The 123,415-nt window shown below is 38.5% G+C and overlaps 8 protein-coding genes and 1 pseudogene across 15 annotated transcripts; 6 read left to right on the top strand and 3 right to left on the bottom strand.

Annotated features, from left to right (window-relative positions):
• Positions 1-3,859: 3,859 nt before the first annotated feature.
• Positions 3,860-22,739, bottom strand: LOC143878299 (sugar transport protein 7-like). Its single transcript, XM_077380603.1, has 4 exons — positions 22,332-22,739; positions 21,748-22,067; positions 4,852-5,478; positions 3,860-4,728 (listed from the first exon to the last, which is right to left on the bottom strand). Exons 1-4 carry the CDS (start codon positions 22,474-22,476, stop codon positions 4,261-4,263), a joined length of 1,560 nt encoding a protein of 519 aa, XP_077236718.1. The 5' UTR covers positions 22,477-22,739; the 3' UTR covers positions 3,860-4,260.
• Positions 12,214-13,312, top strand: LOC143878086 (pentatricopeptide repeat-containing protein At2g30100, chloroplastic pseudogene; annotated as a pseudogene).
• Positions 22,740-37,913: 15,174 nt separating the features above from the next.
• LOC143878298 (uncharacterized) lies at positions 37,914-39,465 on the top strand. The gene has a single exon (XM_077380602.1). The coding sequence runs from the start codon at positions 38,014-38,016 to the stop codon at positions 39,358-39,360; it is 1,347 nt and encodes a 448-aa protein (XP_077236717.1). The 5' UTR covers positions 37,914-38,013; the 3' UTR covers positions 39,361-39,465.
• A 1,393-nt stretch (positions 39,466-40,858) lies between these two features.
• Positions 40,859-43,065, top strand: LOC143878296 (RNI-like superfamily protein). Its single transcript, XM_077380601.1, has 2 exons — positions 40,859-40,995; positions 41,063-43,065. The coding sequence occupies exon 2, from the start codon at positions 41,069-41,071 to the stop codon at positions 42,830-42,832; it is 1,764 nt and encodes a 587-aa protein (XP_077236716.1). The 5' UTR covers positions 40,859-40,995; positions 41,063-41,068; the 3' UTR covers positions 42,833-43,065.
• A 5,499-nt stretch (positions 43,066-48,564) lies between these two features.
• LOC143879499 (Endomembrane protein 70 protein family) lies at positions 48,565-51,273 on the bottom strand. The gene has a single exon (XM_077381918.1). It carries the CDS (start codon positions 50,826-50,828, stop codon positions 48,855-48,857), a length of 1,974 nt encoding a protein of 657 aa, XP_077238033.1. The 5' UTR covers positions 50,829-51,273; the 3' UTR covers positions 48,565-48,854.
• A 2,762-nt stretch (positions 51,274-54,035) lies between these two features.
• Positions 54,036-65,691, top strand: LOC143879498 (S15/NS1, RNA-binding protein). 3 transcript variants are annotated; one of them, XR_013251301.1, is made up of 6 exons: positions 54,036-55,278; positions 56,373-56,461; positions 62,914-63,025; positions 64,518-64,570; positions 64,718-64,962; positions 65,554-65,691. XR_013251301.1 is itself a non-coding variant. In XM_077381917.1 (5 exons), exons 1-5 carry the CDS (start codon positions 54,333-54,335, stop codon positions 64,859-64,861), a joined length of 1,344 nt encoding a protein of 447 aa, XP_077238032.1. In that variant the 5' UTR covers positions 54,037-54,332; the 3' UTR covers positions 64,862-65,306. The 3 variants fall into 3 exon arrangements, 1 of the variants encoding a protein (XP_077238032.1); XR_013251300.1 differs by lacking the exon at positions 65,554-65,691 and adding an exon at positions 65,055-65,306; XM_077381917.1 differs by lacking the exon at positions 65,554-65,691 and having other exon boundaries at positions 54,037-55,278; positions 64,718-65,306.
• A 5,001-nt stretch (positions 65,692-70,692) lies between these two features.
• Positions 70,693-73,919, top strand: LOC143879497 (uncharacterized). Its single transcript, XM_077381916.1, has 5 exons — positions 70,693-71,101; positions 72,372-72,431; positions 72,525-72,587; positions 72,686-72,754; positions 73,511-73,919. The coding sequence occupies exons 1-5, from the start codon at positions 70,760-70,762 to the stop codon at positions 73,652-73,654; spliced, it is 678 nt and encodes a 225-aa protein (XP_077238031.1). The 5' UTR covers positions 70,693-70,759; the 3' UTR covers positions 73,655-73,919.
• An 18,679-nt stretch (positions 73,920-92,598) lies between these two features.
• ALF4 (aberrant root formation protein) lies at positions 92,599-118,360 on the bottom strand. Of its 6 annotated transcripts, none has more exons than XM_077381911.1 (15): positions 118,142-118,360; positions 117,884-118,060; positions 117,646-117,795; positions 113,932-114,004; positions 108,576-108,754; positions 108,391-108,450; positions 108,070-108,223; positions 107,902-107,961; positions 107,427-107,698; positions 107,277-107,348; positions 105,435-105,512; positions 105,143-105,352; positions 100,101-100,152; positions 97,431-97,676; positions 92,599-92,993 (listed from the first exon to the last, which is right to left on the bottom strand). In XM_077381911.1, exons 1-14 carry the CDS (start codon positions 118,241-118,243, stop codon positions 97,456-97,458), a joined length of 1,860 nt encoding a protein of 619 aa, XP_077238026.1. In that variant the 5' UTR covers positions 118,244-118,360; the 3' UTR covers positions 92,599-92,993; positions 97,431-97,455. The 6 variants fall into 6 exon arrangements, with proteins under 6 accessions (XP_077238026.1, XP_077238024.1, XP_077238025.1 ...); XM_077381909.1 differs by lacking the exon at positions 92,599-92,993 and adding an exon at positions 95,143-95,731; XM_077381910.1 differs by lacking the exon at positions 92,599-92,993 and adding an exon at positions 95,934-96,486.
• On the top strand, positions 94,302-94,788 carry LOC143879496 (uncharacterized). The gene has a single exon (XM_077381915.1). It carries the CDS (start codon positions 94,362-94,364, stop codon positions 94,653-94,655), a length of 294 nt encoding a protein of 97 aa, XP_077238030.1. The 5' UTR covers positions 94,302-94,361; the 3' UTR covers positions 94,656-94,788.
• Positions 118,361-123,415: the final 5,055 nt, after the last annotated feature.

Here is a 123,415-nt window from a genome sequence, read left to right as displayed (position 1 = left end):
TTTCTTGCCTCCTTAAGAGGTCGTCATGGTTGTATTTTTGCTCTTGTTTTTCTCTTTTAGTTTCAATTTTTTGTAATTGTTGGGTGGACCTTCTAGGTCTCCTCCTTGCCTTTTTAATGAAACCTGCTACCATTCAAAAAAGGGGTATTATTTTCCTTATGCACTTAATTGGTTTATAATTGAAGTATTTTAATGCAAATTTTACTAATTGGATGTTCGTCAAATTATTCATGATAGAATTAGAAAGATGTGCATGCCCAAAGCCGATGAGCTCAATATGATGACATGAAGGATAGGTTGATTGGTTACTGATGTGGTTTTAGCATCAGTTGACTTTGAGGGAACTGATGGCATGTGTTCATGTTATAATTGTCTATTGAATAATCAGCAGAGGTTGATAATGTTATGGTGGGTCCTACAATTGTTCTTTTATAGGAATAACTATGGAAGATTAGTGTCATGGTGAAATCTACTTATTTTCTGTCTTCTTCTACCTAAACTTTGTACAATAGGAGGACCTATCTTTTTCTTTATTGCGTGCCCTATATTTTTTTGGTGGTTAGCCCCTGAAGTTTGCACTAATAAAAACTTGGTTCAGTTGTGCATGCTAGCTAGTGTTCTCAATTAATCTGTTTAGCTTCCTACCGCTGCATTACTATCGTCCTTTGAAGTTTTGATTTGATTCTATCTGTTTCTCTACTCTTGCACAATCATCTTTAGGCTATATTTAGTCAATTTTAAACAATTTTGCAGTGTTTCTTGATGACTGTAGAGAGCAGAGATTGTGGGAGAATATTTTATTGTGAACAGCTACTAATGCACTGCAGTTGCATTGAATCTTTTATCCATTTGGTATAACTATTATTTTAAGTATATTCCTAAGCAGGGTATTTTTTGTTTAACATGTTTAGTGCCTGTTCTTTTTTTTTTTACCAACAATGTGTGGAACTTCTGAGTCAGTCATGAGAGAAGTGCCTAAAATTGGGGGTTGTTTTTACAACCCTCAAGAATATGCATTTTCACTTATAATTTGTTTGCCCTAGAAGAAATGTTTTGGAAACAAAAATCTAGGGCAAAATGGCTAAAAGAGGGTGATAAAAATACTGCTGACTTCCATGGTTTGGCTAGTGTGTGACGAGAAGCAATAGAATCCAGTCACTCATGATCAATGTATGCTAAATAAGGGGCATATTTGCCCATTAGGACTTTTAGGGATTTATTTTTATGTTATTTAGTTTCTAGGATTTTTATTTCCAAATTTTAAGTTTTTTTGGCATTTATTTTCTATGATATTTTATTGCCCATATATATAGGCAGAGAGGGCCCTTCGGTGATACCGGTCGGATACTTTGGTCCACTTTCCCCTTGGCCATTGTATCTAATATTTGGAAAGAACGAAATAGATGGATCTTTGAAGAAAAGAGTTAGTCATCTGGGCGACTAAAGACGGACATCAAGGTGGAAATAATTTCATGGGCCAAGGTAAAAAAGAGAATCCCATATGGGGTGGATGAGCTGGTGGTCAATCATATTGGATAGGGCGATCAGAACAAAGTCGAAGCCGAAATGGAGAGACCCGCCGAGTGGCTGGCCGAAATTTAACTTTGATGGGAGCTCCTTAGGTAATCCTGGGAAAGCTGGAATTGGGGTCGTCATTAGAAAAGACAGAGAGAATATCAAGAAGCCAGAATATGTGATGCAAATGAGGTAGAAATCAGGGCTCTACTGTTTGGTTTGAGATGGGCTTAGCCGTTAATTGTCGAAGGTGATTCAACGAATGTAGTGGTGTGGGCTTCAGGGGATTCAAAGGTATCATGGAAATTACAAAATTTCATTGCGGAAGTAATTGATTTAGTGAGATCTTTGGATCCTAGGATCGAACACTGTAGGAGATCGGCAAACGAAATGGCTGATAGCCTAGCTAAGGCGGCAGTGCAAAGGGATGAGATGTTAGTTGTGTCACATTTGTAACTCCTATAAGGTTTGACGGTTCTAAATATTATCTTGTAATCTTTTTTTTTTGGGTGGGGGGAGAAAATCTTTTCCCATCCTGATTATAATAAATTGTCATTTTTCAAAATAAAAATAAAAAGTGAACTTTATATTGATCGAGAATTTCTCCCCCATATTTATTCCTCCTCCTCCCTCTTCGTTACAATTAATTCATTTTCCATGAATAGATTTTAAGTTCTAGATGTGTGTTGAATACTAATTTTCTATTCCTTCCATTAACTTCTTCTCTAAGATGATTGTAACAACAGTGCTCCCTTAGGCACTTGGTTATTGGGAGACAAGTTTCCTCCCACGATTTGAATGCTGACTTGAAATCAGAAAAAACAAAGCTCTCTCAGGGAAGTGCCTATGGCACTTTGGTGAGAAGCTAAGGATTTTTCCAATAAATATCAGAATTCTAGGGGATGGTGGGTGGCATAGGTAAAGGTTTAAACCATTAAAAAAAGAATAGGTAGAGGTTGAAGCTAAGGAGTATGGAGTCTGATTGCGTTAACCAAGGGATTAGGTTTAGCGATGGGGGACGACAGGAGAGCGTGTTTCCGGAGTGATGTTTGGTTAGGGATCAGTTCTTTATCCTATGTTTTCCCGAGTAGGAGATAGCCTGTTGCTAGATCCTGTCACTCTTCAGTTTGCTTTGTTGCTCTTCAGTTATATTTTTCCTCTGGCATAAGGTTTGAGACGACTTGGTGCCCACCAGAATCCAAGCCTTTTGCTGGACGTTCATGTTGAACAAAACAATACACAAGATAGAATCAAGGGGCGAAGCATCTAAAGGAGAAATCTGAATGTCGTACTCAGGTCCTGTGGGGATATGTGACGTCCTGTGGGGATATGTGACGCAAATGAAGCAGAGGCTAGAGCTTTACTTTTTGGATTATGCTGGTATAATGAGCATAATATGGGACTGTTGATAGTAGAGCTTTACCTTTTGGATTATGCTGGTATCATGAGCATAATATGGGACTGTTGATAGTTGAAGGGATTGATGTGCTGGACCGTGGCGCCTGGCAATTTGGTGGATGAGGTTCATGATTTAATCAGTCATTTGACCATTGTTGGAGCATAGACGGAGATCGGCTAACTCTGTGGCGATCGTCTTGCAAACTATGTCACAATCTCCGATATTTGTAAAATATAGCGTTTTTATCACGATATTATCCCGTTATTTTTATGATGTTTTATTTTATGTTTTTTTATTTTTATGTATTTATATATATTTTAAATACTTTTATTTTTTATTGTTTTCTCCCGATATAAACCGAAAAAAATAAAAAAAATTTAATATATCCTGAGATTTTCCCTTGCCGAGAAATTCCCGAGAAGGATATTTGTGAAATAGCTTGCAAAGGAGGGAGAGTAGAATAGACACCACGTTAATCATTACTGGTTTACTGGGAGTGCTACTCTAGCACACTACTCTAATTGTACTACACAGGGACATCTTGTCCCTTGTGTTCTACCTTTGTACTCGTTTTATCATTAAATAAAATAAAATTGTTACCTTTGAAAAAAAAGAGGCGAAGCATCAATCTGGCGAACATGTTATTCTTTTCTCAATGGAGGAAGAGTCAATTAACCACATCTTTATACGTTGCGAAGACTCGTTATCTGATTTGGACTGAGGTGTATGATTGATTCAGAATTCAATGGGCGGCATCTGACCCGGTTAAAAATCTCATGATAATCTGGAAAATTGATTGTTTTGCTTCAATGGTGATGAGGGGAGATTTGGCTAGAAAGGATGATCTCCCACATTCAGTGGGCACCCTTGTTTCTCATTATTCTCAATTGTGTGATCATCCTTCTATATTTTTTCATTACCTATGCAATAAAGGGAGTTTGAATGGAAATCATAGTATAAGGACTGAAACATTTTATGTTTGATTTGGAAATAGCTGTGATCATCCTTCTATATTCTTTCATTACATATTTACATATGCAATAAAGGGTGTTTGAATGGAAATCACCGTCTGACTGAAACATTTTATGTTTGATTTGGAAATCGCTGTGATGATCCTTCTATATTCTTTCATTACATATTTACATATGCAATAAAGGGTGTTTGAATGGAAATCACCGTCTGACTGAAACATTTTATGTTTGATTTGGAAATCGCTGTGATCATCCTTCTATATTCTTTCATTACATATTTACATATGCAATAAAGGGTGTTTGAATGGAAATCACCGTCTAAGGACTGAAACATTTTATGTTTGATTTGGAAATCATAGTAAACACTGAAATATTTTATGTTGATCCCAACTCTGGTGACTTTTTTCCGAGGCTGCTCTCATCAGACTCTTTAAGTGGGGGCATGATTTTCTTCCAGAACCAGTGTTTTCGCCAAAGCAGTATCATCTCTTCAATTGGGACTCCCTTTGTCTCAGGCAGGAAAATGTACACAAAGATGGTCATTATAGTAATCCAGCCAGCAAAGAAGAGGAAGATCCCAAATTTGAAGGAGCAGAGGAGTGAAAGGAAAGATTGCGCGATTGCAAAAGTGAAAAAGAGGTTGACAGACACCGTTATGCTCTGACCCGCGGATCGGGTTTCCAATGGAAATATCTCGCTTGGCACCGTCCACCCAAGCGGCCCCCACGACCACCCGAAAGCCGCGACAAACAGGCAGATGACAATAACCACCAGTATGGAGAAGCCTCTGGAGAGCTCCTTATCATTGCCAAATTTTAGACCCAGGATTATGGCTACAGCTATCTGTTTACCACCACAAGTGAGAAAATCACAAGGGGGATTCTAATTAGGATAAAAAAGTTGAGTTGTAAGGAAAAAAAAAGTTCTGGATTCTGAAAAATGTTTTTGAGTATTTGAATCCTTTACCTGGCACACAATCATCTGTATTCCACCTCCAATTAGTAGAGGTCGCCGACCCAATTTATCAACAAGTGCGATTGAAACAAGCGTAGAGAGAGCAAGAACTGCTCCAGTCATAACTGAGGAGTATAGAGAAGCATTGCCTCCAAAACCCATGCTCTGGAACAGAACTGGTGCATAGAAGAGTATAGAGTTTATGCCTGTAAGTATCTGAAATGTCGGCATGAAAATTGCCATTACCAACTGTGGCCTGTTCCTCCTCTCTAGGATATTTCTGAATGGATGTTTAATGGAGTTCGCCAACTCGCTCGCTTCGATCATGTCTTGGAGCTCGGCATTTACATTATGGGTTCCTCGGATCCTCTCAAGTACTCTCCTTCCTTCGTCTCTTTTTCCCTGCTCAATTAGGCTGTTGGGTGTCTCTGGAAGGAGAAATCCTCCTATTGTCATTAGAAGAGCAGGTACTGCAGCGAGGCCCAGTGAGAGGCGCCATCCCCATGGCTTGATCTTCTCTGTTCTGTAATTGATCATGTTCGCCGTGAAGATCCCAAGTGTTGTTGCCAATTGGAACATCATGTTCAGGCCACCTCGGAGATGGGCCGGTGCCATCTCTGATAAATAGAGAGGGACGGCCTTTGGACATCCGGGAAAGTATGTCAGAATCTTGAATTTTCAAGTGAAAGGTAGGTTCATTATATCTTTGGTTTTTGCCACAGTTACACATCTCTTGGCAATGAAGGTAAAATTTGATTTACATTTTTTTCCTTATGTTTTGGGCATGTTTGACAACCGTGAAATATTATTGCACAGAATATTCATCGGTACAATTGTGAAGTAGCAGGAGCTGATACCATAGAGTCGAGGGAGAAAAAGCCCTACTTAACCCTCTTGTTGTAGGTTGGCAAAGCCCACCTACCTTAGTTGACTCAAAAAGTGGGTGCTTTAGTTAGTAGCCTCCCTCCCTTTGTATTGATTGACCAACTAACTGATTTTTAAAGGAAGGAAAAATTGTGAACCGGTGACAGAAAAATACGAAAATAGTGAATGGGTGACACCCTTTTGAAAGTTGGTGAACGGAGGTCGAAACACGTTTTCTGACATGGCCTTTTACGTAAATACCCTTGAGAACGAAAATGTACAGAGGCTTCTTTTTTTAACTGTAGAGAGGCTTTTTTCTCTTCGTTTTTAACTGTACAGAGGGTTTTTTTTTTTAACTTTTATTCCATTTTCATTTGAACCACCTGAAACCCATCTTCTCCGGCGTGAGGTGTGATCGGCGTGAAGATCTCTCATTTTTCTCTGGAGTGGGGCGGTTGCCTGCATTATTCCGAACCTCTCTCCTCTGTTATCAAGTGTATTCCGGCGAGGGCTTCATTTTTCTCCGGCGAGGGCTTCATTTTTCCGGCGAGGGCTTCATTTTTCCGGCGAGGGATTCATTTTTTCCTGCGTGGGCTTCATTTTTCCCCCATCCCCATCGTGCAGGTATGTTAGGGTGTCGTATTTCATATTTTTTTACTTTTTTTTTCGTTCTATTAAGTTACCTTCGTGGTGTATTGTTTCATTGTCAGTATTTGGAAGTCTTTATACGTCTAGGGTTTAAAATTTTTTTTTTGGTTCCCTATTTTGTTTGATTTTGACTATGGAGAACCCCCTTTTGATAATCTCTCATTCTCGGTGTTGAGAATCCCCTTTTGAGATTCATAATATCCCTTTTTCAGTGTTGAGAACCCATTTCCGGGACCCCCCTTTTCCAGTGTTGGGATGCTTTATATCCAGTGTTGGGACCTCCTTTTGTGGTTCATAATCCCTCAATTTAAGTGTTGAGGATCCCCTCCAGGTAGATTGATAATCCCTCATTGCCAGTGTTGAGAATCCACTCATTTCCAGTGTTAGTAACCCTCTCTAGGATGTTGATAATCCCCCATTGCCAGTGTTGAGAACCCCCTCTAGTTAGTTCATAATGTCCCATTTGCAGTGTTGGGAACCCCTTTTCAGGCTGATAATCCCCCACTTTCAGTGTTGAGAATCCTTTCTAGGTACATTGATAATCCCCCTTCTCCACTGTTAAAAACCCCCTATTGAGGTTGATAATCCCCCTTCTCCAGTGTTGAAAACCCTTGAAGGGAGGTTGATAATCCCTATTGCCAGTGTTGGGAACCTTATGTTGAGGTTGATAATCCCCATTCTCGTGTGTTGAGAACCTCCTGTGGCTGATAATCCCCCTTCTCTTCTGTTGAGAACCCCCTGTTGAGGTTGATAATTCTCATTGTCCAGTGTTGAGAACCCCCTCCTGAGGTTGATAAGCCCCCTTCTCCAGTGTTGAAAACCCCCCTCAAGGGAGGTTGATAATCCCCATTTCCTGTGTTGAGAACCCCCTGTTGAGGTTGATAATCCCCTACTCCAGTGTTAAAACTCCCTATTGAGGTTGATAATCCCCCTTCTCTAGTGTTGAAAACCCCCTCAGGGAGTTTATAATACCCATTTCCAGTATTGTGAATCCCGGTTGAGGTTGATAATTAATATTTGTAGTGTTGAGAACTCCCTGTTGAGGTTGATAATCCCCCTTCTCCAGTGTTGAAAACCCCTCAAGGGAGGTTGATAATCCCCATTTTCAGATTGTTGCCAATCCTCTTTTGGATCATTGTTCATATAGTAATTTTTGGTATAGTTGCTACACTTGAGAAACATGACTTACATTACAATTAATTATGTTCTTTTTTTGTGACAGTTATATAGTTGGATTGGGAGAAGGCAAAGTCTACAATGAAGACGCGTGTAAGTGTAGTCTTTTTTGTTCTCGTTTTAGATTGTTAGTCAATAGAATGCTCTTTTATTCTCTAATTGTGTTAATAGGCAAATGAGAGCCATAGTCGAAAGTCTAATAGGAAGCCCGCAATGGGTTTAAAGAATGAGGAGATTAAAATGAAAGGTGGTAAGGGAAATACGAAATTGAAAGGTGAGAAGGCAAAAATGAAAAATAGAGGTGAGAAGAAGATAGTTGAAGTGAAAGGTCAGAAGATGAAAACCAAAGTGAAAGGTCAGAAGATGAAAAGCGATGTGAAAAGTGAGAAGATGAAAAGCAACGTGAAAGGTCAGAAGAGTGAAGTGAAGGCGAAACATGTAAGTGTATTTGATCTTTACAGTTTTAATCTAAGTTACTTGATAAAAGTTGAAGCTCTGATTATGTATGTTGTTTTACAGGATCCATATGTCCCTGCACGATGTTCTCCATCGTGCTTTATTAAGGAGATGCGGAGTACACAGTTCCGGCAGTCTCACTATGATGCTATAGGCAAGACCCCTTTCAAGGACTTCATCCGCCTAGAACAGAATCCACTAGAAGAGGCTGTCATGCATAATCCTCTAATTAGAGCACTACACAGTAAGTGGGATCCGGCGACGAAGACATTCATGCTAGGAGGTATCGCAGTTCCATTTAGGGCTACCGATGTTGCATTGGCTTTAGGCCTTCCCCTTAGAGGGGAAAAAATTATTTTGGCGAGGGTTCCGTGGACGGACAAGAGTAAACCCACTCCTTTACTGCCTGGGTGGCCATTTCGTAGAGGATCTGTTCTGGCATCTGACCTTTCTGTGCAAATCAAGGCCTTAGTTGGTCTAGAGGACCAACCCTCCATAGAGACTTGTGTGAAATATGTCGTGCTACACCTATTCGCTACTGTGTTATTCACTCAGGCTGCACATCGGGCCGACCAGCTGTTTTGGCCCTATATCGATGATTTAGAGAAGATGTGCGACTATAACTGGGAGGAAGCAGTATACAATTGGTTACTCGAGTGTTTAAACGCATCCGTCGCAGGGGAAAAATATCTTGAAGGTTGCTCCCTCACATTGCAGGTATCATGGCCTCTGCAATAGTTTGCCTTTTTATTTATCTTCCTATTAATAAAATATTAACAAAGTCTGTCTTGTGTGTGCAGGTGTGGCTTTTCGAGCACATGAAGTTGTGGATACCAAAAAATCCAGATGCATGTCCACGTATTCTGAAGTGGAAGTCGAAAGGAAATGAAGCGAATAAGTACTATATGATTGAGCATGGGAAGATAGACAAATCTGAGGTGAGACCCTATCTACTAGATACCATTATAGATAGTCTGTAATATTTTCTGATCTAACAACTTTCTCAAATCGTTAGGTAGTGGTGACATTGACGCCACGAGAGGACGAACTGCGGTACATTCCTGAGCAGGTACTTTCTCAAATCTTTTTATATTATGTTTTATTTAACTTGGTAATGTTTACAAATTTTGTGTGTTGTATCCCTTATTTGTATATTAGGAAGCCGATGAAGAAGGAATCATTGGGCAGGGAGAACCATTAGGGCAGTCACCTACTGTCCCAGCATTGAGCGGCACACCTGCGTTTGAAGGAAGGGATACTGTAGTTGAGGAGGGTGGTCAGGAGGGTGCTGAGGAGGCCAGTGAGGATAGGAGGATTAAAAGAGAGTGGGAGAAGATAGGAGAGGCATGGGACAATATAAAAAAAGAGAGGGGACAGAATGAAGAGGAGAAGGAGAGGTTAAGAAGAGTCAGGGTGGAGATGGAGGCGGAGAAGGAGAATTTACGAATACAGATTGCAGCTGAGAGAGAAATTATACATAAGGAGTGGGAAGCGATGAGAAGACAGGAGGGAGACGAAGCTGAAATGGAGAAGGAAGAATTGAGAAAAGATGGGGAAAAAAGAAGAGAGGAGGAAGATATGGAGGTCATAAATGTGATGAGTCAAGCTGAAGATGTTGGCTTCGTAAATGAAGCAATTGTAACATGAGCGTCAGATGTTGTTACCATTCTCGATAGCCCTGAGGGTAAAGAGAAGAGGAAGATGACGGAAAAATTAGGGAGCATTCAGAGGAGAGTGAAAAATCAGAGAAGGGATAGGAACCAAGCTACGCCAAGAGTAGCCCCTATACAGTACCTCCAGGAACAAAGAAAAAAAGTGAGAGGGCAACGAAGAAAGTAACACGGAGGCAAACTGATCTCATTGAGAAGTTGAAAAAACAAGAGCAAAGGCAAGTACACTTGTTTTCAATTAACCATTATTCAAAGTTAGATACTTGCTTCCTCTAACCTTTGTATATTTTTGCAGTCGTATTCTCATGACCGTTGACGGGGTAAAAGTCTTGGCCGAGGATCTCGAAACGTTGTGGAACCTGAAAGGAGTCCTCAGTGGCCAAGTAAGTGTCATTTTTTAAATTAAGTGTTGTCTTCAGTATCCATTGTTGAGGTAATTAAGAAATTTTTTTGAGTTGTAGGTGTTGGATGTATATGGGAAGTATTTGTGCGCCTCCAGCAATGCCTTAATTGGACGGATTGTATATATTCCTTCATCAGTACATGTAAGAGGCTTTTTTGTAGCTATACATGTTACTTTACAACTTATCCATGATTTAGTGTTCCCAGAAAATTCATTTCATTGTACAGGGATATAAGACTACAGGGCGTGATTCAATGGATGACAAAAATAAGTTGGACTCCGATCGGTTGGCGAACGAGCTATTGCATCGTACACTTGACCATATCCCGTCAGAAGATATTGGGATGCTTTTAATCCCATGCTGTCAAGACTTTCATTGGGCTCTTGTGCTTGTTGATATGGTGAATAAAAAGATGGTCGAGTTCAACTCAATGGAAGGGGACTTATTTCAGGAGCGAGCATCTCCCACTGTAAGTAAATTAACATCTTCCGTAACATTTAAAGTTACTTCCATATGTATAACACTCAATATTCCTTCGTTGTCTTAAATTCAGGTAGCATTAATGAAGGAATATTTGAAGGGCCGGGGTTGCAACATCGATAACTTTCCATATTCACAGATGGATGGCTTCCGAAAGCAGAACAATGGGTGGGTTCAAACTTAAAACTTTCAAATTTTTGTTAGTATTCCTATCTCATTCGTAGTTAGCTTAAAAGTAACTCCATTCAATGCATGCTTTTATACAGGGTTGATTGCGACGCTTTTGTCCTAAAAGCGATTGAGCATCTCTACCATGGTCAACCACTGAACTTTGGGCCCACAGACATTCCTGAATTTCGGCTACAACTTTGTGAGAGATTTTTACGATGAGAGTTTGGGGACTGCACACTTATATAGGAACACCTTCTAATGTTGATGGATGTTTATTTTTTCTGATGATCAAACTTTATTTTTTAATGGAGATTGGCAGGGGATTTGTTAAATGGCAAGGGAAGTTGTTATGGTCTGTGTTTTTGTTTGTGAATGGGTGGAGAACTTGTAAATTGAAATAGGTTTAATGGAAGTGTGTTTGTGTTTGTGAATGGGTGGAGAACTTGGTTGGTGAAACAGGTTTTATGGAATTGTCAACTTGTTTATGAATGTGTGTAGACACCCCATTTTGACCGGACCCTTCTCCGCAAAATCAAATAAAATTTTGAAATTGAGCATAGTCCCAAAGTTGAGTCGAAGCCCCGAAATCAATTCTTGAACCCTGAAACTGTGCCCTGACTGGGAAAATCCAAGAATCGAAGCCCAAATTTCTGAAGGATCCGAACCCCATAAATTGACTCAGGTCGCACCCCAACCCATGTATTGGGTTCAAGTTGTCCATAATACAAAGAAATGCAAAAAAAAGCGGGGGGGGGGGGGGGGGGTCGAATTTATCATTCCCCTTATAAAGGGACAACCGAATTAGGGCAGATGGGGGTGTGCCTCATTTTTCTAGAAAAAAAAGGAGAGATGGATGGCTAGGATTAGAAGGAGAAAAAGCCCTAGATATAAAACACCAGGGGAGAGCCTCATTTTAAAGGGAGGGATTTCTGCAGCCGCATAAGGGAGAAGCTGAGAGAGAGGTAGAGGAGAAGAGGGAGCCGCCGGCGATTACTCTTCCACCTCCATCAATATTCCCACCACCATCAGCCACCTCCATCAATCCCCACCAATATTCCCACCACCTTCTTCCATCACCCAAACCACCAAACCCCCGACCATTACCACCGGAATCCGGCCCTCTCCGACCCAAATCCGACAACCTCCATCCTTCCACCTCCGTAGAAACCCATTTCTATCTCTTAAACCCATCTCCACCCCATTCCAACCACAACCTCCACGGAATCCAGCATCATTCTCACCGGAAATCCGATTGGCCCCCACCACCATCTCCAGCCGGAGCTCCGCTCGGCCACCTCCACCTTGTTCTTCTTCCTCAAATCCTCCACCACCATCTCCAGCCAAAATCACCATCATCAGCCACTTCCACCTCCACCTCCGACCACTATCTCCGGCCAGCCACCTCCACAACCTCCATTTTTCCCATTTCAACCTCCTCTGTTACCACCCCATCTCACCTCTTCTTCACCTCCCCATTTTTATCACCAAACCCCATTTAATCCAAAACCCAAAATCCAGAATTCGGACCCAAAATCAAGAACCAAGCAATCCAAAAAGACCAAGGTTTGGACTTTTTCTTCTTCTTTTTCTCTCTCTCATGTTAAACCCTAATCAAATTCTTGCTCTATAAACTCTCATCTTAAACCCTATAATCTCTTTCTAACTGATGATATGACAAGCAAGTAGCCCTACATTTTCCAAGAACAAATGGAAGCACTCCATCGATTCAGTTCCCCTGTTACGGAACTGGGTTTCCCTGTTTCTTCATCTTTCACTCGTTTTCGATTCTTAGCTCTACAGTTCAATTCCAATATTTTGATTGAAACTTGTTCTAGGGTTTGTCTCAAAGCCTTCAATCATCGAAACCCAATAGTCCGAATTGGGGAATTTCGGTCATCTGGGTCTGACCCAATAGTCCGAATTGGGGGGTTCCGGTCATTTGGGTCCGTCGGATTGGACCGGTACCGGTTCCTCTCGGCTGAGGAGGATGAAATGAGTGATCAATTCTTTGAGGCAATTGAGGAATTAGAGCTGATGGAACGAGAGCCGTCGGATATTTTAGAGGAAATGAACGGACGGCTCTCGGGTCGCGAGATTCAGCTTGTGTTGGTCTACTTTTCTCAAGAAGGGAGGGATTCATGGTGTGCATTGGAAGTTTTTGATTGGCTTCAGAGGGAGAACCGAGTGGATGGGGAGACCATGGAGCTTATGGTTTCGATAATGTGTGTTTGGGTGGAGAAACTTGTTAGAGGAGAGCATGTTGTGGAAGATGTAATTGATTTGCTTAAGGATATGGATTGTGTTGGGTTGAAACCCAGGTTTAGTATGATTGAGAAGGTGATTTCTTTGTATTGGAAGATGAGTAAGAAGGCGGAAGCGGTGCTTTTTGTTAAGGAGATTTTGAAGCGGGGTGTTGATTATACGGTCGATGATGGTGACGACAATAGAGGAGGCCCAACTGGGTATCTTGCTTGGAAGATGATGTCAGATGGAGACTATATGGACACAGTTAAATTGGTGATTGAGTTTAAGGAATGTGAGTTGAAACCTCAGGTGTACTGCTATCTTAGGGCGATGAAGGCGCTAGCCCAAGCCCATCCTTAGGGGACTTGCTCAGTCCAAGTAGCATACCCCTCCTTTGTATATAGGAGACTTGCCCAGTCTCATCAGAACCATTGTTTACGTCATTTGTGTCTCGGAGACAAGCCTTGTCTCATATAGAGAGTTTCCCCTTTAGGAGGCTTACCTAGCCTCATGTTAGGGTGGCCTCCTCTTTTAGAGCGAGTCTTAGACTTGGTAGTGTTATTAAAGAGTCTCTGACTCATTTATTCCCCCTCTTTAGTGTTTTTAGTTAGGAGTTTCTCCTTTAGAGTTGTTGATTACTTCGCTTTGATTAGAGACTAACTCAGTCTTATTAGAGCTTTCCCTGCTTGGGATCTTAGATTGTTTTCTCTGTTCTTGGGACACTATCTTTCTTGTTGTGGTCCGTCTCTTTGAGACGCTAATTGCTTGTTGTTTGTTCGGGGTCTCCCCTTTAGATTTAGGGCTTTGCCCTAGTTTGTGGTGCTGCTTGCGTGTTCCCTTTAAGAGTGAAAATATTTTAAGGTCCAAAAGTATTGGAATATTTGAAAACTCAAAAAACATTAGAAATTTAAAACGTAAAAAACATTTCAAAGTATAAAAAAACCTTTGAAAAATCTAAAGTGTTGAGTGTTTTTAGTAGCGTAGTTGGAAAGTTCATTTCGAACTACGTTGGCTTGATCCTCTTCCACGAGGTACGTAGTGCAGCTTGGGATTTTCATCCCAAGTCCAGCCAAACTTTGTAAATAAATCTACTTTAACCATTTTTCTTTAAAACCGTGTTTTCAAAAAGCTCTTCCCCTAGTGTTAGGAGTTTCTCCTAGATAGAGAGTTTTAGAGTTTGGAGTTTCTTTTGATAGGTTGTTTATTTGTTTGTTTGTTATGTGCTTGTTTTAGAGTTAGGGGTTTGTCCTAGAGTTATAGGAGCGCCTCCGTCCGGTCAGTTGGCGATCCACATCGCCGACTGATGACTAGAATATGATGCGTTAGTCAACCATTTGTTTTCCTTAGGAAATACAGCCTAGTTACACATAGGTTGTAGGAATCACCTGCATTAGCTTAGGGCTAACATGCATTTAGTTAGGGCATATAGGGTCCTAAAATCTACAATTCACTGGAATTTAAATAATCACACAAGAAGCTTTAAGAACTAGTCCAGTCTTTTAGATCGAGTCTAGGATAGAGGTCTTAGGCATCATAGCTTAGAATAGGTGCGAAGAACTACGTTGCCTTGATTCTCGTGGAGGCGGGGATACGTAGGCTTCTTTGGATGAACACCAGACCATCCGAAGACTCAGGCTAAATCGTTTAGAGTCTTAGGATTTGTTATGTTGTGTGTTTTGTTATGTTCTCTTACTTTCTTGTACTGATCCTATACCTTTAGCTGTAGCTTGTATGTGTTTGTCCATCAGAACTTAGACACCAGTTAGGTATGTCACTCATAACCTAGTTGTCATTATGTGACACATCTTTTATCTTACTTTATGTGTGTTTATTATTTCATCCCCGAGTCATGCATGATTAGGTAGACGTTCACTCGGGGATATTTTGTTCCCATTTCACATGATTTTTACCCAAAATTCTTCGAAGTTAATAAATAAATGGCATAAGAGACCAAGTGTTCGCACTCGGGCGAATTGGGGGGGCTCTTCGGACCTTCTCCATTCGTCATCAGGCACGGACCTTTTGTATCTCTGGTTATCCATTGCAAACAGAGCATTTGTTTTGGTTCCATGGCGTGTCCATGGATGGCGACTCTGAGTTATTTCTAGATATATCTCGGTTTCGAGCCCTGGCTCCGGATCATGATGTATCTCTTTCTTTTTTATATCGCCACTCATGCTATGCTGTGAGGGTGCCATCCGTTTCGAGAGTTCCTTGGTAGAGCTCTCCTTCACTTTGTGGAGATCTTTGAGGATTGCAGGAGGGATCTCGCGTCCCTCGGCGCCGTCCTCGGATCGGGGTCCACAATGTGGAGAAGTTGTAAATGTAAGCAGGTTTTATGGAATTGTGAACTTGTTTATGAATGTGGAGAAGTTGTAAATGTAAGCAGGTTTTATGGAATTGTGAACTTGTTTATGAATGTGGAGAAGTTGTAAATGTAAGCAGGTTTTATGGAAGTGTATTTGTGTTTGTGTTTCAATTTGAATATTGGAACTTGTAAATTTAAACAGGTTTTAGACATGTGTGTTTGTGTTTCTGAATGAGTAGGAAAGTTATAAATTAAAACATAATATGATGTGTGTTTGTGTTTGTGAACAGAATATGAAGTGTGTTTGTGTTTGTGTTTAAACAGGTTTTAGACATTTTCAATTCCAGCAGCTTTACTCCCCTGGAAAAGCTGACACCCCCCTTTTTCTGGGTTGATAACCCACATTCCAAGGTTAATAACCCAAATTTTTCTGGGTTGGTGACCCTCTTTCTGGGTTTATAACCCACATTCCAAGGTTAATAACCCAAAAAAGGGAGGTTGGTAACCTTAAGTTCCAATTCCAGCAGCTTTACTCGGCTGGAAAAATGGTTGGTGACCCTCTTTCTGCGTTGATAACCCACATTCCAAGGTTAATAACCCCAAAAAAGGGAGGTTGGTAACCTTAAGTTCCAATTCCAGCAGCTTTACTCGGCTGGAAAAATGGTTGGTGACCCTCTTTCTGGGTTGATAACCCACATTCGAAGGTCAATAACCCAAAAAAAGGGAGGTTGGTAACTTTAAGTTCCAATTCCAGCAGCTTTACTCTGCTGGAAAAATGGTTGGTGACCCTCTTTCCGGGTTGGTAACCCACATTCCAAGGTCAATGACCCAAAAAATGGGAGGTTGGTAACCTTAATTTTTCGGTCGATCACCCACTTTCGAATGTTGGTAACCTCGTTTTGAGGGAGTCGATAGCCTGAATTTTGAATTCCAATAGCTTTATCAACCAAGGGAATGGGTTGATGATCCAATTTTGAGTGTTGATAACCTCACTTCCGATTGGTTGATGACCTATTTTGGGGGAGTCGATAACCTAGATTTTGGTTGATAACCTAGGGAATTAGTTGATAATCCTATTGTTTGTGCTGGTAATCCAATTCTGACTGTTGATAAGTCCCTTTTCATGGTTTAAATGTAGGAGAGCGACAACTAAATAGAGAACAAATAGCATATCTATATCCAAAAAAATTGTTTATGTATTGATGTTCCAATTACAACCATTTTTTACAAAATAACAAAAAAGAAGTCATCACAATATCTGAGAACATTCAAAAAATTCAATTACACCCTTACACAAAGAAGGGAGCTTGGCAAGGTACGCCCGATCTACTGAGTATGGGTGCAGAAGGCCCAATAGCAGTTTGGTCAACTTGTTGTCTTACCACGGGTGGTTCTTTGCAACTTCTTCTATTGTGGCCAAGTTGTCGACATCGGGTGCATTTGTAATGTAATCCACCTTTCAATTCGCGATCAGTTCTTCTCGTACGCGGCCTTCCCGGTGGTCGCTTTGCAATCGGCGGTAATATTGTCATCAAGGATTCGGGATTTAATTCCCATTGGGTCCTGTCTAGTGTCGGGTGCAAAACTTCAGCGTACGTATCCCGATATCTCTCTACATGAAACCATTTATCGCAGTAATCGTATGCATCAAAATCTGTGATGCCAATGGCTACCATCGCATGTCCACACGGGAGTCCAAATGTTTGGAATGCACGACAACTGCACGTGCGAAGTTCCAAGTTTACGCCATCTGTATGTTCAAGCGACCGTACTTCATATTCATGAACCCCAACTCGATAAGCTGTATACTGGTGGCTCTTTTCCCTCGCTAATGTTATACGTTCTTCTGCGTAATGAGTCAACTTTGTTTGCCAACTATGACCCAATTTCTGACGCTTTTGAATGAAGTCTGTAGTCTGATGTCTACTGTGCTCTACCAATGATGCAATCGGCAATCTTCTCGCATCCTTCAGGACAGCATTGAAACACTCCGATCTATTTGTAGTCAATACATCATACCTATCCCCCTTAAAATAAAAACAAGCCCAGTGTTCGTTCGCAATGTCACTTATCCACTTGTGTGCACGTTCATTCCTCACCTTAATCTTCTCCATTGTTTCTCTGAACACACTCTCTCTCAAAGTCCGTGCGGCTTTCCAAAACAATCTCTCAAGTAGAACATCTTTGAACTCGGATCGCAAATTGGCGGCGAGGTGACGCATGCAATAACTATGATGAGAATTGGGAAATATATTAGGCACTGCCTGCAACAACCCCTTCTGTCGATCGGAGCATATGGTGAATATGTTCATCTCCGCTGCCAATACGTACTGCCTCAGCAACATAAAAAACCACCTCCAATTATCTTCGTTCTCCGTCTCAACAACCCCAAATGCTAATGGATATAAACCGTTGTTACCATCTACCCCGATTGCAATCAATAAGATTCCTAGATACTTCCCTCGCAGATGTATCACATCAACCAAAATTATAGGCCTGAGTGTTCGATGAAAAGACCGTATGCTAGGACCAAATGTCCAAAATAAGCGAACAAATCTATCATCTCCCCTAGGTCGTAAATCTCTGGCTCTGAAAACACGCATATAGCTGCCGGAATTTCTTTTCATCATCTGAACTGTAAGTGCAGGCAATATTCAATAAGAGTCCTCCACATTCCCACACTTAATCTCAAGTATGATGTTCATCGCGTTGTACGCTTTCCAATAGCTTATAATTATACCCCAATGCATCTTGATATATTTTCGTATGATTCTCGTCCTCACATCATCTGGGCAAGCAAATAAGCGTAAACATGTCTGAGCAACCCAAGCTGCTGTGACAAGAGGGTGATCATTGCCCCTTAATTTTGTTCTACACGTATGGTCGGGGACAAACAACTTCACTAAAACACAGGTCATATGATTAGTACCCGTTATACACCATTTGCAACCCTCTACCTTGCATCGAACGGCATACTTCTTCGGTGTTGACTTTGACGTCACGAACATAAACCTCTGCTGAATAGCGTACTCTTTGACAACCTTTTTGAAGTGTTGCATATTAGAAAATATTGCCCCAACCGTTAACTGCTCAAACTGAAGATTATTAGTATCTACATCATGGGCCCCAACAAACATCCCATCTGCTTTCATTGGCCGACTACTGTTAGTCGGAACCGGTTGAGATCCCTCTCTGATAGGAGAACCCCCTCTGATAGGAGAATCCGCACTGAAAGGCTGAGCGCATGGACTAACACCGATATTTCCATAATCGTCATCATCATCATCCTCCTCCTCCTCATCATCATCATCACTACCATCGTCATTATCATCATCATTTCTTTCTTCTTCTAAATCTAAACCCCTCACACAGAAACCGTCTTCAAAAACATTACTGAAGTCCACTTCAAGCTCTCCCACATTTTGGAAGTCATCAATACCTCCACAAACATGGTTGCCATACAAATCACTTGCCAATGTTTCATTTAAGTCAATTTCAGACCTGCATAGTTCGGCAATATATAATCAAGTTGGATCCATATGAATTATAAATTGAAATATGGAAGTATTCAAACATTGCCAAAGAACTACAATACCTTATGACAGGTTCTGCTGGAGCACCTCTGATCTCTTCACTAACATATCTCCCATCAAATTCACTTTCGTAGTCTTTTTGCAAGTCCACTTCAAAACGAAGACGTTTTTTGGGACGGAATCGAAGTAGAAGGAATGCTACGATTAAGAGAGGGTCTCCTAGTGCAGAGTTTGTTTGGGGGAAGCATTGACGAATTCAAGGAATTAATACATTTGTCATTTATGCTCTTAGTTATGTATATCATCACAGAATTGAACATGTATCTGTCAAACATCCTTAACATTGTTTGGAGGACATCATCATCATCGACGTCGATTAAAGTGACTATATATGGATCCACAACATATCGACATTTTATCAATAGTAAAACCTGCCTTTCTATAACACCAATCCTTCTTCGGATTGCAGCTTCAAATTCGTCGAAATTGATTCCGCGGCTGACAGATAACAATGTCTTCTTCCTTCCGACGTATTCCCAAGAAACATCATCCTTCAAATCTCCATCATAGTGTAAAAGAAGAGAAACCATTGTTTCGGACATTTTTATAAAATTCTAAATAGGGGTTCTAAACAGAGTTGTTACTAAAAGGGGATCTTCATATCTTCTTGAGGGGTATTCAAGTGTACACAATGGGTTACCAAGTTCATAAGTGGGGTTATGGACTCTAAATGGGGTTTTACTACCTCAATGGGGATTTGAAAGTCAGTCCACAAGGTGTTCTAAGAGATTATCAGCTACCTAATGGGGGATTCAAGTCCGTACGGAGGCTTCTGTAAAGGGTAATCAAGTTGCAAATTAGGGGTTTTCAACTCTCTACACAAGGGGGTTTTTAAGTTTCTAAAGGGATTACCAAGTACATAGAAGGGGAGTTACCAACAATGTACAAGGGCTTTTCAACACTCTCTAAGGGGGTTACCAAGCCTCTCCGAGGTGTATCAAGTGTCAAAACAAGTTTATCAGGTAAATATATGGGACTTACCAACAGCAAATAAGGGATTATCAAGTGCAAAAAATTATGATTCATGTACAAAAGGGTTTTCATAAACCATCTATATTCGGGTCATCAAACACTAATACCAACTGTATTAGTAGGGTACCAACTCTATAAGAACAGTTTCAGAGATAATAGAAGCAGAAGCCCTAAGTCACCATTTTAAAAGGGTTATAAGATAGGGTTATCAATCACAATAAAGATAGGGTTATCACACACAATACAGACAGGGTTCAAACGCATTAATGGAAGCACTAATCCTAAGAGAGTAGATAAGCTACTAACCTTCACTTACACTTCGTGGGTTTCAGGTGTTAATGGAGAAATTTGCAAGAGGTAGGCGGTAAACTTTGGTCGGTGAAAAGTAACAGAGAGAAAAATCTAGTATAACGTGTTCTTTTTGCCATGAGGGGTATTTGGGTAAAAGGCCATGTCAGAAAAAGGTGTTTCGACCTCCGTTCACCAACTTTCAAAAGGGTGTCACCCATTCACTATTTTCGTATTTTTCTGTCACCAGTTGACAATTTTTCCTTAAAGGAAAAAGGACTTTGTAGTTCCTTTGAATTGGCACTAAAAATAGTGAACAAGACACACACACTCTGCAATCTACATGAGAAATCCCTAAAAATAATGGGAAAAAAACACTGCAGTCTATAAATAAGTTTTTTAAACTATTTTCAGGGGCTTTTATGGTCCCCTCACTCCCACCGTACACGCCCATCTCTGGCAATATATAAAATTTTCAAGAACTTCAGTTGTTCATGGATTTTTATTTCATATTTGGGAAAAGTCTCCATTTTGTTCATCCAAAAAAGGGGTATTACCGTATTACGTTTAGAAGCCGGTAGGATGGGATATACACTGAATTTCAGTGTATAGTTACACTATCATTATTCAAAATCAATCTGGTTTTTGTGTGCGTTCAAACACTCCGATCAAGTATGTACAGTAATGGGTTGTGGGTTCCACATGACCAATTTCTCAAAGTGGGCCCCACTTTCGAAGGTAAAGTCGTTGTCAGGAAAAGAGAAACAAAAGGGCTGGAAATGTTAGGAAAGGGGGTAGGGAAATATCATTTTCCAAAAGAGAAGAGAGGCCCCTTGTTTGTAAGTTTGCTTTCAAAATATCTAACTGTCATTGGAAGATGTGGTAGAATGAAATTGTCACATGATCTATTAAGTGTCTCTTCTTGTTGAAGCTCTGCTTTTCGTAAGGGAGGAAAGCTACCTAGTAAGTGTCTCTTCTTGCTGAAGCTCTGCTTTCGTAAGGGAGGAAAGCTACCTAGCAGAAGAAATGAACAGTAACAATGGAGAAAAGTGGATTTGGATTTGGTCGTAATTCCATCGCTGGCCTTTTATTATTTGTCGGAGTTAAGTTGGCACGTTCATAGGGTGATAATTATTAGGAAAAATACTTGGCCCTTTCTGTGTGTTTGTATTTGCCTTTTCCTAACATCTCTTGAGAGAGGAAGAGGAAGAACATGATGCTCAGAATTATCATTTAGAATTGAATTATTAGTGTGATTTTTGGGTAATTAGAGATCTAAAGGCCTATCAAATGAACAGCTCATGTCATTCAAAGGACCCACGGTGGGGCTCTCAAAAATTGAGGTTGCAAAAGATTTGCTGTTTCCTGTAATTAACATTGGTATGATGTGACTTATAATAAATACCCATGAGTTTTTTTATCTGAATAATCTAAAAAGCCTTCTGTGACCAGATATTGAAATCCTTTGAGGGAGATTCTGGTTACAAATTATGTCTACCTTTTGAGAGAATCATCAATCCACTGATCATTCTGTTTGAGACTTAATATGAAAACCTTAGTTAATGATGCGAAATTGAGACTACGCTTAAATACTAAAGTTGTTAAAAAGAAAGAGATTAGAGGAAAAATGTTACCTGGTTTCCAAAACCAATCCCAACACCCAGCATGATCCGACCCGCGAGCAGCATCCCTAAGTTGACAGCGCTGGCATTGAGAGTAGCTCCGATGAGGAAACTGATTCCTCCGAGAGTGATGCTAGCACGCCGCCCATATTTTCTAGTTATGGGCGATGCCACTAGAGATGCTACTAGGCCGGCCAAATACAAAGACGATGTAAATGCAGAAAGCCCTTGATTGTTATACGCACAATAGTGGTTCTTTGATGAACTATTCTTTTTCCGGAACACCACTGGGAAAAATTTCTCTAGGAATGGATCCATAGACGTAACTCCGCCTATAAAATTCCACAAAAAAAAAGTAATCAAGTTGGTTTTGATCAGGGTTTTAAATTAGAAAAACAAAATTCACATGGAATTGTTTTTTTACATGATTTCTCCGAAATTTTTCCATGAAATTTACAAGATTTTAGCCAAAATTTCCACCGAAACTGAAATATTTCGATTTCCACTGTGACCAAAATCGAAACAGAAACCGAAATTTAACTCCTTGGTTTCAAATAATGACTGAAACAGGTTGAAAAACTGAGAGACATATATACCTGAAATTCCTATGTCATAGCCAAAGATTGAGCCACCTACGGCGGCAACCATGCAAGCCATGACCACAAATACTGTGACTCTTCCTTCATACTGTTGTGCTCTCTCTTTGGCCACCCCAGTCGGAGCAAAAGACCCACCTGGCATTTCCTCTGAGAAACCCCCAAAAACTTTCGATCCAACTAATGCTCTCTGCGCACTGAAAACCCACCTTTTAATTAGGGTCAAACTAATCTTGATTCGTTAACCACGTGCAATTTTATAATCGTATTTTAAACACAAGGAAACTGTTCAAGGTCTTCTATGTGAAACCTGAAGACCAAAACGTGAAATCGAGCCTGCAGATTTCCTTCTAGTGGGGATCATTTTCATGAGTAACCCTCTACAATTTCTAGTGCAGTTTTAGAAGTAATGATATGGATGAGGTTGGTTTTTTTTTATAGTAAGGAATTAATTTTTGAAGATTTTACATGAAACACTGTCTTGGTCACATCTAGAAGGGCTAAGTTGCTTAATCTACCACTCAAACGGTCCAACGGTGTGATCTTATATAATCTGCATGGAGTGCAGGAGAACATTGACTCCAAAAAAGTGCAATGGGGCCTACTTGTATGGATGATCTAAACCATTCATTTGGTAGTCCCTATATAGATAGGCCATGTGCCCTAAAAATCTTATCTATGAGATGATCCAAGCCCTTCAAATTGCAGTGGTTTCAAAACCGTTGCTTCTTTAAACTTTCTCAGCCATCCATTTTACATAAACTACATTGAACGGCTTAGATCATCTGATTTCTGGGGGTTACTTTGTTTTTTTTTTTTTTTGTGGGCTTGTATTTACACTGATATGCAGGCCACCTAGAAAATCTCTAATTCTTTGCTGCATGTGGCCGTCCTTATCTGTTGAGCAATGAGAGATGGTGAATGATGGTGATCCTCCATATCTCTTTCTCAGATTAGAATGTAAAAAAAGGGATTTGCTAGGGGCCATTGCAGAAGGCATTTTGTGGCTGTTGATTGAGAGAGCAGCCACATAGGCTCAATTTTTGTCTTATTCATTTAATTCATCCTACGTTGCTGCTCTCTCATGATAAATGTTATAGCAGGGAGATGATAATGTCCCTTCCATTGTTACCATGAATGAGTCTTTGGTGATTTTAGTGAATCTTCTCTTATCCAAAACGTTGGAAAACCCTAAAATGGTAACTGAAAGGGGCAGACACTCTTTAGGGCAAGTTTGGTAACCATGAAAAAATATTCCTTGGAATATTAGCTGAGCAAGTTGTGAAACACGGCAGGAGAGGATGAAAAGCCCCCAAAACAGATTTTTTCACTGTTTTTAAGGGATTTGTCCTACTCTTCATTCTTGTAGGCCTCCCTTATTTCATAATGGCACCCTCTATTTTTTGGCTTTGGACTTGTAAGTTGTAACAGACGTTGTGGGATTGCAGTTGTTATAAGTTATAACTAGAAAATTACAAATGGTATAATAAAGTTGAACGGTGTCTCAGCCATAACATGCATGTAATGGTTGCTTTTTCAAAAGTTTTAAGGCAAATGTGGAAGGGTAATCTGCTAGATGAATACCCATTTGGAGTGCCCCATGTGGATGGTTAAGGTTTCTAACAAAATATGTTGGGAAATTTATTAAAAAATGCAAAGTTTTTGTTAAATTGTGAATGAAGGGTAGACATTTCAAAACAATGAAAGATGGGTTGTTAGGTCTTGTCAGGGACGGAAAATGACAAGAATACCCTTCTCTTTTAAAAACCTTCTTTTTACCCATCTATCTCTGCTATCAGGTCTTGTCAGGGACGGAAAATGACAAGAACACCCTTGTCTTTTACAAACCTTCTTTTTACCCATCTCTCCCTCTCTCTCTCTCTCTGCAGAAATTTTATATGCTGCAAACAGTGGGGCTCACTTCAAAGGATGATCCAAACCGTTCATTTGTTGGCCCATGATATATATAGGATGTACCCGCATATCTCCATATGAAGATCCTAACCCTCCATTTTGTACAAGGACTGTACAAATCCAACTTAACCCCTAATGTTTAAAAAGTTACAAGTAAACCCCCTGTGGTTCAATCTGTATAAGGTAGGGCCCCTCTTTTGAAACATTGTCAATGCTAATGAAGACCCCATACAACCCTCCAAACCCCATACCCGAATCCAAACACTACCAAAAACACAATGGGCCCACATTGTTTGGATCATCCAAAGCGTTCATTTGATGGGCCCTCACATATATAGAATGCCCATTCTACTGGACTCCATTCGGAAGTTCGAAAATTTGTTCGGACTTCCGAGTAGGGCTAGGAGCTGATGGTACGTCCTCAGATTGAAGGGTTAGGATGATCCGATGGAGCTGATTTTCTCGGCAAACACCATATATATATATATGAGGGCCCATCAAATGAACGCCTTGGATGATCCAAACAATGTGGGCCCACTGTGTTTTGGTAGTGTTTGGATTCAGGTATGGGATTTGGAGGGGTTTAACACGGCAATGATACACTCATGATCACTATTACAATGTAACCACTAGTTGGACTCTTGGAACCCTATTTTACATTCATGGAACCAATATTTAACCCATCGGAACCACTAAATTATGGTTCCGAGGCATACATAATGGTTCCAAGATGTTTACAACACCAATGATATACTCATGATCACCATTACAATGTACCAACCACTACTTGGACTCTTGGAACCATACTTTACACTCGTGGAACCAATATTTAACCCCTCGGAAGTACTAAATTATGGTTCCGAGGCATACATAATGGTTCCAGCATGTTTACAATACCAATGATACACTCATGATCACTTTTACAACCAATACAATACTATTAAAATGTACCAAACACTAGTAGGCTCACTCTTGGAACCACTATTTTTACTGGTTTCGAGGCCTACGTAATGGTTCTTACATGTTTAAAACACCAATGATACACTTGTGATCAGTTGTACAACCAATTTAATACTGTTACAATGTCCCAACCACAACTTGCACTCTTGGAATAATAATTTAGAGTCTTTGAACCACTATGTAACCTCTCGGAACCACTAAATTGTGGTTCTGAGGCCTATGTAATGGTTCCAATATATTCCAAAAACCAATGATACAGTCATGATCGTTTTGAAAACCAATAAAGTAGAATTACAATGTATCAACCACTTAGGAACCATAAATTACAGTATTGGAACCACTATTTAACCTCCTCGGAACTACTAAATTGTGGTTTCGAGGCCTGGGTAATGGTTCCAATAGGTTTTAAACACCAATGATATAGTCATGAAGAGTTTTAAAACCACTAAAATACTATTATAATGTACCAAACACTACTTGGACTCTTGGAACCACAATTTTGAGTCTTGTAACCATTATGTAACCTCTCGGAACCACTAAACTGTGGTTAGTGGTTCCGAGGCCTACATAATGGTTCCAATATGTTCCAAACACTAATGATACAGTCATTATCCATTTGAAGACTAATAAAGTAGTATTACAATGTACTAACTACTTCGGAACCATAATTTACAGTCTTGGAACCACTATTTAACCACTAAATAGTGGTTCCGAGGCCTACTTAATGGTTCCAATAGGGTTAAACACCAATGATAGAGCAATGATGACTTTTAAAACCACTAAAATACTATTATAATGTATCAAACACAAGTTTGACTCTTGGAACCACAATTTAGAGTGTTGGAACCACTATGTAACCTCTCGGAACCACAATTTAGTGGTTCCGAGGCCTACATAATGGTTTCAATATGTTCAAAACACCAATGATACAGTCATTATCCCTTCGAAGACTAATAAAATAATATTACAATGTACCAACCACTTCGGAACCATAATTTACAGTCTTAAAACCACTATTTGTACCACTAGGGAACCATATTTTCTTCTCCGGAACCGCTAGGGAACCACATATTTTATATCTCGAAACCACTAGAGAACCACATTTTCTACACCAGAAACACTAGGGAACCACATTTTATACCCCGGAACCATTAGGAAACCACATTTTATACCCCGGAACCACTAGGGAACCACATTTTATACCCCGGAACCACTAGAGAACCACATTTTCTACCCTGGAACCACTAGGGAACCACATTTTATACCCCGGAACCACTACGGATCCACATTTTATACCTCGGAACCACTAGGGAACAACATTGTATACCCCGGAACCACTAGGGAACCACATTTTCTACCCCGAAACCACTAGGGAACCACATTTTATACCCCGGAACTACTAGGGAACCCCATTTTATACCTCGGAACCACTAGGGAACCACCTTTTATACCCAGGAACCACTAGGGAACCACATTTTCTACCCCGGAACTACTAGGGAACCACATTTTATACACCGGGACTCCTAGGGAACCACATTTTATACCCCGGAACCACTCGGGAACCTTACCTTAAACTCCGAGTCGGAAGTCCGAACCAACCGTCGGACTTCCGAGTGGAACCAGTAAATTGGTGTCATACTGGAATTCCTTCGGAAATCCGAAGTTAGGTTCGGACTTCCGAATGGAAGTTAGTAGAAATGGCAAATCCACTCGTTTCCGTCGGGAAATCCGAAGGTTGGGTCGGACTTCCGAGTCAGAAGTCCGAAACAAAAGTCGGAAATCCGACGAAAACCAGCAGAAATGGAGCTTTATCACGTTGGCAGTGGAGTGTTTTTTCAAAACTACAATGGCAATGGAGCTTTATCACGTTGCAATTGGAGTTTTTTTTTTCAACACTACAATGGCAATGGAGCTTGGAAACTTTGACAATGGAGCTTGAAAACGTTGGCAATTGAGTTTTTTTTCAAAACTACAATGGCAATGGCAAGCTTCAAAAACCTTGCATGAAGATTCCCACGTTTTTGAAGCTTTGAGGAAGAATATGGTGGTTTGTAAATGGCAACCTTCAAAACCCTTCCATGGAGTTTTCCACGTTAGAAAAGCCTTGAGGAAGAAGAAGGTGATAGGTGAGAAGGTAATAAGTGCATAGGGATAGGTGCAAAAATGTGGAGGGATAAAAGAGGTAGGAGGGGTATATTTGTCCTAAAAGCCACCATCTCTCACCTCACAGCATCTGTTTTATAAATTTCAAATCACTACCCTTATTCACAATTTAGACAAAACTTTGCATTTTTTTAATAATTTTTCCAAATATGTTTTGGTCTCGCTGATGTTATTTATTTGTTATCAAGAGGTCAACGAATCTCCTTTTTACTGTACCTTCACGTCGTTTTCCTTCTATTAAAGAATAATCCATTCCTACTACCTGGGGATGTTAATTATTATGGACAAGTCAATGAATCCCCTCAATGTTTCTTGATTGACACCATATTTTTTTTCTTTTGTTAAAGAACTCTAATTCATTCCTACTTACTTGGTTATCTTATTATTATTGACAAGTCACTAAATCTCCTTCTCAATGTGTTTGATATCATTTTCCTTCTATTAAATAACTTTAATTCATTCCTATACTTAGAGTGCATTAGATACGACAAGGCAAACTTTACTCAGGTTGTCCCATATGATGCAGGCAAGAAACCCCGACGCCAACCCCGATGAATGATCCAGTGTTATTTCAGACTTCCGAATGAGACACTTTTGTTGTTCATCAGGTCAAAAAGAAAGTACTCCTAATCAAAAGCCCACATTGTTAGGATGATCCAAAGCATTCATTTGAAAGGCCCTTACATAGATAGGGTGTGTACAAAAAATCAGCTCCATAGGATTATCCTAACCCATCCAAAAGTAGAGGGCAAAATGGACAGACACCGTTTGCCACAAATCTGCCCATTTTCCCCTCCGCTTTTGGAGGGGTTATGATGATCCAATTGAGCTGATTTTTGGTACACACCCTATCTATGATGAGGCCTTGCAAATGAATGGTCTGTATCCCGATTAAATTATGTGAGACCCATGAGTTTTGGGCCCTCAACCTCACCTAAGCTTGTGCGCTCAAGCTTTCAATCATTTTCCTCTCTCTCTCTCTCTCTCTCTCTCTCTCTCTCTCTATATATATATATATATATATATGAGGAAAATGATTGTGAGCTTGAAGCTCATATAGCTTATATGAGCTTAAAGCTGGGGCTCAAACACATGGGTCCCACATTTTTTGTGGTGATCCAAGCCATTCATTTGCAAGCCTTCATCATAGATAAGGTGTGTACCAAAAATCAGCTCCATTGGATCATCCTAACCCCTCCAAAAGTAGAGGGCAAAAATGGGCAGATTTGTGGCAAACGGTATATGTCCATTTTGCCCTTCATTTTTTGATGGGTTAGGATGATCCTATGGAGCTGATTTTTTGTACACACCCTATCTATGTAAGGGCCTTTCAAATGAATGCTTTGGATCATCCTAACAATGTGGGCCCACATGTGTTTGGGCCCTCAAGCTCATATAAGCTATGTAAGGGTGCTTTGTACACACCCTATCTATGTAAGGGCCTTTCAAATGAATGCTTTGGATCATCCTAACAATGTGGGCCCACATGTGTTTGGGCCCTCAAGCTCATATAAGCTATATGAGCTTCAAGTTCACAATCATTTTCCTATATATATATATATATGGTCGAGGGCCTAAACACATAGGTCCCACATTTTTTGTAGTGATCAAAACCATTCATTTGCAAGGCCTTATCATAGATAGGGTGTGTACAAAAAATCAGCTCCATTGGATCATCCTAACCCCTCTAAAAGTGTACGGCAAAAATTGGCAGATTTGTGGCAAACGGTGTCTGTCCATTTTGCCCTCCACTTTTGGATGGGTTAGGATGAACTTATGGAGGTGATTTTTTGTACACACCCTATCTATGATGGAGTCTTGCAAATGAATGCTTGGGCCATCCTAACAATGTGGGCCCACATGAGTTTTTGGCCCTTGACCGCAGCTAAGCTTCGTGCGGTCGAGCGCACACTCTTATTCCTCTCTCTCTCTCTCTCTCTCTCTCTCTCTCTATATATATATATATATATATATATATATATATATATATATATATATATATATATATATATCATCCTAACACCTCCAAAAGTAGGGGCAAAAATGGATAGACACATTTTGTCCACAAATCTGCCCATTTTTGCCCCCACTTTTGGAGGGGTTAGGATGATCCAATGGAGCTGATTTTTTGTACACACCCTATTTATGATGTGGCCTTTCAAATGAATGCTTCAGATCATCCTAACAATGTGGGCCCCCTATGTTTTGAAAGAGCCACCGCAGGTAAGCTTATATGAGGGCACCCGCAGGAACTGTATTCTCTCTCTCTCTCTCTCTCTCTATATATATATATATATATATATATATATATATATATATATATATATATTATTTTCAAACAGGGAAATGAGAAATAACTTTCACGTGCTCGGGTTTTTTGGTCTGATCGAAGCTACTGCATCATTTTGCGTAATGGTTGGTGGAGTTTCTAATCTCAGTGGAGAATGAAGATTCAATATAAAGACAGCTGACCTTTATCCAAACAGAGATAGACATTTTGTTTGATTTCAATGGAGAGAAGATTCAATATAGTGATAGCTAATTTTTATCTAAATAGACGTAGCCATTTTGATGTCATCTTTTGTGTATGAAATGTATGACTTTACCCAAGTCTAGTTTTCAAGTATGCTTGTCTTAATGAGAAAAATGTTAAATAGCATACTATGATTGGCCCTACTTGTGTCAATATGCAGTTGATAGGACAATCAATCACAATTCTGGCCAAATGACATTGAGAACACCGTGAGCTTAGTTTTAAGGGTTTCGCTAAGAAAAGCTAAGTCATTGAAATCCGTACTCTTTTATCTAACAAATAGATAGACCTTTCTCTTCGTCTCAGATAGATTGATCTTCTCAATTGGAAGATCTCCTATATGGAGAATACGTACCTAACCCGTGGAATCTATTCGGCTTGGATCAAGACCATTTGAGTTGCATGATGATTTTCATTTTCTACATGATCAACGGTAGTCTCGATTGCACATACATGTTCACGTGTCAGACGCAAAGCATTGATTGTTATGGTAATTATTTGGCCAGTCATTATCGTTTAACTAAACTAACCCAAATTTCATCTTAATTTTCAACATGGTTTATATTCTAAATACCAGACTGACTAAAGGTTTGGCTCAGGTGGTCGAATTCAACCCGACTCAAACCTAACATGAGTCATACCTCTATATTGCAGGCACATATATATGTCCCTTCTTTACCCACCCAGAGGTCATGTCTTTTTTTATTATCAAGTTAACCGTTGGTGGAACCTTGTTAAAATATGAGTTTAATCTTGAGTTGGCCAAATCATGTTTTAGGTGGGATGCTCTATTGGCCCTGTTCTCGGTGGGGATAGGGAACTGGGATTTATTTTATCCATGGATTAGGCTTGCTGTCCTCGGTTTACATCGAGAACAATTCCAATGGATAGGGGACGTTATACAAGGTAGCCACTTTCTGGTTTATTCAAGATAAAATTATGCATATCCAACGAGGTTAGCCAATTCCTTAAACAGCTTATCCAGGCTTTTCTATCCTCGTGGAAAACAGCCCCATTGTTGATGGGCCATGGGCTAAAAGAATTGAATGTGAAGATCCTAACCCTATTAGAATTTTTGCTATTGAAAGTATAAACAGCTTGCCTAATGTTTGAAGAGAGCTGCTAGGAAGACACGTCCGTGTCAGGGACGGGTGTGGAATTCTTCTTGCTGATATTCCCATTTATTTGATTAATTGTTAGCCCATATTTCTCTTCTAAAATTCGAAAGTGCCCATTTGGATCCCTCATATTTTGTATTCGGAATTGGAATTGAGTTTTGAGTACAAAATTAATAGATCTGCCAGCTCATGTTGAGGGAGACAGAGAGGTGAGGGGGTACTTCCTACTCCAGGGGAGAGGTTGAGGAGCCAAGAGCATGAAGGAAACTGCCAGAGGATTTCCAATTACTTATTTCCACAGCTTATTTGGAAATCTGATTTTTTTTCACTGTCAGTGGCTGAATTGGAAAATCAAGGATTTGATCCGGATCCAAATGTCAACGCAAAAAGGGCTTCAAATGTGAGAATTCCAAATCAAAATCTTCTTGGCATCTTGGATAAGCGGATTTTAGAATCTTGGATTTCCTGAAAATCGTAGTTGGGAGACGAGAGAAGAAGGAAACCGACTGCTTCATTTTTCTTTAGAATCTTAGATTTTAAAGTAAGAAATCTAGGTTTTAGAAATCTCACCCGCATCCTTAGATTTCTAAAACCCGGAAACATGGGATGATCTTCTGCTCTCTTGCTGAAGAAAAGAAGGGTGGGAAAATAGAACGACGGGTCTTCTCCTTCTCTCGTCTCCCAACTATGATTTGGAGGAAATCCAAATTCTAAAATCCGCGTATCCAAACGGCTCCTTAACATAGGAAAAAAAATCTACCACGATCCAATCTCATCCATATTAGATTTTTTCGTCTCAGCCCGGGTACGAGACATCTAATAATATCTGCCTCAAACAACATCCAACAATAATGATCGTTTCTCTACATGTGAATGATATTTCCACCCCCTCTTCCAGCATTTCCACCCCATCTTAGTTCGACTCTTCAAGAAAAGGAATTCGTTTTAAGAAAAAGACAAACAAAAGGGGTGGGCATATCATTTCCCTATGATAGTTGTGTCGCATTTGGTGTACACCGAACTGAGGTGGCCTGAACAGAATTTGTCACCATGCGGCTGGAAAATGGACGGTCTGGATCATCCGATGGTGCCGAACTATCTCAGTTCAGCGTATGCCTGGCGTGGAAAAAAAATACAAAATAAGGTAAGTGACACTGTCTGTACACGTTGCGTAGGCGTGGGTTGCTACAGAGTACAGAGCCTCTGAGGCGAAAGATTTTGGTTCGCGACACCTTTCAATCGAAGTAAGCGCCTACGTTTTCCTCTCATATTTTGGAAAAATTATTACAAGGAAGTCAATAGAAGTTACCCACAACAATTTATCTCAAAGTTAGGAAAAAGGCCACTAATAAAAGTCACCACTCACCGACTACTTTTTTCACAAATATTCTGAAAATGACTGCACCAAAGATACTAGTGAATAAGTGAAAGTTAGGCTACTGATATTAGCACTATCATGTTTTGATAATGGGCGGAACTCACCTTTTTTTATTATTTAACCAGCTCTCATAAGTTATTACAACTCCCAAAACACTTAAAGCAGCCAATTAAGATAGAAACTAGGTGAGATCGGCCCCTCGTAAAAATGCGGTAGTGCCAATATCAGTAGCCTTTGGAAAATGGTTACAACAGAGTTACTTTTATGCTCTTTCCTCATAGGCACCTTTAGGGGCTCACTTCTGCTTTTTTTTTTTTTTTTTTTTTTTATGGGGCTCAGTTCTGTCTTGTTAATGTAATCAGATCCATTAATCTTTGCTGTAACCATAGCGCTAGCCAAATTATAATGTGAATGCTTTGGTAAGATATTCATTGGCCCTTCATACATCAAGCTTAGATCAGACTTTGTGTATGGTTTTGCCTAGGGGTGTCACGAGACATAATTCAGATCATATTCACCTATGTCTGGGTCACGATCTCTTTAAAGGCCCTGTTTGTTCGACCTTGTTCGTTTAAGATTATTACAACCGATTGTCTGTGCCAAATCGATTATTGGACTCAAATTTAAATGTAATTGTGAGTTCAATAATAGGTTTGGCACTCACAATCAGTTGTCAAAATCTTAAGGCCCAGCTCCTTTCAGATTGTGGCCACTGATTATTAGGCCCAGGACTCAAGATTATTGTTTAGGCCTTAAAGATTATTATTGGACTCAAGATAATCGTTTGAGATTGTGACAACCGATTGTGGGCTCAAAACTTATTATTGGACTCAAAATTAAGGGATTAAACGAACAAGCCCTTAATTTTGAGTCCAATAATCAGTTTGGGGGCTAACAGTCGGTTATTTATCACAATCTGAAACAAACGGGACCTTGGATTTTGCAAACGAATACAAAACTGATTATTGGGCCAGGGCCTTACCAATAGGATCTTATTCAAAATGTTCTTCAAGTGGATCTTATTCATAACAAATGACCAAAATATCTCAGTATCAATATACCCAGAATACACCAGTCTCATAAAATGACTAAATTACAATCTCCTTTCATTCAACCCTAGCTAAAAGCCTAAAACAGGGGTCCACTGGTTATTGTCTACTCTATAGACGTATTTGAGCCATTTTTGAGGAGGTAATAATCTAGCGCCCGGGGTGTGAAACGTGGATTCATGTGGGTGCGCTCCTGCTAAATGTCTTTCAGTTCATCACTCCTCCACATAATTTGTCATGAAAATGCCTATTAACATTCATCCAAACAATAGAGTTTAATATTCTTACAAATTGAAGAATGTGAATTAAATTAAAAAAAGTTGTCATGGAAAAAAAAATATTAATTTTCTGGACAACGAGACGAAGAGTCTCATACCAACCCGCCGCAAAAAACACATACATGGCACGTGCACGCTAAAATCCAATATCTCTCTCCCCTCTCTCGTACATGCCCGCTAAAATCCAATCTCTTGATAGGACATGCAGGCTCAAATCCCCTCTCTCTCTCTGTAGACTGTCCCGAAACCCGAAAAGCCATTGAAATTCTCAAATCCACCGACGTCTGATTCCCTCAAAAAGTCAAAAACGTCACTCACCGTTACAAAGCCTTGGGATATGGTCATCTGGTTTAGCTCCTCTTATTTTGTTGTTGGGTTCCCGATAGCTTAACGGCCGCTGCCCTCTTTTTGTTCCTTTTTGCGTTTGTTGAATCCTTTCCTTGGGCCCCTCTGCATGAAGATTGAAGAGGGTTTGCTTTTTAAGCTTCATGTGTATCTCTCTTTTTATTAATATGTCTGGTATGGGTCCCGCCTAACCCCAGCTTACCCATCAAAAAAAAGAAAGCCTTGTACGTAATTGTAGAGCTGTAGAACATTCCCCCATGGGAATTCTCTATTGTGCGTGTGACATCATCACCTTCAACCTTTTTCAGCCTTGGCGTAGCTGTCTATATAAAAGGGGTCCCAGGGTCAATTGTTAAAGCCATGGAAACAAAGAGAGGGGCTTCAGAGGCACGCAGCGTGGAACGATCTGAGGCCTGAGAGTTGGCTATGATCGTGCCACGCTGCGTGCCTCCGAAGCACCCTCTCAACTCTCTCACTCCATCGAAAATTCGAAATGGAACTCTCTCTTATTCTATTATGTTTAGCGATACACCCATTTTATAGTAGATTTTACTTGTCATCTCTGTGAAGAATCTACCAACTTTGGTGTGAGAAATGGCAACGGAGGTGTTGTATTCTATCATCTCCTTCCATTAACTCAATTCCTTTCCTGTTTTAGGGTAAGCCACTTCAAGCACTACATTTACATTTTCTTTGCCAATTGTCTGATGCCGCATCTCTTCTCGATTTCTGTTTGCATCTCTTGCAGCCTTTCCATCAAAGAGTTCTGGTCGTGAACAGTTTCCTGTGTTTACTAAAAGGGATCTCTCTCTCTCTCCACTTACAGTTGGAGCTCTGATAATTAATGCTGTATAAATTTATAATCTCACATATCCTATGCTTAGCCAAGGAACTTGCATTGTTGCTATTAAATTAAGAGAAATTATATGAGGCCCGACCGTAAGAATGTAAAGGGCAGGTAGAGACAAAACCTGCTGCGAACCAAGGAAAAGTCAGAAAAATGGCTTTCTCTTGGATTAAAAATCAAGGGAGAGATGGTTTTCTCTCTCCGCCCTTTATAATATCACTGTTGGGCATCATATAAGTTCTCAATTTAAAATATGTTATCTCTTAAGAGCAAAATCTAGTGATAAAAGATATAAGAGTAGAGAAATTATATGGTGGCCGCCCTTTACATATATAAAGGGTGGAGAGGGAAAAAATCAACCACGTTGGTTTTTGATAAAGGTAAAAGTCAAAAAACAGAATTTGACCTGGATCAAAAATCAAGGGGAAGGGTTTTTTCTCTCTCTGACCTTCTTGTGTTATAGTCGGCCACCATATAAAAACTAGATAAGAGAGTACTGTCTTAGAAAATGCTATTCAAAGTACATATACATACTTAGGTAACATAGGATAAAGAAAACATGAGTTAAAATTCTCAGATCCTTATCGCATTTCATACCACTAATATTATGACAACATTGGATGGTATATATATACAGTATGTTTCTAACCAAAAGTATTTGATGTCCTTTTGCATCAATTGCATTTTCTAACACTAACAAGACTTTGATCATCAGATGTCTGAAAAGCCTTTTGCATAACATAGTTTGCACACTGATCTTTCATCATGGCCAATAATAATTCATTTTCACATGTGGAACCAAGCATCTCATTTACCAAAAGTTGGCGTTCATCCAGTCTAAAGTGATATATCGACCTTATGACTGGAGTTTGAATGGTTAGAAATAGTTCTAGTTTTGCACATCATTATCATATATCCAAAACTGTTGCAGATGATCTTATTTTCGAGTCAAGCCTTCGCCATTGTAACAAGCACAAGCATATTGAAGCGAATTAACTATAACTTTCTGCTTCCTTATTTGTAAAGAATTTCAAATGATGAAAATTTTCATAAATATTATAGTCAAGAAGACTGGTTAAATCTATCCATCTCTTCTTGGGCCCGATTATTCGAAACAGTGATAAAATAACTTCGTTAGAAACAATCAAAAGGAAATATCTCTTTATACGCAATTACAAGGGAAATTAAGTGTTTTCAAGACAAAAAAAAGGGCGAGGATGATAGACTTACTTTCTAATTCTCTAATATTTTATATAAAAAGATGCCAACAAAATATAAAAGGAATTTGCTAGGGTCCATCGGAAAAGGCATTTTGCAGTTGGTCTGGTCTGTTGCATGTCAGACCAGTCACCGCGTGAATGAAGACAAAAGTTGTTGTCTCCATTCACGAGGTTGGTGGTCTGACATGCGACAGACCAGCCACGAAATGCCTTTTGTGATGGGCGCCGGCAATTCCCAATATAAAATATAGGGATTTGCTAGCGTCCATTGCAGCAGGCATTTCATGGCTGGCTGTTGCATGTGAGGGCAGCCACCTCGTGAATGAAGACAAAATCTGCTGAAAAGTGAGCCTATGTGACTGGTCTCACATGCAATTGGCCATCCGCAAAATGTCTTTTGTGATAGACGCTAACAAATCTCTAAACTATAAGAGCGCCCGATTGTGTGCAAGAGATTTTTGGGGCCTACCCACCCATCGATTGGCCAATAAGATGAACATTCCAGATAACATATTGATGGCTGTAACGATTGAACAAAATAATTGCGTGTTTTCATATCTAAGGAGCAATTAAAATTAGGGCTGCAACTTGGGTCGGGTAAAACCCGACCCGAAAATAGCTTGGGTTGGGTTCATGTTTCTCGGGTTTCGGGTCGAGCCGGGTTTGAAGGGATCTGACCCAACCCGACCCTAGTTACTTAAGTTATAGTATATGTATTTTTTTTCCTAAAACTTTGTTACTTTAAAAGTGAAAACTTAAAAGTAAAACTCACGCACGCATGCAATCACAGGGACTCTTTCCATCTTCTGTTCGTTTCCCCCTTTAGCTCTAGGGTTTCAAGTTTCAACTAAATAGTTAATGCACTAAATAGTTTGTTGTTTATCTCATATGAGTATAATCATTTGAATTTGGTAATGCATCAATTTATTCTCTTTGGACTAGTTATTATTAATGCACTAAAGAGTTTGCCATGCTTGAGTTTTTCTACTTCTATGAGTTGAGTTGCCTTGCCAAACAACAGTTTACCTTAAAAAATTGCGTCAACGTAAAAAAATCCGACCCGACCCCGTAAGACCGGGTTTGGAAATTGTGGATTTTCCGGAAAAAACCCGACCCAAGATATTTCTCGGATTGGGTTGGGTTCTTCAAAACCGGACCCGCCTGACCCGAGTTGCAGCCCTAATTAAAATAGGGAGTGATAAATCGACCGCCATCCCAGTGTGTATCTCTCTCTCCTCTTTCTCTATCTAACTCAAAGGAGAGAGAAAGACGCATAGGGGTCGATTTAAGATATTTGGGGGTCGATTTATCACTGCCCTTAAAATAGGATGCTTATGTCTGACGTTACTGACATCACAAAAGACTCCAGATAGGGCCCACCAGATCAATGGCCCACATCATTTTATGCCCGCAATTGGGCCCCAAAGGGCCGGTGCAAATGTGAAGTGTATTGGCAACAATATTTCCACCCCTGCTGTTTGTCTTTTCTTGAAACGACAAAATAATGTGTTGGGGCGGGGGTGGAAATATCAAATCCAAAAGTGCAAACAGAAAGAAAATTCTTTCAATTAAATCGACAACTTGGCCCAATCCAGGAAGGGTGTGTTGTTTACTTCTAGTAAATGCATACAGATAAGAGAAACGCTAGAGTCTCGTAGTCATGCATTCAACCCATTTTCTGCACCGATGGCACGTAAAACAAGACGCACCACCATTGAAGACCCTCCACCCAATTTCCACTCCCATAAACACATTTTACTTCGGTGAAGAAATTCCGTCTAAGCCTACAAGATTTATGATGCAGAGCAGAAATCATGTGGGAAAAGATATAGAGAAAGCAAGGCAGACAGGCTCTAATCAAATCAATCCATCCATCCATGATTTTGTTCTGTTATATATACATACAACGTTTTCTGGTTCTTGAAGCAGAGATGAAACTCATTTTCAAAATGGTTTTGGTCCTGATTTTGCTTGGTCTTATTAACACAGAAGGAAGGATAATCCATCGTGAAGAGAAAAAGGTAAGAGAAGAAGAAGAAAAAAGAAGCAATAGGAGGCAATCTTGTGATCCTCTCTTCCAATACCTATTTGGAAGCTGTGGGCAATGGCCCTTCCCCCGCAACAACCCCTTTCCACTGACTCCATCGCCCTCACCTCGCCCTCGTCCGCGCTCTCCTCCCCCATCACCGATAGTTGTTCTTCCACCACCATCTCCACCAGTAATTCCGCTCCCCACTCCACCAACCGCCACTTCTCCTCCACCGTTACTACCGCCTCAACTCCCCTTGCCCCCATTCCCTTATTCACCACCACAACCTCTGATTCCCATTCCATCTCCACCAACACTACCAATTCCATCTCCTTCACCACCTATCCTCCCTTTACCCCCACCACTTCTTTCTCCTCCGCCCGTCCTTGCTTCTCCTCCACCAATTATCGTCCCATCATCACCACCACCCCCACTTCCTTCTCCTCCGCCGCCGTTAATTTCACCACCACCACCTTTATTTTCGCCGCCACCGCCGTTATTTTCACCACCACCACCGTTATTTTCACCACCACCGCCTTTATTTTCGCCACCACCGCCGTTATTTTCACCACCACCACCGTTATTTTCACCACCACCACCTGTCCCTTCTCCTCCTCCGCCATCACCTCCACCACCTGTAGTGCCTTCTCCTCCACCACCATCACCACCGCCACCTGTCGTTCCTTCTTCTCCGCCACCTGTTGTTCCTTCTTCTCCGCCACCATCTCCACCATTAGTGCTGCCGCCGCCATTAATTTTCCCCCCACCGCTCGTTGCTTCACCACCACCACCACTAGTAATTCTTCCTCCAGTACTTCCATTGTCTCCACCATCTTCACTTCCGCAATCTCCCATGTTCCCTATATTTAATCCGCCGGCGCCTGATTTTCTGCCTCCGGTGGTGCCACTGACACCTGAGCAGCCTTTTTCATTTCCTCCGCCGGTGGTATTTTCACTGCCTCCACCAGATGTGCCTGTCGATGAGCCAACGCTGCCGCTTCCTTCACCGGAGTTTGTATCCCCGCCATTGGTGCCTGTTGAGGATCCGCTTCCTCCACCGGTTTTCTCTTCACCGGACGTTCCAGTTGATGAGCCGAAAGTGCCGCTTCCTCCACGAGTTGATCAGCCAACAGTGCCGGCTTTCCTCCCTTTGTTTACTCCGCCACAGCCTTCCTCTCCACCTTTCAAGAAATGAGTCTCTCTTTTTCACGGTCTATAAAGATTTTTCATACTTTGTACTCCTCTCTCTATCTCTTAACTCTTAAGATAGATCATGTACCTGCCATGTAGAGCTTCTTCATACTCTTAGATCTTTGTACTTTCGTACTTGTTTAGAACATCTACGTGAATAATGACTAAAAATCCCGCCTTTTTTTTATGGTGTGTAAGCTGGGGTTAGGCAGGACCCCGACTAAAAATCCAAAAATCATCTCTCTCTCTCTCTTCGGGGCATCAATACATGTGGTTCTATACAAAGCTGCGCTGCTGTTGGATCGAATATCAAGGGTGGTACCAATTATATTTGATCCACCCTTGATATCTTTATATTTGCTCTTCCATTCAAATGATATTAACCCCTTAAATAAATTTAGATTTCCTCAATTGAGCTCCTCCTCCTCCTCACAAAATTTTAAATTGTTATAACCTTCCATTAAATAGCCAGGCTCCACTAATCCCACAAATCAATTTACAATTTAACACGTCTCAAACTACTAATTATGTTAATATTGCAATCAACTATTTATGCTTTCTATGTAATGAGAATACCTCGTAGATGGTCCCTATGTTATTTTTAAAGTGAATTAAAAATTGTTTTCAATCTCAAAACAATCGAGGAATGGTTTAAGCAAGAGCGCCCTTGCATAAATAGTCGTAAAATGGCTAATGATTTGATCCACGTCATTAAGTATAACCGATTTTACTTTCTCTAACTGATTTTAAATGTAACCGAAAATGACGTGGATCAAATCAAGGGCCCTTTTCCAGCTCATTATGCAACGGCTCCCTTGTCTCTCTATCATTCCTCCAACCGAATAATATTTTAGGAAAATGATAGAATGAAGGGTGCCCTTGCAAAAACAAGTTGCAAGGGCGCCCCATTGGTCCATTTCCATTCATTGGGCGCAGAAAATTATGAAATAAATTCACTTTGTTGATTTTCTATGCCCACTTAGTGGAGATGGACAAATGGGTGCGCCCTTTAGTTCTTTTTTTTTTTTTTTTTTGGCAATATATGGATGAGACTCGTCTAACTGAAAAATAAGTTTTTAATCTCAGCCACTCACAGAAAAATGAATGGACTGATTTCGTGCGACATTCTTAGCAGTGGAGGTGAAACAGCCTCATGTAATAAACTTTTGCAAGATCATAAGGCCCTCAATCATCTGAAAATTCTTGAAACTGAAAACAGAAGAGTGCCTTGATCAATAAGTAAGGATCATTTCATTAGGTCATGGTATTGGTAGGAGCAGCAGCCATGGATGAGACTCATGATTGGGCCCATCGGATCAATGGGAATTTAGGACACTTGTTTTGCGATCGAATCCGTTGATTTAGATGGGCCACCACCAAGCAAGATGCAAAGGGCGTCATAGTCCCACGTGTGTGATTTGACTTCAACCTCGAGTAGTGCTTCCGTAATTCTCTCTAAAAACAAAGGGCTTTTTTCTATGATAATTTTGAAAATTGAAATTCAAAAACCAGGTCTGGATACACAAAATCCAAAATCTATTCTTTTTGATCTTTTCTGTAAAAGCCCTAGGATCCACCGTTCTCACCCCCTCTTTTCTGCAAACCCTAACCGGAAGTTCTTGCTTTCTCTCTTCTTCAGGTAAGCTGATTCCTCTCTCTCTCTCTCTCTCTCTCTCTCTGCAATTTTTAAGCTCTGTTTTTTACAGTCACAAATGGTGGAGAAATGGGAAGATTTACCGGAGGAAATCTGGGAATCGGTTTTTGATCGCCTTAAAGAAGATCGTTACCTCGAAGCCCTTTCCTTAGTCTGCAAACGCTTTCTCTCCATCTCTAATCGGATCCGGTCCGGACTGACCGTATCCGATCTCACAGTCCGAACTCCGGGAGGAATCTCTAGATTTTTTCAGAGATTTCACCATCTCAAAAGGATTGATTTGGTCGATTTCCACGGAAATCTTGATCATGTCCTCCATGAAATTTCCCAATCTGGATTAAAACTAGAAGCTCTGAACCTCTCAAAACAGAGCCAATTCCCAGCCGCAAGTATGAAAGAATTAGGAAACAAAATGAAGAGCTTAAGGACTCTTATCTGTTCGGAATTTCGATTCTTGCAGGATAGAGATCTGATCACGATCGCCTTATCATTCCCCTTCTTGGAAGAACTCGATATCAGTTATCCAGAACAGGATCATGGTTCTTTTCCATCAATTAGAGATTGGAATCCATTTCCAGGGTTGGTAACAGATGAAGGGATTGTACAATTGTCATCCAAGCTTCCCAATCTCCGGAAAATCAATCTGTCAGGAAACCATTTTCTCTCTGATAATTCTCTCCTTGCACTTTCACAGAACTGCTTCTTGTTGAGTGAACTCTTTTCTAGCGATTGCAGCTTTATAAGCCTAAAAGGCATTTCCTTTGTGATCAGACACAGTCCAAATCTTGTTTCTCTATCCATAAGTGGATCCAATATCTCTTGTGCTTTTCCAACTTCTTCCTTTTCGTCCATCCAAAGCTTATTATTCTCTTGTGCAAAAGCTTTATGCTGTCTAGATCTATCCCAAATGTTTATTTCAGATGACTTCCTCTTTGTTATTGGACAAGCAAACCTTCCCTTGCAAAAACTCGCTCTCTCCAGTTGTCGAGGGTATACGATTACCGGAATCTTGATGGTTCTGCGTTTAAATCAGTCTGTTAATCATTTGGATCTTGAAGGAGCAGATTTCCTCACTGACGATTCTATGGGAGATTTAATCCAATATCTCCCCAATCTGGTCTCTATCGTTATCAGTTCATGCTCTAATCTAACAAATAAAACCTTCTGCAACCTCGCAAAAAGCTGCCCTTCTCTAGAAGAAATCCAAATGGAGAGAACAAGTCTTGGTAAAGGGGATTTTCCTATGCCTTTACTTCAAAACCGCGTAATTAAGTCTCTGAAACTGGCATGGAACAAGCGTCTGACTGACGAAACGCTTGAAGGGATAGGGATCGTTTGCCCTGAACTGAGATCGCTCGATGTAAGCCATTGTTGGAGCATCACAGAATGTGGAATCAGGGAGATAGGCAAGCGCTGCTGTGAGATTAGGGAATTGAAGGTGAATGGATGTGGAAAGGTTCGGAATCTTGGAAAGGGTACTGAATTTTCAAGATTGGAAGTTTTGTGGGCAGCGGGATCGGGCATCGGAGATGAAGGGCTGTCGATGATGGGTGGGTGGAGTTGCAGTGGTCTTCGGCGGTTGGATTTGGAAGGGTGTTTGAGAGTGACACAGAGGGGGGTAAAAGAAATGGCGGAGAAGAGCTGCAAGGGGCTGAGGGAGGTGAATTTGAAGAACTGCTGTAATGTGGGTGCTGATGTTTTGGCTTGGTTGGTGTTTTCCATGCCATCTCTGAGGAGGATAATCCCACCCTCAGGTTTTGTTCCCACCCAAAAGCAGAGGGATTTCTTCTTGTGTCATGGCTGTCTGGTTCTTGACGGCTAGTTTTGAGTGTTATGATTTGAATTTGAATTGAATGTTGTTATGCAGCTTGGTTTGAATAGAGCTTTTCAAATTAGAGAAATGACTTTTGTATCTGGATTTCTTTGTGCTGTAGATTTCTGTAAAGTCTTTTGCCATTATATTGCCTTTGTACCCTCTGACGGATACATGAACGTTGCTTTGCTCTTTAATCTATAATTTCTCTGTAGTTCTTGGGTTCAAGTGTTTAATCAAAATGCATTATTAATGTGCAATAATATGTATTTTTGGTTGTTGAACATGGATGGAAAAAACCTATATAGGCAATGGTTCATATTCACAAGAACAGTTATTGAACATTAGGGTATGGTTCTTTAACCCTTTTCTGCAGCGTTATTGGCTTTCTGCACTTCTTTTATTGCTGTGAATGAGAAAAAGCGGAGAATGTGTTCATATGATCCAACCCATTTCGCCTGTATCTATAATTTCTGACTCTCCAGTTGCATTTGGTGATGATTTGTGACGAATTCTAGGAGCTAAACAGAGTTGCACCAAGTGATTCACTTCTTCCCATTTCCTCACTCATTGAAGTAGAGAATGAGAAGTGTTGAAGTAGCTAAACAAAATTACATGATTCGCATGAATTTTGGGTCATAAGTGATCCAAATAAAAGCCTATAAAATGAAAGGTTCAGATCAATCTAAGATGGGACCATGTCATAGTGGGTGTGTGATGCAGGAGCATCCCTAGAATCACTACATCAGCTCAATAGCTCATTAGTTTGGAAAACTTTCCTTTCTTTTGTTTCTTAGTGGTAGTTTAGTCTTTCGAGTTTGTTTCTTGTCCATTTTGGTCATTTTCACTAGGGTAAGGGTAATTGAGTCTTTTCCAATGTAAGGGCATCTTATATAAGCCCATCCCTCTCTTTTGTTGGGGGTTTTTTGATGAATATCATTTGAAACTTGGGGTTTCAATCCCTTTATGTTGAATTCGGATGAGCAAGAAAGTGAGCAAAGCTTGAGATCCAAGCTTTCTTCCTAGTTCTTATTCTACCTTGTAGATTGCATGGAATTTCTCAGTTGTACCAAGAGATTGGAAATTGTGACTATGCCAGGCCCAGTTGGGAATTGTCTGCAACACCCTCATCAAAATCTATATGCTTTGGTGTCTCCAGGCCAAAGACTAGCAGGAGTTGTGTCATGATCTCATCAAAGAAAAAGCAAATTCCAAAATCTCATTCTGTGCAAGCCTTGGATATAGGGCTGGAAGTTCTTTCCAGATTCGAAAGCCCTGTGAAATTCTCCTCTTGAACTGTTGATCCTGTACTTAACTCATATAAAATTACAAATAACCTTTAATTTGTGTTCAATCCATGAGAAAACTGGTTTGCATGGAAGCTCCCAAAATGTTTGATCCAGATCCAGATCCAGATTCATCTTCCTGAAAGAATCTGAATTGTAACCTTTCAAAAGCATCAAGCAGCTCGAAACTACCTAAGCTCTCGGTTCTGTTATGCTTTCAACTTTCTGTGGTGTTTTTGTAGAACTGGATTTCTCTTTTGAATAGAAATTTCGCTTGAGTAGGGCATGTACTACAGAGATCCAGAACTGATAAAAGAACCTTAGAAATTTCAGCTTCCATAGAATATAAATTTAATGAGTTACATGTTTGATGAATTCATCTTTGGTTGTAGATGCAGAAACAAATTTTGACTTTTCATGTTTGGCTGAGAACCTTGTGGATGGAATGCATCTTATTTCTCATGGTTTACATCTTAAGTGGATCTGTACCTATTGAAAGTTCTGTCATTAGAACTAGGATGTTAATTGAAGGTAACTCGTTAAAGACTGAAGGTATGATGGAGCTTGCATGAGACAGTTGAAGTGGAATTCATTTTCATGTGTTTGTATTTGGAGTTATATTTTCAACCTACCTAAAATAACTATGGGGAATTGGTTCAGCTGAAGTATTCAGAAACATCATTATCAGTGGCAGAATGAAGGGAAGATAAGTTTACATGCTGCCACATTGATTTGTGCCAATTACTGTTTTGGAAGGGTGATGATGCTAATTGGTCGCTAGAATGCCCTTGGAATTTTCTTCTTGTGTGAGTTTTATTGCTTTTGGAGTTGTGCTTTGCTAGTGCTGGATCTACAAGTGAATGGACAGAGTTAAATGGATCGAAAACTACTTGGATCTGGTTGTGAAAAAAATTCAGTGCAGGGACATGTACAATACCATGGAATTCTTCGCCCTGACTAATGCTACAGAGGATTTTAGATGGATTTGCTGTTTCATGTGTGACATTTCAAAGTGTCTCTGTGGTGAGATGAGCTCCTTTACAAGCTAAGAGGCATTGAGAACATCTCTTGGTTTTAAGCTTTGAAAAGAAATTCCTTAACTGAGCGTTCAGTCAAAGCCTCAAGACTTGTAACATATGACATGGTTTCCACTTAGCTTTAGAAGTTAATGGAAAGCTCTTTTGATAGGTTCAAAAACTCACTGGGTGTCCTGGAACCGCATCTCTAAACCTAAATCTGAGGGAGGGCTGGCTGCAAAATCAATGGCTGAAGTATGTTCTGCTTTCAGAATCAAAGCCCTACATCATTTACACATCAACACCTCTCTGTGGAGCAGCTTTATGAGATCCAGTTACTGTAGGAACCAAGATTTGAATCTGATTCAGCCTGTGCTTGGGAGCTCTAAGATGTGGAAAGAACTATTATCAGTCAGGCTAGCATGGTTAGCAAATGCAAGATGGCTTGTCGGCAATGGGGCCATCCATTTTTGGACTGACCTTTGGATTGGCCATCGTTTATCTTTCTGGAAACTCTTGAGGACCTAATTAATGTGATTGGAATTAGCAGATCACATTACAGGAGATAATTTCTCTTCCAACCGGGCTCCACCAGGCCTGAGAGTTATTTATTTATTTGGTTCAGAAACTAGCCTTAGTAATATATATAGAGGTGCTTAACCTCTCGAATTTGAGTTGAACTTCCTGTAGTTCTTTCCTATCTCAACTGATGAAGTTTATTAGAGCAAACTCAAGTTGGGAGGAGATTCTGACCACGATTGAGAGAAAATACCTTCAACCGCCAGCCCTTTCCTTAGATAGGATTCTGAAATTAGAGAGCTGTTTCAGCTACTTTATCAGTCACTAGTTGCTTATTTGATTAAGGCCACCACATTCGCATGTAACTACTTTTCCCTGCGTCAGTAATTGCAATGAGGTTGCACTCCCAACCAGAAGGCTTCAGCCTGAAGGCGAAGAAGTGTCTAAACAGGACGATGGACTTCATTTCGTATATAACCAAAAAAATGAATCAAGAAAGTAATCGCTTTTGTCCACATTCATTCAGTCCTAGTACAGTATCCACACCATTTCCTATTGCTTGCTCCATTATTCCCTCTGCGGATGCTCCGACCTGCTGCTTTGCCTCACACCCATCAACAAATGAACAAGGTCTATGGCACAATTACTATATCTTTTGTTTTTTGTTTTTTGTTTTTTTTTTTCTTTCTCCTCTATGGAAAGAGGGGATAATACGTGGTATAACTGATTAGGTTCTTGAGACATATGTTTGGGGGAGGTGGGAGTTAACTCAACCTTACGAATATTCAGACTATAACAGTTCCAATGAACAGTCACTCACTTTTGACAGTTGCATGATTCCAGAAGATGATCCAGAATTAAGTCAATAGAGATAGATCGTAAGAAGTGGACAATAGAGATGGATAGCGAGAAAGGAGAAAATGGCAAGAAGCGAATACAGCAGCTGACTTATCTAAATTTGACTGCCCTTGCAAAGGAAATTCTGTCCCTCCTCATTCTACACCTTCTTCTGTCCTTGAGATTGTAAATCAGGACTCATCCGGAGTTTCCTATACTAGAATGTAAAATCTATTCATTTAATACACTGGTAGAGGTCATGCCAAACCCCAGCTTGCCCACCAAAAAAAAAAGATAGCAAGAAAGGCTCTTCACCGATCATTGTGGTGGAAGAGGTGTGGTGGAAGAGGAGTCAATCAAATCGCAGAAGAATTGAAGGTTAGGAATTCACTTAGGCCTGTTGGCTGTGAGGGGATAGGAAGAATTCCTCCTAAGCCATCTATTCATTTTTAACGGCCACTGATATCCTTCCTTTCGGTGGGCCCATATGGTGTATAGGCATTAAAAAATTGCACGGTTTGAGGATCTGAACTGGAGGAGTCCTGCAAACAGATAATTTAACAATTGGACGTTGAGTTCAGCTGCAGCTGCTGCTGCTGTTGGCAAGATAAAAGCTTGTCATTAAAAAAATGATTTATTTCTTGCTTGTATTGATATTTTTGGGCCTCTTTGGATACTTCTAAAAATTATTTACATATAATCTGATGCGTAATCTTCTTTGTATAAAATCTTATACTCAAAAAATGGTTATAAGAGATTCATATCTACCTGAGTTGATAGCTTCCAAAGTGACCTTAATGCCTCATTTGCAAATAAGATTTAAGTTAAAATAATCTTACTTGCAAATAAGGACCAATCTTGGAGGATCCAAAGAGGCCCTATAAAATGCCTTTTCAACGGTGTTAATGACAACATCAGGGCATCACATATAGCACATTCTCTAAAATAAGCTAGAGTTCAGACAGCCATAAAGAGTTAACAAAAGAGTCATAGCATCTCCAGTTGAAGAACCACAGAACAGAGCCCGTATGTTAGGATGTCTTTGGATAATTTCATCACTGTGAAAAGCTTAATTTCATGGTTGCAAAGAAGAACTCCAAGTATGGTAAGATGTCATTTCAGCTAGGGATTTCCATGCATCTGTAAACTTGAGTATGATTACCCAGAAAAAATTATAGGTGTTACGTATGTACTGAGTGATCATCTGAAACCCTTACGATTTGTGAGCCGATCTATCACCGGTTACCCACATTGCTAGGAACTCAGATTTGAATAGACCGAGATATTCAGCATGTCTCAGATTCATTTAAGCTTCCGGAGAGCACGACAACATGTTTTTGCTATTTCCTGTTGAGTTTAAGGTGTAGCAACTAATATCCATGATTTGTGGACAAGGACACGAGTGTCGCGTGTCGACACTGACTCGGAGTGTCGGACATGGCAAACTCCCAAAATTTAGAAACGGGGACACGGCTAAAATAGAAAGTATATATAATCATAATTTATCGATACGGATTCGTGTGTCAAGTTTCAACACGGATATGAGTTGTCTGACATTACAACATCTAGAAATCTAAAAATGGTGACACTACATACACATAAAATTATTGATTATTGCACAAATAAGTGACCATGCGCCCACATTAACTCTTAAAAGTGTCCAAAGGAGTGTCGACATATGTGGACACGCATGTCAACAATAAATTCAAAGTGTCGGCTAAATCATAGACTAATATACTTCCTTCTGTAGTTGATTTGACTAGATGCAAACCAGAATTTTTCACAACGTACATGAGTTCTTTTTAGGAAATGACAACTGTTTGTAGAGTTTAGCATCCTGAGATGGGAAGAAATACAACTCACGACTTCAAAATGGATAAGTCACTTTGTGTGTTCATTGCATTTAAGATTGACAGTGGCATTCTGATCATAGCAGGAAAGTTCTAAAGAATTTTCAACAAAAGGGTGTAACCACCACTTGAATTTGTGAATAAGTCTGAAGGGAATTAACCTCAGCCTGTTCTCTAAATTCTCAAAGCGTACAAGATCAGTAGTCAGAAACAGGCCTACAAAAGAAGCCACAAATCATGACGTCCACAAGCATTTCATCCATCATTTGTACGTAATCCTTTGAAATTAGAAACATATTATTTCCAGCTTCTTTCTCATTAACTCAATACAAAAAAGTACAACTGCATATACTAACTAGTAAAAGCCTACAAACTCATCAGAATGCATATAACAAACTGTTGTGCAGCAAGCGTTACCCAATAAAAACTAAGCAAGAACCATTCAGCATTGATGGGATCATGTTGTTTGCTTGCAAAGGACTCCGTCACTGCCCTCGTCAAGGAAGGTTCTCAGGGTGGAAGTTCAATCTAGCTTCACTGAAGAAAACAGGTAATGCACAAACCAGAAAGAAGAAAGGAACCCAACTGTGCCGGTGGCAAGCATAATTGCCAGAACCATGAAAAGTGAGTAACCAAGGTACAGAGTAGCAGAGACAGGACCACTAAGATTCTTAAGGTCAAACATGAGGTAGTTTACAGAGTACAAAAAGATATAAATGGCAACGGATCCTGATGCAAAGAAGGATTTCCACCACCATTTCCAGTCCTCCACACACAGATGCATGTAAGTGAGGACTAGAGATACTTCGGCACACACAACAACGAGTAAAATCAAGACAACAAAGAGGAACCCAAAAACATAGTAAACACGGCCCATCCATATGCTAGACATTATAAAGAAGAGCTCAATGAAAAGTGTACCAAATGGTAGGGTACCCGCTCCAAGAACCAATAGCCATGACGGATATTTCTGTGCTGGGATTTCACGAGGAATTTGATTAGTTCGGATAGGGAACTCGATATGGGGTGCTTTGGCTCCAAAATACCCACCCACTAGAGTAAGGGGAACAGAGATGCAAAACCAAAGCAAAAGCAGAACAATAAACAACGAGATGGGAATTGCCCCTGTGCTCTGGCTACCCCATAACAGAAAATTCAGAGTGGTTAGGATCAGAAAAGCAATACCAGGAAAGAAACAAGCAACACGCCAAGAAACCGACACCCATCCGGAGAAATCCCCACATCTGATCGTCTTCCAAAGCCTAACAGCGGCGTAGCCAGCCACTATTCCAAGCACGAGGTAGAAAAAGAGCATACCTGTTACCAGTGTACCTCGCGAAGCCGGTGACATAAAGCCAAGTGCCGCGAACAAGATAGTCACAACGGCCATCCCAAGTAATTGAACTCCATCACCAACTAATATACACAGAAATGCTGGATTACTTGGAGCTCTAAACACATCCCCAACGACAAGTTTCCAACCCGACAACTCCTCGTTCATCTGTGCCTGTGCTTCCTTGTCAAGCTCCTCATATCTGGTCAGATCTCTACGGACTGTACGTAAGAAGATCACGAGAACTATTCCAGCGAGAAAAGTAATGACCATGAGCGAATTGAGGATCGAGAACCAGTGAACCTTTGAACCCTCCATCTTCAAATAAGCATCCCATCTCGAAGGCCACTTGATATCGCTATCCGCGAACGAAACCTCGTAGCTGAAGACCAAAGGCTGACCTTCCTTCACAGGCATTCCCGCTGTAGTTTGATCACAGGTTATCACAGATGGGTACTTTCCATACATTTTAAGATCCTTCACTGCATTGACATCATGTTGAAAACTACAAGGGACAACTTCGAATCCAACGACCATATAACCAGGAATATCAGATCCCAACTTCTCAGTTGTCGGGATCACCCCGGCTGCATCGCCAGTTCCCATGACCCGGGCGACATTGGTCTCCTCATATTTGTGCACCAAAACAGTGAATTTCAAATGATTGAACACATAATAGACATTCCGAGAATGGATCCCAATTGGGTACCCAGTCCATCGGAGAATGTATTCGTCCTTCTTGGTGTACCGGATCGCAGGTAGGTTATCGAGAATTAAGTTAACCTGATACATCTCATCAATCCTCTTCTTTAGAAGATTAGAATCGTCAGCCGAAAGGGGATCAGTACTGCAAAGGAAGATCTGACTTTCATTTGTGTGCATCTTAAATCTATATGGGGAATTCTCAATCCTATCACCCATGAGAAGCTCACCTAGGTTTTCGGCACTATCCTTAACACCCTCTTGGGGCTTACAGAAGGGCAGGCTGTAGTAGCTAAAAGGCATTTCTGTATCAATTGAAGTTATGGAATTCACTTTCACAGATAAAGCACCACCTATCTTGTATTTCTGAGGGTAACTGCCTGGGAGATAGAACCCATCTCCATATTGAAGAATCAAGCAAAAAGCCAAGACCCATATGCTAAACCTATCAAAATAACCCATGTTTTCACAAGTTTTTGTTGTACAACCTCTATTTATTCACCTTTCCTCAGATCTAAAAGAAACCCAGATCAGGAAATGGGTACAGAATTCAAGATCGTAGATTATTTGTTGAGGGTGTTGGGTTCTAATGGAGATATTAGCATGAAATAATGGGAAGTTTTCACATATCTAGATTGAGATAGATTTTTCAGAGCTAGTATAACTAATAAGTAATAACAAACAAAAAGAGGGATTGAGTTTTGAGGGAAAGCAGAACAAACTAACCTTATGGCAATCGATATGGCGAGGATGGTTATGAAATATGAATCTAGTGGGCTAAGGGGAGGAGACTCTATCTATCCCCTTATGTATCTATATTCTCCTCTGTAAAACACGCCTGGACTTTCTGGAAACGACCGAAATACAAAGTAATTTTTCCAAAGACAAATCTACACCCGAATTTTGCCAAGTTACTAAGAAGCTTCCCATGCCTTTATTTTCCCACATAAAATTGACAAAATGACGGTGCTGACGTGCTGTAGGGCTCTTTACTAACAGCCAATTTTTGGGTAAAGTGTGCCACGTGAATAAGATCGGATCCCTTGATCTTGTCGGCAACTACAAGTCTGATAAATTTACATTGACTCACCTCGATTGGATGATCTAGCCCCTTGATCCATCAAGCCTTATTTAGTGTTCTACCAGTAAAAGCTAAACCTTGTTTTTTTTTTCTTTTTTTTTTGTCAAATTATTCACATTCGATTGGGAGATGGGAATAGAGAATGCCCATCTTTAGTTGGACAACCCAGATATATAACGTCCAAATACATAAACATTCACATTAAGGAGATTTTATAAGGTGTAAGCCCTTATAGTCCCGTACTTTTTTGCAGAAGGTACTGTATGGTCGGCATCATAGGATTATCCAAACCGTCCATGTGGTGGAACACAAGGTAAGGTAAAATAGGTTGTGCCCAAAAATTATTGCCACAGGATGATCCTAGCCCTCCGATAGAGAAGACTGCTGGCCTGGGAGAAGCTAATCTTGGTAACTAGGGCTCTTCTTTCTTCTGTTGTTTTAGAAATGGCAGGCTTACCATAGGTGAAGGCGGGATGAAAGCCGAGAATGCAATCCGATGCCCGAGCTTTTCAGTCTCGCCTATCCGTGTTTGAGGAAGCGGTGGACCATAGGGAGAAAGAAGTTGTTATGCCGATTGGAGGACAAGATCGAGGACCACAAATTGATACACCCATAGGAAAGCGGGGAATTGAATCTTCCTTGTTAACGTTGAGTCTTTCAATCGGGAGGCGGAAGGGAGCACCCTCTGCAAATGTGAAAGGGAGTGCACTGATAGAGTGGATTCGGAGTGCGTAGCGTGAAAAGGAGTGGAAAGTCCATTTTCGTGCTTTCGCTTCAAGTCCGTGCATTAGTAGAAGCAGGGCTCGGTTCCGTAACTGAAACTAAATCCTTAGATCCTTGGTGGGGAGGTTTTAGCAAGCTTAAACGTCTTTTTAGGAAAAGAAAAAAAAATCATACAGGTCAGTTTCTGACCGATCGATTCGACGATTTTAGATCGAACAGTTCAAGCGAAAGGGGCTTTCTCAGAGACAAGCTCAAGCCAAGCTCACGGTTCCTTTCCCAGGTTTAGTTTAGCTCGAGTCATTAGAAATGAAGCGAAGGCTTAGTAGACAAAATCGGTCTGAGCTGCTTTAGATATAGCATAAACAACTAAGGACAGGGCCAACTACGGGGTTGAATTGGCAGTTGCCAAAGGTGCGAAGTATTTCACGGGGTGCGGCGAAGCCCAATTCGGTCTTACACAAATAAGGTACTATAAGGGCTTACACAATATAAAATCCCCATATGTTCTTTCATTTTCCATTGAGAAATTATATGGTGCAAGGCGGTCATGCACGTGCAGCCCAAAAATAACAGGGGGCCTAGTAGGGGTGCAACTCGGGTCGGGCTTAATATTTTACTGGAAAATCCGAGATTCGTAAACCCAACCCTACCCAAGATAGTTTCTTGGGTAGGGTCGGGTCGGGTTTTCATTTTTTTTAGCATGAGATAGTAACTAATTTTAAAGATTGTAAAAAAAATAAAAATAAATTCTTCACACAAAAAATCTCTAGATTTATGTCATGACACTATATTTTGACATAACAGACATGATCACCTCAATGAAATCAATTGTCTCAGTTCACTGGAAAATAATTTTCTATGTTTTCCAAGAGAGATTTAAGAAAGTCACAGTATATCCATATGAGTCGGGTAGGGTTTCGAGTTTTGGGTTTTTTTTTTGTTTAAACCCAGCCCTACCCAAGATTGAGTCAGGTTTCCAATTTAAAACTTGACCATACACAGGACTCATGATTTCTTAGGACTGTCAATCGGGATGGGCAAGCTCGAAGCCTGCCTGTTCGGCCTGCTAAAAGCCCGCCCATAATTAAAATAAGAACAAGCCAAACCAAGCTTGGTCAAAAGTTGAAGCCCGACCTCTAATTTGGGCCGAGTTAGATCAAGGGTCGTCCAGCCTGTTATAGGCCGGGGCCCGATAATATATTTACTATATAATTTTTCAAGATTTTTTATGTCCTTAAAAATCAGTAGATATTAATTAAATAGGTTACTTAAACATTAATATCTTATAGGCTATAGTTTGATATTAAATAGGTTTTTTTTTCTTTATTTATTTTGCCCCTCTTCAGCTCACTTAATATGATGATCCAAACCGTTGAAGTATACAAATTGGGCCCCTCTTGAGCCCACTCCATATGAACGGTTTGGATCATCATATCCTATAGGCTATAATTTGACTTCAGATTTCTTAAATGAATAAGACAAAATCTGGCAAAAAATCAATCGATGTGGCTTTTCTCACATGCAAAAGCCAGCAAGTTTAATGGCTTTCTATGAAATTGGCTTTTCTGTGCTTGCCTTCTAGTCTTTTCTTGCGCAGAAAATAAGAGGTGATGGGCAAGCTCGAATTCAGCCCGAAGCCCGTTGTATAGACATGGGCTGAGCTTGAGCACCTCAGGCCCGCCCAAACTCGGCCCAATTGACAATCCTAGATTTCTAAACCTGACCCATGTTATTTTCGGATTGGGTTGATGCCAGTGGGGTTAAAACCATCAACCCGACCCAAGTTGCAACCTTTGGGCCTACATTATGTGGGTGATCCAAAGTTCCAAACCATTCATCAGGCAGTCAGAGTCTTGTAACCCTAGGGCCTACATTATGTGGGTGATCCTAACCCTCATTTATTTTTCATTTTGATGATGTTTCTCGTCTCTCTCTTTCTCTCAATTTTTTCCATCTTCTCTCTTGTAAACCCTAAGCTCTAACTGTGCTGTCTCTTCACAACGTAAGTATCCTTCGCATTGAAACTCACTTCACTTGTAACTGATCGCTCCAGCCGTCCGATTCGAATTACCATTCCAAACCCAAATCGCAAACGAATCGTAACGTTCGGTTTCAAACTTACCGGTTCAAAATCCTAGGGTTCTTCTTCTCTCAACTCGCCCATGGCGGCCATGGCACTTCAGCTCCGGTTCAAATGCAGAACTCTTCAAAACCCTAGGTTCACTCACCTCTTCTATTCATCATCATCTTCTCCTCCATCTCCTCCTCCTCCTCCAAATGATGAAGAAAAACAGAAGGAATCCATTTCTTCATTTTCTTCTTATTTCACTGACGTTAAAGAAAGCCTCCGAAAATCTTCTTCTCCTCCTCCTCGAAGGATTCCTCGCTCTCCTTCCTCAGATCCACCTCATTTTCTCTCTTCAAAACCCTATAAAGTCGCTTCCCTCGATGAGATCCACAAAAACCTCTCGGAATTCCGCCGGAGATCCGCCGCTCCGGACGCCGGAGAGAAACCACCGGTATCTTCCTCTCCCCCTCTCTCATTTCAAGACATTTACAAAAGCAATGTTATTGAAAAACCCAATGAAGTAAGTGGCAAAAGCGGAAAACTCACCTTTGACGAGATCCACGAGAGCTTAAAAAAGCTCCGAGCCCCTTCAAATCAGTCAATGAGAGGATCAGATAGAGGGAGCCAGGTCTTAGATCCATTCTCTCTATCTGTTTTCAAAGAGAGTTTAAAACGTAGGCCGCAAGATTCGCCCTTGAATTCATCTGTGATTGGAAGGACTGAATCGCTCCCTACGTCTATTTTTGGAAAGGAATTGGGGGCGAAATCGGAATCGAAATCTGAGGCACCACAGACGGAGTTTTTGAAGATGTATAATTATAAAGAGTTGGGAGAAAAGCTTAGGAAACTCCGTCCTGAGGTTGATGCAAAGGAGAAGAACTGGTTCTCTTTGGATGAGTTGAATGAGAGGTTGAAAAAGTTGAGGGTGATTGAAGAGAAAGAGGCTGAGTCGAGGATCGCGGGAGTCTCGTTTAAAGATCTGAGGGATAGCTTAGTGAAGTTGAAGAATACGTCCGATGCCAATGCGAAGAAATCTTCGAGTATTTTCTTTTCCTGATCTATCTGCGTAGGTAGCTAATGTTATTATTACTGCCATGGTTATTGAACAAAGTGTAATTATCTACTAATTGTATTTTTCAAACTGTTTTAATCATGCATTGCTCAATTATTTTGATAGCTAATGTTATTACTCCCATGATTTTATACACACTTTGCCTTTTTTATTTTTCTTCCCACGTCTTTTTGTTAAGAATGGATTTGATAATGAAATCCATGGTCTCTTCACTTTGGAAATTGTTAGAACTCTTTTATTTAGCTGCCTTTTCAACTTCAGATTGGCAAGGCCATATGATTCTACTATAGCAACTAATCCAAACCTAGTGTCTACTACGGTATGGTTGTTGTCTCAGTGTTTCCTTCAAAAAAATTGAAAGTCTTAGATTTAAGATTAAGGTACAGTAAATGCAAGCCAAATAAGAGTTACCCAAGAACTAATAATAAAGAAAGTGTTCTCAAGAGCTAGTGGGAGCTGCAACTTAACCAATTGAAAATCTAAGACTGGGTTTCCACTACAGGAGAAACAAGCTATTGCTAGGCAGTGTTCTCAGTGTAATGCTTGACTCACTGAACTGTTAATCTCTGTAGAAACTCTGACTTTAGCACCTCCTATAACTCCCAACATTGCCACCTTTGGCTTCGTAAATTCTAAATTTACTGTACTAGTTTTCTACTATTTGTTGTTTCATCACTTTGAAATTGGTACTGTTGAAAATCAATGTTTTTGTAATACACCCACTAATTTAACTATTTTCATTGCCATTAAACATTAATATGTTTCGACATGTATTGACATGCGTGTATGCTGAAAATTCAAAGTGGCGGCTGAATCATAGTATAAATATGAGTTGTTGTTGATGTAATCTGTACGGACTTACATGAATTTCTTCCGAGTATAAAATCGTGCTTGCTATTTCTTATAATACGTAGGCTTTGGAATGATAACAATCCTCTGTGTGCACACGTGGCCATATGTGGTCTCATACTGTCATTTTTTTTCATGTTGTTCAAAAGGTTATCAATACTGGTTTGGTAAGTTTGAGGCACATCCTTTTATTTTGTTTTCTGTTGTGAACAGTGGCAAGACTATCTATGCTGGGTCAACTGGTAGGGCAAGCGACTCCAAGCTTTATGCACTCGCCTCCAAAGGATGAGTTAGTTGAAAAGGTAAGTGAACTTCAACTTTTTTTCATACTTCATTTTCATACTAATGCATTTGAGTTTGTTTAAGATCCAGTCGTGCTTAATGGATGTTTCTAGATACAAATTTTCATATATAAAGGTCAAATTAGTTTTTGCATGTCTATATTTGCTGGTATTATGGTTGTCACAGGTGTTTGTACTGTTTTGGAATCCCAGTGATAGTCTGAATGTCTGATTTCATACTGACTGTCACATAGGTGGCCCAGACCTCGGAGCCTTGGCGGCTTAGGGGAGTCGATTCTTCCCTTCAGATGAAAGAAAACTACCCACAGATTCTATAGATTGGGATTTTCTTGTATTGGGGTTCTCTTCATCATATTATTCATGTTTTATTATTTGGGAAGATTGGTTACTCACAATCTTGAACGTACATAACTGTAGAGACATCTGCATGCATTTTCCTACAAAAAATATAGGTGGCATCATGGTTCTCAATGTGGGCCAAAACGACATGAAATGACGACCGTGTTTCCATCCCCACTGAAATGAAATCTTTCACTCGATATGTAGATTTTGGTAACGTTTCGGTCGTGTTGACCGAAATGCTTATCAATTTATTATATAAATTACAGAACTTTGGTCTACATATCAAAATTTCGACTAAGTACGTGGAGAGGCTTGCGTTTTCACTTTTTTGCTTGTTGAGTCCTTATAGACACACACACACATATATATACACATAAAAGGAAAAAGCATACAGATGTCAAATATGAAATTACAATCACAAGGAAAAAGCATAAAAGATGTTGAGTCCTTATAGACACACACACACATATATATACACATAAAAGGAAAAAGCATACAGATGTCAAATATGAAATTACAATCACAAGGAAAAAGCATACAGATGTTTGTATTGGAAGCAGATCCTTTGTAATGAATTTATCCTACTCACAAAAACTCCTTACTTCCAACTTGTGAAGATTGGTAGTCAAAATTTGCAATTCTTTTGATAGTGTTGACTATGAAATTTTATTAAAAGAATTTGAAATTTTATCCCAATTTATTTTATGTGTGATTCTCTTTTTTCATGCATGTGAAAATTTTTGCGAACAGATAGTTTCCTTCCCGAATATGATGGAGATAGTATCAATCTTCGTCTACCGGTAATAATGACAGAAATAAATAAGCAATTGCTTACCCACGTTATTATAAACTAGGAAATGATATTTTCGTATAGCGTGCCGGTGTTTTTGTATATGATAACAATGTAATCAAATTTGAAATACCAAGGAGAAGCACAAAAGAATACCACATCCCTCTTTTGTAGTATAACGCATCACATATTGTGGTCAACTATATCTCAAGTGTAGCCAAGCAAATCACTGATTACTCTACGCATGATGTTTTATAAGGAGATTAACCTTCATTAGTTTCTCTTTTGTGATGTTCTGGAACTTAGGAATGTAAGCTTTTCTATCTTTTGTGTTGCCATACTTATTCTAAAACACAATGTAATTTCCACTCTTCCCATGCTTGTCTTGTAAGCATGCATACACATACACTGTAATTGATGCTATGCAATTCAGCTTTCTGATTAGAGATTTAGGTGGCCTGATTTGCAGTCACCAACAAATAGAATTAGAACCAGTAAATTGGAATAACTATTTCCATAAATCAAATTAAAAGAGAGTCCAACTGGGAAAATTTAAATTGCACCACTACAAATGGAATAGGGGTATAAAAATTTGAAAAGAAAACAGGTCAGAAAATTCAAGCTATTAAAACAGAGGATTTATAAACATGGGCTTTCTTCTAGTGCTTGGAATTCATATTTATAGGCAGCGGATGTAATTAGAAATAAGAAACTCCTACTTGCTGCCCACTTTGCTAATTAGCATTGAAATTCAAATGCCACTAGTGTATATTAGAAGATCAGAACAGGGGAAAGGGAGATAAAACACTTGATGAATCTGCTGTTTGCAAAACTTATCTATTCGTAGCATGGACTGTCGTCAGGAGGCTGGAAAACCGAAAACCCGTTAATGGACTGGAGATTTCCTGCAGATGGTGATGGAGCTGACATGAAGATTTTCTTATCTGGTTTCTATACAAAAAAACAAATAAGAAAAACATACAAATTCACAAAGTGGAACCCCGCCAATAAAATTGAACTAAAAACATCAAATTACAGGAAAAATTTGAATTCAAGCACAGAAATTTCGATTTAGAAGCAAATGATTTTAGTACAAGAGACGTATAATAGTGATTCTGCTAACCTTTCCCAAAAGAAAATACAAATGCTAAGATAACCAAATACAATTTTTTTAGATAGCATGACCATTTGAACTCATTCTATTCCTTTGGGGTATGTTAAGTAATATAGAAACTTTAATATGAAAATACATAACATTAAAAGAGAGGAAAATTAAAAAAAGATGAAAGTATGAGATGTAATGGCACTTTGCTATATGGAACGCTTTCAGTCACAAAGCATCATGAATAAAACAATGACATTAAAATCTACAAGTATAAGTACGCACAGATAGAGTTCTTGCATTGAAACATCAAATATCCACATCCAATATCTCGAACATACAAATTCATGCGCATTATAAAATCAAGCCTTAAAAGTGGTAAGATGAAATGCATAATTCTTTCGGTCCATCTAAATAAATGCCATAAAACCTGCATTAAAAAGGCATATGTATTTGAAAATGAAAAAATATAAAAAGATGAAAGTATGAGATGTAATGGCACTCTGCTATATGAAACGCTTTCAGTCACAAAGCATCATGAATAAAACAATGACATTAAACTCTACAAGTATAACCCTTGAGTGTTGTACGCACAGAAAGAGTGCTTACATTGAAACATCAAATATCCGTGTCCAATATCTTGAACATACAAATTCATGCGCATTATAAAAGCAAGCCCTTAAAAGCGGTAAGATGAAATGCATAATTCTGTCGGTCTATCTAAATAAATGCCATAAAACCTGCATTAAAAAGGCATATGTATTTGAAAATGAAAAAACAGCTAACAGTAGTAACAAAGATAGGAAGAGTTATAGCGTTATGGATTCCATGGAACAATCTTATATAACATGAATGGAAATGAAATTTCCACTCTCTTGCCTAGCATGTCCACTCTCTCTGTGTCTTGTCTTGAAAGTGACTTCATTATGAGGAAAAGACAAAGAAAAGGTGGTGGGTGTATCATTTCCGATGTAATTGCTGAAAAAGAAGGGAAGACAAAAGTAATATATGCATTATAAAGATACCATTACAGAAGGGAAGTGATAAATCCGCCCCTTTTGATTACTTCATGTCAGAAGGATTCAATGAGGCTGATTGCCATGTACAATGCTGTTGGGTGTCCCAAGTAATCAACAGGGGGCGGATATATCACTTCCCAGAAAAAAATATGCATTATAAAGATAAAATTAGTTCCTTGGTATCAATGAAAATTGCATCTACTTAATTGTCTAGAGAAATAGTTTCTTAGCAAGACGAAAATAGCATGTTGTAACTTGTAAGTAGTGGAGGATTCTTCAGTCTCATTCTATAGAGTAGTTGGTAAACATTTTAGATCAGACGTGCGCATACGAATTGGTGGCGGACTTCATAAATAACATAGGTTCCAACAACAAAAAGCAAAATGGAAAATATGGTTGGAAGAAGCCAATATTTCTCAATAGTGATCAATATTGTAAACAAAACCAACCTCTCGTAACAAATCCCTTGTTATGAAAATGAGTGCAAATAAAATCATACAGAAACAAAATGTCTCAAAAAGCAACAATCAATCAGTCACAACAGAACCCAAAATATCAAAAACCTTAAACCATGAACCCAAAGAAACCAACAACTCAGTAATCATAATAGGAAAAGAAGAAGGAAAAAAGAAAAGAAAAGAAAATCACAAATAACAGCAACTAATTCAAAGACAATTCACTAACATTCGCACATGCAATTAGACCCATTTGAAGGGGCTAGGATTATTCAATCACGGCAAGGCCATATTTCAATCTTCCAAACCATAATCACTATAGCATGCGCAGCATTGGTTTCATGTGGAGGCAACAGAACATATATTATGCAAAACAGAAGCCATAGGCATCAAAGCTTGGAAATCAATAGCATCAAGCTATGCATGTTAAACAAAATTCTTAATTCTAGAAGGAAAAGAACAGATGAGAAGTGAACTGCCAAATCATAAAAAAAAAAAGAAAAAAAAGATGAGAAGTGAACTGAAACATTAAGATCTGTATGAGCCAACGAGAAAGCTCCAAAAAAGAGATGGGCTGTCTCGATGAGAGTCCACACAATTTTATTTTTTAATGGTATGAGAGTCCACACAACTATGCCTGAATTCCTCAAAACCGACCTGAAATCATCCAAATCCATCATTGAAAAAACAACTGAGAACAAATCGTAAGCTTCCTACGTGCAATTTTTTAGTCCTTAAAATCTCTCCTCCCAATTCAAATCACAGAGAAAAAAAACAGATGTATCAAACACCCAAACAGAGGTAAACGCAAAACCAAAAGGAAAAAAATAAAAGACAAAAGAGAAGCCTCATAAACAGTAAAATCTCCATTGACATCTCACTAGAAACCAAAATGTACTAAGGAATAAACTCATTGATAATCCCTAAAGAAAACGAACAAAAAAATAAAGGGAAAAAGAATGATTCCAAACTGACATGTTAAAAATGAAATTGATGGGATCCTCCAAGAAGAAATTCAATTTGGCAGCCATCTTCGTGAAAACAACTACAAAGGAATGATTAATAAAAGTTAACGAAACTGCAATGAGATGTCACATTACGAAAAAAATAAAGAAACGAAAATTTTTCTGGCACCATTAAAAAAAACGAAAATTTTTCTGATGAAAAACTACAGTGAGATTAGTTTTTCTGATGAAATCTTTGTAGAAGGCAAAAAGGGAAAGATTGAAACAGAAGTCCATAAATAAAGGCCAATTAATAGGGCAGTGAAAAGGAACTGAATTAAAAGAGTTTTTTTTTAATGGTGTAAACAGTTTATAGAATGAGAAAGTAGTCCATTTGTGGAAAGAGTTTAATATAGAATTAAATTTTGCTGAACAGTGAATTGAGATGATTTTGTATGATGAAATTGTAGTAGCATTCCTTCCCCTCTCCTTTCACTGTTCCTGTGAAAAGGGAAATGAGAATATATTGATAAATTGCCAACACCATGAAAATTTTCATTCTGACTGGCCAAACAAAATAGTATGAAATTATGTAGTAGTATGAAATCATCTTTTCCAAACATGAACTTAAATAAACAAATCTCCTGGTATTAAGTTCCCCTGATATGAGCTGAAATGCACAAAGCAGCCCATCTAATCTTTTGTAAACAGATTGGAGATTTTATACCATTTAAAAAAATGCCATTGAAGATTTTACTCCATGCTGCAAAGAGATGCAGTAATAAAAACATCTAAGCAACATAAAATGAGTTGATGTAACATTAAAAAAAATCTCTTCTTCTTCCTTTCAGAGCTTCCTATCCACCTCAATCAGCTCTGCCACTGACCCTCAAGGTTTGGAGAATAACCTTGAGGCATCCAAGTCTATCAGATGGAGTATCTCCTCTTCCTGCTGCTGATCCATGAGATCTGCAAATACCTGCACCAACATAACAATCAAGGTTATGCCAACCAGTAAGAAGGGTTCATAAGAACGAAGGTTATGCCAAGTATATTGCCAGGACCTATGGACTTAGTAATTGGAAACTAAGTTAATATGAGTGTCCCCAAGATTAAAAATCTGGCAACAGTCGGGATTGAAATGGAGAGAAGAGTACCTGTAAGAAAGGATAGTTCACTGCCCACCATCAGTCAGTGAGGTGTGGTTCCTTGCTCCACTGCAATAGTTGCTGGTAGGAAGCCATGATGCATCAATTTGGGAAAAAAGAAATTGGAGAATCGACAGACTTCTGTACACAACCAAGGTTGAATCGGTATCAGCTGCATGCTTGGCTACAAATGGAGGGACGGCAAAAACTTGGGTCTAAGCTTCGGTTGTGATAAATGGTGTTTCCATCAATAAGTTCAAGAGTTATTATAGTCCAATGGGAGGATATTTGTGGCATGGCATATCCATCATGGGGTCCAACGCATGAATGGTTAGATCATTGAACAAGTCCCTCCCACCCGTACTTTTGTCTGCCCTTAGTTTTCTTTGTAAAGTATGGCCCGCCTTTATTTTTATTTGGAAAATTTGGCAGGATACCAATACTTCCTCTTCATTATAAGTTATTGCATAGCATATACTGGAAGTCTTTATGCAAATAGCATATACACGAATCCTTTAGCTATTATTTTACCACATGTCATAGTAGCTTTCCTTTTAATTAAATGTAAATTGATTTATTCAATGAGTGAAGATGCCTCTGATATAAATTCGTGAACTCAAGTCATAATTTGTTTGATGTTTGGATTTTGCAGTATTTCCATCCAGATAACATGTCATCAGAAGAGAAGCTGAAATTGGACCTTAAGCGTGTTAGAGATGAGTTTAAAATGTCAGAATCAGATTGCGGATCTTCACGTGTTCAAGGTAAACATTTATCTTTTATCCCTTTGATTGATGATGGTCTAATCTCTGTCATGCCAGGGCTCCCTTGCTCCGAAATCAGCCATTTGCTTTTTGAGAAAGGATGAGATTAAGAACCAAAGGGAACATGGTGAATAGTTGTTTGTTCAACTAACTCCATTGTAGTGGAGCATAGACCACTTGTTTGTTTTAGCCATACCTTGTAGCTTATCAATTTTATGTTATTTTTCTATGAATAGTACTAACTGAAGAGAATTCAAACTAGAAAGTTTTCCCCCTCCTTTTTGTATATTTTGGCCATCTAGGTTGCCCAGGTTTTGCCTTTGTGGTTCATATCATCATGGTGTTGAGACAAGATCTGTGTTTCTTTATGTTGTCCTAGAAGGCTTAAGCTAAAAAGTTTTAGTTTTTTTTAATGAGTTACAACTTACAATCCACTTCAAAATTTGTTTTGTTGCATGTATTGACAAAGTTTATAAGTGGAGAGTGTATGTGTTGCTTCCAATAATCCAGCAAAAATCCAAACTGTGTCTTGGTGATTGTTATGTTGTGGCTTGTTTTCCAAAACGGTTGGGAAACGGTTATTTAAACTGTATTACATGCAAAGACGTGAAATATGGTTTTGAATTTAAAGTTCAAAAATAAGAGAACGGTTATTCTCTTGGAAGTGGTTTTCTCTTGTGCATAGAGAGAAGGATGAGTGTGTGTGTGTCTTATCACTTGGGAAAAGAGGTGGAGAAGAAGAGCACAAGTATTGTTTGGGTTGATCTCTTGGTGAAGGGAAAGCACTTTTGGTTTTTCCGGATATTCTCTTGAGTTAAAAGAGAAGGGAAGAGGTCATTCTCATCTCTTGGAAGAAGGTGAAGACACATGGTTTGATTTTCCTCTTGTGAAGTGACGAAGAGGAGGAAGGGTCTTCTCTTGAATGAAGACAAGAAGGTGAGTGGATTCTTGGTTATTCTCTCTTGTAGTTTCTGTTTGTAACATAAAGGAGGGTTTCTTTCTTGTACTGAGAAAGTGGTAGTTTGAGAGAGAAGGTATCCCTGGAAGAGCAAAAGAAGGGTTACGGGTTGATGGGATTGAGTTAATCCCTTTTGTAATCTTGTTATCTTTTCTCTATTAGTGGAAGAAGTGATCTCACCCGTGGAGTAGGCCATTGTGTCGAACCACGTAAATTGTGTGTGTTCTCTGTGTATTGCTTCTATTGTGCTCTTTGTGGTTGTTTACATATTGTCTTTGATTGTATTATTGGATCGGATTTCTTGTCCGACGTCATTTTTCCGCATAATGTTGACTAGTATCGATCACATAATACTATTGTGGCATTAATCATCGTCAATTTGCTGTCAAGTGGGCATTATACCGTGGCATTAATCATCAGGAAGAATTCAAACTATTGATGCTGCACGTTTTTGTTCATATCATGTTTGCTGTCAGCCTTCATTGTATGTTGTAATTTTTATTTTGGCTTACTCATGATTGTCTTGTTTTACAGTGGCGCAACTCACAACAAAAATCAAGCATCTTTCTTCTGTATTACACAAAAAGGTGACTGACTATGCTCTTGGATTCCTTCTATAACTGCTTCAACTTGTGATTTTTTTTTCTAAAAAAAAAACATATATATTCTAACATATAAAAGGGTTATGGCTTATAAATTCATAACTAATTGTACTATTGATTGATATGATGCAGGATAAGCATTCTCGAAAGGGTCTTCAAGCAATGGTTCAAAGGAGGAAGAAGCTGCTCAAATATCTACGAAGAACTGACTGGGATTCTTACTGCTTTGTTCTTTCTAAGCTTGGACTGAGGGACAACCCTGATTACAAGAACTAGAGATCGGTATTTGTTCGTTTGTCTTTTCTTAGGTCCCTGCCGATGAGCTTCTTTTGGGCGCCAATCAATTTTGCCACCAGAGGATCCAAATTTAACAGAAGGTAAAGAATAATATGATTATTGATACATGTTTCATCCATAACCACTCCCCTGCTGTTCCTTTTGTTCATTTTAGATATGTCTGTTCAAATAGGAAGATGCATTTTACTCAAGAAATTCGTCCTACTACTTGCGTAACCGTCATGGTGATTTTCCTATGATGTGGGTTTACAAATGACAAAAGGGAGATAATTTACGAGAGAAATGATTCATCTGTATGTTAACAATTCAAAATTTTGGACCTAAAAAGATGAATTCTGTACTGTATTCTGAAATGTTTTCATCTGTTTGATGAATATACATGCTTATTGCACTTCTTATTGGAATGAAAGGATTGAGTTGAGTTCATTGGAATAAACCCAAATGAAAATTTTGCTGTGGGTGAATCTACACCGTCGATTGAGATTGAACGGTGATGGGCACTCGCCCCTCACTTTGAATTTTTTTTTTTTCAGTGGAATAATTGGGCCCACTCCCCATCCCCGTATGACCTTGGTCGGTGACTTCATGTGTTTCATATTGACTCAGCTCATTCCCAGCTACCTCACTATCATCATATTTATGTTGACCACCTTATTATGTGAACCATGCAGCTCGTTCACACTTGGAAAAGAATGATCCAAGGTTTCGGTTGAATTGTTCGAGAACGATTTCTTGCTAGACTTTGGGGTTAGTCAATGATTGACTGGGTGAGTTTCTAGACTTTGCTTAGAATGAAGCTTCAATGTAGTAGATACATGGATTTTTTTTTCTTTTTTTCGGGCTACAAGGGTAGTCAGTGCATCTTATTTTTATAGACACGGAAGATTATCGTAGCCCTTTGGTTAAATAGATTAAGTCAATTAGAGTTCTAACAAGGGCTTCTTTTCGTAAGATTTTGCCTTAATCATTTAATTCATCTCTGGTGGCAGCTCTCTCATGCGGCGAACGAACAATGTTTAATGTATACTCAATAAATACTATTAAAAACTACAATGCTTATTGGAGAATCGGTTCTCCCCGGCATATCAAACCACCGATTGAAATCATTCATCCACTGGCTCGTCATCTATTTTGCTAATCAAAGATGTATTAAAAGATAGGAAAATGATATTTACACCCCCTTTTGTTTGTCTTTTCCTGAAAATAAAGTTACTTCCAGAAAAAAACAACGATCACAGAAAGGTGGGAATGCAACTATTTTTAGGAAAAGACAAACAAGGGGGTGTAAAATGGCTGGAAATATCATTTTCCTAAAAGATAATTTCTATCCACTTCATTTTGGCTTAGAAAACAAAAAAAATAAAGCAATACGCATAGATAATGAAGTTGTGTGGAACACTTCTTGTAAAAAAAATGATTGTGTGATAATCTCACCAGCTTAGTGGCGGATGAATGATGATATACTTAGAAGGACAAAAAACCTAATCTAACAGACCATATGCGATGGATGCTATGCGATGGACGCTAGCAAATCCCAAATTACAGTGCCTAAAATTTTACATGATAAATTTGGACCCAATGACGTTGCCATGATTTGGGGAATTATGGTGTACGACGTACTTAAATCTTGAATTATTTTCAATGAATTTTGCATTTAGGCCTCCTTTGGATTGCACAGCCGAAAAATTCAAGATTTTTTAATTCTTTTCATAAGTTAGAGGAAAATGATATAATCATACGAGAAATGATAGAATGAAAGGTGCCCTTGCAAAAGTGAGTTTCTAGGGGCCCCTTATCGGTTGATTTCTGCAGAGTGTGGGGCCTAAAAAAGTAGATACCGTGTTGACTTTGCAGAAATCAACCAATAAGGTCGCCCTTGAATCTAATTTTTGCAAGGGCGCCTTTCATTCTTTCATTCCTCTCATATGATTATGATTTATTTAGAGAGATAGTTCAATTTACTTTTCTTTTTTTTTTCCACATGTAATCAATAAATGGAAAAACATAAAATTCTGGAAAAGTCTCTTTTTCAAAGTCTTTAAAAAAAATTCTTGCAATCCAAACAATTCCGTGGTACTAATAGTTGCCCTGACAGGTGGCGCTTTGAGCTCCGATTATGTGTTGCTGTAAAGTGTTCGGATACGATAACGACTAATGTTCCATTTTTGGGTACACAATGGAAAATTTTGTTTGTGATCCAGACCATTGATCTTGTAGCTCTTCACGATCCCATGCATAAAATAAATCGATTGTCTAATTTTATTTTGGGAAAAAACACACTTAGACCCCTCTGGTTTCTGACACATTAAACTTAACCCCTAAGGCCCTAATGTTTAAAAAGTTACAACTAAACCCCCTGCGGTTTCAATTTGTGTAATGTAGACCCCCCCAGTTGACGGTTCATCCACAGATTGAAGGGTTAGGATGATCCTGTGAAGCTGATTTTTTTGGCACACCCTATCTATGTCAGGGCCCATGAAATGAACGCTTTCGATCATCCAAACAATGTGGGCCCACTGTGTTTTTGGTAGTGTTTGGATTCGGGTATGGGGTTTGGAGTGGTGTATGGGGTCTTCATTAGCATTTAAAGTGTTTCAAAAGAGGGGGTCTACCTTACATAAATTGAAACCACGGGGGTCTACCTGTAATTTTTTAAACATTAGGGGTTAAGTTGAATGTGTCACAGACCACCGCACGGGGTCTAAGTGTATTTTTCCCTTTTATTTTTTTTTGGTTGAGTTCTAAACGAGGCTTGATGCATCAAGGGTCCAGGATCATTCCATCAAGATGTTCTCGATGAAATTCGGGTGGACTTTTGATTGGAGTTTGGATCAACGGATAAGATCACTTCAACAAAGCAGAAGTGGGGCCCACCCAATATTGTCTTTTAATAAGGAGCCTAAAAGTGACTTTCTTTGTAGCTTCTTCGTTCTTTCCTACTGAGCAGACGGCCGGACCTACGAGAAAACAAAGTCTACGAAGCGCGTCTTTGCCCTTCGCTCAATGGGAACAGCATGAAGTTTCATCTACAATATAATGTAGGGGGTGTGTCTATCAAATCGAGAGAGTGCGATAAATGACGATGATCAAGAAAAGGAACTAAATACTGTTGGAGGACAGCTGAAGGTGAGAGGGCAAGGATTAACAGAAGAGATTAACACTAACAGCCTTACACCCTGTCAAACTCTGAAAAGATGACTATTATATCTCTCACGCGACTCACACGTAAACCCTCTCCGACTCCAGTCCACTTGCTCGCTCATTAAAGGCTAAAAAGTTACATTACCAAAATGCCCATAAGGCTTTAGAGAAATGGATAACACCCTGAAACATTCGTAGCAAGGGTTAGGATCATCCTATGTATGGCCTGCCTAGGGGGTCCAATAATTGAATGATTTTAGATCATCCAAATAGATGGGGCCTCCTGTAGATTTACATGGTTGGACCCATTTTTTGTTTAGATCGAGACTGTCTATTTTATATCCAAAATCATGAGAGATTGGCAATCCGGCAATCCTAACTATCCACATGGGATTATCAAAGGTGGGACCCATCAGGTAGGCATGTCACATTGAAAGAGGTGAAATAGTGCTAGTGCCCCATTCTTTCATAGTGAGGTCCCGCCTGACTACCATTTCTTCCAGTATGCTATTTATCTTCATCTTCTTCAGCGTAGCAAGTACTCATCTCGTGTCACCAACCATGTATAATCTATAATAATGCGCTATCAAAGGCGAGAAAATACCCCTGGGGGGTTTGTTAAGATTGTTAAGTTCGAGGGCAATTCCGACATTTTGACAAAATTGAGTAGTACCATTTCCCATCATTTTCGTAGTTAAGGTGCGGTTGGTAGACCAATGCGCTTGGTCACCCACCGTTAAGGGGTTTTCGAGTCGCAATTTTCTACCTCGAGAAACGGAAACAAAATTAATCTACATATATAAAATAATTTTCTCATTTTGTGAAAGAAAAACTCAATAAATAAAGGGCGATGATATTGTCACCCCCCCTAAATTACGCATTCGCTCCCCTTTTGGCTTGATTTGACGTCAAAAAGCATTAATAAGGGGGGCGAATGCGTACGCAGGGGGGGTGACAATATCATCGCCCTAAATAAAGTCTTTTTTTACTGCAAGGAACACTTCAGTCTAGGATGAACCTTCCCCTCTTCTTATTGGAGATTTAAGATGGGACCCATGAAATAACAAGGAGGTGGTGGCCCCATCATTTCAACTAGTCCCCGCCAAAGAAAAGGCAAAATTACTCCATTCATTAAGGACTATGGAATGTGCGAAGTCAAAGCTTGGGTATTCCATTCAGTATTTACACACATTAGAATTAGGGGTGACAATGGTTCGGTTTCGGTTTGGTTTGACCCCCAAACCGAACCAAAATTTGAATTGATTGGGTTGAACCAAACCGAAACCGAATTTTCGGTTCGGTTTCGGCTCGGTTTTGGTTCAGTTCCGCCAATTTTGCCAACCCTTACTCATAATCATTGGAAATCTTCGGTTTCGGTTCGGGTTTGACCCCCAAACTGAACCGAACTGAAATTTGAATCAGTTAAACCAAACCGAAAACTGAATTTTCGGTTCGGTTTCGGCTCGGTTTTAGTTCGGGTCGTCCAATTTTCCCACCCCTAATCAGTAGGGCTGCAACTCGAGCCGAGTTTTATCCGACCCGCATAGACCTGACCCGAAAATAGCCTGGGTTGGGTTCAGGTCTCATGGGTTTCGGGTCGAGCCAGGTTGAGCATTCAAAAGCCCGCATGAATCTCGGGTCAAGCCGGGTTTGAAGGGGCCCGACCCGACCCGACCCGAGTTACATAAGTTATAGTATATACATTTTTTTCTATTGTTAGTTAAAAGTTAAAAGTGAAAACCCACGCACCCACTGTTATTGTATGTGAGTGTAATTTCTGCTTCTATGAGTTGAGTTGATTCAAGTGTTTGATTCAGCATTGTTTGATTACAGCATTGTTTGATTCAAGTGTAATGTGAGTATAATTACATCATTGACTGTAATTTCTACTTCTATGAGTTGAGTTGCCTTGCCAAATAAGAATTTTCCTTAAAAAATTGCGTCAACGTGAAAAAACCCAACCCGACCCAAGATTTATCATGGGTAGGGCCGGGTTTGGGAATCGTGGGTTTTCCGAAAAAAAATCCGACCCGACCCGACCCGACCCAAGAAATTTCTCGGGTAGGGTTGGGTTCTCCAAAACCCGACCCGCCCGACCCGAGTTGCAGCCCTACTAATTAGAATAGAGAATTTAATTGAAGAGGAAGAAAATGATCAGGGCCCTACCTTATATTGTGGCAATAGCCCCATATGTCCGTCGTTCCTCATTAGTTCAGGGAAATGAAAATATATTCGTAGACCTCATGAGTCATGATCCAAACAAACCCAATCACGTCAACATCATGCAGGAGTCCACATTAGGCTGGGTGGTGCCAATATCAAAACAATAGGGATGGTGATGATATCAGCCGAGTAACACGCGGGGGTACGAATTACGATTCCGACCTCGTGCCCACGAAAACCCCTTTCATCTTGCCACGTGTACTAGGTTAACAATCTAGCATGTTAAAATCCGATCCAGCGTGGCATGGATCGTGCGGAAGGAGAGCAATCACGCACGCTCTTTCAAAATTCCCAACTAAAATGGTAAAATTATATAAACGGAGGCCTAAAGTTAAGAAAATGGCGAGACTGTCACAGACACGTGTCGGTGCGGGTCCCAGTCAGAGTGGGCATCTACTCCAACGCCACACAAAAAACCGGAAACCGGATAGATATATAAAGACCAAAGTTTCCTCTTCCAAACGCCCATTTTCTCATTCTCTCTCTCTCTCTTTTTCTCTCTCAAACGAGAACATGCTAGGAGGAGGTGGTGTAGAGGTTGGGGTCGAGACGGAGGCGTGGCTGAGAGCGGCCATGAGCGATGACTCTCTGGCGGCGGAGATGTTGATACGCCTCTCTCAGCCGGTGGCGGCCGCTCCGGCGGTGGCGCCACTGAGGTGGGGTCTCCGGCAGCCCCGGTCTAAACAGATAACCCGGAGCGTAACCGTTGAAGCGAAGAACGAAGAAGTGAGGAGGGCGAGCCCAACGACACCCCTTTCGTTCAGCGGCGGTGGCACCTCCCCTAGTGGCGGTTATGGGTGCGTGGAGTCGAGCCGATCTGGAAAGAGACCGGCTTACGTTGACGGAGCCTCCAAGGTTAGGCTTCCTTCTATGGTGTCTGCTTCTTCTTCTTCTTCTTCTTCTTCTTTGTTTCAGATTTCTCTTTTTTCCTAGAGATTTGCCTTTTCTTTTTTGATTGACCAACACACCATCCGTGGGCCAATTTAATTACGTTCCGTAGATGTAGACGGGAACTTGAAGGCTGTGTTTTCCTTGTTACCTTTTTCCCGGTTTCGGTATATTGACCAAAATACCCTTGGTCATTAACGTATCGTCATTTACAACGTGAGGTTTGGAGGGTTGGTTGGGTTATTTCTCACCGGTTTTTGGGTCATCTGTTCATCCTCGTCCTGGTCCTTAATGGAGATCCTTTCTCGGAATTACAGAGAATTTTTTTATAGACGAAAAAGCCCCTAAGATGAGCGAGATCCATCTCTCAATGAGACAAACAAATGAACAATCCCTTGAAAGCTTTGTCACGCGATCTCAGGGTCTTTCTGGCATTAACAGATAAAAAAAAATGAAGGTAAATCTTTTGTGGTTGGTCACCCTCTTGGTTTCTTGGGTTCTGAGACGTAAACGGAAACCACCTAATCCCGTCTAAAATGACAAAAAGGCCCTCTAGGATTTCCGAAATCCTCCCCAATCAGCCCGTGTCAGAGTGAACTGCACCTTTTTAGACGGTGAAAGTAAATTAGGGGGGGGGGCTGTTTTGGTCAATCCGACGGGAAAAATATGTTATTTATTAATTTAATTTACTTTTTAGGTGGTGCGGTTAAGTGGTCCCCACATCGGATGAGGGAGGAGCGTTAGGTTCGTGTTTGGTACGGTTGTGTTTCCTCTCTGGGAATGAATGAATGGGGATGGAAATTTGGCCGACGTGGCATTTTGTGCCGCTAATGAATCCTATCTTCACCTCATTCATCTTTCCTTCTTCTTTTTCCTCTCTCTGTTAGGATTGGTGGGGTGTGGAGAGCTCTCATTGGTTAGAAATAGAAACCATGGGACCCATGTAGGCCCGATCACTACTCACTAGTGTACAAGTGATATCTTTTGTGGGACCCCCCTATCGGCGAAGTATCTTCCCACCTCCATCCTCGCTATTTTTCCAGTTCTAAATAAATGCTTTTACTCTTGTTGTAGTGACTTGGACGGTTTTTAATTTTTCTTTTCTTATTAAATTCTTGTTTTAATTGGAAATTTTTTCGTATCTTTTATATTTGGTTTTGTTTTGATTGGTGGATTTTTCGTGAGTGTTTTTATATGCATGGATTTTGATATGATTTGATGGGGTTTCACTTTTCAGGTTGTTGCCAGCGAGGTGAATACTTTCAGATTGAGCAACAGAAGGACAAGGAAGAAAAAGGTATGGAAAGATTTAAATGGGGTTTTAATTGTGATTTATTAGGTATTAATGAGATGGGTCCAGTGTATAATACTAGTGATTGATCCCCTGCAGACATTTGCTGAACTTAAGGAAGAGGAGAATTTATTGATGATGGAAAAGATGGAGTTGAATGAGGTTTGCCATAGTGGCTTTTTAGCTTCCTCTTGTTTTTTTGGATTGGCTGAAGATTGGTTTCTAATTTCTCTTTCTTGTTTTCTTTTGGGTCTTAACAGGAATTAGAGAGTATGCAGATTGCTTTCAAAGAACTGAGAGATAAAAACGAGAGCTTGAAGAAATTGAAGGTAATCCATCTTTTCCCATTCTATGGGATTTTCTTTTCTCCTACGTAATTTCAATTTTCTTAAACCTGTCTGTATAAGTAGTCAACTGGGAGGGAGACAAGCATTGCATTTGCCTGGAACTTACCTTGGAGAATAGTGCAAAGTAGTGTTTGCTGGTAGGGGTGTCATTGCCTATGTAGAGAGAGAGAGAGAGAGAGAGAGAGAGAGAGAGAGAGAGAGAGAATTATTAGTCAAGAGATATCTCTAGTTTGTCAATGCTATATTGGCAAGCAAACAAAGGGTTTTGCTGATGTGGCACCCAAATGCCAAGCAAAATACCTAATCCATCCCGGCTTTTGTGCAACCAAACACTATATGGGTGAGTCCCACAGAAGAAATCAGTGGTGTACTTCAAATACACATTGGTGAGTGATCGGCCCTACATCGGTGCCACTGCCACGGTTTCTAACCACTGAGAGCACTCCACATCCAAGTAATTTCAGTTGTCAGGACATAGCGTTCATAATCCAATTTTTCATCCTCTCCTAGGGTCCCACTTTTTTGGGTTGGGTAGTAGGAAAAGAAGATTGGATCATATGCATCAACTCAAAATTTTGTCTGATGAAATAGATCATTTTCTTGAACTTGAAATCAAATAAACCCTTTTCTCTTGCTTTCCTACTCAGAAAAATGATAATATTGAACTAGTTTGATGCTTTTCCTTTATGAATACAACTGAACACAACATGACATATAATGGGTATTTTCTTTTGACAGTTGAGTTTGCAGCCACAATCGGACTCTTCTTGTGAAACACTAAAGGCAGATATTGTGACATCCAAGGCCCTCTTCATGCTCCCTGATCTGAATTTACCAGTGGAGGATGATTCCGGCTCCGAAACGCTCTATGGAATGAGCTGACACGCGACGAAAGCTGGTTAGGATTTTCTGTTGTTCCAACTTCAAGGTGGGTTTGAAGGGTCTGTGTTCAGTAATGACAGACATTCCCAAACTCAGCAATGGCTAGTAACCTTAAGTGTACATAAGAGCCACCAGCAAGGCTGACAGAGTATGAGGTTAGTGTAGAGATCCTTTAAATTTATATGTAGTTAGATTTTGTCAAGGATTCCTTGGGGTAAAACCCTCTTTTATCCCTTAAATATATCTCTCTTTCTATTCATGTTCACTCGTATCTTTTTCTAGAGGACCTTTGAGGCTCACATGGCAATTTTGTGTGTGTTCCTTCCCGCTGTCATGTTTATATTAGATTTTTGTGGTGCTGGTAGTACAAATTAGATGTTGTTTTGTTAGAGGATGGACATGATGCATTTTAACTCTTTTTGAAGTTAGGTATTTGGGTGAGGGAAGATGTTGCAAAAACTCTCCGTCTTTATTCGTAACAATGAGTCAATGATAGTGCGCATCTGACTTGCAATAGATACAGGAGCTGATAATTCAATCCCCTTGTTTTTTATTGCCACACCTACTTTATTTATATGTCTCTCATTGGCACAGGTGCAACTTGGGACGGGATCTATCCCTACCCACGTGTTCAACCAGATTTTGGCTCGGGTTGGGTTGACATTTCCTTGGGCTGGGGTTGGAAAAGGCCCACCTGATTTAATTTCAGGTTAGGTTAGGATAGGATTGAGGCCTTGGGATACCCTACCCGAACTAGACCTCGGTCTTCTAATTTTATCAAGATTTTCTAAATATTGAGGTTTTATGTTCTGTGTTTTTTTTTTTTTTTTTGTATTTTTGTACTAGCAATACTCGACCTAACCCGACTCAGCCTGACTATATTTGGGAAAATAAGGGTTAGACGGGTCAGGTTAGGGTTGAGAGATTTATAGGCCGATTGGGGTATGTTTGACCATCCTTCACCTCGGCTTTCGTTGAGTCGGGTTAGGGTTGAGGGAATGCCATCTTGGGTTAGGCTAGGATGAGCCTCAACCCAATCGCCATAGTTCACCCTAGACTGATTGGCTATTGGTCAGGTCTTTGGGAATTGTGACAACCTTGCCTGGCGGTGGCAAAGCTGGAGGAACTTCATCTGGATGCCTAATTGGACTGGGTTTAGCATGGTATTTTATTAGAAAATCCTCCTTATGGATAAATTGGTTGGTACGATTCCCAAACAAACCAACATCAAATAAGACAAGTTTAAAGTAAAGAAACAAGTGTCAATATCAAAACAGTAGATTGGGAAGAAAAAGGAACAAGCTTCTTTTCAACAAAGCTTCTTTTCACTGTTACCAAGGGAATAGTTTTGTCCAGTTCACATGGACGGAATGATATTACTGAGGATGCTGCGCAAAATTGGAAAAGAAAAATGGTTGCAGGATGTACCAAGGGGCGAATATATCACTTACGGCTGTTTTACTTTTTAGGTGTGGGTCCCCTTGTTTCCTAGACGCGTAGGGATCTCACCCGGTTGTAGTTATTAGAATTTAGAGGCTGTGACAATTTTCAAAAGGCCATAAACAGCCAAAGGGATATATATGTGTGAAGTAAAAAGAGGAGTGGCATTATTAAAACTGGGGGTGCGGTTAGTAACTCACTTCAAGAACGGTACAACAAGTCAATAACCCCCTATAACCCCCTAACAATTCTCTAGTGAATGGATTTCTTAAAAGCCATCTTGTCTCATCCGCTCTTAATCCAGTGGTCAGGATCGTTTTATTGAACTGATTTTTGGGTCAATATCCTCCATTTGTTTAAGAAGTAATCTGGACCCTCAAGGCACCACATGGCACAACGGTTAGGATCGTGTGACCACCAAAATGAAATGTGGGCCCACATGCGGCAGGCGCATGGTAAATTGCCATCTATATAGCATTATTAGTATGAGAGGTGAGACTACAAACAAGAGATGTCTAAGACAGTTGAAAAATTTGCGGCCAGAGTATATATTTATACATGTCACGTGCCATGCACTACATTTTTATTACTTCTTTACCTCTTATTTATTTATCTCGATTTTACCGGGAATTTATTTGGTGGCCGACCGTCAAACAACAAGGACCAAGAGCCAAAAAAACTCTCCCCCTTGATATTTTATCCAGGTCGAACCCCCTTTTTTTACTTTCTCCTTGATAAGAAATCAAGGGGGTTGATATTTTCTCTCTGCGCTTTATACCTAAAGGGCGGCCACCATATAATTTCTCCACTTTACCTAACCCTTTTCTTTCTCAAGAGCAATGCCTTAACCTGTATTCATAGTTTTACAATTAAGAAATACAAGACACCATTCATAATGTCACGGCTAAGACCCATTACTCCAAACGAAAATTTCATTCGAAAACTCGACGCAGGATAATAGAAACAGAGAGAGGAAAGAAGATAATTGTTTGATCTTTTAATATATCTTGATATGGTGTTCAATATGTTATGATATTTTAAATTAGGCTATATACTGATATCGTCGCTACCATATTTTGATAATGAGCCGAACTCACCTTGTCTTTTTTATAGGTAAGTTGGGGTTAGGCAAGACTCCTATCGGTGTATTAAGGTAAAACTATATTACAATCGAGAGTGCGTGTACAAAGCACCAACCCTATCCCTAGATTAATACAAAGGATCTCAGGGGATCGAAATTCTTCCAACAATCCCTTGAAACAATAAGTGATATATAAGGAGGAAACAAAGGACTCTGAATGATCCAAATTCTTCAATTCTTGGCCCCGAAGAATTCAACCTTGTTGTGGATGTGACTCACCTTGTCTTTTATTATTTAAGGGGCTTTCGAAAGCCTATTACATTCCTAAAAAATCTCAACCGATTGAAAAGAAACAACAGGTGAGTTCTAACCATTATCTTCTTTTGAGCTCTTTGGAGCATTTTCATTACTCATTGCCTGGAACATAGCATCAGACTCTATTTTAATGGTTTCCTCTTCCTAACTTATTGGTAGATATCACTTAGATATTAGTCAATATTACAGTATTGGAGGCATGCTGACACAAATATGTTTCTTTATATCAACCAATATTTTTCACTATTTAAATGGCAATTGGTACCGGGACAAACATGTTTTGATAGTAAGTGTGAACTCACCTCGTCATACATCCATAAACAACTGTGACGATCCCCAAAAAGTTCTCAGCAACTTTTTGACTGTTGTCAAAGCATATGCAACAGGGTGAGTTTGTGCATATTATCAAAATATGATTGTGCCAAAATCAGTTGCCCATTTTAAAATGAGAAAATGACCAAAAAAAGGGCTTTGATATGACAATGACCTGTCAAGAGGGGAGAATTGGAAATGACCAATGTAAAGTTTTTTGGACAAGAATGCCTCTCACTGTACGTTTTTCTCTCTCTCCCCCCCCTCTCTCTCCCCCTATCAAATCAAATTACAGGTGATGATTATCTTTCACTTTTTTATTTTCAAAACTCCAAACCACTTCTCTCTCTATCTCACCTGTTTTATTTTCAAAACCCCAAACCACTTCTCTCTTTCTCTCTCTCTCTCTCACCTGTTTTATTTTCAAAACCTCAAACCACCTCTCTCTCTCTCTCTCTCTCTCTCTCTCTCTCTCTCTCTCTCTCTCTCTCCTCTCTCTCTCTCTCGCACTCTCTCGCCGGCCCTCTCTCTCCCTGTTACCGGCACAAAAGATGGCGCTCCCCACACGGCGGCTCGCTTTTCAGGTTGGTACCCCTCTCACTATCACTTTCTCCTTCAATTTTTTCAGTTACTGTTCCCATAAATTCTGGAAAACTCCTAATTTTTTTCAGTTATTATTCTCCTTAAGTTATTGGGAACACATTATTGGAAAATGTATGGTTTAAACTAATAATTTTTCAGACACTATTGGTTTAAACACCTAAATTTTGGAATATCAATGGTTTAAACCAATAATCTGTGAACAATCATTGGTTTAAATAACATATATTTAGAAAATCAGTTGGGGAATATTTAGTTTTTGAAACATTCATAATTTAAACCTACAGTTTGTCAGAAATTATTGATTTAAACCATTAAGTTCTGAACTATTAATGGTTTAAACCAATAATTTGGGAGAAATATCTAGTTTAAACCCCAAAATCAGTTGAGAAAACTCCTAATTTTTTTAAAATTAATCGTTTAGGCAAACAATTGATAACAAATTATTGGTTTAAACCCTAAGTATTTTGTAGATTAGTTTATAAAGACCTAAATTTCACAAATGGTTTAAACTTATAAGTTCACATACATTATTGGTTGAAACACTTAAATTTAGAGAAATCATTGGTTTAAACCTCTAATATTTCTGAAACCACTTGAGAAAATTCCTAATTTTTAAAAATCAACGGTTTAAAACCTATAGTTTCTAACCCATTCTTGGTTTAAACCCTAAAGTTTAAGAAATAAGTGGTTTGAAGCAATAATTTTTTAGAATTCATTGGGTTAAACCTGTAATATATAACAAATTAGTTCAGAAAAGTCCTACTCTTTTAAAGATCAATGGTTTACAAATAATTTCTGACACATTATTGGTTTCAACCCCTAAATTTTAAAAAATCAATGGTTTAAACCACTCATTTGTGAGATATCATATATTTAAACCACTAATATTTTCAAAATCAGTTGAGAAAACCCCTAATGTCTTAAAACTTCATGGTCTAAACCTACAGTTTGTCAGAAATTATTGATTCAAATCACTAAGTTTTGAACTATTAATATTTTAAACCAATACTTTGGGAGAAATATCCGGTTTAAACCCCAACATCAGTTGAGAAAACCACTAATTTTTTAAAAATTAATGGTTTAGACAAACAATTGATAACAAATTATTGGTTTAAACCCTAAGTATTTTGTAAATAAGTTGATAAAGACCTAAATTTTCTCAAATCAATGGTTTAAACGTATAAGTTCACATACATTATTGGTTGAAATACTTAAATTGTGAGAAATCATTGGTTTAAACCCCTAATATTTCTGAAACCACTTGAGAAAACCCCTAATTTTTAAAAAATCAATGGTTTAAAACCTATAGTTTCTAACCCATTATTTGGTTAAACCCCTAAAATTTGAGAAATAAATGGTTTGAAGCAATTATTTTTAGAATTCATTGGGTTAAACCCGTAATATATAACAAACCAATTAAGAAAACTCCTAATCTTTTAAAGATCAATTGTTTATACAAATAATTTCTCATACATTATTGATTTAAACTCCTAAAGTTTGAAAAATCAATGGTCTAAACCAATAATTTGTGAGATATCATAAGTTTAAACCACTAATATTTTTAAAATCAGTTGAGAAAACCCCTAATCTTATAATTTCTCAAATATTAATGGTTTAAACCCCTAAGTTTTAAAAAATAATGGTTTAAACCAATATTTCTGAGAAATCATTGATTAAAACCCGTAATATATCAAAAATCAGTTGTAAGTTTTGAACGATCAATGGTTTAAACCATTAGTTTCTTAGAAATTATTGGTTTAAACCCGTAAAGTTTTGAAAATCAATGGTTAAACCAATAATTGTTAAGAAATCATTGGTCAAACCCTTGGTATTTAGGAAATCAATTGAAAAAACCCTTAAACTTTGAAAGGTCAATAGTTTAAACCAATAATTTGTTAGAAATTATATGTTTAAAGACATAATATTTCTGAAATCAGTTAAGATAACGTCTAATTTTTGAGAAATCAATGGTTTAAACTTATAAATTGTTATACATTATCGGTTTAAATCTCAAAAGTTTGAAAAAAACAATGGTTTAAACCAATAATTTGTGAGAAATCAGTTGTTTTAAACACTGAATTTGAGAAATCAGTTGAGAAAGCCTGTAATTGTTAAAAAATCACTGGTTTAAACCACCATTCCATTGCTTCCTTTGTAGGGGCATAAACCACAATTCGATTGCTTAACTCCAAATCACCATTCCATTGCATTGCACCAATACTACCCTCCCTTCCATGGAAACGTATGTAGTTCCCTTTCCATTCTCATCTCTTTCCATTTTTAGCACGTTTAAATTGCTTTAAGCAACTTCTAATCATTTTTTAATATTGTCTTTACAGGAGAGAGGAACGAATGGCTTCTTTTGTCTTACATGTCGACGGCATTCTAAAGGATGTGGTATCATTTGAATACGTCGGCAGGAAGAAGTTGCCTCTTATTGTGGGTCGGGAAATTTTTTTTAGAGATTTTGATAATCTAATTCATAGCAAAATTTGGACCAATCGAAGTGAGGTTTCTCTATCTATAAAGTGTCGATGTATTTTTGACCCATCTCAGATCATCTTATATGATATTCGAGATGACGACGACCTTGATCTCATATCATCTTATATGATATTCCCGCTGGCACTTGCAGTAGACGAGGCCGAGACGTATGATAGCTGGGTATGGTTCATGCATTTGTTCCGTCAGAATTTCATTTCGGCAGGACGAGATGTCATCACGATTGGGTCCGACCGGATGAAGGGGTTGCCTAGAGCCGTAGCGGAGGCTCTGCCAGGGTCGCACAATTTCTATTGCATCCACCACCTCAGTCCCAACTTCCATGGAAATTTTAAGAGTGAAGATCTCCGAAAACTTTTTATGAATGCTGCATATTCCCTAAGGGAGGGTGCTTTTAAGGATGCGATGGAGAGTATTAAAAGCATGGGTAAAAGCGCAGAGAAATGGATATTGGAGATTCCTAAACGAAATTTGGCCAGCGCGTATTTTGAAGGTTCTCAAGACCATGCATAAAATCAGATGAAACGTTTAAACAACTTGCTGGCGTGTTGAATTTTTCATGTAGGTGACCTGTTTTTGCACCCAATACAGTTTCAATGTTAAATTTCTTCAAGAAGTCCGGGGTCGTTAACTGAGCAATTCAACCAGTGAGGATTCATCTGAAGATTATGAAGTTAATTTGGGAATGGCCTAGCATTATGTCTAGATATGCTTTTTGAGAAATTTTACTGTTTTATACCCTATAATCTACAGGCTTGAATTTGTACCCAGAAAATGGCTGATTATATAACAGCTCCGGCATTGGATTTGCGCCTACGAAAATTATTTACTCTCTCTATATTTCTGTCCATGAATGAAGCACACTCACTCTCACAAGAAAACGATATACAAATGAAAAACCTAAGGTCTCTCAAGAATAATCTAGGGTCAAAGCACAAGAGATAAGCCTAATACATCCAAGGGATCCAACCATCATATAGCAACTATAGAAATATAAAGTTAATACAGCCCAAAAAGATCCAACAACCATCCAAAAAGAACCAAACTAACAAAAGAGTAATCATGTATATAATATACATACTATTTACCTGTAGCACAATAGCGCATCCGGTGATATATCCCGTCTTCTCATTTTTGGAATATGAATCCAATGACTCTACCAGGAAGTCGTAGACGGGGTATGGCCAAGCAATTCTCCCCACGGTCTCTGCTCTTAAGTAGGGGAAGAGGCAGGATTTCGTCCTGTGATCCACAGGGTCAGCCTGGGCAAAAAGCACATAGCAGCACAAGAGCAGCAACACATGTCTCAATGTTGCCTGGACCGATGCAATCTCATCCGATCTGGACTCTGCCCTGATAACATCTGCAATCTCACCAAATCTCACCCAAGCACCATGAAACCTCCAACCTTCGACCTCCTCTGTCGAATGCCAGTCTACCCGTATTCCATCCCCCATAAGGCTTAAGCTCAATACCAATGCTAAATCCCGGACCTCAAAGGGGACTAATATGCCACCTATTTTAAATGCCCTCGACTTCGGTATCCAAGATCGCACGAGGATGGTCACTATTACCTTGTGCAATTTCAGACCTTCTAGATTAAGCAATGCCCCAAATGGGGTGCTCTCTAACATATCAATATCTGCTTTCGTCAACTCAAGAGACCTAAAGAAGTCGTGAAACTTAGAGGAGCAGCATCTCGACGTAGCATAAGACGCTTGCGAAACAAACCATTATCAGATATATACATATTTTAAAACATACAAGGCTTAAAAGAATAACGGAGGCATTACCATGGTTTGATGAGATGATCACTAAGTGAAAAAGATAGAATCAAATCCAATAAATCAGAGAATGTGATGAAAAAATGTTAACAACTGATTTAAACCAACTGATTTCTCAAATATTAGGGGTTTAAACCAATGATTTCTCATAAATTATTGGTTTAAACCATTGATTTTTTAAGATTTAAGGGTTTAAACCAATGATTTATATCAAATATTTGTTTAAACCATTATTTTTCAAAACTTAGGGGCTGATTTTCGAAATAGAAGGGGTTTAAACAAATGATTTGTCATAAATTATTGATTTAAACCATTTATTATTCAAGATTTAGGGGTTTAAACCAATAAGGTGTGAGAAATTATTAGTTTAAACCATATATTTTTAAAAAATTACAGGTTTTCTCAACTGATTTTCAAAAAAATAGAGGTTTTAACCAATGATTTATAAGAAATATTGGTTTAGACCATCATTTTTCAAAACTTAAGGGCTGTTTTTCGAAATAGAAGGGATTCAAACCAATGATTTTTCAAACATTATTGGTTTAAACCATTTATTATTCAACATTTAAGGGTTTAAACCAATAATGTGTGAGAATTATTGGTTCAAACCATACAGTTCCTAAAAATTAGGGGTTCTCTAAACTGAATAGGGGTTTTAACAAAATATTTCTATCAAATATTGGTTGAAACTATTGTTTTTCAAAACTTAGGGGCTGATTTCGAAAATATAGGGTTTTCTCAACTAATTTGGAAAAATATAGGGTTTCCTAAACTCATTTTCTCAATTTTAAACCAATGATTTCTAACAAATTATTGGTTTAAACCAAACTTTGGGGGTTTAAACCATACATTTCTAAGAAACATAGGGTTCTAAACCAAACTTTAGGGCTTTAAACCATAGATTTCTAAGAAATTAGGGGTTCAAACAAAACTTTAGGGCTTTAAACCATATATTTCTAAAAAACATAGGGTTTTAGACCAAACTTTAGGGCTTTAAACCATAGATTTTTAAAGACATAATTTGTGAAAATTTTGGAAGCAATTAGAGGTTTAAACCAAACTTTATGGCTTTAAACCATACATTTCTAAGAAATTAGGGGTTCAAACAAAACTTTATGGCTTTAAACCATATATTTCTAAAAAACATAGGGTTTTAAACCAAACTTTAGGGCTTTAAACCATAGATTTTTAAAATAAATTAGGGTTTTAGTTGCTGATTTTTCAAACTGAAAGAGAGAGAGAGTACCAACCATAACTTATTAGTTTGAGTCTAAACTGATTTGGGAAAATTATAGGGTTTTCTAAACTGATTTGAAAAAATATAGGGTTTTCTAAACTGGTTTTCCAAAATATAGGGTTTTCTCAATTGATTTGGGAAAATATAGGGTTTTCTAAACTGAATTTCTAAACCAAACTTGGAGGTTTAAACCAATAATCTGTGAAACATTTGGGAAAAATTAGGGGTTTAAACCAAACTTTAGGGCTTTAAACCATAGATTTCTAAAAAAATTAGGAGTTTAAACAACTGAGAGGGAGAGACTACCAACCTGTGAGAGGAGGTTCGCTCAGAATCAGAGGCTACCGGAGAGAGGTGCACGGACCTGCGGGGCATTGTGGCCCTCTAATGGACGGTTGGGATCATCTCATGAGAGAAAGAGGGTATTGTGGCCCTCTAATGGACGATTGGGATCATCCCATGAGAGAGAGAGAGAGGGGGGCATTGTGGCCCTCTAATGGACGGTTGGGATCATCCCATGAGAGAGAGGGGGCATTGTGGCCCTTTAATGGACGGTTGGGATCATCCCATGAGAGAGAGGATGCATTGGGGCCCTCTAGTGGACGGTTGGGATCATCCCACGAGAGAGAGAGAGAGAGAGAGAGAGAGAGAGAGAGAGGGGCATTGTGGCCCTCTAATGGACTGTTGGGATCATCCCATGAGAGAGAGAGAGAGAGAGAGAGAGAGAGAGAGAGGCATTGTGGCCCTCTAATTGATGGTTGGGATCATCCCATGAGAGAGAGAGAGAGGCATTGGGGCCCTCTAATGGACGGTTGGGATCATCCCACGAGAGAGAGAGAGAGAGAGAGAGAGAGAGAGAGAGAGGGGCATTGTGGCCCTCTAATGGACTGTTGGGATCATCCCATGAGAGAGAGAGAGAGAGAGAGAGAGAGAGAGAGAGAGAGAGAGGCATTGTGGCCCTCTAATTGATGATTGGGATCATCCCATGAGAGAGAGAGAGAGAGAGAGGTGGGGGGCATTTTCAAAATGAGGGTATTTTTGTCCTAAACCCACACAAACCAGTCACCATCACTCTAGATTGGTTATTTCCAAGTCCCCCCCCCCCTGACAGGTCATTGTCATATAAAGCCCTTTTTTTAGTCATTTTCTCTTTTAAAATTATACACGTATTATATATTTCAAAAATGTATTTTCTTAATGAAAATATATATTTTTGGACTTTAGACAAAAAAGATAGGGGAGTGATAAATCGACTCCCAGATATGATAAATCGACTCCCCATGTGTCTTTAGAAAGACACATGGGGAGTCGATTTATCATTTTGGGGGGTCGATTTATCACTGCCCAAAAGATATCATTTACTCTCATGTGAAGGTATTTGGGCATAAATTAAGTGTTTTCTCATGCGCCCAAATACCGACAATGAATTTAATCTATGCATATTTGTAAGCTTTGGAAATGAGGTATGTGATCTCGAAAAGAAAAAGACGATCTATTCTACGCGTCAAAAATGAGTTTCCCTAATTAAAAAACATTTCTTAGACTTCATAAACAATATTTTAAAATTTGAAAATATATTTTTAATCTTTTTGAAGACTAAGACTTAAAAACTTTATCAAAAACATTTACCAATGAACTTTAATGATATGAAAATTATATTCACGCCGCCCTTTCAGCATTTCTACCCCTTTTATTTCTATTTTCTAAAAATGACTTTATTATCATAAAAAGATAGAAAAAAGGGCATATGAATGATGTCATTTTCAAGAAAATATAAGCAAGAGGCTGTTGAAATGCTAGAAGTGGGTTGGAAATATCATTTGACCAATAAAAAACTTAAGAAACTATTATTATTTTTCTTAATTGTTGCTAATATATTGTGACCTAGTATAGTTAGTGGCAATTTATTTTTCTTGATTGTCTCTAGACCATATTTTGATCTTTCAAATCCAATAATTTTAGATCAAATTCAATTCATCTGCCATGCTGAATTTGGGCTCATCCATTTTTTGTTTGATTAGTCTGGTCCATTGATAGCACGACCCCACAATCAGGAGTTAATCTTCTCCTTGCTTTTATTAACTAATGAGATGTAGTGTGACCTACGCCCTCTCGGCTTTCCTCACATATTTAGCGTTGTCAATAGGCTGAACTCAATCACAGCTTTGACTAAAACTGAATGGGCGGGGCCGGGGCCGGGGCCTTACTCTCAAGCCCATTTAACAAATTCACTAGAGCTAGGGCAGAGTTGCTAAGCTTAAGCCCAGGTCTACTCTGCCTCGATCAGTCCGGTTGAATATGCTTCCGGATCCAATTATCTCTACCTTCAGGCCATATATAGGCGGAGGCAAGCGTAATTAGGGTCAAGCATAATGGAAATTCGTCATGACTACTATTCTTAGTACTTTCATATATAACAGGCCTTGTTTGGGGCCAAAAGCATGTGACTACTGGGCCGGGCCGGCACTATTTTAAGGCCAATTTAGTAAATGGCCCAATCCATTTAAGTTGTACAGCAAGAAGCCAAGAAGGGATGGGCATTAAATGATCAAGACTCATCTCGCACTTACTCATATGGGTGGCTGTACCAGTTAAAAAAAAAAAAAAAAAAAAAAAAAAAAAAAAAAAAAAAAAAAAAAAACCGACTTGAGTACTCATATGGTTGGCTTTATCACTTAATAAAAGTTTTTAGGGAAAAATACAGATACACCCCCTCAATTATGGCCAAATCCCACTTCTAATCCCGCGGTATCGAAGCTACCAAAGACACCCCTTTAGTTTTCAATAATGCTTGTTATATGACGGGATGGACGGGAACGAAGAAATTCTCCGGATTTGTCTTTGATGAATTTTGAACTATAGGATGAAAAGGCAGGGGGGTCTACTTAAAAATCTTATAAAGTTGGGGGGGGGGGGGGGGGGGTCGGTCTTTGGTACCTTAGATATCACGGGTTAGAAGTGGAATTTGCCCATAGTTGAGGGGGTGTTTCTAGGGGTGTTCATTATTCGGTTATAACCAAATAACCGAACCGAATTGGTTTGGTCGGTTCGGTTTTTTTCTTTGGAAATTCAGTTATTCGGTTTCGGTTTCGGTTATCTTAAAAAAAATAAAAAAATTCGGCTAACAGAATAACCGAAATTATGATAAAAACCATTATTTTTTCAAAAACAAAAGTGCTATATGGGCACTCCGTAGGATCAAAACCGTCAATTTGATTGATCACAACTTAATTAGGTTGTGCTCAAAAAATCATTTCGATAGGATGATCTTAGCCCTCCAATCCAAACTGAGATTTTACTTTTTCCCTCTTTTACTCCCACTATTCAGTTATTTGATTATAACCGAATTTTAATAGGTTCGGGTTCGTTTCGGTTTTTAGAAATTTCGGTTCGGTTTCGGTTATTGAAATTTGATAACCAAAATTATTTCAGTTATCAAATTTCGGTCTATTCGGTTCGGTTATAACCGAACGAACACCCCTAGGTGTATCTGTATTTTTCCAAAGTTTTTATTTGCAGGCCGAAAAGAAAAAACTAATTTGGGGAAGCACGAAACCTTTTAGCAATCACAGCATTGGTTGGGTTTGCATGTAGACAGAAATTGCTAATTGTGTGTACATACACATAACTCCCTGTTGTTGATATTATTGAGCACATGATGATAGGCAGTGCCGGCGTGCCACCAATTGCACAAATCCAGCTCGTGTATTTCTTTTCTAGTGCTTGTTTTGAGTTTGTCTTAAGGCTATGTTGTTCTACCCTTTTCCTCGTACATTTTTCTAAGAATTTGGCTTGGTCTTGTTCTTGTTATTGTATCATCTTTCTTTTTTTCAATATATTAGTAGGGGTCAGCCTTACCCCAGCTTACCCATAAAAATAAAGATGATGGGCAATGACAATGGAAAAACAAGAGAACATACAATTTCAAAACTAATTAAAGATACATTTAGCCCATTTCCATTTTGCAAATGTAATATCAAGTGCATCTAACGTAGTTAAGAAAAAGGATCTAGACTTATCACCACCAAAACAAAAAAAAAGTAACCATCCAATATATGTGTGGGTCCTCTCCCACCTACAATTCATACATTTCAAATTCCAAACTTTTTTGTACCAATTGAAAAAAGAGTAAAGTAGCCTTTCCTTGCCACTTGGGTCGTTGCCACATTGACAATTGTTCGTGTCGATGACAATTGATGCTTAATTGGGGGAGCTTAAACAAGAAGATAATTGTCTTATTAAAAGTTTAAAAAAAAAAAAAGAAAAGACTGCGTTAATCTGCTGGTATAACATTTAGCCTTGTATATTTGTACTTTTAGTGGTGGTGGTTAAAAATCAACTTTCTTGTAGTGCTAGATGTAATCCAAACTTGCCAACAAGAATGATTGCTTTAATGGTGGGGTGGAGGAGGAGAAAGAGAAGGGGGAGGGAAAGGAGAAAGGACGGGGGTGGGAGGAGGAGGCGAATAGAAGTAGAACCATGCAGGTGGAGGAGGGGGTGGGTTTTTACGTGCATGATAAGAGGACGGTGGAGGTGATCCGTAGTGTCTAGGTGACGGTGGTATTAGAGGTGGTGGTTGAGACTTTAATGTATAATGTGGTGGAGGTGGCCGTGGTTGTGGTTGAGATGGTGAGAGAAAAGGAGAATTCATGTGGTGGTGGTGGTGGTTTGGAGGAGGAGGATGAGGAGAGGTGTAGGGAGGAATGGGATATGAGTAGAGATGAATGGAAGAATTGGAGAGAAATAAGACAAGAGTAGCTAAAAGATACTTCCAAAAACAAGATGGTGTTAGAGAATAGGCCATTTCTCTTTGTGTATCATGTTGAGAAGGGGCTCCTATTTTATAGCATGGGTCCAAGGAACTAGCGTGACAAAAGTTAGGCAAGGGGATGTGTGAAAACTGAAAAAGTGGGTTGGGGTAGGACTTTTTGTAGTGGCAGAAAGAAAAACTGAAAAGGGCAAAGCAATTTGACTAACGAAAGATTTGTAGCACCCCATATTAACGCCACGAATCATGACGGGAGTTTAGGTGGGAGTTTTTTGTAATTTTCTTTTGCTTTTGTGGTAATCAATTCATACCTACTTAAATTTAGTCTACTAAATTAGTGAAATTCCCATGCCTTTCTGCAAACAACGCTTCATTATATACACCGTTTTATTTCTATTTTTTAAAAGGTATTTTATTTCCTTCAGAATTTTAATTACATAAATTAAATATGTTTAAATTGAATTTTCTTGTGATCTATTAGATTAATTTATAGAGTGGGATTTGCTAGCCAATTTCACATAAAGCAATTTTGCGTCTGGCTTTTGCATGTGAGAACAGCCACACAGGTTGACTTTTTGGCACAGTTTGTCTTATTCATTTAATTAATCTGAGGCACATTCAAAAGCCAGCAGCGAAATGGCTTTCTGCAAAATTGACTAGCAAATCCCTCATTAATAATAATATGCGCTTCTACAAAGAACTTACAGATCAACATCTATTACTTATATATAAAGCTGAATGTGGTAAGCTGGGGTGGCACCGCCTCTGCATTCCGCATTCAGCTTTGAAATTTTCCCTATGTTAATGCGCAAAAGAGTTTTACACGTTTTTTATCCGAGTAATGACCATCATGCACTAAAGACTTTTACACGTACGTGGCAGTTTCCTATTCAACTAATGAGAGCTCAATAGGGTTTTACAAATTTCTATTAAACCGGGATTTTAAAAAAAAAAACTTAATTTTGTGTGTATCTATTCTCTTCCCTAAATAATCATCACCAAATCACATCACTTCCCTAAATAAGTGCGAGGGTTATACAAATCAGAACGTGATTATTATATGCTATGTAAGTTCTTATAAAAAACGATTTTAAAAAATACATGAGTTGCGTGTAAATTCTTTGATGATAAAGCTGAATGTGGTAATTTAGGAATATTATTCGTTTCTAACTTTATCCTTTTCCCTCCCTAATTTCCTCTAACCTCTTCTCACTCTAAACGTATCCCAAAGATAAATTTCCCATCTTTTTTAACGCATCCTTTTAAATATATGGGCATATAATTTCGATTTTAACTGTCTTTTAATCGCCCAATTTACTAATTACTCAATTTCTAAACGTCTTGAAATGAGCTGTTGCTTTATGCGGAAATCATTATCTAAATTTCAAGCTAAATTTCAAGATCATAATTTTTTCTTTCACCCTTGCTTAGAGAAATGAGCTCTAAGCAAGGTTTCTTAACAAAGTAACCATCTTGAGAATCCCTGCATTCCTCTCATCTACATCCTCTATAAAATGGCATGAATGTTATCAATTTTATGATATTGATGCTCTCCGTCTGCCACAAACTCCATAAATCAATTAAAGACAAATAAAGTTCAAACACAGATTACATAAAAGGCCTAGATCTCCAGAGAAAAACTACATCTAAACCAACAAGCTGACATATAAATTAAAGGAATGGATAACTAATCGAAAATAACTTCATCAAACCTACCAAAATACATATCTATTCCACTATAGAACAGGAATCAAGTTAAACACTAAACAGAAGCAGAGAAGGAGCCAAGGGGGGGGGGGAGGGATTTTCCCCCTTAACTCTATCAGATTAGATTTTTTTCCCTCAAAGTTACCCCTAATTTTCAGGATATTTCGTTAATTTTCTATGTGTCTCATTTGGTTTCTAATTTAATGCTCTCTCTCTGCTACAAATTAGTGATTTTTTTTTTTCGCTTTCTAATGAATAAATATTTTTTCGTTAACTCTCTCTGCCTCTTTCTCCGGTCGTGATTTTTTCAAATTCATTCTTTCTCCATAGAGCAAGAGCCGACCAAATATTTTCCACCATATATTTTGGCAGACTCGAAGTTACCAAGCAAGGTTTGTTTCTTCCACAAATTCTCTATTTCTTTTGCCTAATGGTTATGCTTTACTTTTTTTTACGTATTTTCTTATTCTTCTGAAGATTCTTCTAAAGATTTTATTTCCTTATTTTCATTTAATTATATTGGTAGATATAAAATAATTTCTAATTTGTTTAAATTCTTTCTATTTCGATCTATTTCGAGAATGTCATTCTATTTTTGGACTTTAGTTTTTACTGTTTTAATGATAAGAACTATTTTGGGTTGTTTTGTAGTTAAGTTATAAGAAAAAAATATTTCAAGATCATAATTTTTCGTCGACCCGTACATCACATGGGACTGCAACTAGCGATAAGATAAAGATAAGGAGATAATCGTAATCTAAACCACTTGTCTTATCCAGATTACCTACCTCATCTATGACTAAATCCAATGGTGAGATCTCACCATTTTGATCTGAAATGGGTCCGCCAAATGCTGTTTCTTACATCCAAGTAGTATCTTATAGGATTTCGAACAGAAAATTTAGTCATAGAATTTATGAAATAAACAATAACAAAAACGCAAAGAATTTAGTCAAAGCACATAATACATCATTATGGCCTGCTCTTGGTTAATTGATACATGATTCCCATTATTGTTGGCATAATAAGAAAATCATATTGGTTTTACATGGTTATTAAAAGAGTCCTAGTGAATCCGATAGTATGGACGAGCTACCAACACTTGAAATTCTCACTAGCCATCTGGCTATGGAAAACCAGCCACTATTTTTCTCGGTTTTCATTTCTCTCTCTGAATTTAAATTTAAGAAGAAAATGGAAATAAAAAACTAAGCAAACCACATGGCACATGCTGATTGTCGGTTTCACCGCACATGCAAGTAAACAATAATATTGTTCGTAGTATATATTCTAGGTAAGTGACTCTGATATGCAGAACCAATGGTAAGCGCAGGCAGGGCAGCAACACTATATTCTCAGCTGAGAATGGCAGTAATTGGTCACTATATAAAACAAGGTGGACAAGAAAATTGGACAAGGAAAGGACATAAAGTCGGACAAAGGGAGTACCAGGGGCTGAACAATGCCTACCTTGTGATTAATAATCTAACATTAATGCGGCCTCCAACACTATTGATTATTAGAGCCCCAACTGCATAAGGCTTACAAATATTATATATTAAGGCTATGTTTGGCAACCATGAAAAAGTAGGCCCCGCTTGTTTTGGAATTTTAGAATCGATTTTGACTCCAAAACTGATTATCATTCTCAAAATTGCGTTTAATTTTTTGAGTATGATAACCAATCTTGGACTCAAAATTGATTCTCAAAATCCAAAACAAACAAGGCATTATCTCTACTATAACATTTGAGAATCAACTTCCTTATTCTTGTGACCCAAGTTTATAATTAGGTACTCTTATTCTTGTGTAAGAGAGCGAATTCGGGGGTGGGGAAAGAGAGTGAATATCACTTGCGTGAAAGAAGTCTTGGAAGTTTGCTACCGATTCATGACAAACGCTACCTTGTTTGCCGTGTGGATAAAAAAACAACAACATAGTCAATGCCTACTAGACTGGATAATCAATGGTGTCAATTTCAATTTGCTGTGTATACAGGGTGTGTAGTAAGCAAAGCACAAACATTAGATTATGATTTGATGGTTGTCAACTAGCAGGGCCCACTACCTACTAGGGAGGTGTAGAGCACCAACCAGGTCTGCACTTAAGCAGGTAATTGGCCCCACTTTATAATGACCATCGAATTATTTGTGCTTTGCCCATATATTCCACACTGATTTTGTAGATTTCAAATTGATTTTTATGGTGTGCAGCCGTATCTGTGTATACAGATTCAAGGCACAACCACTAGATTAAGATTTGATGGTGATCGAATAGTGGATTTTGTTGGACATGTTTTCCATGGGGTGCCCACATTGCCAAACTAGACAATTAACTTTACGAGTTTCTAAACATAGGTCAAGTCAAAATGTCTGATAAAGTAAAATCTTTCTTAAGAGTCCTAGATTAAAAAGAGTGGTACATGGGGATTTAGGGTTTTTCTCTAGGTGGTCCTTGACCTACTAAAGCCAAGCCTGATTCCATTGATCTGAGCACCAAGACTTCGTTAGATCAACGAACAGTGTTCGTAGGGAGCATCTTCAACGGTTGGATCGCACACATAGTATACCACCCACATCTGATCATTCCGCACTCAAGATTTAATTTAGTCTGAGAAATCTCACCATCTATTAGATAGGCGAGGGCCACCCAAAGACCCTACTTGAGCAAGTGAAAGGGCACACTATCATATCAGAATTGTCTGTTGTGTAAACATATAGCATTTCAGCAGCGTATATAACTAGGACCTCTACTTCTAGGAATTAGTGAAAGGCTCCAGCCATTTTTAAATTAGCTAATTGTTAAGAAGCAATGAGGCTTGATGTATTCGACCCCCTTTCTTTCACGTGCCATTACTCTAGTGTATTTATGAGTTATGACTACCCTTTTTTACACTGTAAGGGGTGGCCCAGGAAAGAAAAGGGGACAGATGTATCACTTCCCCTCGAATACATGCAACTTAGTGGTGTAAGTGGGTCCCATATAGCGTAGTCAAAGACGTAGTTAGAAGGCTAGCTGAGTAACTTGTTGGAAACCCATTTGGAAGGTATATATGAAAAGGGTTTCTTGATATCATTATTCTACTAACAAATATGACGTCCATATTTAAGACCTCTTTGTCTCTTACAACATTGTCTTAATAGGAACAAATTTGGATTCAGCCCTCAAGACATGCCTTCTCGAATGCTATTGCGGAGTACCCCACGAAACAACATTGCTTGTAGACGAATCCTTCGTCTGTGTTCTCCATGTTAGACTGCACCATATAAAGAGCAGCTACTCAACCCACCACACACAAAGGAACCCTTTCAAAAGTAAAAGAGAACGAGATAGAGAGATAGAATTAATGGCGAGTGAGGGATTGATTCTCTGTGTCTTCGAAGGATGTATAACCACATCCGATATAGAGATCGAGCGAAGGCCTTACCATCGCAATTGTACCTGTGCCTTGCACAAATCTAGAGGTTGTGCCTTGTCTTCTCCTAACAAAAAGAAGATATCTTACCCAATCCGACGGTCGTGGAGCGAGAGTTGCTTAGTAATGGCTTCTTCCATCAACTCATCCCCATCATCTTCTCCTGCTAATCCTCCTGAGAAGACACAGCTGCCATTATGTAAAAAAGGAGAATAGTGGTTTGTGGGAGACTTAAATCTATTGTTGGACCTCTTTTGCAAAAAAAAATTTCTAATCATGCAAATGCATGAGTTGTTGATTGAACTCTGAATGCCAATTACAATGCATTATGGCTGTTGAATTTCGTCTGTAATGGTATTTGGTCCTTTTTTTTATCTTTACAAATTGAGAGACTAGTCATTGGGTTTTTGGTCACTCAATTGAAAATTGAGATAAGTTGTCCTTAGTTTGTTAAAGGTCCAGAATGAGAATATAGCATGTCCATATTGCGTAGCGGGGCCCCATCAATGATCTCCAAGAGTAAATAATCAAACTGATTGGCCGATCCTAACCTTCCAATCATAGATTTATCCTGTAGCGTACATGAGGCTATGGGGTTGTCTACAGTCCTACTAAACCCTTGTCATTTCCTATGCAATGAAATGGCTGATGCTAATAATGTATTCTTTCCTCCAAATAAATGGAAACTGATGCTGGTTACCTTTGCACAAAGGTAGGTAATAACATGCTTCTTCGTAAAAAAACACGTATCGGCCCCGCTACTGCCTTGTTTACGTGACCAGATCCGTTGATCCAAGCAGGAAACATAGGGCCATCCAAATGCCACAAAGAACACCTTGATCTGATGATCCTAGGCTTTTGATCCATTGAGCCTTGTTTAAGTTTCTGCCAAAAAAAAAAATTAAACCGTTGATTTTTTGTAGTCCTATATCTGAATTTTTACACATGACATGGCCGTTCGGGATGTATGCATGACCTGTAGGTCACCTCATGATGTTCTACAAGATCAACGGTCTTGATTTCGCATACATTATCCATAATCCCCCTTTGTAGGGCCCAGAAATTACCTTTTAACATTAACCACTGCTTTTTTGTTAATACCTGTGGTGGGTGGGACCACTTATGAAGTGCATACACCTATGCATTATCTTGGGACCCACCTACACAATCCAACCTTTCTTTTCTTTTTTTCCCTTTCCGTACATTTTTGGAGAGGCAACTTGGGGTCGAATCCCTGAACCCAAAACTGCACCACCGGGCTCAGACCATCGAGTTCCTTTAGTGCCTTAAGTTACCAACATGAGGCCCCACAAAGTTCGCTTGTGATTGTGCGCACAAGGTGCCGGATTTCCTGCCGAATTTTACCTTTTCCCAACTTCAGTTAGAGGTCTTCCATTTACAGCCTCATTTGTTATAATGACACCCCACTTGCTTGTCTTTAACCCATTCCTCGACCCAACATTCATTCAAAAATGACCAAACACCTCCCTTCCTTTCTCCCTCCTTTCTCCTTCCTTTCTCCTTCCTCCCCTCATCTCTCTAAATGGCCACAAAAGGGTTGTCTCATAGTGTCTTTGAAGGGGCCATAGCAACTCCAGACATGGAGATTGAGCGAAGGCCTTACCATCGCAATTGCAGTTGTGCCCTCCACAAGTCTGGAGATTGTACCAAGTCTTCTCCTTGTAACACAAAGATATCTTACCCTGTTCGGCGTTCTTGGAGCGATGGTTGCTTGGCATTGGCATCTTCGAACTACTCGTCTCCGTCATCTTCTCCGGCAAACCCTATAGGCGCAGAGAGGACCCAGTTGGCATTGTGTAAAAAGGAGATTGTTTAGTGGGAGATTTGAATTGGTGGGAGCTTATTTATTTGGTCCTTACATCTTATATATGTAGATGATGTAAGACTACACATCTGTTCTTAATATTTTACAAATTGATTTAATTTTATGTGCCCATTGCATTGCATTATGGCAATTGAATTTAGCTTCTTAGCATTAACATAATGTTTTGTTTTGGGGAAATCATATCAATTAATCTCCCTGTTTTAGTAATGGCATTCCACATATTATTATTTTTTCTCTGGAAATTTTAACATCGTTTAAAATTTAGCAAGAAATAAAGATTCACCGATTCAAAAAAAAAAAAAAAAAAATCCTTAAGCAAGAGTTAATTTTCCAATTCCTTATGGGCCGGTTCATGCACCACCGGAGATCAATAGATATTATCTTGAAAAATTACTCCCCATAGGAGGGATTTCTTTGGTCATTTTCTAGAAAGGCATATTCAACCCCACGCAGCATCCACCTCCTTCTTGTTGTATTGCCCCCGTGCATCATTCTGAGTCATCATTTTTTTAGCGAAAATTCTAGCAGCTCTCATGTTTTTTTATCATGCTTGATCAAAGTTCTACGATCAAGTGCCCGATCACCATACACGCAGCCGTACTTCTACGCTACATGGCCATTTTCCTTCGCGAAAATGATGTCCGTTCCCAAAGAAATTTCCTTCTTGTTGATACTAACGAGGAATGAGATCTGCTAACGATGAATGATCCAGTATAGTGTGTCTACATTACATTGATAGGTACCTTACCGATAAGCCAAAAGCTCAAGAGCTGATGGAACGCGTTAGGCAAGGCCCTTTAAACCTGTCCCATACCAGACTGGGTCCCACGCAGTCCCATACCTAGGCGGGCCCCCACTTAGGACATAACATACCAAAAATATTGAGATTTGCATAGGTGGGCCTCACCTTTGTTTGAAACTGAAGACTGATTTCGACTCTCTTTGGTCTATTGATTACCCATGGGATTACTAAAATCGTCTCCTCTGGCTTTGTGCTTGATAAGTTCGCCAGAGAAGCTTGTGCTTGATACACACAACTCTTTATTCTCGTAAACAAGGTCCCTTGCCTGTGTCATTATTGAAACAATGGAGTGTAGATATCATCACCATTTATCACTTGCATCCATGGGAAAGAAGGGAATCAAATCTATCAAAAATTCAAAATCACAGTTGACTAAATTGATTAGACCAACTACCACCAAAAAGAAACCAAAGTCATGATACACCGAAAGAGAAAGAAAATATGTGGCACGAAAGAAAGGAAAGAGAAAGGTACAGCCCACATTATTGGAAAATAAAATAGATTAAGGTCTGATGTTGATATTTGGAGAAAAAGCATTATCACACTGTATCAACGGAAAGAATAAGTTTCGGAAACTCATTTCCCAAGGAAACAGTTTTCCGAGAAAAATTTCCTTGCACCTAATTGGCTAAGCAGTCATTAAAGGCACGTTTGGCTGCCAGGAATTTATTTTCACGATAAATCCCGGAAACTAGTGACGTTGCAAAAAAACTGGAAACAAAAAGCTCTACTCAAAACCGGATTGACATATTGACATTTTCCGGATTTTTAGCAACTTCTCCGGACCTGAAACACTAGTTCTCGTATTTTATTTCCCGAGATTTCACCTTCATCTCCACTTGCTGCATTTAAAAAAGTACCCACTACGCTGCTGACATAATTATGGTTTGCACCTTGATCTTTGAATTCTAACAAATTGACTTTTGCCTTGTAAATCTGTATTGATTTGCTTGCAAGCCACTGATTAGATGATTAACATTATGGGTGTGATTATCAATTTGTCGGATCGCCACATGGAGCCTCAAAACCACAACAATCATGCTAATTAGTGGACTGGTCAATGGCCTCCCAATAGAAATTAGAAAAAAAAAAAAAAAAAAACTATATGCAAATGTACACAATCGAAGAAAAAATATTGCACCGATCAGACGGCTAGGATTGTCCAATCGGAATAAACTTTTGAGTAATTGCCTATCTAGATAGTGCCCCACCTGATCAACTGGCCTGATTCACATGGACGGTAGAGAAGGGGATAAGGAGAGTGGGAAGTCCCTCCAAGCAACCCCAATGAATTTTGGGCTCAATTTGTTAGTTTGAAAGTTCAGACACAAATTGTGGCATCAAAATGCAATGGGGCAGCACACTCAAAATAAGAACCCTAAATTTTAAATCCTTTGCAAGTATGAATTGTAACAGCCAATGAAGAAGAAAATCTACACAAAATAGAAGCTGTATAGAAACGAAACGAGAGGGGTGTAAATATCAGCTCACAAAATAAATCAATGCACAACCAAACTTCTCGTGCATTTTCCTCTATAATTTTTCAAACGATTCACCTTAGGCCATGTTTGGCAATCATGAATTTTTAGTGAGAGAGGAATAAGGAGAATGGGAGGACAGACTTGAGAGGGCATGAGTTAGGAGAGTGTAAAGAAGAAGCTAGAAAACAGGAAAAAATTAAATCGGATTTCGACTACAGCATTTATTTTCCTTGTTTTTTCTGTAATTTTCTCACCCTCTCCTCACTCAGTCCCTCTCCAATCTCTCCCTCAGCCCCTCACTCACCATTGGGTAAGCGAATATTCCAGGGGGGGGGGGGGGGGGGGAGAATCATGGTTGCCAAACATTGCCTTAGGGTTGCACTGTTACACCCCAAACGGCTTAGGATACAAACAGATGCTTCCATGTACGACCAAAACTATGAGATTGAGTATTGTACTATTCTAATGTTCAAGTGTACACACCTTGAGACCATGCTCCACCATTCAATTACCCGCATTGCTTCAATTTCTCTTCAACAAGTTCGATACAGCGGTACAATACCAACTGAACAGGATTGAGGGCACAAAGCATGTTGACTGCAATTTCATTATTATCCCTCTCATTCTCTGCCTCCATCCCGGATACCAGTGTTCGCAGAGGTAGAAACCACTCCTTGTAAGCCTTCTGCATATTGCTTTCTGAGAGTACACCGGTGTAATTTGTTTTTCCTGAAATTCATGGTCATTCCATCAGTCAGTAGGAAGTAAGGTGTATCTAACAGAATTATTTCCTAACTATTGATTCCAATTTCATGGTAAAGCAACAGTGAGAGAAATAATCATCAAAACTTAAGTATAAGGCAGGCACAAGGCTGTGAGTAAACTAAAATGGTTCCTAGCTTTCAGCATCTTTATATTTTGAAGGACAAAGTCTTCATAATGCCAGAGCTACCAACCATGAAAATAAAGGATGTGTAAATTTCAGACCTATTTCCTAATAATGGCAGGCCCATGGTTCTCACAGATGATGGCAATTTTAATGCCCATTTCACATTGTGGCACAATGATAGCTCATGCTGCCCATATGGCATCTGTCTGACCAATGTTCTGAAGGAGGAAGGGTGTCTCTTATCAATGTGTGACGCCCTATTTACTGAATCCCTCATTAATGATAATCGTGGTTTTGTGTTAATTACCACTATCACTAAATCAAACTTGGTCCCTCTTTATGGTTGCCATTCACAAGTGGATGGAAGTACATCCACATTGCAGAAGCTGAGCAGCAATTTTTTTTCCCTCTTAGTTTTCAGACCAGAGATCTTATGTCCCGGATGTCATCTAGGAATAAGTAGTGAACTCCTGATGGGGATCGTAGACGTCCATTACGGGTTTGTTCTAGGTGGGGCCGTACTCAAGGGTCTTGTATGGATATTTTTATTGTTCGTAGGGACATTTTGGGGATTATTTGGCATATTAGGGTTATTTTGGTCTTTTAATTGCTCATTTGGGTTATTTGGGTCTTTTATTGATTGTTGGTTGCCTATATATAGGCCATATTACAGACTTTTGTTAACTTTGATGATTTATTGAATTGATTACAGATTTCTCCCCTAAAATTCTCTCATTCTATTCTTCTTCTCCCTTATTTCTTCTTCTTTTCTCTCCCTAGCCTACATCAATCATTAGCCTAAAATAAATTATTCTAATGTATGGGGGCCATTGTTATTGATGATAACACTAGTTTGTTCATGGAATTCTTCATGCAGTACAAACTGGGTTCGCGCAATTAATGGAATTTAGAAGAGTAACTTAAAATGATACTTTTGATAGTGATGGAAGCACCCACTACGCTTCTACTATAATTCATGACTTTATTCATGACAATAGAATAACTCATGAAATGCCATTGCCTGACACCCTTTAGAAAAAATACTAGAAGATAGCACCAACAGTTTAAGGGGATTGATTTACCATGGTGCAACAAAACTTCATGCCTACAATTAATCATAACTGAAAAAATGCACAACTGACAGACACCGCTAGATTCATCTCCACCACATGGTCCAAAACCCACTCTATCCGAGTTCTCCATAAAAAATGGTCACTATTCACATGTAATCTTTAAATTGTAGACTTTTGTAGCCACAACACCTTCCAGAAGTACTTATCCCTCATCTCTGTTCTTGCTAATACTCCTTTTTCCCCCAATGACACATTATAAAACATATCGCTTCTACCATATATGGATTGAAAAGGCAGAAAAACAATCGTTCATGTTTAAGATCACCGAGATAAATTAAATTTGAATACATGTTATATAATCCATTAATCGTTTGATGGATGATCAATTGGTAAAATGGAAATAGAAACCATAAATTACCCATAGAAGCTGGAAAATGACCTATCTATTAAAATATACAATAAATGCCCAACTAATCTAGTGAAAATTTGGGAACCAATTAGGTGAATGCCTGGAAATAGAAACCATAAATTACCCATGAGAGAGAGGGGGGGGGCACAAGGCCCCACCGTTGCGGGGTCTGGGGAGGACTAGATAAATTACCCATATAAGCTGGAAAATGACCTATATATATATATATATATATATATATATATATATATATATATATATATATATATATATATATATATTAAAATATATATATATATATATATATTAAAATATATATATATATATATTAAAATATACAACAAATACCCAATTAATCTCGTGAAAATATGGGAACCATTTGGGTGAATGCCTGCACACAAGGATGCAAGAATGTGTGCATTGTTGGACAACCTCGCATTTTTGCAATATATTAATAATAAAACAAAGGTTTGTGCTATTGGAGACAGATTAAGATGAGTATTTTCTGTGCTAATGTCGAATAAATAAACCCATCTGAATACCCAATTCAATGAATACAGCACATCACAGATAGCAGAATCAATTTATTGCTACCAACATGACAATATGCTTGTGTGTGTGATTATACATAGTTTCTAAAGTTCATACAATTAATCAACATGTTAGTAATGTGTGTAATTTAGGTACTAATTTACTGTTTCAACAAAGAGCACTTTTTAAGAGCTAAAGAAGCAGGAATGGAACTCTTACACCTTAGAACAATAATAAGGTGTGTTATTTACCTGTTGATTCTGTTATCAATAGAAATCTGTACAGGTTGAGAGCAGATAAAACCTGTACATATGAAGCACATCAGTTACCCTAAAATGCAAATTATACAATAAACGAGTACAGGAAATCCTATCTAATGGTTAGTGCAGCCAAATCCTGGACAAGCATTTAACTGGAAGGGCTTAATAGCTTTGAACATTCTGCATTTAAGACTAAAAAGAGGATGCATGGTTAAAACAATAAGCAAAAGAAGCATCTGCTTGCCATAAATAGTTTGTTCCAGTTGTATAACTGAAATGGAAAAGATTGAGATAGAAATATCTCAATAATGTACTTTCTACTCTAGCCAGAGGATGAGGCACGTAATCCGACACATTGATTACAGATAACATGATGCTCTCCCGTCCACAATGTTGCATAATTCAGGTGGTGTATAGAAGAAATGAATCCAAACATAAAAATGCATTAAAAATTTAGAGCTATAAGTCGTAGAAATAAATTAAATTTTAAAGAGCAGTATCAGCAACACCATGCTTGTAAAGATTCTGCAATACATGCACTGCACTGGTGCCTGATATGGGAGCAGACCTCATTGTTGTGAGGGAGGGGGGGGAGGGGTGGGGTTTGTTACCTAGCATGTCAAGACAGTTAAGTATATCACTGTGCTGTGCATATGCATGCCAAGTAAAGGAGTCTGAGAAAAATGGAGCCATATGGGTAAGCCCATCTCAAGGTAGCTTTTTTTTTTTTTGAATGGTCCCATCTCAAGGTAGCTACACAAAGATATATTGATACATCATGAAGAGAAGTTTCAACAATGAGATGGAGGACCGTACATGAGAATAATTGAGCCAATAGGTCACACACTACTAGGAAGCATGATCTTTCGTAGAAAAATACAGGCATTAATCTGGATCAAGAAAACCAAGAGCATCATGTCAAAGTTCAACTAAATGGAACCAACTACCAAAGAGCAGTTGAAGAAGAGTATTGGTGGTAACAGCTAAATGTTTCATGCATTCTTTTTTTTTCGAATGGTGTGTTTCATGCATTCTTTGAACAGAATTTGGAGGCTATTGCAACTTGTAGCCGAGAAGGAAATGAGAAGAGAAGAAGAAAAAAAGAAAAATGAGAACCCAAGCCCCACCACATGACAGACCCCTAAAAGGATACACAAAAGGGAAAATAAAAAGGGAAACGATAAATGCGCCCCTTTTCATTACTTGGGACACCCAGCTACAGTGTATCTATGACTGCAAAGGGGCTGATGTACTTCACATTTAAGGAATGAAGTAACCTGATTGCCACATACAATGCAGCTGGGTGTCCCAAGTGATGAAAAGGGGCACATTTATCATTTCTCAATAAAAAATAGCGAGTGTTGTTACAACACGATTGGAAACTCTGAGTCACTAAGCAGCTCAGTCCTATCACTTCGCTAACACTTCTTGATATGCTCTTGAGATTGAGCACTATCTCACTACATAGATCTCAAATTTCAGAATGTGCTTGGCTTTTGTTTTTTTTGTTTTTTTTTTAGTGGTTCCATTATGTGCTTTGTACTCTCCAATTAACTTAAACATTGAGGTAACACAAATATCAAAAATTTATCTAACTCCCTTCGATCAAAATGCCACACAAAGCCCTATGAAAAAATTGCTAAACAAAAGGCCCAATCAATGGCTTAGAAAGTAACTCAACAACCTTAGCTAGAAACACACCATTAACACCAAAACAATTCAGCAAGCCAGCCCAATTTAATCTAACTACCTTAAAATGAATGAAAAGGTAATCCACCCTTCCTTCCTTCCAACACATCACACATCTACTAGCAAGTCCTACAGTCCTTCCATTTTTAACCAGTTGCACACATTCATCCTTTTGTACACTTCCATCCACTACTTTGTCTTTGAGGTGGAACCAGAGCTCATCAAATTAGAGATGGAAGAATGTGGACCCCCTATATCAGTAAGTGATAAAAAAAAGCTATGATTTAGGCGACAGCCCGACACATTAAATTTATTGCTGACATAACTCCTCGCTCCTTTTGACCCTTGCAAACGTATTGCTAGAAGTGTCAGACTTCATGTGGGTATGTCGACAGAATTTTGTACCGTGTCAAACGAAATACTGTTTATTATTGAATATAGTGTTTACCCCTCTTTCATCATTAACTCTTATTTTATTATTAACTTTTTTAACTCTCCTTAACTAGTCTTTGTTCCCCCCTCCCCTAAACCTAAAACACTAAACAAACACGTTTCCAATATTATGTTCATTGTATCTTACTGGTCTCTCTTTCTAACTTGATTAAATTGATGAATGCACTGTTATTTTATCATCTCGTGCTTCTTTGAGACTTACAGTTGCTTAATCCTAAAGATTTATTAGTTTTCTACATGAATACCATATGTATCATGTTGCAGATTACGAGTAGCAATAAGTACCCGTATGGGCGTCCCTGATTCTAGATTTTTAGGGGTAGCCATGTCGGACACTTTGTATCCGTGTCGACACTCGACACACGAATCCATGTCTGCAGATCATAGTACAAAGGTAATTTCACCAAAATACATCCTAGAAGATCATTGCATCAAATCTGTTTATCCCAAAATCTAAAACCCTCCTCATACCTAATCCCCATAGAGAAATAGACTCATTCACCAGCCAAACATATTGACTACCATTCACATCAGCCTACACCAGTAGGAAGTACCCTTAACTTGCAAACGCCATCATGCACACACGCATGCCAAATCTCCACAATCATTCTCCAATAAAACATATTGCACAACTATAGGTTCCCTATACCAAGTCCTCCATGTTATTGGGCTTAAAAACTAAAAGCTTCCTACCAATCTATTAGACATTACCTCCCTAGCGAAAGAAAATCTCATTACAGTCCTTCAACTCTAGTTGCAACAGACTTGGGAATTTTGTGCATTGACATAAAGCACAACGTAAGAGTAGCAAGTGAAGTTGTAGTATGTTTTGTTCTTCCACGAAAGGACAAATAGCCTTTTTTTCCACATGGCAAGCTTCTTTTCTACCCTCTCCATAATCGGTGCCCACAATGCCTCGGATAAGGCCCATGGAATGGATAGTGTAGTGTTTACTTGTATCCTTTCTTCCTCTAGCTGGTTTTTCTTACCATCCTTTTGGTGTTGCTACCTTTTTGAAAGCCTATGTGTGATGGTCCTCCATAGGATGAATCATGAAATTGCCAGATAGCCGGCCCACTATTCCTTCTAATCTCAATTCTCCAGTTTGGTATGGCCATGCCTAAAGGGAAAGCTTGCTCTAAAAGTTCGTCTTTTCTCGAACAGCTGGAGATAATTGTTCTCCTTAACTTTCCTTGAGCATATGCCAATTGAATTCACAGACAACCCAGATTGAGGACCATGTTCCAAACACATTCAATTGCACCACATTGTGTAGAAAATTCCAATATTTGGTAAAATTCTTACCGCTTTCGTACCAATCTACACTCCCGTATCGCAGAAACCTCCACCTCCAACACAAGTCCAAAGATTGAATCCTAGGCCTTCATCGTCATTTCATTCCATGCATTAAGTGGGATGCCATATATCTGACGCAAATTGATCTTGCTCTTCTCCTCGTTCAATACCAAAGGACCATAGTCCAATTTTCGGTAAATTGGGTTTCTCATTAGAGGGAGGGGATTAAAAGGCGAGTGTTCGCTATTGGGAACTTTATTAAACAGCGGTTATTATATCCTTATCATGTATGGTTTATGGATTTATGAAAATCCTTACCAAATGATGGGACTATTCCAATTTTGCCAATGCTTAGGGTTTTTTAAGGCGCTTTGCTTTCTTCTTTCAAGCAAAGTGCAAAAACCTCCACTTTCTAATGAAGTTTATCAACCCAACTGAATTAATTAATTCTCCAAGTTTTGATAGCCCATCCTCACAATTCTACGTGCTCCAGCTTTCGTATGATCCTACCATCCAGGAAAGCTTTCTCAAGTATTTGTTTCTTCTACTAACACCACTTGGGAATGATCTCCTAGAAGGGCCGATGCCATAAATCGCCTTGGCCAGATTCTGCTCTGAACAGCTTCACAACGTTGACTTCAGGTAGCTTCATACACTCATGCTCTTATCAGCACAGGTTCTTTATCTTTGGACTTAAACTGTGGAAAGTCCCTTCTTCTCTGTGTATCTCTTCCACTACTACATTCTTCATGAGTTGGCATGTTCTTTGAATTGACTCGACGACCGGCACTTGCCATTGAAAAACCAATTGTAGTGCTTTATGCAGCGGGATACAGCGATCTTTGACATCATTCGCCCTTGAAGTTTTAGTAGTTGCATACCTCACACATCTAATCTCCGTCCCACCACTCGTTCAGTCATGATAAAATCCATGGAAGAGTGACCTCTGATAATCCGTTTCCCACCTCCCCCTTCATCTATGACAATTCCACTCATTCGCACTCTCTTCAACCCGATCAAACCCAACTCAATCGCAAAAAACCACAAAAACTACAATAAACCATAACCAGTTCCACCAGAATAGGCAAGGGGTTCAACAAAGCACATGGCTATATATTGAGATCAAACGAAACACAAAGGGTTACATAGTAGTAGTGAATTGGCATAATCATAAGTTCAGACCAACATTATCAAGAGGGACTGACAATAGTTGAACAAATGTGTCAGAGAACCTATTTCTTGCAAAATTCATGCTAGGGTGTCCAGTTCCCGTTACTGTTGACTCAACAAACTAGGCCATAGGATGTCAATTCTATAAGAAAGCACTTGATTTTTTTCATCTTTGCAATTTGTATTTTCTTCTTCTTTTTTGTTTTTGCTCCTGTATTTGACCATCTCGGTCTTCCTTTTGAATGAAATCTTGACCATTCAAAAAAGAAAGAAAGCATTTGAAATAAATCTAAGGCAAGCATCAATAACAAGTATCCCTTCCAATCAAAGCACATGTTCTACACAAGACGTTACAAAAGATTACTTCAGAAATTTAAGAAGCAATTAAAACTGTCACATTAAAAATATAACAGGGATAATATTACGAGTACCGCGTCACCATGCTCTGGAAGGGAAGGTGGCCCTCCCTTTGGAGGCCTCAAGACAAACTCAACCAATTCAAGGGCATTCGAACTCCAACATGGGGAACTTAGATTACTCTTGTTTTCTATATTTTTTATTGTATCGTTTCCGGGTGGAACTTTTTGAATCTCCATTAGAGTTTCCTCCTTAACAAGATCCATAAGTATCGCAATCTGTGTAGAAATGTAAGGGCCAGATTAAAACTGAGTCAATATCTATGCTTATAGAACATATCAATTGGTTTAAGGGCCTTACCATGGAAGGAGAATTACTATTTGTAATGAGAGCCTTTAACATGTCAAACCTTTGATGAGATGGAATATCTGCGAGTACCTAGTCAAATTGTTGTGTAGCAAGACCAATTTAAAAGTCAACAAAAGAACATTTCAACGAAGTGGGAATGATCAATGTAAAAAAATTTGTACCAATGTGTAAAAGAAAAAACAAAGTAAAACATTCAAAACAAGCATGTAAAGGATTGGAAGTTAATTTGTTGATTCAGAATACAAAGTTGTATGTGTATACAAAATGAAACCTTGTTATTCCACCAATGTATTGAAACATACATAAAATGAAATGTATGTTAATGGGTTGTATGCCACATGTGCAAATGAGAGAGGGAAGTTTTATAAGTGGTGTTTAAAACTAAGACTTAGACGAGACACTCTTTCGAAAGATTCTTCGGAAAGGTTCTCTAAAGCAAAATCAATTTTAAAAAAAAAATCAAGGTAGATTCTCCTAAAAAGTCCTATGAACAAAATATTGTGAACCAAAGAATCCCTGTTTCAGGAAGACTCTTCTCGTAAGGTTCTAAAATCAAAGTTGTGAACCAAATGATCCCTCCTCCAATCCTCTTCCAAAAGGTTCTAAGATCAAAGTTACATAAACTAAAGAGTCCATCTTCTGGGAAGATTCTTCCAATGCATACCTTGAATAAAGTTATTGGACAAGGAAAATTGCACAACAAAGACTCAAAAAAAAGACATTTGTGAAATATTATGTTACTTTATATGTGAAGTGTTAGCTTTGTAGGGAGCCTGTGTATATAAAAAAATTGTCGGGAACCTCTTTAATGAATAATCAAAAGTGTTTCTTTTCTTTTAAAGGATGTAATTAATGACTTTAAATCCACTAAGTGTAAAGTATCCATGAATTAATAAAACACCTCTTTCCCGACGAAAAATTAATCAGCAATAATTTTTATGTTTATTTCTTTAATGATTACATTTGTTGTGACAAATACTACCTATGAGAACTTTGAGGATTAGCTGGAAGATATGTTTACCAAAGACTCTTGGGTCAGCCTGGCATGATTATTGCAACTTTGAGGGCAGTACTTTATTAAGGCTGATTCGTCATTTCTAACCTATTCAGGGTCATTACTGTAATTATCGATTTTCAAAGCATATGCAATGAAAAAATTCAAACGTGTGAAGTAATAGTGTGACAATTCACAATTCATAATTGAGGATGCAAACACTACAGAGACAGATAATCGCAATAGATATGGCAAGTGTTCCTGTTTAGAATGAATTGGTAGGAACTAGGAAGGACACCCAATAGATATGAAAATGGCAGTCTTAGGATAGCTTAATGTAGACACAACAGCAAGCATTGGATATTTTAAGATATTTGTGTATGGGTAGGTGAAAATTGGATGGACACAATAAGCCAACGCATCATACATTAAAGAACTGGAGTTAGTTCTATTTCAAAATGCATTCAAGCAACTACAAGTTATCAATTTTTTAAATAACAAACTGAAGAGCTGGCTTTTCGAATCAGACAGACTAATTCGCTGAAGTTACAGAACATCAATCATACCTTCCTATTAATCCCAAAGAATCGGAAGCGGTTCCACGTAAACAAAGTTAACTAGAGCAGGAACATTAGCAACTTTTTTTTTTTTTTTGAATAGTTGGAAAATTAGCAACTTCGGATGCATGATGTAAATAAAGTTAATTAGAGTGTTAATCAGTGTACAGTTTAAAAAAATTAGTGCACGGTAATTAGCGACTTCAAATGGCATGGGATCCTCCTAAAGACTTACTTTATCCATGCATCAGTATGGGGCACTTCTAAATTATAAACACTTACTCTTTTCAATGCAGCAAAAGCTGTTTTTCTTAACACAGCATCCGGAGCAGACATGATGACCCATTCAACAGCCTGAAAAAGCTTCTTTTAGCTCAAAGAAAGCAAATAATATCAACATTGGTCTCTACAAAAATACAAGAAAAACCATACCTGCAGTGAAGTGAAAAGGCTAGGCATATCGGATGAGCAATCGATGTGATCTCCATCAAATTTTTGAGAAATATCTCCATCCATAATACTCAATAACAAGTCAATACCATGATATTTTAATTCCCATGGCTGATCAATAGACGAGAGTACATATCCCAACATGCTTATTGCTTGCCACCTTTTAGTTTGACTACTTCGGAGTTGATCCTTAACAGTGGTCAAGTTCTCCCCAGCAGCCTTCGCAACTTCATCTGAGATATGGCCCCAGATCACTGCAAAAAACATCAGACAAGAAAGAGGGAAATAAACGAGAAATTATCAACTATGAAACACGAGGATGAACAAAAAAAACAATATGCTTAAAATCTTAAACATCAGAATCATTCAAAAAAATAAAAAATAAAGCCCTAAACATCAGATAGGGAAAAAATCTGAACTTAGTTCTGCAGTAAAATAATGTAGAAGCAACAGAAACCTGCAAGAGATGCTCCGTGCTTGATGAAGCCAAAACAACTCATAAGGTCATCATGGTCCTCTACATCACTTTGAATAAGATGAGTCAGAAATACTTATTCAAGTTGGTAAATTGAGTGAAACAGAGAAGGTGGTGTAAATATAGCAACCTGAGAAATTTTAAAATTACCTCCAACAATCATACTAGTAATTGTGTAAACATCACGTCCAGTTATAAGGCCAATATACGATAACCCGCAAAAGGGAAGGAGGTGTGACAATTGTAACATAAATGAAGTACAACGCAAAACTTCCTTTGCCAAATAACTCCTTGTTATAAGAGCCTGCAAGTCAATGAAGGATTATGAAGCAAAAAAAAATACAAAAGAATGGAACGAAAAGGGGGAAAAGAAAAGGAAACAATAACAAAAACCAATTAAGAAACTAATAAAGAATTGATATTAACCAACATTCAAACCCGAACACAGATATGAGTTAGTCTAGTGCCAACCATGATTTGTAAGACAAATAGACCAAGTAGAGCACCAAGCTCCTCTTTTTCTCTTCCAACCTATTTGCAAACAAAAGCCAAGATGAATTGATTATCTAGAATGAGCTAATGGAACATATATTAAGAACATCTGCACTACAATAAGATAACAGGATGAAGATTCCCTCAACAAGTGTAGAACAAACCAATTTTGGGGAAACTGCTTGTATGGAAGTGGCAACGCTAACTGCTCTGCTAAACAAAAGTTTCAGAGTATCACTATCTTCATCATCCAATTCTGATGATACAGCCTTTAGAACATTGAGAACACCAGGAATGGTAACTTTTATTTGCTCCAAGTGACGCCTCTGAATGCATGGAAATACTGAAAAGATGGATACAAATGCAGCAGCAATCTTATTAGTTCAATGTCTACTGAAAAAAATTTCAAGTTTTAGAGCTTCTAAACAAGATATGGTAATAGATATTAGATAAAATCCTGTGGAAATATTATAGCATTGCTCGTTTACATAATACTGTTAAACACACATTGGTAAGTTGTAGTCTATGTCTGTGGTACATCCACACCTCGTGCATTGTTGCCTTGGTCATCAACCTGTGAGTAGTAGTTAAGTTATTAGTCCTTATGGTTGAGTATCTTTCTACCCAAGTTGTCAATTCCATTTCGTTCGCCGTTTCGTTTTGGTCAGTGGAATTGAATGTTTCAGTTTATTGTCTGTTTCGGCGTTTCATTTCAGAAAGACTCTACGATAGGAAAAAATTTAAATAGTTAAAAATTTTAAAAATCCAAGAAATAGAAATTTGAGAGAAATATAAGAAATCATTATACGAACCAAATATTTAAAAAAACACACATTTTATTATTGAAAACATTAAATTTATTGCAATGCATCAAAAATAGAGCAGACCGGAATGAGACGAAATGGGCGGAACAAACCAAAACAAGACAAAATTCTAGCTGAAATGGAATAGAAGGTGTTCTTGTTCCATTTTTCGGATTGGAACGAAATGTTTCGGCCGAGACGAAATGGAATTGACACCTTAGATTGTCACGAATGCTTGGAATACTAAAGGTCTTCTAAAGTGGAAATTTATACGGCCACATATGCATATGCTTCAAATAAAAATAAAATGTAAGAAAAAACTATTCCATTTATTAATTTCATAAAAAGTAATGAAGGAATATTATAATATGAATGTAACCAATTTTATAATAAAAATAAAAAATCTAACTTCGTTCTTAAAATTTCCCTCAAAAAAAATAATTTCCAACTCCGTTGATTGGTAGATCATGCATTAATAACTCACATTAAAATTAGAAGCCTGACATGCCTACACAACTCAACTCAACTAAGCCTTTGTCCCAAACTAGTTGGGGTCGGCTAAGATAAAAATTCATATAAGATAAAAATACAAAACTAAATAAAATCATTAATTTTTGAATTAAAAAATCTGACTCCAATCAGTAGATTAGGCAAGAACTCGAACACAATAAAATTAGAAGCTACCAACACATGATTAGTTTTTATTAAAAAATAGCTTTTTTCAAATTTCAAAACCATAAATCTGCGAAAAATGAAAATCCATACACTAATTTATGCACAAATGCATCAAATAAACAATAACTAGATATTGGTGGGGTATTGAGAAATTCAGAGGGGAATACCATATGGGCTTTCTCGGGGTCAATAGGGACAGCAGCCGCTAACGAGGAAGGGGTTAGAGCAGTTCACTAGGGGTTAAAATACCTAGATTTAGATATGTTTGATAGAACAACTATTGAAGGTGATTCTATGAATGTGATACGTTGGTTGAGAGGGTCACCGGTCCCACCCTGGCACTTCGCAAGGTTTTTTGATGAAATTCAGGACCGGATTGGTTGATCCTCTTTGACATTTAACCATGTCAGAAGGTCAGCTAATAGTATTGCAGATAGACTGCCACGGGATGGTGTTGGAAGGGTTGGGGTCGATTTTTTCGATTTCCTCCCCCTTGACTACTAGTACAATTTTACATGTTTTCAATGTAACCCTTTATATTGATCCTTTGTACTTTTGTTGTACCATCTAGGTCTGTTTTAATGAAATTGCCACCATTCAAAAAAAAAAAATTGCACCATGAATGAAGAAGCAAGCAAAAAATCATAAACTAAGCATTTACCAGGCAAAAAATGTAAAACCTCAATCTTCTCTATGCACTTTGGTCGAAATTTTGACATCTCGATCAAAGTTTTGTAATTTACATACTAAAGGGATAGCATTTCAGACGACATGAGCATAACAATACCGAAATCTATACATGTCAAACAAAGGATTTTGTTTCAGTGGGGATGGTAATGAAGACATGTCGGTTGTTTCGTGTTGCTTTCGGGTGACATTTAGAGCCATGCTCAGGAGGAATCTTTTACAATGAGGTGTTCAAGATAACAAAATTCAAGAAAAAACCAAGAATCTCACTACTAGAACAAATATAGAGCGAAACATCTAAAGTCCCACTCAAAAGACTCAAACGAAGCAATCCAACATATATTTAATTTTAGTTTTGTTTATAATTTGTAAATTATTTTAGTTAAGGAACCTCTTGATGAATAACTGGAGGTATTTTCTTTCATTAAGAAAAATAATTAATGGCAATTAGGCGTGAAAGGGAGAGTTCTTTGAAGGGACCCTAGCACAGATAGAAATATTTTTGGGAATTGTATTTACTTGACTATTAAACGCTTTGACTTTGATTTTGCAGCGATAAGTCAGTTAATTTATCGACCTAGTGTTCCCCACTGGCAAATACTTCATGGCATCATATAGTGTCCAAAAGGTCCTCTAGGTAAAGGCATTATTTTCAAGACTGACGGTCACTTGAATATTGAGAGTTACTCTAATGCTGATTGACTAGGGTCTCCTTTTGATAGGTGATCCACAGTTGGATAGTGTACCTACATTGGAAGAAATTTGGAAACATAGAAAACTAAAATGTAGAGTACGGTCGTGTGGTCTAGTGCAGAGGCAGAGTACAAGCTATGAAGCACGGGTGCTTCAAAATGGCCCGCGTACCCGTATCGGGTGCGTATCCGACACGGGTGCGCTCGGGTGCGTGTCGGGTGCGCACCCGATTCAAAAACCCTTTTTTTTTTTTTTTGACGGTCGGGTGCGTGTCGGGTGCGCTTGGGGTGCGCACCCCGACGCACCCGACACGTTTTTAAGTGTTTTAAAACAAAAAACAAAAAAAAAAAGAGGAGGGCTGCCAATAACATTTTTTTTGGGGGGGGGTTTAAATTATAAAAGCCCTTTTTCCATTTTGGTGAATGGTGATGTTATGGTTATTTGATTGCTTTCCTATTTTTTTTAAAAAAAATTAATAAAAAATATTATTATATTCAAAGCACCCGAACGCACCAGCACCCAAGTTTTTTGAAAAATCACGTACCCACGTCCCCGTGTCGTGTCGCACCCGCACCCGTGCTTCATAGAGCACAAGGCAATCGCTCATGCTACTTGAGAGTCAATGTGGAAAAACACTATGATGTTTGACATGGGTTTTAAGGTACAAGAGCCAATGAAGATGTATTGTGACAACCAAGTGGCTACTCATAAAGCAAGTAATTCAGTACTTCATGAGGAGTAAACATTTAAAAGTAGATTTTCATTTTATTTATGAAATATTTTTAGATAAATAGATATCTACTTTATGTGTTAAGCCAAAATATCAATTGGCAAAAATATTTGTCAACACTCTTGGTTGTAACCAATTCAAAAAGATTTCTCCACGGCATAGGTGATATTTATGCTTAAGATGGTTTGGGCATATCCAACGTAGGCCTTTGGATGCTCCAGTTAGAAGAAGTGACTCGTGCCAAGTTGATGGAGTAAAAAGAGGTAGGGGCAAACAGAAAACAACTTGGGTGGAAACAGTGAAGAAAGACTTGAGGGCTAGGAACATAACAAAGAACATGACCTTGGATTGGATAGAATGGAAGAAAATTATCCAAGTAGACGAACCCAACTAGTGTCAGGATTAGACTTAGTCAATTTGAGCAGGGTAGATCCTTTCACCTTCTTCATGAAATTTTTTCTAAAGGATTCATTAGCCGGCCCCAACTAGTTTGGGACAAAGGCTTAGTTGACTTGAGTTTAGAAAGAGTGTTGAAGTTTAGTTTTATTGGCAGCCCAGTGCACGACGCTCCCGCCATTGAAGTTTAGATTTATTGCTTCGTCTTTATTGTTTATAGAGTAAGAGCAGATTAACACTTTCTTTTATTTTCACTTTCGAGTGGTATTTTCAATCTTCTTTTAAATGAACATGAGAAAAGTCACAATTTATGATGATGCAATTCATCGACATCAAGACTTTCCTCCCTTCTCTCATTTCCCTTTGCTTTCTCTCTTGTTTTCTATTCTCAAATTCATTCTTTATTCTCTTCACCTTAATACATTGAAATTAAGCAAATCCAAACATATTGAAACCAACTTAAACTTCCCAAAATACTCAATTCAACAGTAACACCCAACCCCAGAAAAGTTCAAGTGAAAAAGAGTACAATCCTACAATTTAGGTGAAGGATGATAGAGTTGCCATCAACTTATGATAATTTGCTTGCCATCAACTTGTGATAATTTGCTTGCCATCAACTTGTGATAATTTGCTAGTTCTCTTCCTAACTTTTCTAGTGTTCAGAATTTTGGAGATGAGTCCAGGCCCTTGTGGAAAAGAAATGATTAAACCCCTATGCAATATTCTTTTCTCTGAATAGTGTTTGGCTTATTTGGAGCGAGAGGAATGCCATGGTTTTCAAGGATAATTCAAAAACCTAGGGGGTCTATAATCAGTCAAATCATAGCATGCTTCCAAATTGTATTTTTATTTTCCTCTTAATGTATTAACTTATGATCGGATTTGTATTTGCAGGTTTTATGTTAAAAACAAAACTCCAGATGTTTGGTTTCATCCTGCATAGGGATTGTTTAAGCTAAACTTTGACTAGTGTAGTGAAGTTGTCCACGATGCTTCCGGAGTTCATTGGATAGCTAGTTATGGCCTTTGTAGGCCACTATGTTGATGATCATCCAACCGAGGCTGAAGTTAGAGCAGTTTCGCACGGTGAGACTGCCTCCAGTGGAGTTAAGATCTCTCAAGGCCTGAATTGAAGAATATTCTATGACCACCATTAACTGGATTAGAAGAGTTTCCGGCCGTCCTTAGCACTTTTGTCGTCAAGGAAATGGAGGATAAGATTATGACTTCTTTTGAATATGTTATCACTCATGCATCTCTAAGGAAATACAAAGACGGACAGTATAGCAAATTATGCTGTTAATTGTAGGAAAGCATAGTTTATTCCCATGATATGCCGTTTTGAAGTATTTTTGTTTCTTATTGCTCTACCTAAGAGCCTCTTATTATATTTATTTCTCTTTCTTTGTAAATCAAGAAAATTTGATAATAGATACCTTTGGTTAATATATTATTGCACTTCTGTCTTAGTGTAGGTGTAGTTAGTTCACTGATATTGAACAATATCAAACTATTTAGATCATGCAGCATTACCTTTTGAGAGCCCATTCAAAATGGGAACAAAATAAGCAGGTGTCTTGGACACTTTATCAAGTGAATCTAATGCCTGATCCAATTAAAAAGAAATATCAACAAAAAACTAAAAAAATATAATAAGAACATGAGAACAGAAGACTGGTACACAAAAACAAAATTAGAAACATGAGAAGATAAGACTAATTTTAAGTACCATAATTATGAAAAGAAGGAAGCAATACATAGTCCCATGCAATTGTACTGGAAGCAATCAGATTTTTAGAAGCATCATAGACGTCATATGCATGCATCCGAGATGGAAATGTTCATACGAATGAATAGTATCAATTATGTAACATGAAAAACTCAACATAAACCAAAACGAGCACAATGGCACAATAGACAGTGGATGTACTTGACTGCACCATGACTGTTTGGAAAAAAAAACAAGCTTCATTTCAATCAAAATATTGATAGAACGGGGTTTGCTCGCGCTCAAACGGCGCACGATAGTCAAGTGGCGCATAATAGCTTTTCAGATGTACGATTGACAAGGACTGGCGCAGAAGATCTGCAACCAAAAGAATCGAGGCTTCCTAAGGCTGAGCGAAGCGAAGGAGGAGAGCCATTATTGTTGGGTTTTTTTCTTTGAATCATGTTGATTCTTCGATGCAGGTTTTGCTGTTCATCGGTTAGTTCATCGACTCTGCGTGCGAGGTGTGGCGCAGTCTGGTCAGAGCTACACCTCGTGCGCGGACCAACACTACTATCAAATGAAATACCAAATTTGAGTGCAAAACAAACGAATTCAAACCAATACTTCAAATGAAAGACCAAATTTGAGTGCAAGAAATAATCTAAAAAAAGCATAGCCCTTTACCAAAAATAGAAAAAGAAAAAAGGAATAGCTCCTAGAATTTGGTCGAGACGAAGAGAAAACCTAAGATGAAACAAAAACACATGGCATAAAATCATAATACAATGAAAACAATTGACTAAGCACATCAGGTCCACTAGCTAATAATAGAAAGCTAGCCATGCATATTTATGTGCAACCATACTGGAAGCAGTCAGGTCCCTGAAAGCATCATATAGATCTCACGAATAAAAGGTATCAATGTCATAGGAATGTACAATGTCAATCATCTAATATGAAAAGCAAAAGAAAAACAAATCAAAGAACAATAGATGAAGAATTATACTAAAACACACCATTGCTATAGGAAGTCTGGACAGAAATTTCAAGCTTTATGTGCAAGTAAGATTGATACATCTGACTTAAAATGTTTATTGCATCGCACAATTTGCCCCTTGTTTATCTTAGATATTACTTGTTACATAACCCCTTGTGGTTTCAAAGGTGTAGTAAACACCCTTTTGTTTTGAATTTTGATAATGTCCTACCACCTTTTTGTTCCAAAAGGTATTACACACTTGCATATCACTTTTGAGGTGTAGGAATTTATCAAGCATGGCCATTCCAAGAGAAAAGAAAAATTCAAGCATGGATTTTTTCAAAAGGTGGAAAAGATGCTCTTCTAAATAGACAATCACGTTCTTTGGCACAATCAACTCTAGTTGGTAATAATAAGCAATGATGAGCGAAAAATGACTCGTGACCAGAAGGAAACAGATTTACGAACACAAAAAAAAAGAGCAAAGCAGAGAACTAGGAATACTCTTTGTAGAGAAGCCCGGTTTTGGCTTTGAGTAATAAATGTTGGAATGCCATAAGTTTTCATGGTAAAACTTCATCAATCCTTGAGCTGAGCTGGAGGTGTAGGGTCTAGAGGATGCATATGTGGGACACAAGTTGCCTAGTGCTAGATTGCAGGCATAATTTTTATATAAATTTGAGTTCCAATTACAATCGAATTTCACACAAATACTAATTACTAAGAAATTCATGATCTAATTACTAAGAACTCAGACAAATTGATTAGTATTGATGGTGAGGAGAAAAGAGGGGCTCGGCATCATATACTAATTATGAATGATGCAAGCTAATCACTATCGCTTGTTTGCTATATATCTGCTACAAGCATTTTGTGCACACGGCCGTAACTCTTATAATGTCTTTCTATTTGGATCAGAGTTTTGAACTCCAAAAATTGTTTTCTCGGTCACATTATATTGTGTTTTTACCGTGACTCCGTGAGAGGGTCAAGGACGATGGGAAAGAGGAATCTGATGGCCATGAGGATGGAGATGGGCGATGACGAGCAAGTGGAGGCTGATTTGATGTAGGGCAAAAAAATTAATTAAAAAACATATTTTCCTTAAGGCCCTGTTTGGATTGCAGGAATTTTCTGAAAAAGTTTGTAAAGGAACAATATTTCTAAAAGTTACTACATTTTTTATACACAAAGAATGATGAGTTGAACCACCCTATTAATTTTTACTTCAGAGTGATCTTCAATTTATGATAATATCCCTTTAAATTAACCAAAATCATAACAGATAATTTTTTTTTCATCATAAATGTTTTTCTTGTAATCGAAGCAGGGCCTAAAGAAATTTTCTTTGAAAAAAAGAACTTCTGGGAAAAAAAAGATCTTTCGTTTGATGTAACAAAAAATCTCAGAATTTTAAATTTGTTTTTTGGTTAGCATTTTCAAAGAAAATTATCTGTTATCAAAAATATATATTTTTCTTTCGAAATTAGTATAATGCTAGTTTAAGGGTGAATACTAATTAGATTGTAGGCACAATTTGGGTATGAATTTGAGTTCTGATCACAATATAAATTCACACAAAATATTAATTACTAGGAAATTCACAGTCTAACTACTAAGGAATTACACAGAGTGATCAACAGTGAGCGTAGTGAGGAAGAAGAGGTAATATATCATGTGTTGCGTACCGATAATACGCACAAATCAATATTGCTTGTTTGTTATATCAGCTACAAGAATTTCACGCACACAGTGATAGCGAGGATGATGATGGACGATGTAAAGCAAGTGTGGGATAAAAGTTTTCATGAAAAAATTATTATTCCGAAAAGAAATTTGCAATGAAGAAGGAAAATCTGAAAATAAGAATCTTCCGTTTGGTTGATGAGTTTTATAATGTCCTCCAATTGGATCAAAGTTGGGAACTCCAAAACTTGCATTTTCAAATACATTATGGTAAGTATCTACCTTGAGGTCCAATGACAGAAACAGTAAAGGGCAATGGGAAAGAGCGGTTTGATGGCAATGAGGATGGATATGAACGACAGAAACTAAGTGGGGCCATTTGTGTGTGGGTGTAGGGTTAGAATTTTTATAAAAAGAATAAATTCTTCGAAAAAAGAAATTCTTAAAAAAAATCATTTGTTTAGCTTTTTAAGTAAGCTTCTGTATAGAAGCAAGCTCCGAAAACTCTAGCAGTGATCTTCCAGTAACTATGCATACAATTTCTACCATTATCTGAAACAAGAGAAGAAAAAGTTAAAAGTTCCTTACTGTTTCCATTAAAAGAAATTTTTGTGCATCAAGAGAAAGAACAGTTGTACAAGCTTGTACTTGAATCCCTTAAGTTTAATCAGACACAAAATGACTAGCTATACCGAAATTTGGTGTCTCAGTTTTCATGATTTTCCATATGCTTTTCAATTCCTGTCTTTATACCGTTATCCTTCCTAATTTATCTAATTTTCAAGAACTTTCCATTAGGTCCAAACAAGCAGTGGAATTAATTAGCAGAGCATGTATAGAGAAATTCCTCTTTCCAATCAAACGAGCTTACCTCGCAAAGGATTGTAAGCATATCCCTCGGACTACAAATTGAAACAAGGCATTCGATAATCCTCTCAGCAATCTCTCCACACTTATCTGACACGCACGCGAATTTCGCAACGACGTTTGGCAGTTCAAAAGAAAGAGCATCGAGGAGCATCTGAGCAATTCAAAACATATCACGAACTAAAAAAAAGATATGAAAAATATTTACAAACGAAACCTTTTGGATCTGAAACAGGACGAACCTGATTCGATGACGGAGAACAGACGATTCGTTGAATCTCTTCAAGAACCACCAACGCGTTCTCCTTTGATTCCACATTCTCCGGATCGGATAGAGCGGTTTCAGAGACGGAATCGAGGAGATCGATTAACGAACGAACGGCATTTTCGGATTCCCGAAAATCATCAGCTTCGAGAGCCTGGAAAGGAAAGAGAATGTAAAGATTTGGAAGATATAAAGACAAAAGAAAAGGAAACCCTAGAATTCTAATTCTTTCTACCTTAGAACATGTGTCTAGGGCTTCTTGAAGGCGTATTAGGAGAGGATTCGAATCGTCGAGCTGGAATAGGGAGAAATCGATCTCGTCTCTCTCAAGCGACATGATTTGAGTTCTCTTTTTTCGATTTTTCTTCACTGATTGTAGACGCAGATGAGGAAGAGCAGTGTGGAAGACGAAGGGAAACTAGGAGAGAATTACCAGAATGGCACAGGGCACTGCTCCCTCTATTAAGTATTAACCACTTTGGAGTGTTTGGATATAAGGAAAAAAAAATTACGGAAACAAAAATTCCATGGAAAGCAATATTCCGTAGAAAATAAATCCAGAGTCTATTAGGTCTACAATTTTCCATGAAAACATGGAAGTTTTTCCACGAAAAATGATTGTACCAGGGGATGTGCTAGAGACCAGCACAGAAGGCATTTCGCTCCTGGGCTGTTGCATATGAGAGCAGCCACACTGGCTCTTATTCTATCGTTTAATTCATATGAGGTGGCTGCTCTCATATGCAACGGCTCAAGCGCAAAATGTCCTCTTGGATGGTCCCTAGCAAATCCCTTTTACCAACTGCTCAGAAATTAATTTTATACCGAAAGAAATGTACTTGGAAAAATCTTTCCATACATCCAAACAGCTCCCTAGGCCCTAAATTGGATTGCAGGAATTTTTTGGAAAAGTTTGAAGGGAAAATTATTTCTAAGTTTTGAAGTTATGACAATATCCCTCTGAATTAACCACGATCATGGTAAGAATTGAGACTTCAAGCTTACAAGTTCACGACCCAAATGTTCATTGTCAATATTTGATCCCAACTTTATACATTGGGTCCCACATAGCATATTAGGCAGTCCCATCCCATGTATTATATAAGGCCCTTTTGTCTACTATACAGCCGATTGTGAGTCCAAAGCCAATTTTGGACTCAAAATTGTTTGGTCATATTCGTTTGAGATTGTGACAACTGATTGTTAGCCCCAAACCTATTATTGACTCAAATTGTACGATAATTGGTTTTGGACTCACAACCAATTGTCATAATCTTAAACAAACAGGGCCTAAGAATTAGACGAATTCACTTAGGCCATGATTGGTTTAGATTGTTGTGGCCACCAAACCAATTATTGGACTTAAAATTATTCATAATACGTGCATCATCAGCAAGGATGTGAAGCCATCCAATCAGCATTTAAATAGGAAGCATCATATCGAAATTTGGAAATTGAATAGTGTGGAAAAGGTACAGGGAACCGTAATTAGGATTTTTTTTCCACATGCTGCAGTCTTTTTTTTCCAATGACATAGGGTATCACCATCCCACTTAGGGTAAGACTAATCTCTATGGATGCATGCGGGTTTTTAAAAATTTTCTTTTTGACTCGGCAATGAATTCACCGCGCAATCATTTTCTTTCTCGTAATAAATTAATTGGTCTTTTTCTTTTTCATATGAATCCCTTTTTTTGGAATCTTTATTTTCAATCGTACGAGGCTGATTGACTCTAGTTCGCCATTTTTTCGATACTGATCTAGACCATCTATTCTGAGATAAATTGTATTCATAATGACGCTTTAACCAGTTTTTCCATTCATTCATTCTGGAATTCGGAAATTTCTTATGTCTTGGTTTGAAATCAAAAATTCCTTGTGTACCCAAATAATCCTTTATTCTATGCTTAATAAAAGGAGATGCGCCGTGATATTGAAGTACATATATCAAATGATACTTGTTAATAACTTCTTGGTTTTGTGATAATTTGTAAAATACATATGCTTAGGACAAGAAAGATAAGTTACAAGAAATCTGTGAATTATTATTTCGAATATTCGAAATAGAAAGTGACTTTTGGATAGTCAAAATAAACTGAGTTGTAATTTGATTTGTTTCATCAATTCCTTCTTTATTTGTTTCATTATTGTAAATATATTTATCGATAAAAAATTTTGTTGATTCAAGGAAAAGTTGTGTATTAATCCTGGGAATGTTAATGGCACATAGAAAGATATCTATGTATATTCTTTCAATTAAATATTTTATAAAATATTGCGATTTACATATTAATCGGGCACTTCTTTTTTTTTATCTCTGCCAAATATGTTTCTGTGATTCCGATCTTTCATCATCAAAACTTGTCTTGTTAGGACTAATATTTATATATGTAGTTAGAAATATTTTTTCCTTGTCTTTTTTGATTTTTTCTATTTTATTTTTTTATTTTGGTTGTACTATCAGTCAGATCTTTCTTTTTTTTTCTGTCAGTGAATAATTTGTCCAATCCATGGATCTAATTTGAATAGTCGAGTCGTGAGTAATCTTATTACTGATTATGAAATCTTTTCCAGTTTCACTCGGTTGATAGCCTTTCCTCAACCCAAATAATAAAATTGAGTTCACATTTGTAAGCTCTTTCATTATTCTTTTTATAAATAGAACTATTTTGATAACCCATCTTATTTTTTCTTTTGAGACCTTTAGACAACATTTTGTTCTTTCTTTTAAAATTCTGAAAACTCAAAAATATTTTTTTTTGAACTTTTCTCGTTTTTTTTTCGAGTTCTTTAAAAATGGGTTAAAAAAAAAGAAGGTTCTTTTCTTGGAGAACCAAAAGGTAATTCAGTTTCCATTCCCCAGACCGTTAAAAAACTAAAATTTTCTTTTTTTCATTGGATCTCTATGATGAAATTGTAGTTTAGATCCCCGCCAAGGTTTCAAACAGAAAGGAAATAAGATCTTTATCTGAATCCCGTCTGTTAACCAGTTTTTCGAAAATTCTGTTTCTGATAATTGAACACCATTAGAGGTGCATTTAACATGCATTTCTTTATTCCACTCCTTCAAATCCTCGTACCACTCGGGGAAATAATAACAAACGGCCAAGATTTTTAGCGATTATCAATTAAGGCAATATGATGTATTTTCTAAGAATCGATTGGGTTACTAACATAGAACCTGTTATTGCTTGAGCAAATATAATAGTATCCCAAGTTTCTGATATTGCTATCCGTTCATTCTCCTTTTTTTGCTCTTTCTTTTTTTGCTCTTTTTCTTTTGCCTCTTCCTCTTCAGAATATGAGGTTTTGAGTTGCGGATCCTTTCCTATCTAATTCCTAAAAAGTGGATTCATCATTCTGGAGATATCAAAAGAGAGAAAAAATGTCTTGTCTATTCTGTCCAAAAAAAGCGGGGAATGCACATTTGTTTGAAACATTCCCAAGTCACTGTTTTACGTCTTTGAGCGCGCATGGATCCTTTGATAAGTACTAGTATGAGTATTGATATTCTGATCGTTATCAGTATAAATTACCACACGTTTGACTTTTCTTTAACGAATACCAGGATCCTCCGTCGATCCTTCCTCATTTTCCGCCTCTTGTTCTTTCAAATCGTCGGTCAATTTATATGACCATCGAGGAACCTTTTTACCGATTTATTCCAATGGATTTATTTCTAATAGTTTGATTGTTTGGATCAGTTTTAACTGCATCGAATAGAAATTTCTAACGTTTCATTTTATTTTCTGAGTCAAGTCTTCTTTGTTCGTCCAATAAAGTAAGTCCTTTCAAATTCAAACTAGGTCTTGATTCTTACCTGTAAACCAGGTGCATTAGGTAAGCCCGGGGGATTCGAACTCACATCTATGGGAGCAAATGGGAGCAACCGACGCCGCCAGCCGGCTTGCCAATCCTGTAAGGGTTATGTTAGGTCTTTTTATAAAGTCTTGTATTCCCCCCTCCCCCCAATTACTTACAAAAAAAAATAAAAAATACAGACACACACAAAATGGAATATTTTATAGGTTTAGTTCCCGTTTTCTCATAAATTATGGCCTGAAGTGGGAAGTGAAATATTCACCCCTTGTTTTTATTTGGGACAATCCCCTCTATTGTATTTATGACTCCTCTTTTAAGGTAGAGGGGGCTGACCCAAGTACAAGAAGGGGTGAATATATCCACTATTTTAAAAAAAATACCATGGGTCCCACTTCATAGGATGATACAGAATTACAAACCATTCAATTGTAAGGCGACTACGTAAAAAAGCTGCACCCATACTCTATCTCCACCAGATGTCCCTGACCCTCCGATCCATAGAGGACTGCCCTTCAAAGAAACCTCTATAGATTGGAGGGTTAGGATCATCCAATGGGGATGATTTATGAGGTGCAACTTACTTACATGTGGCCTAACAAATGAATGCTTTGTATCATCCTATAAAATGGAACCCACATTACTTTTTGAAAATACTGAACTTCACGCAAAGACAACACAAAATCTCAGGAATATGATTGTGGGCTCCAACTTATTCATCTGTTAGAGGGAGATGGTGAGCCCCACTGATCAAAACATTTAGTGTAAAATGGTGGGCCCCATCCCATCAAATTGTAAGGTTTAATGCATAAGTTCTCTATTTATTACGTATAATATAAATTTAGGGAAGTGATATATCCGTCCCTTTTTATTACAGTGCCTATAATATAAATAGGCACTGTATCGATGACTGCATAGGGTAATCAAAAGGGGCGGATATATCACCTCCCTAAATTTATTGTCTAATTTGTTTTTTATTTGCATAACTTCTCCATTTATTTGTGCTCCCTTCATGCCAAATTAAACCATATTAACAGCATGATCACATGATAAAACTCAAGTATCTATAACATATCAATGGCTAAGATGATCTCCAATTCCTTATCGTGGGTCCCACCACGTGGGCCTAGAATTGGCACGAAACAATATTGATGGATTTTTAATTAAAAATTAAATTGTAGTTTAAGCCATCTTTTGATTTTTTTTTATTTTTTATTTTGTCTTTCTAATAATGTATTAATTATTAAATAACAGACATTCTCTGCCCCTCCTCCCCAAGAGAAAATTCCTGGCTTCGTCCCTGGATTCTAGTGTTGTAGAGTTCAAAGATGAAATTTTGTTTTGTTCAGAATTTTCGGAATCTTGCATTTTGCCACATTCTCACAAATTCATCTAACGTTCATAAGAAAATAATGTAATAATATTGAATCTATCTCACTGCAAGGATCTAATATAAGCAGTCTAAAATATTGATATTAAATTGACATTAAATTTTATACAGTGCTTAAGAGTTGAATGTCTTTTTAAGAAGATAAAGTCTATGAAAATGTTATCAGGAATCATAAAATGAGCTTAGATTTTACAAGAACACGGTCTAATTTGAACTGACCTAATGTGGTCGTCTGTTCAAAGAGATTTGAATTTTCATTCTATATGAAAAAGGATTTTTTTTTTAGTTGAGTATATAAGA

This window comes from Tasmannia lanceolata, unplaced genomic scaffold (genome assembly GCF_043159265.1).
Source record: "Tasmannia lanceolata isolate RefF3 unplaced genomic scaffold, GAP_Taslan_0.1 ptg000006l, whole genome shotgun sequence".
Lineage (NCBI taxonomy): Eukaryota > Viridiplantae > Streptophyta > Magnoliopsida > Canellales > Winteraceae > Tasmannia > Tasmannia lanceolata.
Note: the sequence above shows the minus strand (reverse complement) of the source record. Positions and strands in the feature narration are given on the sequence as shown.

Excerpts from the sequence above, each read along its gene's own strand:
- LOC143878299 (XM_077380603.1), bottom strand. The coding sequence starts at position 22,476 with ATGCCAGGTGGGTCTTTTGCTCCGACTGGGGTGGCCAAAGAGAGAGCA. Across the intron at positions 22,068-22,331 it reads CTATGACATAGGAATTTCAG|GCGGAGTTACGTCTATGGAT; the intron begins GTATATATGTCT and ends GGAATTTTATAG. Across the intron at positions 5,479-21,747 it reads GGATTGGTTTTGGAAACCAG|GCCGTCCCTCTCTATTTATC; the intron begins GTAACATTTTTC and ends GGATGTCCAAAG.
- LOC143878298 (XM_077380602.1), top strand. The coding sequence starts at position 38,014 with ATGATTTTGTTCTGTTATATATACATACAACGTTTTCTGGTTCTTGAA.
- LOC143878296 (XM_077380601.1), top strand. The coding sequence starts at position 41,069 with ATGGTGGAGAAATGGGAAGATTTACCGGAGGAAATCTGGGAATCGGTT.
- LOC143879499 (XM_077381918.1), bottom strand. The coding sequence starts at position 50,828 with ATGGGTTATTTTGATAGGTTTAGCATATGGGTCTTGGCTTTTTGCTTG.
- LOC143879498 (XM_077381917.1), top strand. The coding sequence starts at position 54,333 with ATGGCGGCCATGGCACTTCAGCTCCGGTTCAAATGCAGAACTCTTCAA. Across the intron at positions 55,279-56,372 it reads CAATGCGAAGAAATCTTCGA|TGGCAAGACTATCTATGCTG; the intron begins GTATTTTCTTTT and ends TGTTGTGAACAG. Across the intron at positions 63,026-64,517 it reads CGGATCTTCACGTGTTCAAG|TGGCGCAACTCACAACAAAA; the intron begins GTAAACATTTAT and ends CTTGTTTTACAG.
- LOC143879497 (XM_077381916.1), top strand. The coding sequence starts at position 70,760 with ATGCTAGGAGGAGGTGGTGTAGAGGTTGGGGTCGAGACGGAGGCGTGG. Across the intron at positions 71,102-72,371 it reads ACGTTGACGGAGCCTCCAAG|GTTGTTGCCAGCGAGGTGAA; the intron begins GTTAGGCTTCCT and ends TTCACTTTTCAG. Across the intron at positions 72,432-72,524 it reads GAAGGACAAGGAAGAAAAAG|ACATTTGCTGAACTTAAGGA; the intron begins GTATGGAAAGAT and ends GATCCCCTGCAG.
- LOC143879496 (XM_077381915.1), top strand. The coding sequence starts at position 94,362 with ATGGCCACAAAAGGGTTGTCTCATAGTGTCTTTGAAGGGGCCATAGCA.
- ALF4 (XM_077381911.1), bottom strand. The coding sequence starts at position 118,243 with ATGTCGCTTGAGAGAGACGAGATCGATTTCTCCCTATTCCAGCTCGAC. Across the intron at positions 117,796-117,883 it reads GTTCTCCGTCATCGAATCAG|ATGCTCCTCGATGCTCTTTC; the intron begins GTTCGTCCTGTT and ends TGAATTGCTCAG. Across the intron at positions 114,005-117,645 it reads TGCTTACAATCCTTTGCGAG|GCATTAGATTCACTTGATAA; the intron begins GTAAGCTCGTTT and ends TAATTGGATCAG.